This window comes from Argiope bruennichi, chromosome 10 (genome assembly GCF_947563725.1).
Source record: "Argiope bruennichi chromosome 10, qqArgBrue1.1, whole genome shotgun sequence".
NCBI lineage: Eukaryota > Metazoa > Arthropoda > Arachnida > Araneae > Araneidae > Argiope > Argiope bruennichi.
In genome coordinates, this window is record NC_079160.1 from 25,652,146 (window position 1) to 25,796,324 (window position 144,179).

Genomic DNA, 144,179 nt, shown 5'->3' on the forward strand with positions numbered 1-144,179 from the left:
GGTAAAGCTATTAATTATTCATATTTAAAGGTTTGTATCGAAATAATTACTTCTGAATTTATATACATAATCTGAAGATAACAAAAACGGTAAAATAATTTATTGTAGGAATCAAAATCATGAAAAAATCGCACAAACTGTTAAAGTATATAATTTTCTTTCTTATATTCAAATGGAGGGGTCTTTAAAAGTAAATAACTAGTCATTGAAGAATTCAAAAGCACTTTGAAATATAAATCTTTACATTTTTATCATAAAAATGAACCGTAATTTTGTATTCTTTCATCTTGCACTGGATGACTTATTCTTCTTTCAAGGCAATAACAGATTTCTTTTTCTTATAAAAGTATACTTTTCCTTAAAATATTGAAAGAGTTCTTCACCTTATTATACGCGTTTCTTTTCCAGCAATTAATGTATCGGACATTTTCTTGTACAAAAAATTCTATAAATGTATTTCTGAATAACTATTTTTTGCTAAGAATTTTCCAAAAGTGCTTTTAACATACAATGTGCCAATCAAATAATGATAATTAGCATTTTTTTTTCGAAAAGAATTTTATAATAAAAAATTAATCCGAACTTTCTTTTTTTTTTTTCTTTTTTCATGAAAGAACTATCTTTTGCGATGGGGAAGGAAGTACGAAAAGTACAGTTTTTAATACATTCCAATTACAATTTTTACAGTTACAATTTTTAATACATACATTTAATACAGTTTTTGAAAACTTCTAGTGTAAAAAAAACTTTCTAAATGAAATTTAGTCTTATTTTAAGTATAACTAACTGATCATCGAAATTATTTAAGGCCTACATGGATAGTGAATGTATATTTATATTGACTTTTGGATCAACGATTTTTATATGCATGAATATTTGGTCTATAAATGCATTTTTCTGCAGAAGAAAATAAGATTCAGTTTAGTATGGCTAACATTCCATGATAGGGTTACTTTGGGGTTGTTTCGTGATGGAACTCTTAATTTCAACCTTGATCACGTGATGTGAATGAACAAGCATTTTCTTTCCAAACTTCCACACCCCACCACCACCATACTTTCAATATCACATCACACCAGAGGGAAGGCATTCCATTTTGTACGATTTAAAATATATCAGATTCCAGTACTCTGTAAAATATTTGGGAAAATTAAATCAAATGATGTGTTTGGTCAAATATATTTTATCGTTTTTTAACGTTATTTCATAATTCAACGATTTCATTCATAAACAATGAATATTTTGGCGATCGAATGAAGAATTGTTTAATAAATATAGCGAACTGATTTTATATGCCTTAAATATTTTTAACAATTAACCTTAACATTATGAAACGTAATTCTTGAAACATTCATAAAATAAATGTTCGAATTTTCAAAAAATGATTTGAGCAGCTACTTAGCAGCCAGCCTTATAAACTTTTAAAAAATAAATAATTTATTTACTTTCAGTACCTTAAAACTAATAAAATAATTAATTTCGAATCAATGATAGGAGGAAGTCCCTAAGTTTAAATTCCACTAATAAAAATGGTACATTGCCTTTAAAAATTGTTTTTGTACGCTAAATTTCCGGATACTTTTTTCAAATATTATCTCATTACACGCAACTGACACATAAAACATGGACATTGATTCATTTTGGAACAAGAAGTCACATAAAAATTCCAAATCTCAAAACAATTCGAATTTTCACCATAACTTCAACAAACCACCCACACTTGCAGAAGAATGGCCGTGGTTTCCGTCCACAAATATAAATTGCACTTCCAAATTGACGAAAGGTTCCCAGAAGTCCCGTGAAACGCTTCCTCAGGAGTGGACGGCCCTTTATGTACATGTTGCCGGTGAGAATCGCGAAAGTCCGTTTGTGGGAGGTTACACCAACCTGTTCTCGGTTGCCATGGATGCCGTTGTGATGAGACTGTTGCTGTTGGGGGTGATGCTCTCCACTATTTGGGATAGGCAGTCCAGGCTTGAGACTGGGGAAGGACCGGTCGGTTCTGCAGCTGAAACGGGAAGGAAAAGAGAGACTTTGTTATTGACAGTAAAAATAATGTACTGTTCATTTCAGTATTCTGAGACGACCAGTTTTTGACAATTCTATCTCATTAAAGGGAGAGACGTGGAAGGATGGGCACATTTCCGGAATTCTTCGTCATTCTTTGACCTTGATTTTCACCCTATTAGATACTTTTTTGTTCAATTTTTTTTCCCGTGTTTCAGACCGTATTATTTTAATTCAGTCTGCGAGTAATTCGAGTTTATTTTATTGTGAAATGTAAACATCCCCTCCTTTCATCTTTCCTCTCAACCCTATTTTGAGGAATTAAACTCATCCTAACGCATGCGCAAAAGCGCAGAAGGTTTTAGAATCCATTGTCAAACAATATACAATAATTTTTTCTTTTAGAATGCAGTATTTTACTCTCATTATTTTCTCGTACACGAAGTTTACAAAGAAAAAGTACTGTAATCATGGGGAAAAAATTCAGAATAAAGATTTTCTGTATGTTCCAGGCTTTCATGAGTTTGAAAAATGTATCTTCGGAATGTTATTTGTCTGTGAACACAATAACTCAAAAACGAGTTGATCTATACGGATCTTTATCAGATCTATACGGATATCTTTGCGTAGTCTGTACACCGAATTTATAGATTCCTGTCACTAGATGATTAAAATTTGATACGCAGACTTAATATCTACATTGTAGATATATATATCAAATTTGGAACTAAACCTGTTAATAGGTTGGCTATCTGTTAGTCTGTATTTTTGTATTTTTACAAGCATGTAGGCGCGATGCTCAAAAAACGCAATTAATAAAATATCTGAAATTTGTTAGATGATTTTGAGACTACAATTGTAGTTTTGTGTCAAATTTGGTTTCAATTTGTCAGGCATCCAAAGTACAGTACACTCCCGATTATCCGTGGAATTGGGTGGCGCGGCCGCCGCGGATAACAAAAATCGCGGATAATTCGAAAAAAGCTAAAATCGGGTATAGAAAAAGAGAAAACAGTCATTCTGACTTTGAAAAATCGTTTTATGTACAATAAAACGTAAAATAAACAACAAGAAATGTTTAACGAACGCTTAATATTTTAGTATTTCACTCAAAACTAACCTAAAATGCATTTTGTTAATGAAAACAGAAAAGTGCTTTGTACTTACGAGAGGCGTCAAGGATACACAGAAAAATGAATACACATGTACTGTTTTAATACTGTGATGTATTATGTAATTACAAAAGCATAACTGTAAAACTGCACCTTTTTGAAGAAATGAGTCATTTGTGTTTGCTTCTTGCTTTAGAAACGTTTTCTCTTTGCTTAAAAGCAAAAAAAAAAAAAAAAAACTTATTGCGGCAGGCGCGGATAATCGCGAGTTTAATGTACGTAAGTTGTGTTGATTGTGTATCAGTTGTATCATCCTAGCAATTGATCACCAAGAATTGTCAAAGGTCGCACGCTAATAAACTATTTCGTAATTACTGTTCACCAAAGACATGCCTTTAATAATGTACAAATACATTTATTAAAGAGTGAGTGAAAAAGTTTCGAGGAGAGAATTCCCTCTGGTATTTTTAAACAAGTTCAAGCAGTTGAAAGAAATAGAAATTTTAAAGAACATAATTTTACTAAAAAGAAGATTTTTTTTATTATTGCCATTTCCTACTCTTATTTACTTAATTTATGTTTAATGATCATAAATATTATGGAGTCTTGAAACCAAATTTTCTCCAATTCGAAAAAAGATGGCGCCACGCTATGGAATTGGAATTTAAATTAATTAATGATTAATGGATAATTAAGTTATCTGCAAATTTTAAATATATTTAATTTCAGGACTCTAGTACATCAAATAATAACTGTAAAAACAATTATAAATTTCTAGTTTTATAGATATGAAATAAATCCAAACAAATATAAGTATCAAATAAAAATAAAACAAACAGGGATCTTTACTATAAAGACTTTTTCCTAACTATCTATTATAAGTAATGAAAGCACAGATAAAAGTAAATGCCACTGAAAAAAGAATACTTAAAAATATAGTATAAATATTTAGTTTTTCCTTTCAAAACTGCGCTTAAAATATAATTATCTGTAACTACTAAAATGAAATATGAATTCTTTGTTATTACTCATTAGACTATAAAGTATAATTTAAATTCAATTGAATTATTTCGTCATAATTTAAGATGAAGAAATATTAAAAAATTTTATTATTATATTAGTTGATCCAATGATAGGATTGAAAATTGATTCTATAGTTTTCGATGAAAAGTTATGTCTTATTATGAGTATTATTATATATGTGGTATGCAAAATTAATACCTCATTACTAAATTTTTTGTTGAATAATACAAAAAATTCAATTATCGACAGAATTTTGCAAACTGACACTTCGGCTGTTGATTTCCTTTTCATTCTATTCAAGATTTGTCTGGCAGGCGATCTGGCCTAGGGGTAGCGCGTCTTACCTGTGGTCTGAGTGTCCCGGGTTCGATTCCTGGCTAGTGCATGTGTGTTTTCTACTCTGTGTTCTATCTGTGAGGTGTGTGAAAGAGTCCCCCTGTAAAAAAGGGTCGTGCAACCGAATGTGTGTGTATCTTCATATGAGCTAGAAGTAAGACATTTGCCCTCAGGGGCCTTGAACCTGCAGAAGCCATTGCACACTCAGCTTAAATAGCTGACGGTTTGTCAGCGGGCTTGCAAAATGCCATAAGTAACAACAACGATATTTATTTGAAAAATTCTGAATTTTTCGTCAGAATAAGCATAAATGTGATGAAATAATTTATCCCTGTTTTAATAGTGTTTAAGGTATGGATTGCTGTCTTATTTATACTAACTGAAAATCAGCAATCATATTTTTTTTCATTCGCTTTTATTTAGCTTGACTTGTTTCATGTTTCCAAAAAAACGAGTTTTCAAATTTCGCACATTAGGGACTCGAACTCCCAACCATCGTCCAACTATCAAAACACTTGATTGAAACCTCGGCGATCCAACCACGAAGGAAGACTTGCAATTTAAGCATATTATACTGATAAACTCCGTACAGACGAGAAGACGTTAAAAACAAATACGCGTTATTAAGAATAGTACATAAGAACACTGAATAACAAAAAAGAAACAAGATAAAAGAAAAGAGGGGGGGGGAGAGAAAGAAAGGAAGAAAAAAGAGAAAGAAATTAAATTTTATGTTTAATTTTAAATATTAATTAATAATATAATATTTATTAAATTTTTCTAAATTATGTTTCTGTTGCTAAATAAAAACATGGCGAGAGTGTTCTAAAAGGCCCCCATCGGTCACAAAACACATTGGTATTCGATCAAGTAAATTGGCATATTAATTCCTAATCATCTGCGATACGTCAGTGAGGCAGCTATCGATGTCGCATCTCTACAGATCCAGCAAACTTGTCAACGGCGCTAGAAACATCTGATCTTTGATGTAACTCCACAAGAAAAATGGATTTAAATTTCTTGTCGCCGTTCTTTGGAAAAATTGCACGATGATACCTGAGAATACATTTTTAAATTTTAGAGCGAACCCTTTTTTTCATGTCACGGAAAATTCGTAATTTTAATAGCAACTGTTTCCACCATTTTTTTTTTTTTTACATAACTCCACGAAATATTGTTTTGTGTTTTTATTATGGTATAGCATATATTTTCTAACTGGACTTTCTGACCAATCTCTTATTATTATTATTATTTCATAAGTTTCTTATTTCGTCACTAAGGGGTGCTGTAACCTGTCTCAATAAATTCAGCATAGTCACTTAACGATAAGCCCTGTGCTTTCCCTACGCCGCTTTGAATTTAAAGAGTTTCAAAGGATTTTGCCCATCACCCTGTCGATGAACTTTTAAATAGAAGATGGTTTTGAGTTCTAAGGACCGTAATTGTTGAAGCTGAACAGACATTTTTCCTGAAGTCGTGTTTTTGAGAATCATTGCAACATGTAATTTATCTAAAATATTCTGCGTTTCATTTGCATTAATAAAAGCGAGCTTTAAAAAACTGCCTTAGATAAGTTTACTTTCTGCCTATTTTATTATCTAGTAAATGAAATAGATTATTTGAACTATATATACATTCATTCGCAGATTTCTGATTAGACTGTTGCTTAATGCTACTGAATTGAAAGAACACCATAGGTAGATGGATTAAAAATGTTGTTAATCTAGTTGTCAAATAAATAAATTTGTAAAAAATGTAAATTTTTTAAATTATAAAATATTTGGATTACAGGACTGGTTATACGGTTAGTAAATAAAATAATTAATTAGTGTATAAGCAATTGCATTTTTATAATGTATTGGAATATTAATCTTTTATTAACTGTTTATGCTATATTCTGCTTGACAGGTCTTGTAAAATAATTTATCATTTCAGATTGGCTTGAAATTTATTAATGCTTTATAATCTTTCATAAACTGACCGTATCTTTTCTTTAGATCTTATATGTAAGGAAATCATTGCCTTAATTTGGATTCATATTTCAAGAATTTTATTACATTAGCTACTCTTTCTGTGATAACCGTGGTCCTCCCGCTAGTGTGGTGTGGAAGTTTAGAGAAGGGTGTGCCATCTCAGGTGTCGTCCTCGTCATCTGAATTCACGGTTCAAAATTACTAGGTCCATCCTGAAATAGTCTTAGTGTTGCTTTAAAAACGGTATATAACGGATAAAAACGGGATAATATAACTAAGCTAAGCTAAACTGTGATAACCGTATTAAAAAAATAAATAAATAAAATAGCATAATCACAGTATTACTAAAATAAAGAACAATGGTCGCTTAAGATAAGGATAAGGATTACTTAGGAGACTCAGTTAAATATGTTGGTTAGGATAAAGATATTAAATAAGACTGACCAATTATTAAAAAAGGGGTTTCATAGTGTACATACAGTTAGACAAAATGCTTAAATTTATGTACCCTACATGTATTTTAACATGATATCATTTACAAGAATATAAGCATTTTTGTACAGCGTTATTGAACGCAACCTATCCCCCACCCTCCTTAAAAAAAAAAAAAATGTGTAAAAAAAAAACAGGAATCTTTTTATTCTGTTCCGTTTCTCACCTTATAAGAACTAGATTTACATTCCGAAATACAACCCAATGATAAATATTCCTTTTATTGCAATGCGATGAAGGAACAGTCGGTTCACATTAAAAGTTGAAGAAAACTGTAAAAACATTAACACTCAGACATCAGTAATTTCCGCAGAGATAACTGAATTCTGCGCGAAGAAAGTTAGCGAGAGGATTATGAGAAGAAATCTTTATAGACCCTGAGGCATGAAAGACGTAATGAGCGGCGTTCCTTGTTCCAGACCTTCGAAATCAAGTTCTCAAGGGATCTGTTTCAATAATAATTCTTTCAAAAGCGCCATTTCGGTGCTTTTGCTTCACTCCACAAGACTTCTTTGCAAAAGTGGTTTCGAAAAACCATATAAAAAATTAGAGAAAAGGATCTAAAAGGAACTAAAAAAAGGGATTGTTGCAATATGAAATAAAGATATATCTTGCAACATTATTTTGAACTTTAATTAACTTATAACTTTAAACTGAAAATACTTTTGTTTCATTGCAGATGTAAAAACTAATAATAACTAGTTTTTAAATTTCTGGTGAACGAAGTATTCACGAAGGATAATAATAATCATAAAAAAAAATTCGAGTTCGAGATTTTGACCAATCTTTATTTTCAGAATTCCTGAGTTCGAAAAACATGTTTTTACAGACAGTGAACTCAGAAAATCAAAACGTTTTAAGCTAGACAAATGAAATTTTGCATATAATCTTTGCACTAAATATGTAGATTTCTGTCTGAATAGAAAGGGAAAAAAATAATAACTTGTGGTGAAAGCTTATAAGCCAGTTAACAACTACGCTGCCCGAGCAATTGCTTTTGTATCATGGTCATGTTACTGGGCTGCGAACCACAAGGTCCCAGGTTCTATCCTCGTTCATCTCAAAACCGCCACGAACTACAAAATATATAATGAAGATAAATAGAATTTGGTACATGTATTTAGAATTTAAAGTGTAGCTTTATCTCAAATATTGAACCAAATTTATTAAAAGATGGATCGTCTCTCTCTCTCTTTCTCTCTCTCTGCCTGCATTTATGTAAACATGACAATTCAAAAATGCATTGACTTCATAAATGACATTTTATATGCAGTTTTAAAAAGCTAAGTCTAATTGCAATCAAGTCTGTACAAAAGTTGTCCGTCTGTCACTTTGTACATTCTCATAGACGTAAACGCAATGATTCGACAAGTTCTATGTGTACGTGTTACTACAGTCTGTTCTTGTTATTACAGCTCTGTGTCGAATTTTAATTTGAAATTGACTAAGGAAAATCCGTTCAAAATATACATTAAGCTTTCTTCCTTGGACAATGAACACACAAAACCCCTATATATGATATTCTAAAAATAAAAATTTGAGCACTCGTGATTTTTATGTCTTAAATTACACAGTTTTGTGCTAGAGGAGCTGAAATAATGCGTCCTTTAGGTAATGTACGAGAAACTTTGACGGAGACCATTCCCACTGTTTATTGAAAGGGATTTGAAAAAACATTTAATAATTAATCTTTTCAAACTGAGATATTTCAGAGATAACAACAGAGTTGTTGTTGTTGGGTTTATTGGCGCAAGAGCCAATCTTGGCCATATTGCGCAGATAACAACAGAGAGCAGACTATTAAGAATTTAAAAAGAAAGAAAGAAAGAAAGAAAAAACCTTTTCCCTAAAATGATCTAAAAAGAGGGAAAAAACTTTCAAATCTTTTTATTAAATCTTTTATTGTTGCTTCAGAAGATTTTTTTTTATATTAAAAACTATTATAGCTTTAAAAAATTTGCATTTCCAACACATAAATATCAATTTTTAAAAATAAATGATATGATCTCCTTTCATCTTGAGGAAAGGCATAATGAAAAAGGGTAAAAGGCGTATTAAATGACATCCTTTCATATCTCACTCACTGTAGGTACTCGAACGACATCTAGTGAAATTCCGTGTAATTATTTTATTTCAGAGTTGTAAGTCTATTTTTTAAAATCATCACTTATATAATGCATCAATAATTGGGAATGCATTGAATTCTGTACTAGGACTTCATAAACTTTTTCCTCCCTCAACCTGGGTTCAAACCGAAAACTTTTTTTTTTTTTTTTTTTTTTTTTTACATTTTTGTTTGGGAAATTTTGCTGCTACACAATTAGAAAATCAAGTTTAAATAATAGTAAATAAAATAAAATAAAATTGAAAATGATTAGTTATTAATTTTTTATGATTTTTTTTAACACCTTACGGGCTTGTGATCCCATTTGGCATCGCTACATTCAATACTTTACAATACATTTCGGGTTTTAAATTGGGCTAAAGTAGATTTGATAGTCCTAGATAACAACATAATCTGAATATAAATGAATAATTTTAATCAATTAATCAGAAAGTAATTAATTAATTCGGAACGAATGAATAAATTTTAACATACATTTCTAAAAGGGTTTTCCTTTAATTTCTAATTCTTTTACTAAGAAATAATAATTTTAGTTAGAAAAAGTTAAACCTGAAGTTAATTTGTTTACTAATGTTTAGAATTTAAAAATAGATGTTGAAAATATTTTAATAATTTTGCGTTTTTTCTCTAATTAATGTGTTTTAAAATAATCTTTATAATTTTTTTGTGGGTACTATCATATTTTTTCATATTTCTTTGGTACATGAAAATAATTTTATTACGTAATTCGTGTTATTTTGTCGGATTTTCCGTTGTTTATCTGAGACAATTCATGTTTCTGATTTCCATTTAGTCTGGTTTCAGTTATTAGTGTGCTATTAAATTGATTTAAATTTCTGGGGGCGGAAGCTTTTAGTAATGCAATTGAACGTTTTAGCAGATTATCGGTAAACATCAACTTTCCAGGACCAACGAAGTGCATAACCTAAAAGACATCACATTTACTAGTTAGGAATTTAATAGACTCTTTGCGAAGGGCAAGTTTAAATCTATAATAATCCTAGAATAAAACAGAACTTCGGTTTAAAATACCATTAATAGCATTTCCTCAAATACCATTAAATCTTTAAGATTTAAACAAACCGAAGAGTTGGAGTAAATATTTCCCTATCACCCTTAAAAGTACTGGATGATGTATAATTTGTTGATTGCAGGCTCTAAACTCATCAATCGCATGGCTGGATAATTTGATTGAGAGGTTTAATTTTAATTAATTAGATTTAAAATTTGTGATAAATCTTTTTCGTGTTTTCTCTCATTCCTAATTTAGTTTACTAATGGACATATTTAAATCATGTATACTAATATAATGAAATTGCATAAATGCTTTTCAAGGGCTTGTAAACTATTTTTACAGAAAAAAAATAGGAACAATATCTTTTAATAAAGATATATTCATAAATGCAGGACTTTCAAATAACATTTAATAAGTACAGTACTTGACAATAATTTTTTAATCTCTTGGTTCAATGTTTGCAAATACATATTTTATCAGTAAGTATAGCAATTGTAAATAACGTTTTACTTGTAATCAGAATACCTCAAATGATGTTTTGTCCGTGGTATAATATCAGTAAAAGAAGCTTTTCTTAAATAATCTTAACTTTTACATTGTTCATTTAGGAAAATTTTCAATCTTCAAATCTAATAAGGAGCTTTCCTTTTTCAACTTTCTCCTATACGAAATATACAAACACTATGCTAATCGTACAAAAAAAATTCGGTCTGAAAGTTTCGAGTAATTTTTGTAGTTGAAATCTTCTTGCGTACAGCCGACCACCCCGCCATCACTGAACGTAGCAGAATCGACAAACGTAGTTCAAATCTCTCAGAATTCGAATAACACATTATGGGAATTATATCTATGAATATGCTAACACCAAAACGCTTTGAGTTAAATTGATGAAATTTTGTATTTGAGTATGGCTTTTTGTATTAAACCAAATTCTATATTTCTATCAAATATTGAGTGAAGTCAATTAATATGAAATTTGTCTGTCTGTCCACTCGAGTGAAAGTTGTTATTGTTGTTTCTTATGGCACTTGCCACGGAGAAGCCCGCTGTTACGAAGACAGCGATTTTTAAACCGGTGGGGGAGCGTCTCTTGTTTTTTTAGTAGCGTCAACTAGGGCCAAGAGTACGACTTAGCTACTCACGCAACACTCATTCGCTTGCACAACCCCTTTTTACAGGAGGGCACATTCACACATCTCACAGATAGAACAACGGAAGAACAACCATGCCCAAACCCAGAACGCCCAGATCACGGGGAAGACGCGCTACCCCTATGCCAGGACGCCGGCTCAGTACAAGTAAACACTAAAACTACAAAATTAAGCTAGTAATAGCACAGTGATATCATGGGACTGCTTTCCTTTAAAAAGGTTCATGCAAATAATGTAGAGAATATACATAAGGCAATTTGATACTTAAAAATGGAACGCTAACGAAATCATGGACACGAAGCTATGCATAAGAAATTTGAAATTAAATACAAATAATATTCCCGACGAACCAGCTGATCAAAAATGGTGACTAGTACACAAATATTGAAAAAGAACTGCACACAGTTGTATGATTGGACATTGACTCCAAAGTGGGCATATTGAGATAAAACTGTCTATAAAAAGCATTTCAAAGAAAATATTAATGCTTCAAAGTTTTAAAATGAATTTATTTCAAAATAAATAATCAGTTATTGTGATGCAATTGAAATAATTCAATCTTGAATAGCCTTTTAACACAGTTTGTAATAAAGAATCCAAAATCTATGATATGATCACTGTCTTCTGATTGCATTATTGCGCCTGTCTGAAGCATCCAACTATTTTTTTATTATTATTATTATTTCCTGGCACGAAAGTAGTTAATTTTGTACCGCTTTTTATCAGATTGCCATTGGTATTTAATTTCTCTCAAATTTGTTCCGTATTTATGTATTTCCTTGTCTTACTTTACCGCAAATCTGTTGACAAGTCACAGCTACGCTTTCCCATAAATCCGAGAAGTATATCTGGGTTGGCATAAACAAGGTTTTTGTGCTGGTTCCACCAAACAATGTAAATAGTGACGGGGGCCCGATTTATGTTTGGCGACAAATTGGGCGACGAAAAGCGGGATCTCCGATAATGAATGGCAAACCTGGAGTGGAGCGCACGAAAGAATTAGGAGTTAATCGCTATTTCGGGCGGGAAGGGACCATTAGAGTAATTTACTGAGGTGACATTTTTCACGCGGCTCGAAATAAAATGCCCGTGAAGAGAGGGAATGAAGACGGTTGGGAAGAAAAATGCCAAGAAAAAATTCGGAAGATTCTCTCTCTTGTCTCTTTCTCCCGCCGTGGCATATCACCCTTGTTCATAACTTGGGTTGAGAGACAGTTTTGAAGTGAAATTATTCCGGCCTGACACCAAATAAAAATTAGGAAAAAATTCGGAAGCGTTCCCAAGTCAAATGAAGAAAGAAGTTTTTATACTTCTGTCGCCTAATTGGCGACGTTTAAATGACATCTGAGTCATAACATTAAGCTTTCACGTGATGGGAGGTGTTGAGTTTTAAGATAAGGGTTTGAACCGTTGGCTTGTATTTTTAAAACAAAGCACTTGTGATTAAGTTTCATGAGAATCGTTTATCAAAATTGATGTATAATGCACTGTTGATGCAATTTTGAACTCTCGCATTTTTATTAAATTAAATAAAAATCGTAGTTTAATATTTTATAAAGTGAAAAAGTTCGCAAGATTTGAAGAAATTATTGAATATTGGATTCTTCGACTATTATCGAAACTACTCTGAAATTTTTAAAATACTTTTTGGCATTAAATTTATCAACAGAGATTGTTATTTACCAGCCTTTTGACAGGAATCAAATTGTTAGAAGGATTTATTAAATGTTAGACATAAATGCATTTAAATTGATATTATATTTCTGATTGGAAGAGAATGGGTTGATTCCGAGATTATGAACTAACTTATGATCTTCTTTACTTCTTTCATAGGCAAATTTCATTAAAATACGCTATTACTTTAATTATGTTAAAACATTCAACGCCATGGAGATCTTGTATAAAGTGTCTTACTGTCACAAGTATTGCAGCAAAAAAGGATATTAAATTACAATTTTTACGTTATTAGTTAGAATGCTATTTTGAAGGTAAAAATAGCTCTTTGCTAACCAGGATGCAAATGTAGATGCTTTTTGTCTCGATAGAATATAGCTACATTACAAGACAGGTCTTCCGTTGCATGGAGTATCAAATTCACAATCCTAAAAACCCGAGATTCTATCATGAGATCACCAAACCTCATGATAGAATTTTGGTTATTTTTAAGTTTTAAAAATAACCAAAATATATATTACTTTGCTTATATTTAAAGCTTCGGAATTTTTGCTTTTAAATAGTGAAAGATATCCAAAAAAAATTTTATTACGGTTATGAAGAGGCAATTATTTACCTAATGTGAATTATCTTCATATGATCAATAGTTAAGATCTTGTTGAGTGAAATGAAAAACTGAATCATCATCTTTTTTTTTCCCTCGTTTTTATAATTTCGTAGGCCCACGAGTTCGTTTTTATCAATTCAAATCCAACCAGAACTATTCTAGTCAACGTATTCTCAAGATAATGTGGGCAAAACTTTGAACAAAAGATAGATTTTTTTTCTTCTTTGTTGTAAGAACTTTGAACAAAAGATAGATTTTTTTTCTTCTTTGTTGTAAGAACTATGATCAGAAAAAATGTGCAGAAATTTTTTTTTAAGTCATGAAAACCATTGCAATTAGCAATATACTATCTACAAAAACTCAATAATTAAAACAATGCAAAGTTTTAATTTTAAATATTTTTTAAAATTTCGTAAAATTAAAGAAAATAATATGTGGAAATAAATCTGAACGACTGAAAACTTTTTTTTATATTCAAAGTGTTGCAAAAGCAATGTGTTACTGCAATAATTGGCTCTCAAATTATCGAGGAAAATCAAAAACTAAAGAAAAATAGGAAGAATGTTAATGAATTATTGGAATTTTATTTAATTATAAGTCAAATAAAAATTTCGTGAAATTTTTTGAAGAGCTCCTATTTTCCAAGAGATGATTTTATTTTTTTCTGAATTTATTTTGATCTTTTTTCCGAATTATTCTTGCTCTAAATTTACTCTATAGAGTGTTTCGATTAACTTTTTTCTCCTGCATCTGGTATAATTCATATTACAATTTGCAGATAATTAACCAGCCAATAAACCCCACCAAGTAAATATCAATAAAGCGCAAGATGCCTTGAGTAGTTCTAACAAAAACTTAACTGCCTCTTCAAGATATATAAGCTAATGTTTTAGCGTTACACTTTGTAATTTGACACATGATTAAGTTAATTGTGAATTTCTAAATGTATTATAAAGCGCTATGTGCAATTGCGGATTTCCAGCAAGGCAAAGTAGGCAACTGCCTAGGATCGATAGTAATGAAAAATAGATTTAAAAAGCTATATAAAAAAACTATAAGCTATATTTTTATAATCGATGGATTAAAAAAACTATATTTTTCTAGTAGTCAACTAAAAAAGTCGAACAATGAATTATACAAAGTTGAAGAATATTAACACTTCATCAAGTATATTTGACTATGTTTCTATATGTTCCATTACTTCCAATTTATTATTAAAATATTTATAACACCGGACATCTGCTTCAATAATAATATGCACAAACTTGATTATGTAAAACGTGGCTAATAAAGATGAATACATTTTTACAAAGTTAATAAAATAAAAAAATGGCCTAAAATAAAGTATTAATATTTTTTTAAATGTGTGGAAATTTAAAACTAAATTGACCTGAATTGGTCAATTAATTTTATGAATTTAAAAAGAAGAGCTAGCATTATCTAGCATACCCATTACTGTGCATTGCCCAGAGCCACAAAATCCTAAATCCGTCATTGGTCCTGTATTTAAACACAAAAGTTCCAACACATATAAAATCCGTTATAGTGTGTTTCTAGTGAGTCCATTCCAAACATGCTTTTGCAAGACTGTAGGAGTTCTGGCAATGTACCTAAATTAAAGCAGTAAACGTTGCAATGTCGGAGCATTCAATCCGATGTTTTACTCATTTAAAAGTTTTACACGTTAAGATTTACAGTCAAAATAAATCCCACAAACAACGCTCCTTTCGATTTCAAGGTATCGGACAATCCCCCGTATTTTATAAGGCCCCAAATAGAAACAATTAAATTCGTCCCGTGAGTTAAATCTGTTTCTCTTTCACATTTTAATATGTTACAAGTTAATGGGATGAAAGCACGCGTTGGCATCGTCTCCCGCTCGTAAAACAGGGAGGATGACTTCAGAAATAAATCCGGAGCTGGTCCTTTTGACAAGTTGTGTCCTGCGCTGGTTTTTAATGTGCCATTTTGCTTCGGAATGGCTGAGAAGAGAGCGACTGAAATTTGTGACAGTTGCTTTTAGACCCCTGAAGAAAAAAGGTGAATGTAAATAAGAGAACGCGTTTTTTTTTTTATTATCAACTTTTTAAATTCCAGAAGCAGTTTTTCTGTATATTTTTTTTATGTCCATCTCTTCAGATATGTGTGTGAATATTACAGACGAGATGAAATTCAGTTTCCTACCCCGTAGCCTATTTATTTTTGTCTGATATACAAAATTGTGAGGTATAGGGTTGTCGTTTAATATTGATTTTATGTATGAATTCGTTCCAATGTTCTATTTTTATGTATGAAATTATAAAAAAATCTGTACATACACTTAGAGTAAATTTTTTTCTTTCAAGACCCACTAGCTGAAGACAAATTTTAAGTTTAAAAATATATATTTACTTTTCTTTTCTTTCTTTGTTTCAGGTCTCTACGGTGAGTGAAACTGAAGCTTACAGTTAAAGGAAAGCTCAAAGTAACCGCCTCACTGATGAAGCAAATAATATATACTGCTTAAGACCATAAAAAAGCTCAACGGAATTAAACAACTTGCAGATAAATATGGAAAGTTTTTTTTCCCCCTTCATAGCTATCGAAAGAACTCAATGAAATTAAACAACTTGCATTTTAAACGTGGACATTTTTTTTCCCTTCATAGCATCTTAACTACTGACAATTGACACTGAATTCGGTGCACATACGGAATTTATTTTAACCCTTAACTCTCGTGCTTAAGCGTCATAGGGCATTGAAAGATCGCTTCTCAAGTTTATAAGCTGAAAACGAATCATTCAAACTTTTTAATTCGATACAAAAACTACACCACATCCAAAAATATTTCAAAAATTCTGTAGATACTTAAATGAGCTTAGTTTAGTTATATTAACATCCCGTTTTAAAGAAATTCTAGGGGTACTTTGAAGCGGACCTTGTAACAGCTGTCATACGATGCACGTTTTCACTTTCTTTAACTGAATCTCTTTCTTTAAATAATATCAGTCCTAAAAATATTTTAACACACTATTATTAGGAAAAAAAATGACCTTTCAAAGGGTTATTTTTTATATTGTTAACATAGTGTTAATGTGTTAAGATAATTGGTCACATTTAACACTCTTCTTTCTCTCTTTTATTAATTTTATTCTATGTTAATTAACTGATTTCTTTTGCTGAATTAATATACTACACATTACTTTTTATTTTCTCATTTACGTTGCATAGAGAGAATATTGTAATCATTAAAAAATTTGATCTTGAATTTTTGATGAATGTCCACGTTTTAGACCTCCCAAGTTTGAAGAACACATTTTTGGAACATGTCTGTCTGTTTCTGCTCATCTATATATCTGTGATAAATTTAACAAAAAAAAGCTTTGAGTTAGACAAATAAAATTTGGTATATGGTCTGTTAGACAAATTTTTCCATTTCTATCAAATATACAGAAATCTATTCAGAAGAAGATTATCTGTCCGGCTTTTCGAATATAAGTTAACGCAATATCTTCTAAAAAAAGAGACTTTGATGAATATCATTCGAAACACAGATTTTATATCTATATTATAGACACCTGTTAAATTTTGAATCAAATCCATAAATATCTGTCAGTCTGTCCTTTCGCGAAATGTAAACACGATAACTCAAAAACTCAACGGCTTAAATATGTCAAATCTGGTATGTGAGTTTGTGTCTACAAGCGCAGTATTCTGTCAAGTTTGTGTTTGAATCGGTTCAGAAAAACGCGTTTAAAACACAAATACAATTTTCGGATATGTTTAAAAGGGTAGGGGTTAATCACCAAGGATCGCACGATAGATTCAATAAGAATGTTAAATTCACATCAAAGGTTAACATTTCGTAACTATTATACGTCAATATCATGCAATGCGTTCTCTTCCTGCCCCAAGGAGCTGAATTTTTTGCAGAAGGTAGATGGGAAATAACGCCTTTATTAGAATGTAGTGAAAGCTTATAAGCCAGTTAACAGCCACGGTACCCGAGCAATTACTTTTGTATTGTAGTCATGTTACTCGCCTGCGAACCACAAGGTCCCAGGTTCTTTCCTCTCGCATCCCAATTCGCCACATTGGTGACCCGGACTTGATCCTTCAACCTTCGAACAGTTGTTGTGGCGCCATCTACCCGCAGCAAAACCAAAGTCGTCAGACTCACTTGACGCAACATCAGTAACCACACACCACTTACCATAACGCTTGGCGCTACTCAAATGGGTACAGGCGCATTAGAATCAACAGCTAAATCATCACCACTGAACAGCCATATCGTTCGTCTCACCTACGACTCACTGGAGGGAGAGTCTGGTGAAAGTTATAAGTCAGTTAATAGCTATGCAACACGAGCATTTTTTTTATTGTGGTCATTTTACTGGGCTGCGAACCACAAGGTCCCAGTTCCTCACCCATACCAATTCGGTATAAGAGAGTATGCGAGAAAGATTCGGAGATGCCCCTCACGTTGGTTGCCATAGGTTTCCTATTTACCGTAATTACTTATTCCCGTGTGCTAGATACACAAAATGGTTTTTTTTTTCTTCAGATTTTGAGATTTTATTGCATTGTACAATATTATTTTTTGGTCTCGTATTACTTTTAATTTTTTATAATTATTTTAATGTTGTTTAACTATTAATCAAAAATAAGTGAGATGAATATTTATTGCTAATTTTAGAAATGAATTTATTAATTACGATTGCTTCATTTCAGCATATATTTTATAATGCAACAATGCATCGAACTGTTATATTTCGAATATCGAATATTCTGTTGCCCCTCGAAACTGCTGCTGGCCGAATTACCAATTGTATTGCTAACTTATTTCATATTGAATGTTCTCTACTTGACTATTCTCAAATTTAATATTTCAGAATTTAACTATCAGTTAATCATCAATAATATTAAATTTTGATTCCGTATATGTGTTGCCACCTGATAGTGAATTTTAGAAGCCAAAGATCTCAAAAATTAAAAAGAAAAATTAATTATCATAAAATATTCTACTTTTTTAGCAATAATAAAACCTTATTTTACTGAAGCTTACACATTGCTCTTTCCATTTTTTTTTTTTTTTTTATAAGTAACTTTGTATTCAGTTTTAGAATTCTACATTTTCCTTCCATATTTTTTTGGTACTTATTATGGAATTAAATTTTTATTTGCACAAGAAAAAACAGTCCTTAGCCAAGCCTTAATGCCTCCATGTAATTCTATCATTTAGGATTATGAATGGGCGTAATCTGTTTTTTTTTTTTCACACACGGTCTCTTAGAAGAAGGAAATGATCAGGATTTTAGGTAAAAAACAAGAAATGATTTTCGAGGCGGTTTTTTTTTAAGAAACTTTTAAAGAAGGTAAATATAAGCAACGTAAGACATTTTGGTAAATTATAATGCATTTATTTATGTTTTACAAACGTTATTACGGTAATAATTCTCCAACATGATTTCCTCTACCATCGATTAATCGCCGGTTATGAAAGTTTTTATATATTGTTCATTAAGAATGGAAAAAAATGAATTTTAAGAGGCAAAAAACAACAACAAAATCCCACTGATCTTTTTGAACACAATTTCGTAATTGTAATCCATATATAAATGAGGATTTTAATGTTAAGATAAAATTATTTTTACTTAATTATAACAAAGAATGGGATCAAATACGGCCTAAGAAAATTTTGATAAAGTATAAAAATTACTCGCTTAATCTGAGTCATTATTAAAAAAATAATTTATATTTCTAATATTAAAATTTGTCTTATACCTGCGAAAAAAATTAAATTGAAAAATTAATAGAAAAAAAAATTTATTGAAAAATTAAGTTTTATATTTTTTCTTACTTTCTGAAACTGATTACGACTTTAAGAAATTATGTTATTACATTCTTTCGTTCGAATTAATTAGCGAAATATTAGTATGGAATTAAAAAAATGTTTTTAAAAACAAAGTTATCTCTTTGAAAAACAATTATCAAAACTTATATCAAGACTTTATCAGAAATTTATTAGTAATTCGAATTCTTGTAAATTTAGTTTTATGTAAAAAGTTGAATTTTAGTAAATTGCAGAATTGTAATCCAAATTAACTTTTTATTTTCGCATTAAAATATTTCTCGTTTAATGTTTTTATTTTTACGTCATTTTCAAGCCGGAATAAAATTTAATATACATTAATAGAATGTATAAAGCGGCATTTTTCTTTTTTATTTCAATCAAATTAGGAACGACCACTTTAGAAATAAAATTTACTTTAAGAAGACATTTTAAGTTTTGAATAACATCTCAGGAAAGAAATGTAATTAAATTACAGAAATAAAATAATTCTCAGAGGTTTTAATTAAAAATTAAACGCGGAAAACGCAATTTGCAATTTTAAATTTCTCTTATGGGAATGCTTTTCAAAAGATTATTTTTAGATTCAAAAGGTATAAAAATAGATCAACAAACTAGAAATTTTGCAATTTTTAAAAGTCAAAGGCAGCCTTTCAACGAAAATATTATGCTGCATCATTTTGGTCGTTTTTAAGCGTAATAATTAATGAAATACTTATTATTAGAATAATTAAAAATTGTAGGACGTTCCTTCATTTTTTAGCTTTTAACAAATTTAATTAATAATTAGATTTTAAAGCATTAGCAATAAGATTATATACTATGCATAAAATGAAATTTTTATCTAAATAATAAGAGAGAACCTACAGAATTTTTATGTCCTAATAATTGTAAACAATTTATTATTAATATCCAATATTTCTTGATGTATCCATATTGTATTCAAACTTTATATTCATGTGATGAAATGTAATTTATTTATTTTTCTACAAAGATATATTAATTGAATGTTAATTAGAGTTGAAAATTATTAATAACAAATTGTGGATTTGGAACAAAATGGAATATGACGTTTTAACCCTTTAAAGGGCCATTTTTTTCTAGTCATATTATGTTAAAATATTTTTAGGCTTGAAATTAGAATAAGAAAAGGGATTCATTTAGCTTATTAGATAAATTTAATTTGATTCATTAATTAATTTGGTTAATTAGTAATTAAGTATCAAATCAAGACGCATCATTTTGTGTAAAATAAAGAACTAAAGCATCTAAGTTTCTGTCTTTCTAAAATAATGTGTCAGAACTTATGCCAACCTACATAATTTCATACAAAGATTGATAAATTTGGTGGGAAGCATACTTCCCACGGCCCTAGAAAGGGTTAAGCACATTCTGAAATATAAAGGATTTCAAAGAAAACTTATTCGATATTCATTTTGACAATAAACATATCTCATGGGTTTTTAATATATATATATATATATATATATATATAAAGGGAAAGTGTTTATTGAAATATTTCATTTTGTATATTTAATAATCAAAAAATAATTTATTTGATTTTTGTTTTCATTTCATTTGATAGTCAGGAAAATAATAAAATACTTTTTAAATCATCATGAGAATAAATTGTATTCTCATAAATAAAAATTCAATTTTAACAATCAGAAATTTTGTAAGAAATTTGATTGTAAGGAAAATATATTTTCTTTTTTAGTATTAAAATTTTCATCAAAAGCTTTTCTATTAAGCATTTTCTGCACACATATTTTTATATTAGAAATATATTTTTTTCTTTTGGTGTTCATTTGATAATATTTCAAATCAAAGCTTGTTGTGATTCTTTATATATTATTATGGCATTCGATAATATTACATTTTTGTGAATTATTCATATATTATACATTCTTTATTGCATTGCCTTATTATTTTTGATGGATTGTTATCATAGTGATCCTTTGTTCATTCTAATAATACGAGAACTTCACTAACACCTCCCTAAACATTTGATGATTTTTCTTCATTAGTTTAAGATAATAGAATAAACAAATTCCATGAGCGAGTAAATGATAAAATAGCTATAGTAAATTCGTAATTTGACAAATAACAACAATTTTGAGTTTTGATGCGAGATTGTTGTTTTTTCTGACACTGTGATAACGAGAAAGTAACGCTATACTTATGAAATAAATAAAATGAAGAATAATTCTTCATTTTCTTGTAATGAAATGATAAAATTTGCAAATTTGAATAGTATACATATTTGAATCTTGTGCAGTAGCTTCTGAGGGTAAAAACCCCTCAGCACCCGAGAGCAGAAGTCTGACTTCTAGCTCAAATGAAGAGAGCACACACACACTCGCTTGCACAACCCCTTTTTACAGGGGGGCTCATTCACGCACCTCATAGAAAGAACACGAGAAAATGAACAAACATGCCCGAACCTGGGCCGGCTAGATCACGGGGAAGACGCCATACTCCTAGGCCAGGTTGCAGGCGGATATCATGTTAAAAATTAAAAAAAAAAAGGCACACCATGATAGAAATAGTAGCACCGAATGCGTTCCTTAAAATTGAAATAAAGTGCCCCATTATTTCAGCTTTTCAATTTTGATAAGAAAAGTAAAAAACTTAACTAAGGCAAACTGATTAAGAAACTAACTTTAAAAAAAATAGTTTTATTTCATAGAAATACTATTGATCCAAATGATAAAATCAACCGCCGTGAAATTAATGTTATCTCTCTTACTATACCAATATATCTATGTTACACAGACAATTATATTAGTTATGTTAATATTATTAATATTATTATTAGTTAATATTAATATTAGTTATATTAATATTATATAATTATATTAATATTAGCTGTTTCACTAATGATACTCAATTGTTAAAAAAATGAAGGACAAAAAAAATTCGGAAGAACTTTAATGTATTCAACAAGCTCACCAAAAAATAAATAAATAAATAGGGGGGGGGAGAAGTGGCGTACTATGCAATTATCTAAATTGAAAAAAATCCAGTTTTAGAATAATAATTGATATTGACAATCATTTGACTTTTTCTAAAATATTCAGAACACATTTCAATGACATTTTTACCAATTGATTTTTTCAAACATTTGAATTCATTACCAAAATTATATTCTTTTGTAATATTTCTGCATTTCTTACGTTTAAATTTCATAATGATCAACGACTGCAATGAAAGAAAAGATCGTCTTCCAATTTTAAATTAAACTCGAATTATAATTTTTAAATTAGAAATAATTATTTCCGAATTATAAAGGATTTACTGAGGATTATTATTTTGAAAATTTCACTTGCCCATATGGTTTGATAACAAAATGATAATCTGACATTTAGTAGGTGTTTCTTAATTTCCAATACCATTTACAACTATAAAATATTAAAAAATATTAGTAATAAATGTATATCTTTTCATAAAAAAGGGAACCTTATTCTCTTTTTTCAACACTAAACATTTGCTGTCTGAAATTACCTAAAAACATTTCGCATCGCATCTTTCATTTTTTTTCCCACACTTCCTATCCGAGCGACTTGATTGACACTGCAATTGCTGGCAGAGAGATGCACAACCGATTTCCTTTCCTGAACTGATTTGAACATCTTCTAGCATAAATCTTCTTCTAACAGATCTTGTATTCTATTTTGGCAATGGGCACAAAGACTCGTTTTGTAAGCTTCAACCCAACACCAGGCTGAACGCTGTTGCCATCATCGATTATAAAAACTCGAGATTGTAATCTTTCACGAGATGAAATCAGAGTGCGTCCGCGCTCCTCATCACATGGTAAATGGGGCGGTTGTAGTTAACATCGTCGAATGTTGGTATCTTAAGGAAGACATTCATCGTATGTGTGTGAGATTTATTCTTTTGTTATCTGTGTCATTCACAAAAATAGGAAAACCTCTATCTCCTTCACCCCGCCCCCCAAAAAAAGAATTGGAGACACACTATATGCTATCAAACTTTGTTTACTTGGATACGTAAGAAATTGCAGATACAATCGGTGATTCAAGTAAAATAGAACACAATTTACTGTTCCAAAATCATTCACATTGAATTCATGAATTAAAAGATGTTTTAATTCTGTTCCGAAGACTTCAAGAATGATGGCTATAAGCATACATGATCGATCTTTAATTTTTTATTGCATATTTCATTCTGCAGTTTGCCGTGAAAATGGTTGTTATCTGCTCTAAAGATACAAAATGCATTTGCCACTGGAGAACAAGAGCGAAGGATATATCTATGCCTAAAAGATAGTATATCCGAACAAAGCAAGATTTCCTAAATCAAGGATTTCCAAATTTTAAACGTTGCTATTCGCATTTTAAAAACCGAATCTGTAAAAACCCACTTCATCCGCATTAGATTTTTCCAAAGAAAGATCTTTCGAAAAGCGATTTTAAGGACCAAAAAGGAATTTGAACAGAAATATATATATATATATATATATATATTATCAAATATGATTTTTACAAAGAATGATTCTAATATGCGACTTGATTAAAATTTTAAAAGCACATTATATTTATGCAAATTGCGGAAATTTGCACATACATTCTAGATCGGCCCACAGTTAGGAAATCCAAGACCTAAATCATTGCTTTCAAGAGCATGAGAAATTATACAATAATACATTAAAAAAAATTGAGTCATAAAAAATTCATTAGATTAACGACTTCTATAGAAACCACACTACAGGTATCGCATATTTTAACTCGCGGCTTTTAAGCATGGTCAGATGACGAAGAGGACATCTAAACGGGCAATCCCTCTCCTAACCAAAATGCCACATCAGTGTAAAGAAGCTTCTCATTCCCTTTATTTAACGAGAATTTTTCATGCCCGTTACCCTGCCTTTTAGGAAGAGTCCAGTCTTGAGTCTGTAACTTACTGATCACTCAGCCGAGACAACTAAATCTTGCGTGAACTATCTCCATATTATTCATATTTTTCCTGTTTTCGTGTACGCGGTATCCTCTTTTAATTGAATAACAAAATTAGAAATCAAAATAATTTTGTAACATGCAAGTATTTTTTTTTACTGAGAGTGCTCCTGTTGCTTGTAAATTCCGATGCATCCACGTCTAAAAGAATACGTGAAAAGCATACAAAAATTTCTTATTAAACTGACTTTTCAATACTTTCATCCATTTGTAAGAATTTATTTTTTTAATTTTTACCTCAATACATCCCCGAATCGTTAAGATTCCCTGTAACTTGAATGCGTGTATGCGAAATAAAAATAAAATTATATGGTAAAGGATGCTTTATAATACAGACCATACAACGCATAAACAACATAAAATACAATGTGTTACAATTACATTAGAGAATACATAAATCGAATAACGAAAAGTGGATAGATCGGGAGCCACAATTAGTAAATGTAAACTTGTGAATAAACGGAGGAAAAGGTAAAATATAATAAAATGAAAAAAATAGGGTTATTTAAAAAGCGATAGAGGAACTGTAAATTTTTACAGTTGTTGAATAAAGAAATTTTACCACACAAAGACGACAAAAGTAAGATGTATATACTCAGAAAAATACATACCTATTTCTCTATGTATTGTATCCCCCCCCCGTCTTTCTCTCTCAGACACGTGATCCCATATAATTAGAAACATTATTCGGCTTGCACTTGCAAGAAACCGCAAGCATTCCTTTCCAGATCTCTACACATGCACCAAGGCTAATCCTTATTTATTGCTGTGTAAAATTCAATTCAGAAAAGACTTGCCGAACTATTTGCCATCCTGAACCCACAACTACACCCCCCTCTCCAACACTACCACTATAGCAAACTAATAAATATCGCGCCCTGGGTTTTAGCAATGACGCAATAACTCATCAGGAGAGAGGGAAAAGGGGGGGGAGAGAAGAGACGCAATGAACCGAAAGGGGTCCGCCCCCAACCCCTATAAATCAGCCTTCCTTTGAGACAAATGCGATGATGCCTCGGTAGGGGTGTCAGGTTGCAAAGGTTTTCCGGGGACGATTTTTTTAACTTTCACCCGGTGAGGGTTCAAGAAAAAAAGGTCACAGAGAATTAGTCGAATGCTCCTCGACCCTCTTAAAGGGGGAGGGAAGAGATATTAAAGGAGGGAAATTTAGGTTGGACTTCCTGTCCTAGATATGGAATAGGCTCAATGATTCGAAGACAATGAGTTTGTTGATTAATATTTGGATAAATAATGATAAGTCAGACCTTGAGAAGATACCAGGAAGAAAATCTTGCAATTTGATTCATTTCTAAAGGACAGAATGCCTTGCCAAACCTCCTCCATATATCACGAGATTAACTGATAATATTATTGAAATTTCTAATATTCTTGGATTTTTTTAAATACAATTTTCTAATAACATACAGTATATGCTTTCAATTTTTTAATATAGAGTGTGTATCCAGAGCTCTTATTCGTATATCTCGAACTCAACGACAGCATCATAAACGCATGCGCTTAGAGGAGGTTAATTGGCTGCAAAATGGAGATAACTGCAACATTTCCAGTATCCATTTCACAATATGATACTAACCAAGTAAGAGAGACTGCTTGCAGTGAACTTCAAAACCTAACGAATGACAAGTTTGAAAATCGATAATAGTTTTAAAGTTTCATCGAAAATATAAAACAAATTAAGCCTTCTGCGAATCAATGTCTAGATTTAAATGAAAGGAATCCATGCCAGATGATAGAAAAGATAAATGACCAAGAATTTATGTTCCCTAGATTTATTATAACTAACTTTTTAAATTTCATTTAATCATATATACAAATAATTAAAAGAAATTCTTAAAAATATTTTATTTAATCATGTACACACATTTTTTTTTAATTCATTTAATCATATATGCTAATAGAACTTCTGTAGCTTATTTGAATTATGTTTTCAGATGTTTTATGGGAAATATTTCATTGCTTTGAGATATATAAAGAAATAAATATTCACCTATCAAAGCTTATCATTAACCCATTCGTTTTCAAAAGTACATATGTCATTAACTTTCAGTTACAGATCGTTTGAAAATTTAGGTTGTTATTAAATTATTAGTAATTATTATTTTAAAAGTCAAAAATCGAATCAACCACTGAAACACTTCGAGTAAAATTTGTTTTATATATATATACAGGGTGTTGCCGAATTCGACCGACAAATTCAGAAGGGTGATTGGAGGCATCAAGAGGATAAAGAATCGCCATACAACATGGGGTCCCAAACGACGTTTAGGGGGTGAAAATCGCAAAAATATAAGGAATCGGCGAACTTTTGGAAACTGTAAAAACACCCCCTAAACGTCGTTTGGGACCCCATGTTGTATGGGGATTCTTTATCATCTTGATGCCTACTATCACCCTTCTGAATTTGTCGGTCGAATTCGGCAACACCCTGTATATATATATATACAAGTAGATATTAAATGAAATTTTTAAATCAGAACGTTTCATCGAATTTGAAAGGAATAGACGTTCGTATATTAGAATGATAAAAATCAAATCTATGTGGTATAAAAATATAGAGAAATCATTTAAATCTCTTAAAACATCTAAAGCAGAATGCATATAAGAGCCAATATCAAACATTTGATGAGGTTTTCAATTCTAACCATACTCAATGTCTCGAAATTATCATTTAACAGCCGAGTGACATTTTGGCATTTTTTTCCTTCCATTATTAATGTAGTATGAATTTCTATACTAAAAGAGAAATAATATCGTTTTACACCAGCAAAAGAAACCCATGAGAAATGCATTAAAAACTATTCTAAACGACAGAGGAAAAAAAAAACCCTACTGAATCGTACCAGTATACGGAATTCTTCAAAACCATTAACTACTCGGGAGCATCTTAATACGATTGACTGCGGGTATCAAGGGGGCTATGACAGACATAAAAGGGTCTTTCAGTTTTTCGTCTTGAGCGCCACGACCCCCATTAATCCGGGGAATAGGGGATAAGAGGACCGTAAAAAGAAGGACATCCATCCCTGTTTGACGTCTGTGGTGAATCGAAACCATCACCATCGTATTTTAATTGCATGGAGTCTTTAGTCCCGCAGTTCATTTTCTTAAGAAAGCAGTTAACTTTTATATTTCGAAGGATGGCACTATCGGGTTTTAGGAGGGGTTGCGCAGACAGGAAGCTCTTTTAACTGCATTTGGTGACATGATTTAAGGTGCCAGAAATGGCAGACGATGCGACGGGATGGCCATTGAAGTATGGTAAGGACATTGAAGTATGGTAAGAATATTAGTGCTGAATGTTCTGATTCTTACAATTTAAGATCTTTTTCTAATTGAGAAAAAAAAATGCATAAACCTATTTATTAATTTTTTTTAAATTAATGTTGGCTGATTTCAGCTAATTGTAAAATTGAATGCAAAATAATTGAAACTTTTAGCAACTATTAATCCCTACGAATCAACTGGTCACCTAAAGCGGCTAATAAAAAATAAAATTAACAATTCGAACAATAAATACCATGCTAGTATCTAAGGGAGGTATGCATGCTGGGTTTAGTTTAATTATATTTACGTTTCACTTCCAAGCAATATGAGATATATTTAGGAAAAAGCCTTGAGAATTCGAAACGCGGTCAATTGATTGGGTTTGTCACCACCCATTTCCAAAACTCTAAAGCAACGAACCGAATGACGTTCCATCCACGATCACATTTAGTTCATATCAGTTCCACGTATACGATTCCACATATCCGAATCTTTCATAAAATTGGATCTCACACTTACAACCATTAAGTTCCAAAACCGAGACCTTACTACTAGACCATTGCTGCCCGGCTAATAGACTTGCTAGGCTAATAAGTTATCACAAAAAATTTAGGTAAATTTTAATGTATAAACTTCAAATCTGAATGATAATGACAGTAAAAATATGAAATGTAATATATTTATCCGTGAAAATCTTTATTTTATTTTATTTATTTATTTTGCTTTTCCTCTACGCATGACAGCAGAGTTATGCATTACATCTTAAATACTCGCCGACTCCATGATATCATTATTGTTAATGTTGATTTCAAATGACATGGTTTTGACCGTTTTCGATCTATAAGAACTATTTAGCAAAAAGCAGAGGAATTCAGGGAAATTTAGGCTAATAATCCATTAATTATTTATATCTAGTTTCTAATTCAGGAATAATAATAATAACAGATTAAAATAATAATAATAAGTATTAAATGTGTATGAAGAAATATAGAGTTTAAAAGGATTAAAAAGGTAAAGACCATAAGAATTTGTGTCATAAAAACGAAATTTGTTTTATTATAAAGAAAGATTACGGCAATTCAGTGTTTCTTTCTTAACTTAACCTTTCTTGCTTACCTAAAATCTTGTAACTAAACTACTCTTTTGTAAACTACTCTACTTGTACTTGTAACTAAAATACTCTTTTTAATAAATATTAAACAAAATATGTTTTTAAAATTGTATTAAATTTCCATTCGAAAGGAATTTGAATGATATGATTAAATCATTTTTATGTCCGATAATTTAAATTTTTTTTTTAAATGAGCCACTTTTTAACAACATAATTATCTTTGAATTCATTGGGAGACATAGTTTTGTCTTCATAATTATGTATAATATATATAAAAAAAACTCATGGTTTAATCGAATTGCAGTTTGTTTGAATAATCTCTCAAGTTATCAAACATTAATATCATTAATCTTGATTAATCAATTTGAAGCTATTTGAAAGGAATTTTTATTAATTATCCTAAACCCCCTGGCGGGCACCTCGGAATGAGGATGAGATGCTTCCGGCATGGTGGTTGGATCTCGCCACCCTGGAGGGTACACTAATAGGTGGGGGATCTGACTCCTCCCATCGATGACGGAACGTACTTTCTTCGGGGAGGGTTGTACCGTGGCCGGTGACGGTCCTTAGGACTCAACCACAGTTCCCGCCAATGTTGCTATTGCGGCGGTCCGGTCATTCAGTTTTTATGGTTTAAATCCGTGTGCCTTCGTGGCGGGTCGGAGAGTTAGATGGCTGACTTATTAAGCATCCTCTTTTAATTTTATCTTAACAAACGTAATAACTTTCACAATTCTGCTGGCAAAGTGTCTTTGAATTTCAACGTACTTATCCTGTGGTAAACAAAGAAATGAGAAAAAAAAATATCGCACACTCACAAGTTAGGTATTAAGCAACACGTCAATCTTGAAAGGGTTTTATTTATAACAATCCGTATGTACACTGGGAGAATTAAAGCTCCATAGACATTTGGTGGTAGAGCAACTCCGACTTTTCCCCTACTAATCCAGCCCAACAGGCCGCGCTATTCTATACTGGCTTGCCAGTTTCTGTTTCAAACGAGGGGTGCAGGATGTAAAGAGAGGATATCCCTGATGATAAATGGTTTTATATCCTGCATACCTGCTGAAACAAAAACCAATCCGACTGGATAGAATTTGAAAAGCCGGTTGAACCGGATCAGTAATGAAAGGGCGAGTGCTACATGGCATATGCTAAATATATGTAAAATTCGGTTTAAATTTAAAAAATCAACGTTTTATTTTGTGAAAAATGCATTAATATTGTAAAATTCTCATAAGTTTATAAGTCTTCTACTGTTATTTATCTGTTAATGCGCTCACCTCAAACTCCCCTAGTAACGCCACTGCTCAAAATCAATAACAAAACACCTTTCTTTTGTCCGCACACTTACCATCTCGCTGTTGACCCACCCCCGCTTACCTTAGCAATTTCGCCACCCCTGGGCATTGGGCGTATATCTTTTAATCCCTTCTTCCGTTAACACAAATTGATTTTGTCGCCCACGGGACGCTTTCCATTTTTAGACTGTTCAACTGATAACGCCGAAGGGATTGGGCGACAAATAGAAAGAAGACGGTGGAAAGTGTTCAGTGCCGTTGTCCGGTTCTTCTATTTTTAGGCAACCCCCAGGTCTTCTTCTTCATTCCTATCTGAAGATGCAATTTGCAGGTGGGGAGAAATAAATGAGGAGTTTCGCAAGAGATAAAAGAGTGTCCGTCTCCGATCATTATTTCACAAAAACGTATTGGGCGGAGATTGTGAGAATCAAGAGTTTTGCTCAATGTTCTTTGAGGGAATGGATTCCCTAGAATTTATGTATACTTTTTTATGAAACGTCAATGATCTTGATTCACACTGTTTTCAGTGGAGTGTTATAGTTTTACTTTTGAAGTAAAAATTAATTTAAAAAGAAAATAAACTAATTATATAAAATATCAACCTGTAATGAGTAGTTTAACCCTTTAAAGGCCCATTTTTTTCTGGTCATATTATGTTAAAATATTTTTAGGCTTAAAATTAGAATAAGAAAAGGGATTCATTTAGCTTATTAGATAAATTTAATTTGATTCATTAATTAATTTGGTTCATTAATAATTAAATAACAAATCAAGACACATTATTTTGTCTGAGATAAAGAACTGAAGCATCTAAGTTTCTGACTTACTAAAAAAATGTGTCAGAACTTACGCCAACCTACATAATTTCATACAAATATTGATAAATTTGGTGGGAAGCATACTTCCCACGGCCCCAGAAAGGGTTAATTATATTTATATATCGCTTCAAAGCAGCATAAAGGCTATTTGGGAATATAATTTTCAGCTATGAGCAGAATTATCATAGAAGCTGCTAGGACACGGTATACTCTGAGACGGTATACTCTTTGCAAACTTCCACGCCACCCCTAGGAGAGGACTCTTAACTCTGAAAATGAGTTCTAAAGTGAACAAGTCTATATATATGTTGGATCCTCGATGGAATCGATCCTTTTGGCTCTGAGATCTTATCGACAGGATCTAGTGACCCCCTGTCGGTGGTACATATCCCCGAAATTGCGTAATGGGCTCGAAAATTCGTCATATACAGTGAAAAAATAATTACAGTAAGAAAATTGCAAATTGTTCATTAAGAAGTAGTAGAATATCATGTGATTCTTATTCCCAGTATTTCATTTGGAGCAATTCTAAGGTAAAATTTTGTGTGTTTACAGAGCCATCATTGTTGAAAAAAATATACAAAATATAACCAAATGGAAAAAAATATAATCTGAAATATAAAAACTAAATATAAAAGTTATATTTAGTTATTATTACTATAATTATCTCTGAAACTAAATATAAAAGTCAGTCATTTTAACTTTTTCATATGCGAAGTATACAAGGGAATACAATAAATACGAAGTATAGAAGGGATTGTAACCAACAAAAAATTCGAACTAGAGATTTTGACAGATTTCCCCATTTCGATACTCCCTTAAACCTAACTCTGAACATTTTGGAATAGTGTCTATCTGTCTATGAATACGGTAATTAGATACTGCTTTGAGTAAGATGACAGACATTTGATAGTTGGAATTATGATTGATTATTCTTTCTATCAAATTTTGAAAAAAATTCATTCATAGGAAGTTTGACTTTCGCAAGTGAACTTGAAAACTACAAAACATAAAGAGCTAGATAGATGAAATTAATATATAAGTTTAGTATCTAAAATAAATATATATTCGTATTAAATTTTGATCCAAATCTGTTAAAGAATTGTTTATTGATTTAAACTTTGACATGCCTATAAACTTAATAACTTAAAACGTTTAGTCTTAAACAAATGAAATATTATATATGATCAGCTGTAGTCAATTTTCGGGTATTATCAGCACAATATCCGCCATACAATAGATTCAATGAAAATGCCATATTCAAGCCAAAGATTTATGCTTTGCCATTGCAGTTCGTAAATGCCATCAAAGGAGTTCGCGGTCTTGACCAAAGTCTGCAATTTTATGAGAGAATGACGAAAGAAATAACACTTAAAATTATAATTTAAAAATATATTGGAAAGATTAAAGAAGACCACTACCCCTGATTCCTCCCCCCCTCCCACCAAGTTTTGAAGAATTAAGTGCGGTTCCTCACAAAAAGTATTTGAATTCTCCCGAACTCATTAAAGCTTTTTTTACTAAATTTATATATAAAAGCGTTTTTTACTCGAAATTTATACATGCAATCGCACAGTCTTTGTTACATATATTTTTTACCTGTAGGATCTTATGATCCATTTTTTTATAAATAATTTCGTGTTTTCACACATTGATGTGCCAGTTTAGTAGCCACTAGTTTTTAATATAAACGTGGAATATCTTACCGTTCAAAGGGCTGAAACTTTGGGATTCGTTGCTGAAATGGCGGTAACGATCATCAACAAATTGAGGACTGTGCACTCCCTGGAAAAAAAAATAATAAATAAAAAAATAATAAATAGACGTAGTTTTTTTTGTTTTTTTTTAGTTTGGTTACTTTGTTCATGTTTGCTTGTTTTTTCAAAAAAAGAAATATTGGTAAATATTTCATTTGAAATCAGCTGAATAAATGTTTTTCTGTGTGTATATATACACATATACATACGTACATACATACACACACACACACACACACACACACACACACACACACACACACACACACACACATATATATATATATATATATATATATTAAATAACTGTTTTTTACCAACCAATTTTAATTGTTTTCTTCATAAGACTTTCAGCTTCTAAGTAACGTTATACAAAAGTATAAATAATATTCAGAATGAAAGCAAAATCCATGCATCAGGGATTTTGAAAGATATTATATTCTATTTACAAATTCCTTGGATTAACAACTTTTACACTTTATGTGAACCCTTCTGAAACTGAAATCAAAACTGAATAAAATTAAAAGAATGCAAAAAAAAAGATTCTTCATGAATGTTTATTTTTATACAATATCTTGTGTTATTTACTGATAAGACATCGATGGCCATGCATGACTTTTTTTCAATCCTACTTGTAATTAGTTCTTAACTGTAAAGTCGGATGATTTAATAGATTAATCTCCTCAGATTTGGGGATGAGAAACTACCGGTATGATGGTTTGTTCTCGACCCTCTGGTGGGTACAGGCATGGTGCTATCCCTCTTCCCATGACTGGACATGCCTCCTATGGAAGGGATTGTGCAGTGGCCGGTGATGGCCGTTAGGACTCAATCTTAGTTCCCATCAATACTGTCAATGTGGCTTTGACCGTTTCGGATCAGTTGTCAAGGGCTAGGTAGGCAAATGCCTAGGGGCTCCATAATATTTGCTTGTCCGAAATTTTGATATATTTTTTGCAATATATCTGAGTATATAAATTTTATGCTTTCATTTAATTTACAAAAACCATACACTTGATGATGATGTCGAGTCCGCGTTACCACGGAAAGGGGGAGCAGTAGTTTCTGAGGGTAAAAACCCCTGATCATCCGAGGGCAGAAATCTGACTTCTAGCTCATATGAAGATGATTATCGCACAATCCCTTTTTACAGGGGGGCACATTCACACATCTCACAAATAGAACACAAATGAAGAACAACCATGCCCGAACCGGGATTCAACCAGATCACGGGGAAGATGCACTACCCCTATGACAGGACGCCGGAAAACCATACACTTAAACTGATATAATTAAAATCATGTTTCGTTAAATAGAACATTATTCTAATATTCCTTAATTATTTTTTTCAGGTTTTACATCTGCTGTTTAAAAATTCTTTAAAAAACATATATTGCGTTAAAATTTTGGAAATGTACAATTTTATATTTAAACAGTATTTAATTTTTTTTCAATTTAATATTGCTTTTAAATTTGAATATTTAATTTTTTTATATGTGTCATATTAAACCATATGTGGCTGAGTTATCGGCTGTACACAACAAGAATAAAATACACAAACACACACATTTCCCCCCTTTTATGTTAATCAACAAATTATATAGATTTTGATATTAATTAACAAATAATAATAACTTCAGAGACTATTTTCTATTACTTAGATAAAATCGAATTATGGATTTCAATGTAGCTTTAAAGTTATCATAATAATGTGGTAATGAAGTTGTGTTATAATATAACTTCAAATTCAAATATAGAAAATTCAAATACAAAATTTGTACTGGGACATGATGACATTGTCAATTTCAATGTGTTGAATTAAGTTTCAATGAATTTTTGTTGTCATTTTAACTTAGAAATCAAAGTCTCACAAAGTCTCTAAAAAATGATGGCCCACTTTTCGAATTCGTTTGTTACACTTTCAGAATTAAAAAAAAAAAATTCCTATAATCCAAAACATCTTTCGGTATTTTTCTTCTGAAGATTCTAATTTCAATTTTTAAAACATGGGAACTAATCCCTTAATCTTTTAAGGGAACGTTTTTGTAGAAATAATTAAGTATCGAAGAAAACTTTATTATAAAAAAATGTTTTAATCTAAATTCTTTTCGCAGCATTTTCTTTCAAAATAATAATAAAAAAAAGATGAGGAAAAATAAATGTCAATTACTGAAGGGGTATTCGAAGACAGCTTCACGTTACCAGTTATAACGGAACTTCGGTGCTATATAAATCATCCTCCCTCTGACGCGCTTTTTTTTTCGCGCATAATCGCATCTGTTGATGAATTAGCTCTAAATATGACGAATCAAAGCGTTACATGTGAAATTGTATCATTAAGAAGGAAGGGGGACGGGGAACTAAATTTATCTCGATTCTTTTTCGTTGTACTCTGCGCGTTTATCATGTCAGGCTGCGTGTTCTTCACATTTTATTCAATCCGTCACCGCCTCTGGGAAGGTTAAATTAAAATGCATTACCCTTTTAAATGTTTTACCTTTTTTTTTTCATGATCTAATTAGACGAAATCCTCCATTTCGAAAATGTATTGTCTTATTGTTTTAATTAAGAATCCATTGAATACTTCAATTGTTTGCGGATTGTGTTTAGTTTTTATATAGAATTATAATGTCTTTGAATGATTTAATTTCAGCTCATAATTTTGAGAAACAATAATTCGCTGCTCGTGAGACATACCGGCACAATGATTTAGGAGTTAAATTCTTATAATTTAACTTTAAAATATTCATTTTAAATGCCATTGAATTAGATGTTAATTTCATCAATAGTTAATTTTTAATTCATACAGCATAAGTTATATAGCGTAAACTAATCGTCTGATCTTTCTAATTATTATTGCTATTATGTTATTATCCAATTTACAAATAAAAGATTTGATATTATATACATTTAAATTTATTAATCAGTTAGATTGGTGTAACATTTGTAAATTATGTTGTGCAAGATGTAAGAATAATTTAAAATGCTCTATAAGGCTGTCTCTTGGCACGTATTAACTTCTTAGGGTACTGGTTCTCACGTGCTGTCATAAGAAAGTTTTTTTAAAGAATTTAACTAATAAAAATGAAACGAAATTTTAGCGTTTTCTCTCTGTTGAGGGAAAACATTTAAATTTGCGATAACATACTTCCGAATTCAAAAAAATAAAAAATAAATAAATAAAACACTGCGATAACATACTTCCGAATACAAAAAAATAAAAAATAAATAAATAAAACACTGCGATAACATACTTTCGAGTATAAAAAAAACATTGCGTATAAACATAAAACATAAACAACATAAAAACATTTTTATGTCAATTTTTAAAAAATTTTAATAGGTTTCCAGTAATACAAACTTTATTTTCATGCAACGTTTCCATGCATTTCAATAAGCTTTCAACATTTTTTATACAGAAGATGACTCAATACATGTGTATCCTCTATTCTCTTTTGAAATTTTTAGCAGTGTATTAAATGTAGAATCGGGTTTTCATTTTATAAATTTTAATTCAAAGAATTAATGAATTTACATTTCCAAATCATTTTAACTTTCGACACTTGTTTGTGTCTTTTGGTTTAATTTTTAATAAAATATCTCGCATTTTGATATAATTTTATGAATTTTTAATTGAAAGAGTATTATAAAAAACGCAGACGATAAAATAAATAAGGCTTTTTAAGTGATAGCATCATCCTGTTGCAATTTTTTTATTTTCCGATGCGAATTTCCTTTTTTCCGCGCCAACTGTTTGAGTAATATGTAATTAAAATTTTTAAAACAAGATTTCAAAAACTCTGAATCTTGACCTCAAATGAACTCGTATGAGCGAATTTGAAAGGGGGGAGGATTAGAAAACTTGGAAAAAGCTACTTCTCTTTCATTCTGTAATTTAAATAAATCAAAATAATTAAAAAAAGACATTTAATTAAAAATGTTTTAAATAGTTGCGTTTTCGTTAAATTATTTTTTGCCGCAATTAAACTTACTTTCTTTACTTTACTTTCATTCATGTATACTTACGTTTGCGAAAGGTTTTCTCATATAAATGGAACACTAATTTCGAATCAACTAAAAATAAGTTTCCAGGAGGTTAATTTCAAAATATATGCATCAGACATTTTGAAGCGTTTAAAAAATACAGGTACAGGTTTAATAAATTCGTCTTCCTAGAGATTATTTGCTAGATTAATCAATCAATCAGAATAAATTGTAAATATTTTAAATTGATTAATTGATTTGCTATCAGTTACTTCAAATAAATCTTATATATTAATTAATAAAAGATTGTTTCGTTGATTTTTTTAAAATTATTCAGTTAGCTGAATTCATTACATAAATTAATGAATTAATTCTTGTATTAATTTGTGACATATAATTCTTCAAATAGGATTCGATATTTTAAAAGATAAAAAAAATCAAAATTAAAAAGTTCGTGACGTTCGTTATCTTTTATTTAATTGTAAACAACTTTTTAAATGTTGACATCTAGTAAATTTGATATTTCAGATCATCAGAATAGGAAGACTCTTATAGACGTATCGTTTGATCGTATGTTAGCCGTCGTCTGGTTATATTAAATGACGATATTTGTAAATAAAATTATTTAAAATGTTCTGCCTTTAAAAATATTAAAATATTTTGTATGTTATATTAATATATGTTATATTAAAATTTATGCCTTTCCCTTTGACTTTTTCGTATATTCCCATATAGTGATGACAATTAAAACATGTGACAACGAAATGATTTGTTACGTGTAGTTACGAAAATAATAATAATGTCTACCTGTATAAAACCAAACATTTTCTAGTATGAAAATAACTAATATATCCAAAATTTCTTTTAGATTTTTTCAAATTAATGTAATGTTGAAACTACTAGAAGATTATATTTGAAAAGAATGATTTTTCAAATGATGGTTTATCATTGCTATGTTTTTATTTCCTAATTTTAATATTTTTTTTAAAAAATCATAATCGGAAGCTATTGTATTAATTAAATAAGTTGTACTACATAATAAAATTCTAAATATTACATAGTCAAGATTTCTATGTAATCTAATTTTTTTCTCTTATTCCCACAATTAGAAAAACCAAGAATACTAGTAATGATACCGAAAAAAAAAACTAATAAAAGTTTGAAAAAATTTTAGTGATTAAACTGAACAAGTTGAAAAATGACGACAAAAACATACATAATGTTTTCCTTTGTCTTGAGTAGGAATATACTGGTAAATAAATACAATATTTTCATTTAAATTGACCAGCGATGCGAGTCTTAAAAAGCACCAAAAATATCTTTTGCTATTTTGTTTATTTTAAGAGCATAAGCAATAAAATTGAATATACAAAATGTAGCATGCTCTTCACAGCTAAAGTGTTGAGATCATATAGACAGACATTTATCTTATTTAAATTGAATTGTTTATATTTGTAGTGTATGCATGTAATTTTGCGATCAACTTTTCAGTCACTTTCTGATGCTCAAAAGTTTCGAAATCTTTCTTAGTTGAATGTTGTAAATGACAAAAATGTATCGAATTTTTTTTTCTTTGTAGCTTAACTATCAATTCGTGTCATTTAATTACATTTATATTTCATATGAATAGTGCCATATGGAGATGATTTTTGGAGAAATTAACTTTTAAACTCCATAATATTTATAATAATAAATCATGAATTAAAAACTAAAGCTTAGAAATTAATTAAATGGAAAAAAATCAATTATTTAGTGCACTAGCAAATTGTTAGTTTACTAAACATGTTTGTCGTTTTTTAAAAATTACTTTTATTCAGATTATTAAATAATAAAGCTCGCATAATACTGAAACAGATAAGTGCAAGTCATAGTTCCTTTTTTTTTCGGATATATTGAGCTTTCAAATTTGGAATTTTCCGAAATCTCGCAATTGAATATATTGGCAATTGCAACAATTTCTTAAATATACTCTGTGCATGAGAAAATAAACAAATTATTATTTTTTTTTTTGATCCAAGACTCCAACCCAAAGCAAGATTTATCTACTTATCTTAGAGATGCTTCCGTTTCTGATAGCGCGTTAGTTAGGTGAGTTGATTTGTTAAGACATTTAAAGATGACTTTTTGATTTGACGGATTCCAGTGCCTTAAATCTCTCAAGGAAGCCGCCGAACGGAAACTCCACAGATAGGGCTGAATTTAGTTATCTTGAAGTCCCTGTTTATAACTTCCGTCGGTTTGCTACGTGAAACGTCGGTCTTTCCGTTTGTAGCTTTTAGATACAAAAGTCACCAGAATTGAATTCTCCTGATTTTGGGAGAAGAAAAAAATCTACTCGTAGGTCTATTATCAGAAATAAATGGAATCGAGATTACTTAAAAATAATTTAGAAATAATTACAAAAATGTGTTTATTAAGGACAAAGAAATAATTAAAATTGGAGGTTGAATTTTGATAAACAATGAGTATTTCATATTAAATAAATAATTTAGTTTTTTTGGATAGTAAACTGTTAAAATTCTAATATTTATGTTTTCAATTATTTATTTTTTAATAATAAAATAATTTAAAATACGAAAGTGAAAGTGAAGTCCCATTTGTTTTCCAACTAAGTTTATAAATAATTTGAGTGAGTAAGGAAACATATTTTTAAGTTTATTCATTCCTTGCCGTCGTCCTGGCATAGAGGTAGCGCGTCTTTCACGTGATCTGGGCGTCCCGGGTTCGAGTCTCGGTTTGAGAATGGTTGTTCTAACTGTGAGATGTGTGAATGTGTCCTCCTGTAAAAAGGGGTTGTGCAAGCGAATGAGTGATGCATAAGTAGCAAAATCGTACTCTTATCCCAAGTTGGCGCTACTATAAAGACAAGAGACGCTCCCCCTCATGCTTAAATCGCTGTCTTCGTAACAGCAGGCTTGTCCGTGGCAAGTGCAATAAGAAACAACATGCATTCCTTACTACGATTTATGAATAATTCGGCTAATACTACTTAATACATATTGAATATATCACGTATCTGTATGTTTTTTGGTCCTATCCAAAGGGGTTTATTTGTTTTCGCTATTTTTCTGGTGCTTATATATATATATATATGATGATATGGCAAATGAAATTTAGAATTTCGATACAAAAATGGCGGAAATTTTTTTTTCACGATCGTTCTCTCATAATAATTAAATTATTCCATGCTAATGAAGTTTATTAAAAAAAAAGAGCAATTTCAAATATTTAAAATTTAAATGGTTGTCCAACTTTAAAAAAAAGCAGCAACAATATACTATTTAAAGTAACGTAAACAACACTAGTTTTTAATCATCATTAAATTTTAAACGCACAAACTTGTTGCCAAATATTTATAAAACAAGGCATCGAAAATAAACAGAAAATCAAATCAAATAAATAAAACTAATAAATTAGTCTATGGAAATGCCTTGTACGATTCGTGCAATAATAATCATAGTGAAACAAAATTTAAAATACACAACCTCAGCTGATACACCCAGTTGCAGATTTAATATCTACAGTAAATATAACATGGCCTGAAAATTAAATCAATGTATCTACTAGGAACATTTGATTTTATGACGGTGTTAGAATCTCTAACGAATCCGATGTCTTTGAGTAATGAAAAATCATTCCTCAAAAGTGAAGCAATGGGGTCGTAGACTGGTGGGGGAAATCGATTGTAATGTTGTTGTTCTTTTCATATATGGTGAATCAGTTTTAAAATGAATCTGAACTACAGAGTAAGAATGACTATGCAAAAAAAAATATTTATTTATTATAAAAACATAAACATCACGTTATTTAATTAACATTTATCTTTTATTGATTATTTTTTCATTTGCCTTTTCGAGGGTTTTTTTATTACTTAGATTTGAGGAATATTTTTCGAAACAAAAAATCGTTAAAAATTATGAAGCATTGGGCTTTATGATCATAGCTTTTAGATTAAAAGTAAATATTCGTATATGAAGAGTTCGTGTTTAACATCGTATTTTCGCACCATAAACATGTACATAAATTTCATTCTAACCCTACAATCGTGGACACAGGTTCATGTGAATATTACAGACACCCCAATAATTGAAATTCCAAGAAAAATACATAGCGACTTCTCTTACTTTGCAGTTATTAAGGTTAGAGACAAAAGCAAAGTTTGCAGACAAAGTTTAAACCCACCATTCTTTCTTGAAAGTGAATTAAACATTTTCGTCTTCACTCGATTACTAATTCAAAATTTTTAAGTGATTAGATCTTATAGCCATACCTAAAACTCAGAAAGCGATGATTGAACAGTAGAATTTCATCTTTGGATGTTGATTGCAAATATTGCCAATTATTTATTATCTTACGTTTCCTTGTACCACATTGAATTTGTTGTCATGGTTAATATATTCTGATGCTTGTAAAGTATGAAAGTTCAGAACTGCTATGTTGATTTTGGTATCATTCCTGTCATTAGAATATTAGATAAAAGTGACGAAACTTGTTACCAAACTATGCCCCTCCCCCCCCCAAAAAAAAAATCAGTCTGGGTTTTTTTCCCTCCAAAAAAAAAAAAAATGAGAAATTAATCTCTCGTTTCATATCATTAACGACACTCAACTCTTTATCTGCATGCTGAGAAAATTCTAACCATCTCATTTTAAAAATAAAATACAAATTACTAAAAGAATGCTAGCTATCTCTTCAAACACAAAAACCGTGAACGCAAAACGATGCAAGAACGCGGGATGGAATAAACGCACCGTAAACTTTCCAAGCGAGCTCCACCATTTTCTGGCTGGCATAAAAATCGTCCGACATACTTGCGAGACATAACGACAGTTTCACCTGTTGCCCTCGATGACAGACATTCGTGTTTCTCGGAGTCGACAGCCAAAGCCTCGCGCTGTCGCCCCCTTTGTAAACGCCACTCTCTTCATCTACGTCCTCGTCCCTTTTTTTTTTTCAATGCAGGTGAGCGACACGAGGTGAGAGTTTCGCCGCCTATGAATCTGGTGTGTGCGTTTCTGGTGTGAGTTGTCAGCTTGGATGTTTATGCTGCCGGAGTTCTGTGTTCATCACATTTGCGCTCTTCTTTTGACTGATTTGACGCGGAGCGAACAATCCAGTGAACAAGAAGAGGGAAGAAAGAAACTGAATTATTCTTAACAGTAATTTAAAAAAAAAAAATAATGAGAAGGTTGACTAAGCGTATCACTGGTATGATATATGAAAGAGCTTTTTAAATTTTTATCCTTTACGGCCTCATTATGTTACGTTGGGAAAGAAAATACAAAAATGTTACAATTTTTCCTTTACAATAGCAAAGAATAAATGGAAGAAGAAAAAAAATCAATGATATGGAAAGTTAAGTAAATGTAATGAGTCGGGCAACTATTTTCGATACATTAAATAGAAGAATAGAACAAAAGAATAAATTGCCAAATCACACTCCCACTTTCCCCCTTCAGGTGATATGAGACCTTGTGTTTGATTACAATCCATATTTTGAAGAAAATTACTTTATAACGTACATGACTCCCACTGGGGGGGGGGTCTCGTAATTGAGGACGAGAAGTTTCCGTTATTGTGATTGTTTCTCCCCACCCTGGTGGGTATGGAAAAAGGTTCGGTTCAGCTGCCTCCCATCGATGAAGGGACGTACTCCATGGGACGGGAAGGGTTGTGCCATGACCGGTGGTGGCTCTTAGGACTCAACCACAGTTCTCGCCAGTGTTGCTGTTGCGGCGCTCCGGTTATTCAGAGTGTCTTCTGGTGGGTCGGAGTAGCCGGTTATAGGTTATAGATTATAACATACATGTTTTTTTTTTTTTATCTTTAATACTATTACATATTTAGAAGCTAAATAGTAGCTTTTGAATCGGAGCATTTTAAACAAGGTTATAAGGAAATTTTTGAAACATTTCTCATGATTTTTAAAAATTTTTGGACCATCGGTTCTAACTTATTTAATTTGGCAAGTTGCGGATTCAATGACGGGGCTGACTTTTTAAAAATATTTTTATATTTAATTTCATAATCAAATCAAGGAAGCAAGTCAAAATTTGTTGGAAAAACAAGCAAAACTTTAACATTTCGAATATTCTTTACCTTCTTAAGCGATTTGCAAGAACAATAAATGTTGCAAATAGAACGTGTCCTCTTATAACTTTAAATAAATCCGTGATTGAAGGTGACAGTTAATGGCAAATATCACTATTCGAGTTTAAATGATAAAATGGTAGGAAGTTCTATAAAAAAATGTATCATTTCGAGTTGTGTCTTGCAATTTATTAGCATTTTTAGATCAGACAGTTACATTTCTAAGTCCTGGACAATTTCCTTCGCGATTTTCCTTAATTAACCCCCAAGAAATATATTATATATCTTTCTTAAAAGAAAACTTTTAAAAATCAAATGGGGGCTTTCTCCTGACGTACAAACGTAGGCGTTCCCCGGACAAGGTACCTATTCATTATTATTAAAAGCTCTCTCTAGATTTTGATGCACTTCTAGAGAGAGTGGGCCGCTGACGTTACGTCAAATATTTATTTTTGCCAAGAACACCAAATGCCAAATAGACACATAACCCCTTAATTACCGCGCATTCTTTATTGTCTAATAAGATGGCATCCTTCATTTCATGAATGTATTGTTCTTTTGATTTAGTTAATAATCCATTAAATAAAAACATATTCATAATTTTTCTGTATCGAATTATAGCGTCTTAGAAGTTTATCAGTTTCAGAAGATCAATTTATTAGCTTATTGGTTAGATCAGTTTATTAGTTTTTGATAGCGATCATTCGATGCCTGTATGACGCACGGACACGACGAATAAATATTTAAAGATTTTTATAATTTAATTGAAAAATGTAAATTATAAATTATAATGAATTATAAATTAATTTAAATAGAAATTCCTTTTTAATTCATAAAAGATACATTATATCGCGCAATACCTCATCGACACATTGCAATAATTAGTTTTATAATGCTACTCTTACCACACTTTCAAGTAAAAAGATTTGATTTCAGGTATATTTAAACATAATAATGGGTTAGACTGGCAGATCGCTCGTAAGTTATATGTTGCATGATGCAAAAATAATTAAAATGCTCTACAGTCCAGACCATTGTCAGTCAATAAATATTTGGGTAAATAGAAATGGTTTTCATAGTCACATAGAAATGGTTTCCAAAGAAAAATTAATTTCTTAAACAGCATTCTAACATTTCCCCTTAATAACTTCAAAGTATATTATCACATTAAAACTACTTTTATATAATTTTAAAACTGAAAAAAAAAGCAATTTCCTAGGAAGTGATGCCAATTTTATTTTCTTATTACTTGTGAGTTTGAAGGATTACTGGCAAATTTTATATGCATATAGAACAGGTAAATATTAAGTTCTTTATACATGGAGATTCTATCGATAATAAATCTGTATAGATATAACCAACACTACAATCATTCACTAGACATAAGTCCACGAAACAAAAGATACTTATTTATTTTATTTTATTAATTTATTTGTGAGTGTGAGATACAAATCGTCATAAAATTCAACCAAAAATTTTGACTTATCTTTCTATTTTAAACCTTTATAAATCCGAAAGTCATATTTTTGATATTATGTCACTGCTTGTGAATTTAATTATTTTAAAAGAAAGAGCTAAAGGAATAAAAATTGATTGTGGCCTTTCAATCATATTCGAAGATTTCTAACAGATGTTTTACAAAAATCCTGTCTTATCTTCAGCCCATGTCCTTCGTGAAAATAATAATTCAAAACCGCTTGAAACTAGATGTATGAAATTTAACTTGTAGATTTTTCATTGGAATATATATTTGCGTGAAATTTCTCACCTGAAGGATTGATCATCTGTCTCTATTTGAGTGTAAATGTATGCGTTAACTCGAACACCCAATGATTTAAACAAATGAAATTTGGTAGGTCGCGTTATCCTAACGTTATAGATATTCATCATTTTTTGGTTAGATCCTGAAGTTGGTAAAAAGGAATATGTAAAAAATATATCCTCATTTTTTTTTTTCGCTATACTAAGAAACGCTCCATACTTTGGGAAAAATTGTTAGTTAACCCTTTAAAGGGCCATTTTTTCTAGTCATATTATGTTAAAATATTTTTAGGCTTTCATTTCAAGGAAAGGAATTCATTTAGCTTATTAGATAAATTTAATTTGATTCATTAATTAATTTGATTAATTAATAATTAAGTATCAAATCAAAACACATCATTTTGTGTAAAATAAAGAATTAAAGCATCTAAGTTTCTGTCTTTCTAAAAAAATTTGTCAGAACTTATGCCAACCTACATAAATTCATACGAAGATTGAGAAATTTGGTGGGAAGCATACTTCCCACGGCCCTAGAAAGGATTAAAATAATTTGAAAACGGTCTTATATGAAAGTTATTATAAAAAGCTTATAAAAGAAAAAAAATTGCTAATATAGATGTTTATTATAAATGCCAGCAAACATCGACGTCACATAATTCGCATGAAAGAACATAAAAGGAGTGAGCGTTTATAATTAATATTTCCTTCAGTGTAACTTTCTGATGAAATCCTTCTTTTCACGAGTTTCATTAATTAGTTAATAAGTAATTAAATATTTGATTAAAATACTTGATACAGATAAACAAAAAACATAAAATCATCATTCAAAATTAGAATAATTTTCCTTTTCATTACTTAGTAATTAACTTTAAAAACTATTTATGAATGACATGCATTATTTCTAAATAATAAAAAGCAAAGAGTAATTTATTTAGAATGCAACAATTTCATTAAAAATTTCTCTCTCTCAATTATTTTCAGTGTTTTAGGTTATAAACAGTTCTTCTCGCCGTTAAAACTTAATGATGTAAAATAAAAATTTCATAAGATGAGAAAAAAAATAAATATAATTTGCTTTCACCATGCAATAGTGAATATCTATTTACAACTAGGAACTATTTTATTAAAGTAATTAATAATTTAATTCTCAAATCATTTCCAACTTCAACTTTTATCTTGCAATATTGTCCCAAAGGTATACAAAAGGTATATTGTATAAAGGATTTATAAACAGGACTAATTAATATTTCTAACACTAAACTGAATTTTCGATTTTTATTTAAATCTTTGTTTTTATACTAGATGTACAGTTACTCAACTCTTCGTAAATTTTAAATAGGATTCTTGTAAATTCAGTTTCTAAAAATTCTTTTTCATTGTCAAAAAAAACAAAAAAAACATAGTAAAATTTTGGTTATTTTTTCAATTTTTTTTTGTTTTGTTTTGTTTTGTTAAATAGAGTAGCTACTCGTCTCACTGCATTTCTTTATAGTTTTCAATATGAAAATTGAATTAACTTTTTTCTCTCTTCAGTACATACTGAATATCCTAGAATGCACAAAGTTTTTTTGAAGTTTTTTAAATTTCAAAGTTTTTTTTTCTGTGAATTAAGATGAATAAGAGGACTATGGCCAGAATTACCTAGTTAACTACATATAGAGAGAGTAGCGTCTTTTTTTTTTTTTTTTTTTTTAGTATTTGTTTTGCAGATAAGCTTTATTATATGGACTCACTTTCATTTAATATAGAGTTTATGAAACCATTTCGTATATGAATGTGAAAAAAAGCATTCAATGAATTTTTATATTGTATCAAAAATGTCATCCATCAAGCCACTCATATTAAATACTAGCCGCCTTTGGCGATCATCTGTTTTGCTAAGGATTGGTTTAATTTAATTTAAATTAAATCTGTCGGATATAACAACACACTCATGATTCTGTCTACAAACAATTTTTGAGCATTAAATTATTAGAGACATTAAAGTCTTGGTATATTTCAATATTTTTACTCATACTCTTTTCATTCCAATGCAAACCAGTCTCATAACATCAAAAGCACTGTTAAAGGCCAAATTGTCTAGTTAATTTATCTTCTAACTTTAAATTATCTGAAATTTCTTTTCTTAATAGTCACTGGACACCTTTGGAGTCTAACTGACACGCTGGAGTTGTTGGTTATATTCAAATTCAAGTTCAATAATTTAGATATAACTTCATGTCCTTTAGTAATCCAAATAGTATTATTTTCAATAGTATTATGTTCTGTTCATTATGCACACGAACTTTTCTAGTGGAAACAAATCCTATAACATCATAGTGCTAATTAAAAAGTAAATAACCGATTCGTCTGTCTTCTAACTTTCGCCGTATTGTAACTTCACTTTTTGATTCGTCTTGTAAACAAAAACACTCCTTCTTTAGCTCTCAAAAATGGAAGAAGACTAAGCGATTCAACATTTGATGAAACAATGAAATTGTTTTAAATTGCAGGGCAACAAAGTAAATTAAGTAAGTACTGCAAATTAGGTAATATATATATATATATATATATATATATGTGTGTGTGTGTGTGTGTGTGTGTGTGTGTGTGTAACAAATTCGAATCCTGTCGGCTTTTTAATATGTAATATTATTTGTTGTGAAGCATGATGCAGTTTGAAGACAGTGAAGAGATTCCTTTTACATTTTAAAATTCTTTTAATATCCATCGGGAAAGCATAATTATTTACAAGCAGAGACGCGGACAAGACGTCCGCCGCAGCGCAGACAAAAGCCGAAGTGGGGAAAAAGGGGCGAAATAAATTATCCCTCGCCTTATATAACCTTAGATTTTGATAGGGAAAATATTTCTTCACAGTGCCAATATATTAATAAGATTCTGATAGGGATTTCTGACGCATGTCGATCACATGTAAGGGAAACACAGGGATCTTTTAAGAAAGAATGTGCTTACTGGAAATTTTTACCCCTTCACGCCGAGCGTGTGAAAGTATCTCGGTGTTTAGCTGACTAAGCAATTTTATGAAGCTTCTCTTGAATTAATTAAGTAGAGAAAGTAGAATTGGATCGCGAAACAAGAGAACATTTTAGAATGAAGTTAATATGGGCTAAATTAAGATTAATTTACTGTGAAAATTAATTAAATTGAAATTAGAGTTAAAATATCATTACATATATATATATATATATATATATATATATATATATATATATATATATATATATATATATATTTAAAAAAATGTTAACATTCAAGAAAAATTTGCTCGATATTTAAGTTTGTATCATCGAAAAAACAATTTTTTAAGCTTTATAACGGAGTAAAATTCAATTTTGTCGGAAAAAAAGCTAAAATTTAGTTTAATTTTTAATTAATTAAAATTGAAATTTCAAAAAATGGCTCCGTGGTGCATATTCTGACCTTCCAAGATTTGCATATGCCAACAATAAAAAACTACAAACAATAAACAACAATACAACTACCAATTTCGTAGTTGTATGTCTAATGGTCTGGTCTGTAGAATGCCAAATACACACATTCATCTTCATTATTAGTAGAGATAATGGCAGTAATTCGTACAATTTTAGGTGTTAAGAATCAACATTTAAACATTCCGTCTTAAAAAAATCTATGCAAAAAATACTTTAAAAAATGGATACAAGGAAGTTATTAAAGATAGAATTAAAAACGGCATTTTGTTCAGTTCTATTTCTTTGAGACACCGTTTTACCTACTTTATATTAAATAACACTTTATTTGTAATTATAACAAATTTTATTATCAGCATGCAAATAAAAAAAAGTGTTTTAAATAATAAATTTGATATCATTACAGGAAAACACATTCTTAATTTGCATAAAAAATGAGGTAACTGATTTTCGGTTAAAAATTATATGATTGCATTGAAAAATTTTAAACAAATCAAAAATCTTACGCAAATGCAGTGTTGACATCATAAGTAATAACGTTTCAGTTTCCTTAGAAATGAAATGCGTCGTCCATATTTTTTATTTTTTAACGGACAACTATATATTTATTTCCTTTAAGTGAAAGTTAATTAAATTAATTAACTACGAATGCCTTCTTTTTTAAAATGACCAAAACACTAATGTCACAATACTGATATTCTTTTTAAAAACAGCAATTTGAATGTCAAGTCAAATAACGCAAAGACATTGTAGGCATTATCTTTAAAAAGCAAATTTTTAATTTATATTTTATCTGATATCCGCAGCGTAACTAAAAGAATAAAACACTTGAAAAAATGTCACTCGTAATAAGACAACAATCAGATATTTTGTGATTGTTTTTTTTTAATTATTATTTTCAAGCTGATGAGTGAAACATTGAGAGATTTTAATTTCTTTATAACATGTATGTATTTGAAATATTATTCGGTTGATAGAATTTTATTCCCTGAAGACCCAAAAATGAAATCAGGTTATCCAGTTGAAATATAACCATTCAGTTAAACTTGAATCTTTTGTGCACGAGACGTTTTATTCAATAAAGACATGGCATCGTTTTAAAAATCTTCGGGCTATGCTTTTTCTTCCATATTTGCAAAGCACATAAAAATTTAATTAATAAGTCATTTGAGTAAAGAGAAAAATAATTCATTTCATCAAAATGAATCATTATTTTGAAATCACTTTTCATGTTTATTTCGAATTATATCTTTTTATAAATACTGCCTTATACTATTAAATAGGGAGATTTTGTTTTGTTTCGTTTTATGCAGATGATAAATTTCATCTATTAATGAAATAATAGATGAAATGGAAACAAATAAGGAACTGTAACATCTTTAAACTAAAGATACATTGTGGGACTGGTGAGGGCAAATTTTGAGGGAAGTGGAGATTTCCTTTTATATATAAATACTTTAAGATTACATAAAATAGGAGAAGTGACAGTAAAAATAAGTAAAAAAAATTGGACACAAAAACAATAGAATAATATAATCTCTACTTAATACACATTCTCTTTATATGTTTAAAAATTTCTTATTTCTCTGACACATAAATAATTTAAAATGAATAGAACGTATTCACATCCAATAATTTGTAGAACAAACGGTAAAAGTCATCAAGGAATGAAGAATAAAATATTCTGCAGTACTATCACGCTATGTATTCTATGCAATATTGCATTAAAATTATGATATTGTGCCAAATCTTTGAGCTCTTTGGAGAATAAAATACCGTTTTATTAGCAGGTGACTATCTAATGTTATTTTTAATAGATGTTCTGTGACCTCCCACAAGCGAATTATTAATTATGGATATTTGCTCGACATAAAACTGAAGTCTCTAACTGATAACACTAACTTTCTCTACATGAATTCCTTTAAATTCTCTTGCACAATTATTAGTTCCTTCCTATAAAAATAGTTCCCTCGCACAATTATTAACTATGCATATTTTCTCGACATAAAAGTTCTATTCTATTTTTCTTTAAAGACTTTAATTTAAATTGCTTATTCCCTTGTATAACTTAATTATTTATTAAGCATACTCGACATAAAAACACCGGCCTGTTTTCCACAGTTAAATATGAATTATGCATATTTATTCGCCATAAAAATTCCAGTTCATTCTTTCTGATAGAACTTTTTTAAACTGCTATTTGTCTTACATAGCTAAAAATTATTATTTATGCATATTTTTCAAGCAAAAGATTTCCCTGAATTTTGAAACTTCTTTATGTCAACGTTATCATTAATTCGTGTTAATATTTCCATAGTTAAATAGTTTGACTCCCGTATTATGGATTTTTTTTCCCAAACGTAGCTACTTTTCTAAAGTAAAAAGACTTGCCGCTTTTTTCCCTTCCTTTTTTTGATAAGATAAGATATTTTTTTGACGATAAGAAAAGAAGATTTTATAAGATGAGATAGCATTTATATAAGCTTTGAGAATATACCTTTCTATATAATTCTTCAACTTTAGGAGGACAGATAATTGAGAAAATATTTCTAGATTAAGACATATCTTAAGGATTTCTCAAGATAATATAGGAATATAATTAGTTTTTAGTTTATCATTATTTAGTGCTTCATTCGTTAATTCTCAATTCATCGTTTTATTTTAAGGTAGCCGACTAGGTTAAAAACACAAATTTAGATAAAAATTCGATTTTCTATTTTTTGCAGTTTCAAAAAATAGATACGTTTATGTTTCCATTGACATCTTATTTATGGATTTACGATTGCTTAATGTAATTTTTGTTGAAAAAATTCCAAAATTTCATAAATGAATTTATATATCGTTTTTGAACATAATTCTTAGATAATAGAGTTAGTTACACTCTTAGATTTGTTAAACATGTAATGCTATAAAGAAAAATAAAAAACTGTAACAATTTTTTTTCTCTAAAAAAATTTTAGATTTTCTTAATGAATGCTAAAATTTAAATCAAAATACGCTTTTTCTACAAGAGCTATATATATATATATATATATATATATATATATATATATATATATATATATATATATAGATAGATAGATAGATATATAGATAGATAGATAGATAGATATATAGATATATATATATCAAAAACTATATATATATATATATATCTTCAAAAGCTATATAATTTCATTTTTTTTAATCCTTATATTAATAAAAAAAAATAAACATTCAAATATTTGTTGTTGTTTTTTTAACTTCCTTCCAAACCTAATCGGATACCTTAATAACTAAAAACAGGGGGTGGGGGAGGTGTCACGAAAATCTTTTTAACCCTATCAGATATCTTTAGTGGACAAAGTACAAGAGGCACTGCGTTTCTTTCTCTGACGTTCCGATTCGGTTTTACATCCGTCGGAGCCACCAAGCAAGAACGATTTCAATCCAAATCAAAATGTTTCTCTTTCTCTCAGCATCATTGTAACGGATTTCACTTTTTCACCGACTAGACATCTTCTCCGCTGATTTTTTTTCTTCTTCTTTCTTTCCTTTTCTCTCTGTGCAGGAGAAATAATCTTAAGTGTGCAGTGGGAAGAGGGGAAGGGGCAGAGGGTGCACAGCCGGCATGTGTGAAAACAGACCTATTTGTAGTGAAGGGCACAGTAGCTCTTCATTTTCCGCTACCTCTTTTGCTGACTCCTGTAGACGTTGACTAATCAGCTTCCCAGGGAAACACAATCTCAGAAAAATGGGAATTGACTGCGCTTTCAGTCGCGATGGATGGACGCAGTAATGGGAGAGTACCGCTGACGGAGGGAGTCTGGAACTCTGACTCAAAAGATAGAAATACACGCCGAGAGAATGCAGATATGCTATTTAAGCTTTATTCAAAAGTGGAAAATGTTAATTTCTTAGAGTTACCGTAAATCCTGTGCATACTGGACCATCACCGTATTTCACGACTTAATCCCGTATTATCATTTTTTCCGATATTTGTCCGTTTTCTTACTCAACTTTGAAAATATTTCAAAGACCAAGTTTCGCTCTGATTTCTTGTTTTATTAGAAAATATTTTTATACAAATCACATACTGATTACGTATGGATATTTTTCAATCTAACCTATATATGAACTGGTGCTTTAAATAAAAAAAAATCCCGAATGCACTTAGTTTAGTGTGGCATTCGAGACAATCTGCTATATTACAGTAAACATTTTACAGTTTATCTATCATTATGAACTTACCATGGCGAAATCTGGTCCGAGATTGCGCTATATAACATTATCAGCATGAGAACAGGCTCTAATAATTAATTATATAAAAAAAATTTGAGTAAAATCGCGTTGTTTTTCTTCAGGAAAGACACCTATATAGATAAACTTAAAAAGCAAATATCATTAATATAAATACATAATTTAAAAAAAGCGCAGTTCGAACTGGGACCCGTAACACAGGTGACATTCATGCTATTCTGACTACTATACTGCATTGCCCACACGATGAAGCGGAAGTTGAATATACTTATTCAAATAGTTAGTTATAAAAAAAAATTATGTGTAAAATCGCGTTTTTCAGGAAAGACACGTATATAAATAAATTTAAAAAGCAAAATCTTATCTAAATGTAAAATTTGATCTAACTGGACCCGCAACACACGTGACATTCGAACTGGGACCCGCAACACAGGTGACATTCATGCTATTCTGACTACTATACTGCATTGCCCACACGATGAAGCGGAAGTTGAATATACTTATTCAAATAGTTAGTTATAAAAAAAAATTATGTGTAAAATCGCGTTTTTTCAGGAAAGACACGTATATAAATTAATTTAAAAAGCAAAATCTTATCTAAATGTAAAATTTGATCTAAATCTTTAGAGGCGTTCTTGAAATACACAAAATAAATAAGTTTGTATATATACAACAATTACTTGTTTAAAGTTATAAGATTAATTTCCATAATTAATTTTATTCAACCAGTTTGTATATCTAACAGTTTATTTAGAGCAAACTAATAGGAGTCAAAACTGCAAAGTATGGAAGAAAAGTAACTGCACTTTTTACAGATACGAAGGACATTAAACAAATCATGTTTAATTTGAGCCTTCGTATTTTCCATTCTAATCTACAATATAAAATGGCGAGTGAATATTTCCACTAATATCAACTCAACGGTAAGATGACAAAAAAAAGTTACATTGGAGTCATTTGAAGGAATTTTGAATCGTCATTATAATTCCAAATGACTTGCGTCCTTTTCTATAATTATGTGAAAAAAGGAAATAATATAATTAAGAAAAAAATCCACTTAAATATGACTTCGGTAAAAATAATTAGGCTTGCACTTTTTTTTTTTTTATTTCGCGTCATTTTTATTTAATTAGAAAACGGTTGTTTGTGCCAGTACTTAATTAGACAAAATTATTGATTTTGCCAAACTTAATTAGTAAACTTTAAGTCCTAAAATCAATAAAATTTTAACCTCAAAATGTATTGATTCTTTTTGTCGGGAAAAAAATTAACCAGTACCTACCTATTTTTTCTGTAGTTCATTTATTTTTAGCACTTAAGTCCCACATCAATTTTTGACAGTTATAACAACCCTATTATAAATATTCGTAGCTATATTTTTACCATAGATTTACGTTAAAGAAAAAAATAGCTCTCATATGTACAATGTCGTAAGGATGATTTCATCGTAGATAGTTGCAAAAACAGTATACAGGTTATCGATACAGTAGAAATGATAGCATTTTTGAGAAAGCTAGGACATAAAATGTCGATTGCTTCCGAATTCTTCTTGTGGATTATTTTCAAAAGATCATATATTGAAATTAATAAAAAAGAAAATATTCAACTTAAAAACAATATATTCAAATCTGAGATGAGAGCATGAACAAATACAATGCATATAAAATTCAAAAAAATAAATATTGTAAATACAAAACAGGGCTAAATTATTAAATAGGATAGTTAGATTAATAGAATCTAGGCGCGTCACAAATTTGGGTCCGAGGCATTTGCATTATTATTAAGATAATTTAATTATCTTAATTGCTTTCCTTCATTGACAATGAATGGAATTGCTTTCACTTCATTAACAAAAGCAGCAAATTTCAAATTTTCAAATTAAAATCAACTACCATTTAAATTTCAGATTTTTCTACGTTTCAAAACTACTTGAAAATTAAGGGATTTTTTTTTCATATATTTAAAATCACTTGCAAACCAATATCGCTCAATTCTCAGAAGTTAACAAACCTTGGAAAACTTTATATCAGTTTTTACATTGTATTATTATTTTTGCAATTTTTTTAATCATTTTAAAAATTTATTTTGAATTACTTTATTACTTTCAAATATTGTGATTTTTATTAGCGTAAAATTACTTATTTTTTTAAAAAAATTTCGTACAAAATATTGAAATCAACTATTTTGAAGGTGATCTGCATTTCAGTTTTTATTTCATTTAGTCATAATATTTAATTACTAATTTAATAATATTTATTGCTTGAAAACTACTTATAGAGATTAAATTAAGATCAATAAATAATTTCGGTTTCGAAATCTGGAAACGTGGAAAAAGGGGAGGGGGTTAACAGAAAACTTGCACTATCCCCCATACACATACAAGAATTAATCCGATTCTGGCGCGAAATATTTTATAGAGAATGATTGCTTCTGAAATAAATAAAAAAAAGTTATTTCTGAAGAAAAGAAGTTTTGAAGAAAAAGTTATTTCTGCGTAAAGAAATATTTCACTCGGGAAATTTCAGATTTTATTAGCATGGTATAGATATCAAGAGGTTAGGGATTAACAACCAGTTGATCCAAAATGTGAAATCTCTTTATCGTTATGATTATTCTATTGCCATTCTTGATAGTATCCGAATGATAGTACGAGCCTGTTTTTAACGCAGAGATTTTATGACATTCAACTATTATTATAAATTCCTTGTAAGAAATAAATAGAAAAATAGATTTGTCACATTCTACACATGCTAAAAGTTGAAAAAAAAATTTATAAATATTTTAATTGAATAGAGTTATTATTATTTTTTTCTTTTTTTAATTTGGACTATTTGCAGCAAAAAGGAAGACTGATAAAAATCCATAGCATTTTTTAAGTAGGAACAAAGAGTGGAAAAACAACACGTGTGGTAAAAATATGCTTCAAATATTTTAAAAGTGCAATAATTATTTCTTGTTTAATTATAACTTCGAATTATTTACCTTGTATTTTGTTTTAAAGAGGTTTACTTTAATGAATTTATACTGGCAACCATACATGTTACTTGATTTCCTACCCTGATAATTCGGTTGAATGCATCGGTCAGCTGAAAATTTTGTTTTAACATCTTATTACAGTTTCCCACTATGACAAAAAATGATAAAGTTATTCTTTTACCTTCTGTTAACTGAACAAAACTGAAACAGGACGATTACAATTCTTTAAACATTTAGCAAATTGTAAAAATCCTTTTGAGTTCAAAATCATATCATTAAATTAATAGGCACTTATTAAAATTTTTATAAAAAAGTTTATTACTCATAGATATATAAAGAGGAAACATTTGAAAATAATTACAGTTATAAATAGCAACAAATTATTAAATGAGAAATTTAAAAAATAGCACTTAATTCGATTTTGAAAACTTAAAAAAATTAATTATAACGATCCCTTTAAAGAAACTTATTTTTACTAGTTTATTCTCTATTTTTAGAAAAAGTTTTATTGGAAATTAAAAGGACGATTAAATTTGTCTCTGTAAGTAGAACAGAAATGCTTGGACAAAAACGTGACGCACTTTTTCAAGAAGACAACACTTATTGAAAATCCATTAAAAAGCCATTTCGTAGTTTGTGCTTTGAGTTAATCAATTTTTGAAGCTAACAGTTTCCTATTGTGGAACATAAAAAGATAAATATTCAAAAAAAATCAATCGAGTTTATTTATTTATTATTTAAAATTTCTGCTTTTGTATGGTATGTGGAACACTTGCTACGTCTCATTTATTGTAAATTTTGCATATACTTTCCTGGAACTAGATAACATTTATTGCAGTAAATTTAGTTCAATATTAGAAATTTCTCATAAACATTTTAAAGTTATAAACGAAAGCATTCTTTCTTAAGTAAAAAATAAATTTAAAAAGTGATTTCAGTCTTTTAAATAAGATTTAAATTTAAAAATTTATTTATAAGCATTATTTAAGTATTCTTTCTGTTGATTAGACATTTAAAATGAATAATTTAGTGCATACAAAAGTACTTATCAAATTACTCGTCAGAAATTTCTTTAATGGCAGCTAATATTTTATTATTAAAGTTAAAAAATTGAGAGTTTTTAGTATGTTTTATTTGAAATTAATTACGAGTTAAAATAAGTTGTTTAACAAATAAATGAACAAATATTTTTACTGAGCTTTTGCTCTCTTTCCAATTCAAATTCAATCTTTAAATACTCAAAAGATGAACAAATTAGAGTTCATTATTCATAAGTGATGATTTTTAGTTCCTGGACCTCTTCTTTTTTAGATGGAAATAGGGATGGAAAAAAAGCAAAACACACACACACACACACAAACAAACACACACACAAAAAAAAAAGAATATCAAAGACATTTTTAAATGCTAATTATTGGTTGATAATCAAAATGAGAGAAAAAATGCTCTATTGAAATAAAAATAAAATTAATGTACTTTAAGTTCCAGAAAATCTGCATTTATAATACAAATATTCAAATGTTAATAACTGAAATAAATTTTATGGGAACAGGATGAATACATAAATCAATTTTTAGAGACTGCGATTTAAAAAGACAGGGAAACTTAGCTTTTATCTAGCATACGGATGGGAATGATTGTTTTAAATAGCAGTTCCGATGTGCTTAAAATTATATATTACTGATATAAAATTTATCTAAAAAAGAATAATTGTTTATATTTGTCGAAAATAAAACAAAGACGGCTTTTAGTGATCTCATGAAAGAAAACACCATGCTTTCGTAACGACAAATTTTCATTTAAAAAATATCACGAATTTTACTCTACTTATGATCTAAAATTAAAAGCTCGTTTCCTGAAAAATGAAATGGAAACTATTTTCTTTCAATACAAATACAAGGAAAAAAATCCCCGTTACATCCTTCAAAGTTAAAAGACAGAAAGAGAGAGAAACTACTTTTTTAAAAATCTGTATTGACATCCGTTAGATGATTATCGCGTTTGTTTGATTTTTTATGAAATGTTTTTTCAGCTGCAGTGGCAACAGGCGAACGCATCTGTTTATCGATCGAAATCTTGTTTTTTATTCCGTCCCGTTATTTTATTTAGAATCTTTCCGAATCCTGCAATGTTTTTATGGGATGGGTCTCAAAAATAATCGGGTGCATCGATAGTATTTTTTTAACCCTTAGCTACGCTCATTTGCAGAAACGTTAACGCTTTCAAGCATCGACGGTTGTGGAACAATGATACTCTTTGACAGAGATAAGTTTTTTCCCCTCCATTTCTTTTTTCTTTTCCGCTTATTCGATAGTAGGAAAGAGTTTTCTGAAACCTGAAAGGGTTAGACCTTAAAATAAACGGGCAACATTCGATGAACTTTAGGGAATACTAAAATAAAAGTTATATTGTGAATTTCAGAAAAAAAATCCCTTGCCTTTCAAATATGATTCTTTTTCGACAAACAGGAAATAAACATATGTATCTTTAATGTCATTAACAGAGCAACGGTGTACTTGATTCTCTGCTTAAAATTTGATATTTGAACATTATATTTTTTTGTACAAATTTGCATTTTGCAAACTTTTGTACATAAATTATTTGTTAGAGTTTTGAAATCGCGTTTTTCTTTCTTACATTTTTTTTTAAATCACTGGCAATTTTTTAAGATATTATAACTGGAAAGTTCACGTTTTTTGATGTTTGGAATGATATCAATTAGAATTATCCAGGTTATATTTCGCATAACAAAAACTTCTGAAATCTGCGTTACAATTGTTTTTACCAACGCCTCATATTTGGTAATCGTATCGTTGCTACAACAGTTATTCATAACAAATTTAGTTGTCCATTAGAAAAGATCCGAAGACCTAATAGTAAAATAAAATTTAATTTAATTCTTAAAAACAAAAAAAGATACCTTTGTTTTGATATTATGAAGATAGGTTATCGTCTTCGAAAAGATAAAGATTGAAATTCGAAACTTATTTTGGTGTCGGTTTTTTGATATGAAAATTTGCTGGAAGTTTGACACAATTCAAATAATTGGAATCTTGATATAGAAAATTTGAATGAATGATATGAATTTGATATGATTGAGAATTGCTTGTGAAAAGCTACCATTATTAATAACCAATGAATATTAATCAATTTTTCATTATGCAAACAAATAGTTTTTTATATTATCCGAAAAAAAATTAAGATTTGCTGGAATAATCCGCCAGATAAACCAGTATTATGCTTCTTAAAAAGCTACGTTAAGCATTCAAAATTCTTTCAGAAGAAGGAGAAACGATGCGATACTTCTATTATAAGATTTATTTCTTAGAAAATGACTTGAAAACTGGAATACATCTTTTCTACTTTTTAAGTGAATTTTACTTGCATTGTTACATCGATTTGATTTCGTGCAACGAATGCGCTCTAAATATCTCAATGCAAATAACGAATTCAATCGCTCTTTAGAATATCGTTATAATTCTGTACAAGAAATAGAATTTGGAAAAACTTCTGTTTGATCTTAATACTTAAAATTTAGAGATAATATTTACTGAGGATGATTTAATTATCCAAAAACCAGAAAAATAAAATATTGTGCAAATTAGATGGCGTGTTATTTTGCTGATTCTAACTTTCTGCGGAATTAATAGCCAGTCTATAATGTGATACGCATAGTGACGTATTGACCTGCTGTTGGAAATTTATCATGTTACTATGTAACTGATTCTCCTATTGACATCAGGAATTAAAAAGAATAAGATAATTAACAAATTCCATGAATTAATTTCATGGCATTAATGATTGCAAAATTTTATATAAATCACGAAAAAATGTTAAATGAAAATCAATAATCATAATAAGCATATAACTTTATAGCTTAGTCAATAACCCTGGATATTTTAATGTAACCCTAAGTACAATTATGATGAGGAGATTTTAAAAAATGCCATTTATAGAGACCTGCTCAAAAAACTATATAAAGCAATAAGACAAATGCAAAGTAATGAAAAAAGTAAGCATATATAGGATGATTTTAATTTCAAAACCATATAATTTCTTAACGGCTTTAGGAAAACTTTTCAATTTGAAGGGGTCTTAATAAACATAAGAATGCTTTATAGAAAAAAAAAGAAATCCTTGCTGGCTTACTCTGTAATCGAATCCCGCGATGTCTCGAATGGCATTTCTTCGTTCGATGAGTTGTCGTGTCTTGACCACGTGAGCACCTTGCAGGAGCTCCTCCAGATTCTCGATGTAGTCGATGGCATTCCGGAGGATCTCCACTTTGGGTAGTCTCTGGTTTGGATTGGGACACGTCCTACGCTTCAGAATTTCGAACGCCTCGTTCACCTGTTGTAGCAGAACAATACTTGTTGTATATTTCATCTCTAAGCAGTTTACATTATAACGTCTCTCTTTTAATAGGATGATCACTTTAGTTTAATATTTCAGAACAGGTTAATGATTAATTTTAAATCAATCTTCTTTTTATATTAACTTTATGGATATGTATTTATTTTTATTTATCTGATATAACACGATGATGATATCTTGACATTTATCGGTTATGATTTACATTGTTATCGGTTATGATGACCTTTATTGGCTGTGACATCAAGATCTCGATGATATTTTCGATTCTGTTCCCGATAATTTGGTTATTTGATTGAAATTTTGAAACATTTCTTTTTAGAGCATGATTTCTTATGATTTTTTTCAGTTCGCGACATTTTCTTGGGTGTAAAAAGTGGTCACGAACCCGTACACGACGGAAAACTTTTATCAAAATCAATGGAAATGCTGGAAAATAAATGAGAAAACTAAGCCTTTTTCTTAATAATGACTTAACGAGAATTTAGTTAAAAATGATCATTTCTTTAACTGTTAAATTCCTTTTGGTGATTTTTCGCCCATTATTTTCTTACAACAGTGTTGAAGAATTGAAACAATAGGCTTCAGTGGAAATTCTTAGACTCCCTACTTTTTTTATGCGGCCCTAGTTGTCCTTAAAATCCGTTGTTCAAGAAACCTTATTTTTGAGTATAATGCTATTAAAAAAATGAATTATTGCTTAACAAAAAATATTGTGACATCCATGCCGAAATCATAAGAAAATAGAATGGTATTTATCTGTAAAAGTAAAAAATTTCTAAAGTTTTGTTGCTAATGATATTAGAGCATTTTATTAAAATCAGAGTATGATTTCCTCCATAAAATAAAATATCAAGTGAAAAATCAAAGAATTACATCCTTAAGAGATATTCATTATTGCATCGAAATTTTTTAAAGATATTCTATCGTTCAGATCCCAGAAATGGTGAAGATTTCAAAGAATTTGCTATAATTTGTTCCGATATGGTTAATTTCGTGCAGATAGAATTAATAATAATTTGAATCTCTGTGAGCTGTTTCAAAACCTCGCTGTACGCCGTTCATTGATGTGGTAGCTATCAATGATAATTAAGAAGTAATCTATATTGACAGCAAGAGAATTTTTTTAGATTTTAAAATATCAGATAAGAATGAATTTGCTTTCACCAATGTATGATATAAATAAAATATTTCTCTTGCTTTATTTTTATTCAATTCTATGAATTTTACAGCTTTTATAACCTGATGTCAAGATGTTCAGTCAAGTTTGAAAAGATGTAAAATTGTCCTTTGGAAATAGCACAAAACGTATCAACACCATTATCACGACATTGACCAATATCAGAATGTCGGACAACATCATGGAGATACCGTGCAATATCTTGTTCTAATAGGGTCGATGGCCTCTCTCGTGCAAAGAATGTACTTACTTCATATATATAGTTGGAACATTATGCTTTCGTTGACATTATGCTTTCAAGACGAAAGTAATAGCACTGAAAGCACGAAAATGTTTTTGCCTCTAAAAACTGTTACGATGAAGTTATTTGATTAGGTTTTACCATATTGAATTTCAATTCTTTTTTTCTGTGTTTCGTAATGGTACTCACCTTCCTGAGACGTCTTCTCTCTCTCATGGTGGCCGCTTTCCTCCTATCCACCGTCACCGTCTTCCTCTTGCACGCCTTGCAAGCCCACAGGAGGCACCGGCGGCGTTCCATCGGTCCTTCGTCTTCCGTCCCATGAACGTTCCCCGGACCTCCTTCGGGCCTCCTGTGGATGGACGCTGGAGCCAGGACGTGCTGTTCCTCTTCCTCGTCCTCCACATCATCTCGACCATCGTCCTCACTGCTCGAAACGGTTTTACCTTGGGGATGCTGTTGGGAGGGATATGAGCAGTGGTATTCACTGTGCCGCAAACTAGAAAGGAACGAATCAAATATAGCATGACAAATGAAATGATACATTGCAATAAAGCTTTCAGAAAAATCTATTCGTTTTTTTTATGGTTCTTTATTGTATGAAAATGAATAATATTCACAAACCGATTAGACAACAGTTTTTGGATTTTGTTCCCTTGGGTTGAATGTTATTTCTTCTTATACGCTGGTGAACTATAATTCACAGTACAGATTTTATACGATGATGCAAAATTTGTTTTTTATGTATAGATTACTAAATCAAATGATCTTAAGAAAAGAGCAAAAATATCGCTATGTAGTGGTGTAAGACAATTTATAGCTTTATTCTGAAACTTTTTTCCATTCAATGCCACTTTAAAAATTATTAATAATACGAAAATGTATTTATCATTATAAGGTATGTCTCTATTTTCTAAAATTCAATATACTAAATTTTTCATAGATTCTACAATCAAAAAGAAAGAATTGGACGCTATTAAACATGCATCACAACGTGTAATTGTTAAATGTTCTTCTATAATTATTGATTGACATCGAATAGCATTATTTCGAATGAATATATTATCTGTCTGTTCATTTGAATTTTCGTCAATGTAAACTAATTTAATAATCTAACTTTTGTTGTTAATTTCTTTAAATCACATTCTTTTAAAGCAACATTTCTCATCCTTTCTTTAGCTGTATACCTCTTAACCAATCATCACTGCTCGATTCATTCCAATCCCCCCCTTTTTCTATATTATTTAAGCTTACGTAATTTTACAATAATAACACCATAATACAGGGCTAGTTTCATTTTCACCAGTTTGTCAAAAATGGTGTATATAAGAAACAATTAAACGCATTTAATTAAATTAAAAATTTCTAAGCGCATTTAATTGAAGCTCGGAGATTGTTTGGCAGCTGTAATTTAAAATCCAGATCGGAAAATGACAATGAATGTCAATTTTTTCTAATGAAATATAAATTTAGATTAGAAATACCAATTATTTCAGCAGCTTTTCACGTTCAATTTATCAATGCCGAACATTACATCTTTTTTTCCCACTCATCCTTTAAATCCATTTCAAACGCCCCTACAACAGGTTGAGAAGAATTGTTTTAGAATCTTTATTTTTTAAACTAACTGGCACAGTTTTTTACAGGCTTACCATTCTCTGTCGGCATAGTGGAAATGCTGGGAAGCAGTCGTCGGCGATGTGGATGCTGAGGATCTCGAGTTGAATGGTGGATAGAAGCTCGTGTCTTCAGCTGTCAGACGGTGCCTCGCTTCTAAGGAGCAGTTTCTGGAGGGGGAAAGATATACAATCTTTATCACCGAAGAATTTCGAGGTCATAAATGCAAAGAAAATTTCTTAGTTCCTTTCTAATCCAAACAAAAAATTTTGGAGAAAAAATGTGTAGCGTTTGCAAAAAATATGCATCATTTATTTATTATCGCTCTTTAACTTTTTTTCCTATTTATAATATGAAAAACAGGTTTTATACCCAACTTAATAACGTCTCATTTTCAACGTGTATTGAAAAATCGTTTGGAATTCTGTATTTTTCGTTGAGAATATTCTTGCTTCAGTTTCAGGATTTTAAAATGTACATTTCGATACGAAAACAATAAATTTACATACTATGTTTCTGATGTTTTTCACTTTTCCAAGAAAAGATATAAGAAATAATCTTTTTCAAATTTTTATTTTTAAAAATTTTATTGCTGCAAAGAATTTATTAAACTTATGTAATTTTTTTTAATGAGAAGTTTTTTTATTTTTTCTTATGCATTATAATTTATTCATAATCAAGTGGCAACACTAATTATGTTAATAATTAATCAACATCTAAAAAAGGTAATCAAGAAAAAGGGAACAGAAATGTAACAAATCTAAGTTGGCAAATGTTTATAAAAATAGGCAATCCATAATTATAAACTCTTCAATACTACAGAAAAATTTAACAGTACACCGAAACGGCATTAGATATCAAATATTGTTACATTACTTGTATTCCTTGAGTATGATATGACATCGCGAATATTTAATAAGTCTTAAAAATACTACACAATATTTAAGTGTTGAGTCATACATATTCTCTATTCTACCCTACGATAATTGTGGACTTAATATTATGCGCGCGTGTGTGCGTTTGCGTGTGCGCTCCTATTCTCACTACTTAAGAATGATACCTGGAATATCGAAGCCTCTCTTTGAATCTCCCAAAAGGATACTTTAGCTTGCGTTTTAAATTATTCACGAAATGCAAATTAGCAGGAAATTTTCGTATACAAACTGCATAACTGAATCCATTCATGTATGTACTCAAAAAAAACCCCTTTAAAGTTAACGTTGTAATATAATTTTCAAGTTGTAGCAGGATCTCTGAAATTGAAATTTCTCTTTTTGCACCTTTAAAGTAGCAAATTTTTCAACTACTTTTCCTAAAATTATGTTATTCTTCATTCATTGGTATTTGTAAAAAACAATATCTAACTCATTTCGATTTTTTTTTTTTTTTTTTTTTTTTTTTTTTTGCCTAAGAAGTAATGGGGGCTTTCAAAATAACTTGCATCTTTTCTTTGGCAAGGAAATGTACATTGTTAAGCCCAGTTTTATTTGCAGCTTTCAGTAAGACAATGCTCCTTTTCAAACATTTATTTCATATTAGCTTAAAATGTTTCAACAATGTCAAATTGATTTTAAAAAATTGCTACTTATATTGTTAAACTGCTACTTATATTGTTACTTACTACATATTACGAATAAGAATATAAAAATGTGGAATCATCATAAAGTAAAAGCTATTTAAAAATTACTCTTTGTCAGGAAAAAATTAAGCATCTAGAGTAGTCTCCTCAAAACTTTCTCGCATATTCACTGGTAACAATGTTATCCCTTTCTCAACAGTATAAAATTGTGGATTTTAGGCGAGGCCATGAATGCCACGAGTACTCAGATTTTTATTTTCAGAGCACCACATATGAGAGTTATGAATTTCGTTGTGCAGTGAAGGAAACCGGTATGTGTACATTAATTTCATGGCATTAGTGAAGCATATTTACGAAATATCGATCTTTCGCGTGAATCTAAAACATGTACTAAATCTAGCGTGCAATCTTTAGCCATTAATCGCTGACATGCAGTTAATACGCAAGTACCAAAAAAAATCCAATATAACTTTTACCAATTGAAAAATGTAATATTTGATTCAGAATTACATAGTCACATATAAAATTTCATATGTTTAAGTCATTTCATTTTGAGTTTTGTGCTTTTATGTTTTTGAAACTGCATATCGACAAACAGTCAACTCCTTTAAAATTTGATTCTAAATTTGATATATATCTACATTTTATATGTTAAATTTGTGCACGAAATTTTATTTATCCAGCTTTCTTCACTTTGTAGTTACTGTGAATAACTTACATTTAGACAGCCGGACCGACCGGCTTTTAACTCAAAATGTGCTAAAAATATCTACAAATTTCATCTGAAATTTATATGCCAAATTTCAATGGTCTAGCTCAATGCGTTTTTGAGTTATCGTTTTCATAGACAGACAAATTGACTAACATAATTCCAAGTATGGAAAACATGGAAATTCTTCAAAATATCGAATTCTAATTGACGATTACAGTACTTCCAATTTGCCTACTTAGTATACGATTAAGTAGAAAGTAACAAAATAATTAAAGTAGAAAACATTCCAAATAAGATAAATGTTTTCATGTTTTTTTACCTGTTGTCTTCTGAAGATGTCGATACTTCAGAAGACTGGCACCGAAGGCTTCCTTCGACGTTCCTGTCAAATCCATAGTTGCCGTTGATGTCATTAGTACTGATCACTGTATTCATTGAGTAGTGCTCGTCCGCGGAGCGCTGTGATTGGTAAGTACCATCCTCAACACTGGTGAAGTACCGCCCTGAATTGTACTGGCAGTGGTACTCGGTCCTGGAGAACTCTTGGTTGCTGCTGTAACTTGACTCATAATTACTCCTGTGCGTGGTACTTGTCACATAAGGCGGTGTAGTTGTCGGTGGTGGCGTTTTCTGGTAACGACAACTTCTCATTTCGGGTACCATCATAATATCTAGAGTTAGAAGAAATTGCATATAAATCCCGACTCGTTTTAAAAAAAGTTTAATTTTGGATTTTTTTTTATTTATAACTTTCTAAGAGAGAATATATAACATTATTTGCTGTGAAGCATGATGCAGTTTGAAGACAGTGAAGATACTTTTAATTTTGTGACGTCGTTTTATTTAATTTTGAAGAAGCAAGCATATGTACAAGCGACGAGCACACAGAGCGACACAGAAAGGAATGAGGAAAAAGCTCTTGGACATTTTATCTCTGGTCTTATATAACCTATGATTCTGATAGGGAAAATATTTCTTTACAGTGCTAATGTATTGAGATTTCAATAGGGATTTTCGTTATACGCGTGGACAAGGTAGGGGAAACACAGGGAGATTTTAAAAAAGAATTTGCCTGATCAGCGGTATTTTATCTCTTCACGCGCAGTGTGGGAAAGTTAGATTTTAGCTGATTCAACAATTTAACAAAGCTTCTCTTGAATTAATTAAGTGGAGACAGTGGAATTGGATCACGAAATAAGAGAATATTTTAGAATGAAGTTACTAGGGGCTAAATTAGGATAAAATCTTGAAAATTAATTAAATTGAAATTAGAGTTAAAATATCATTACATATGTAGTGATTGGATTTTGAAGCGTAAGAAAATAAACGTTCATAGATGGCGCTAGGCAACTAGCGCGAGTGTAATTAAAAGAGTGATGTCATTCGAGTGTTGGCTCTTGGAGGAGAAGGAGTTACTGAGCAGAGTAACTCGAACGAATCTGCAATAAATTTGTTAAGTTTTCTATTTGCCTATTTTTTCAAAGCACTCACGAACCAGCCACGACAACATATATATATCCAGGAAAGAACCAGAAGAGTACTTTGACAACCCCAAATATTGACGTAAAAGGTTAACGAGTGAGTCTATGGTTCCAGAAGTTCTTCACAAACCACGTGTCAACATGCTTCATTCAAGTTATCGGATTTAAGAGTAAGCTCGTGGTTCCGGAAGGTTTTCAGAAACACTTGTTAATAGGCTTCATTCCAGTTATTTGATCTAAAAATCAAGCGTGGTTTTAATAATTAATTGGTTACGAGATCGGGATATTTAATGCTTGATATTACGATTTAGATACATAATAACAAACGGAAATTAAATAAGTAAATTCAAAGAGGTCCTATGTTAAATTATAATGAGGTTCATTTATTAGAGGATATAGTAGCTGATGATCAGCTTTTTATGGATCCTAAGTGAAAATTTCCGTTTTGGATTGAGATCATATAAGCTGAAATGTGTTCGAAAATGATGCATCTTCACATTCTTATAGTTTTTATTAATAGAAATCATTGATCAGATATTCTTGATTTAATTATTTGAGAGAAATATTCAAGTTTGATGCCTTTAAAACTACATAGTTTTTTTCTTTCATTTCGTAAAAGCCTTTAACATTAAAAATAATTAAGCTTAATTTGATTTATTTGAAAATTTCTTTTTTTATCAAACCTTTACTAATAACGTAATTTAAAGAACTTTGACTTCATGTATAATATTTCCACTATTTTATGAATATGACCTTATAAATTTAAATTGGAAAAATAATGTTGATGGACAGAAAGTAATTTTTGTGACATGATTTAATCATTGTCTTTGATAGTGCGTCGTTTCTTAAGTAATTGCAATACCGTTTTGTATAAAATATGACAGAATCTCAAGTGTTACATCTTCCTCCGCCATTAAAAACACAGAAATTCCTCTTCACAATTTAATAATTTGCTTCCTTCTATAGTTTTAACATGTTTTTATTAACTTGATTTCTTCTCTATTTATCTGTTCAAATAGGGATGATTTGCATTCGATTTTAAAATTGCTTCCGATGAGCTAGACTTGAAACTTTAAACATAGGTCAGAATTAGATGACAAGGCAATAATAATTTTAATCAAAAATCTATATCTAAATCTGTTAGGTAGAGATTTTTTTTCATAGGGAAGTTAGCTTAAAATCGATTGCAGAATTTCACACATAAAATATTTAAAAGCAGAAAATATTTATTTAAATTTAAAAAAAATGTAAGATAATACCCCGTATTTAAAACGGAATAAAAATGTAAAACAATCACTAAAAAATAATTTCGAATTTTTAATCTCAATTTTTCAGGATAATCTGTATGGGCTTATAAATCTTTATGAGAGTAGGAGAAATTATTTTGTACTCTTACCACAGAATAAATTTCTCCTAAAAATCAAGATTTCTAGAAATTTATAAATTGAAAATGATGGCCATTTTCTAGCTCTGTCTTTTGTCATCATTATACAGATTTTGTTATCTAGTTTTATGGCGTTGATTGTTAAAAAAGATCCTGAACAACAAGTTCATTGTAGCTTTCCCTCGGGTCTAGTTCACCGTTCTGGTTCACTTGCGAAAAAGTTTGTGGGGGACGCCTGATCTCATAATCAGATACTTTAAAGATCTAATCAACTCGAAAACTGGGACGGTTTCGTGTGTACCTAGAAACTCCGGCTCATGACATATATTAAGGGAATATGAAAACAAAATCCTTATTTTCTTTGAAATCTTATGTAAAAAAATATCGTTCTTGACGATGAATGTAACGTTATTTTTAAACATTTACATTCGGCTTTTTGAAGTTTTGAAAAATTTAATTAAACTTCTGTGTTCTAAGCTCTCAACCAAATATTTAAGATTACAACTGAATTATAAATGTTAAAATAAGAATAAAAATTCCAAAAAAAGAAGCTGTATGAATAGTTAGCAAAGTTTTTATATTTGCACATTTAATGGCAACTTAATATGACAGTTCGTAAAACTTACGAATAACAACGTCACCGATGAATAATATAGAACATATTTTTACGTTATTAAGAAGGCAGAAAGATTTCTATAAAATTAAACAACTGTCATTATAAAAGTGGAGGAGTGTTTTTTTTTAAACATGGAATAGCGTTTGTTTAAATAGTTATAAATGCATTTGAGTCATGCTCATGATTATTTAACTTGGCTTTGCAACACATCTCTTAGCCTCCTCCATACTTTCAGCATTGTGTCCCGCCATAATTTGAAATATAATAATTTCTTTAATGCTTTCAACTTTTCAAAGATTACAAAAAAATTATTTTTAATTCTAATAGAGGCATGTAATGAGTTTTAATTTTTATTTTCTTCATTATAAAAAAATTCATTTATACTTTGAAATACTTATTTTTTTAAAATTATAAATAAAAAAGTGAAAAGTATAATAATTGTTTTCCCCATAATGAAGATAAATACTTTCCTATGTATATAAAATCCGAAGTGCTTTTTTTTAAATTTTATTTCATAGCAATTGTTCAAAATATGCTTATAAAATGCATTTATTTCTGAAAGTAAATATAAAAATTCACTGCCTTATTCAATTAAGATTACAAAAATATACATTGGTTATAATTTTGTTTACTTTTATATAATTAAAAGAGCTACATTAACAAAACATATTTAAATAACTAAACATATATATTTTCAATCTTTTAAAAGATACTCCCAATTCATTAAAGGATTGCAGGATTTTAATTCAGAACGTAAAATTAAGAATTAATGAAATTGTTATTGTACTTCTGACATTAAAACAGAAAATAGTATCGTTATTTGGAGGCTTAGCTGTCTAAAATATTATCGTTCTTTACATCCACAACAGCTTTCATTTCCATAAAGTCCAAAACTTATTTTCTCGATTTTTTTTTTTTTTTTTTTGTTTCATTTACCTCAGTTTTGCTAATGAGGTTTACAAACTACAGTTAATATGCGCCTCAATTGCTAATTTATTATCATCAATTTTTACATCAGCGTATGAAATTTTATTAATTATATCTAGTAGTTGTGGCGATAACAAATGGAAGTTAAAAATCTCGTTGTGTATATCACATTAATCACATTTCAGTTCACTGATATACAGCTTTTTCAACGACCGTGACACAAGTAAGCAATAATAATAATAATTTTTTTAAATTCTGGGATGAATAACCTCCTTTATGCTTGTAAAAAATAGAGATAAACACGTAAACAATAGAGTTTTGTAGATATAGAGCCAATTAAAATTGGACTAAATTGGTAACTTATAATTATATTCTTTCTTATGAGCTTTTTGAAAATCTTAAATCATCGAATATCCACTGCATAACGCTCCGAAGCTTAAATTTTTTTTCTTTGTTCTAGCAATTTTACAGCAAAAACCTCTAAATGAACAAGAGAGAAATTTTAATTCCAATTAAATGTGAAAATGCAATTTTTGCTATAGCACATTTCTTTCAGATTGCAAGTGGTTGCATAAATTTTGGTTGGTATTTCATTGGGATAAAAAAAAAATGATGCATGCATATTCATTATCCTACACACATTATGTCATCATACATATTTAATGTATGAAATCCACACTGTATTGCGACAAGGTAAATCAACAGGATCATTTTAATCTTTATTTGTGCTTGCATGTGCAATTTGCTATGTGTTTTAGCGCTTTACAGACTAGATCGTTTCATTTAGAGTTGCCAAACATGTTACATATATACTCTGAAAGGTGGGAATGTACACTTCAGAGCGAGTTTTTAAATTTTTATTAGAATTTTAATCAAGAATTAAACAATCCGCGTTTTCCCCCGAAAACTTCCAAAAATAATACAGTACAAAAATTATTTTTACGACATCTTAAATTTTTTTAAAAAGTAATTTTTTAATGGTATCTATTAGTTTGCCATAATATATTTTTAAATTTTTAATTATTTTTTAAAAAATATTTTAAGCATAATTCTTAAATATATATATCGCACAAAATAAAAACAAAATTTAATCTGCACGACCATGCTATGCTTGTAAAAAAAATTAGATTTTATTAAAGTATTGCCATCATGTTGACAAAAGCTCTAATTGAATGATTAAGAAGTTAATTCTCTCTGTAACTTAAATCTAGATAAGTTTAATTTTTAGCATGTGTCTGTGTGAAATAAAATTAAAATTAATGATATTTTCTAGAAAAATAAATGCAAAAAAAAGGTTTCTCTAACTTTTAAAATATCTGCATTATAATTCAATAATTCAATATTATTTAAGGCATTTTTTAAATATATATCGGATATCCATGTTACTCAACAAATTGCATACATGTAAGAAATACCATAAATTAAAAAAATATTTTGTAGTACACATAATATTTCAGTGCTGAAAGATTTTATTTTTTGCAATCATAATTTTTAAATACATGCTCGATTTCAGCAAAAAAAAAAAAGTATTAATTGAGGTTTGCTCACTTCTGTTTCAAATTTAAATTGGAAATTCTAGGGAAGATTTCTAAAAAAGCAGGGAAATGCGGAATACATTGAACAGAATCTTCTAAAATAGAATGACTTATGCGACTATCGAAATTTGAAATATATTTTGCTGAAGAAGTCATAAATGCCAAAATACATAAATTATTTAATTGAAAATTTTAGCGACCATAAATCGCGGCGAACCAGCTGGTCGCCAGTGACGGTTAGTAAATGCATAAATTTAAACCTAATATATGAAGATGGTAGAAAATCAGAAAAGAAAGGGAAAGAGGATAAATTTTTAACACATTTACGTACATCACTCTCTATATCTACAACTGTCTTCTATTAAAAGAACGAATTTCTCTTAAATCATCGACATGAACTAACTCCCATTCTGTCAAACACATTCTTCTTAGATGTCCAGTATTTTTTATTTGTCTTCTATATATGTAAAAAGACTAATAATTCATTTCCAATCCAGGTAAACAACTCTGAAAGTTGTTTAGTTGGCTTCGACCTCTAGTTTTCTTGTTTAGCTTTAGTTTTCTGCAATGGCATTTTTGTTATATACTCTACATTAAAATGCCAAATTAAACTAGTAATAAATAAAATCTAATCTTCATTTCGTCCCGAACGTTCCACTGGAAACCATTCCAATGCAGCGCCCACTACCTAGAAGATTATTGTTGCCATTTTATAGCAAATAAAAAAATTGTTGTGCCATTTTAATAGACGTCATCGATTATCTGTACAAAATGGCATCCTATTGGCGCATTATAATAAATAAAAAGTAAATGTTTTTGTTAAGAAACATTTTTCATGATTGCATTGTAGGAAAATAATCGAAAGATTTATTTCCCTCTATTATTAAATAGCAATTTGATTGTAAATTTTCAATAAAATACGAGTTCCTCCATTTTCTTTTTGAATGTAAATATTCCAAATATATTTAAATAAAGATAAAAATAAAAGAACTCGCATTTTATTAAAAACTTGCAATGAAATTGCTATTGAATAATTTTGGGGCATAATTTGTCATTGAATTTTAAGCTATGATAAATAGTTTATTTTTTAATTGTTTTATTAACACTTCTGTGAAAGTTATTAAAAAAAGCATCTATTATTATGGCTTTTATTTGTACTGCCGTAATTAATTAAATAAAGATTGTTAAAAAAAATCCAAATTTTGAAAGAAATAGAAGAAAAGTTAACGCTTCATCTTAAAAACATCGTGTTCTCCTCATCATAATTATAATGGATTTAGGTTTAGCTTATAACTTTTTATAACTAAAGAAAAAGAAAAAAAAATCTAATTATTGCGAAAAGAAATATTTCCTCTTTGATATATTTCTTTTTATTTCAGTAATTTCATTGATTTTTCTATCAATTTAATAGCATATAAAAATTTTCATTGGAAAATCTCTTTCAATATTATTGTTAATCCAAAAACGTTTTTTAAGTATTCCTTTTAAAAGAGATCATTAAAGAAATTGAAATGAAATGCTTTTATCAAACGAAATTGAAAAAATTATTTTCTCCGCCTTTTAAACACTAATTAAATATTAATAAAATTTAAATATTAATAAAAAGTACATCAGGACAAATTCTAATGAATTTTAAAATTTTTTCATACTCCTGAATAATTACAGTTTACTGTGAAATTAGAAAGCATATTTTTCTTCAGCACAAAGTATGATACATATGTAAGTATCATACATTTAGAGAAAATATTTTTTGAGTGATATTGTTTTATATAATGCACTTCATGATATATTAATATTATTAAAACCCGTGAATTATGAAAGATTTTTTTAAAATCTTTAAGCATCTACGCTTACCATTCGAAAGCCCTCTATTTTGGACGTATGCAGGAACTTTGATTCCACATTTATCGTGATAAAATCAAATTATATTGTTAAGTAAATGTATCAATGATAAAAAAAATATATTCATTTTTTTCATATTGTTATATATTCATAAAAAATATAACAATTTTAGCCCAATTCATGAAAATACAAATTCTATTGTGGAAATCAACTCGTCTTTGAGAAAAATTTTGAATATGAACAATTACAGTTTTCCGTAAACCGCTAAATATTATTTGCTTTTATAAACAAAAATGCTGGTTATACTTTTTAATTTTACAATAAAATATGAACAAAGATTTATCATAATTTATTAGTAATCATTTATAAAGAACGTTAAATAAGAATTATTAAATTTTTTAATAGAACGCACATATCTCATTTTACTTCTAATATTAACTTTTATTTTTCTGTATTATATTTTATATTGTTTAGAAGTTAATGATCTTCTATTATGTTATTTTCTGTAAAAAAATTTAAAATTTTTCTCAACACTTTTAAGAGAGCTTTGAACTAATAATAAAATATCGGCTTTAGATCTCGAATGCACCAAGCTTAAAATCCGATTCAACTATAAAGCTATCATTTGAATGGGTGGGATGAACAACAAATACTCCAGGGTCAAATGCTCTCCCACTGATGCAGGATGAAAACGTAGAGATGAACTAAAAGACTATCAAAAACTACGATGCTTCGCCAAACATAACCCTCGTCTTGTCTCGAAACGGAATATAGAAATAACCATTAATATTTTAGTTCCTTGGAAAAGCACAGAATTGGTTAATATAGGCTTAGCAGCTCATTTTCAGTGATTTTAAAGAATTCCCAGTGAAATCTGATTTTTTAAAAAGTCACTTATTTTATAGATATTGTCCTCAAAAATTGATATGCTTATTAATGTGTAAAAGTTTATTTTGTTGTATATCATCAGAAAAAAATAGAATAAATGAGGAAGAAATCATTTCCCATTAATTAAATAAATCATTATAGTTTTATAAGATGTTCCAAATTTAAAATCCAAGATCATTATGACTTTCGTTAGATAAGAATCAAATGCAAATCGATTCATTTCATATGATGCGAGAATCGTTTGATAAACATAACACCACATTACCTCTAAACTCTAACTACGTACAGATTTACGATTTCTTTCGTGACACTGGCATCAAATATTATTTTTTCTTGTAAGGACATTTGATTTCAAAACTTACTCAGTAAGTCTTATTTTCCAATTGCAGATACCACAACCGGATTAAAATACAATTAAAATAGGCAACTGCCCATGAATCCCGCAACTTTGGTGGTTCCCGACGGCTCAAGGTTTTTATGGTGTAATTTAATTTTTTTTTTTCATTTAATTTACAAGGATCGAGCGTTCAAACTTGTTCAAATAATACCATAATTTAAATTTTGTAGCACTATTAAATTGTATTTAAAAAGTTTTGTAATTTTTGTTTTCAGTATTTTATTTAAAATTGTTTTTAAATTTGAAATTTGAATTTTTTAAATAGCAAAATATTAAAACCTTTTGATATGATCCGAAATGAAATGCATTATTATTTCAATTTTTCAAATTTTGCTATTTGAAACTGCTTCAGTAAAGATTAAAATTAATTAAAAAGTATCTTCTTTTAGAAGTTCGGAACAGGAAAAATCTCGCCCAAGGGCTTGAATTAATCTGGTTTAGTGAGTCGATTCGCCCACGTTTTAAATTATTTACGCTAGATCCAGAATTTATAAATGATATTAACAACATTTGAAGCTTATTACAGGATCATAATAAATGCGTAATGTATATTCAGAGTTTTTGAATTGTTTACTTTCAATTTATTTTTGAAATTGATCTGGAGGCGATGTTTTTAATCAAAATGCTCTCAAAAATATTTCGTACAATTCATGGATATTTTAATATAATCCCAATTGTTTATATTCTCTGTTTAACTCTTTATAAAAGCGAAAATGTGTAATTTTCTGATTTTCCTTTTTTAATCCAGTTAAAACAGTCTATTATCAATATTTAAATTTTAATACCTCATCCCAAAAAATAGTTTAAGAATATTTGATTCTGGGTGGTTTTAGTAGCACAGAAGTAATTTATTATACGAGATTGAAATACTACCTTTTGGGCATATATTATTATATTATAAAACTTTTTCCAACATTTATATGTATTTACATATATCTTTTTAGGTATATAAAGTGATAAAAACATTTTTAGAATGATCTCGGGGGTGTTTAATTAATATCTAAAGTTCAAGGGTTCATCAAGAGTTAAAACATATTTTTATTTATTTTCAATTAAATAGTTTTTATACAGATTTCTATAAACTGTTTTGCATTCATCACATACGTCGGTTTTATATTTTTTTAACTGTAACTCTTGGTTTATTATTTTATTTATTGTTGCTGCTGATGTCTTTATAGGCTTGAAATTGATTTTTGCGCAAGCGAATTTTCTTTTGTTACCAGCGATTTCATTTTAGACATATTTGAAACAGTTCGTATCTTTTCCAGAATTTGTTTGAAATCTTATTTCCATGCGAAAGCAATAAATGGTGGTTTTTCGTTTTCAGATGAATAATATTGCCTATTTTCCACTAAGGAATTTTAATACCAGGAATTTCACTAGATTTTTGAATTATGAAACCAAGAATATTTCTTTTCAGAAAGCGCAGAAACGTATCCTTTAATCTACAGTTTGTTTACAAGTGACTTTTTGAAAGAAGATTGAATTGAAAAATAGAAGGCGATATTTCTTATTTCAAATAATAAACTGTAGCCAGATTCGTAATAAACTGCTGTTTTATTTGAAAACATTTGCTTTTTTTTTAAATTCTTTTTCGAAAACGTTCTAAAAATGTATCAATATCTTCTATATTTTTGGATGAAGGAACCAGTTTCTGTTACAAATACAACTTTCGTTCCTATTATATTTAGAAAATATTTTAATATTTCACTATACAATTCTCCCCTAGATGAAACCTTAGATTTTTTTTTTAATTTGAGAAAAAAATACTTGATAATGAAAGGCGATTTTTTGGAATTTTTCCCCCCTCAAGATTCCATTTTCCTCAGCATTTTTGGGCTCTTGATAAAAACGATCACTATACCAAAACTAATAAAATGTTCACCATTCTCCGAAGATTATTTTCTTATTTTATTTTATCACTTTCCTGTCATTTAAAATCTAAACTATTTTTCTTATTTGATGTCCATATTATAGGCTAATTTTCTTTAGACTACTAATAGTTACATTTTTAAGAGTAAAAGTCTGAGCCTGGTAATATTAAGAAACATAAATACTTCGAACGTTTTCAATTTCATTCGAATTCGTCAAAAAATATATTTACTTTTTCTCTCTCATTGAATCTTCAATTAGTAAGAAAATATTTTATATAATTAGAGTTTATTTTGATAAATCAAAAGTTAAAATAAAAATTTTAAAATTTTTTTTTCTTTTATTCATATACATATGCTTGTTGTTACATCGTTTTTTTTTTTTTTTTGCTTTATTTTGTCTTCTACAAAAAATGCTTCAGTTTTTGACACGTTCAATGGATTATATTGGTTATCTGTACTGTATTATATAATAAGTTTTATTGTGCAAATACATTCGTTGTTTATCAGACTAACAACATAACTTTATATATGTGCCACTAAAAATGCATCGTAATCAGTTTTGTGTGGGAAGTTACACATACTTTAATGCAACGATTTCACTGGCATCCTCAAATTCCATAAAATGATTGTTACTATAATACGTGCATTTGTAAATTATGTATAATATTAAAAAGAGTCACAGCTTTAATCATTATGTTTATATAAAAATTGTAGTTTCAAATCAAAATCCCATAACAAAAAATCCTCACAAACTATTTCCACAACTCTCACTTAAGATCCGCCTATCGTCGTTTGAAATCCTTTATTCAAAAGGGTTACCAAATTAAATGATTTCAATGAAATACCAATGGATACCTTATTTGTTAAATTGGAAAAAAAATAGTCACACAATTCTGAAAGAATTAAATATTTTTTACTTTCTCAAATCTGAAGAGAAAGTATCATAATAAAGAAAAAAATCGAGCTCAAGATATTAATGAATCAGATCTCCCTTGAGCCCACAATACACATTTTTGGAAGTATGTCTCTCGATCTGCATAAAACGATAACCCAAAAATATTTTGAGCTAAACAGGCGAAATTTGGTATATAGACTTTACATCAAACTTATAGATATTAATCAAATGTTGACTGAAATCCATTAAGATAACGTATATCTATCCGGTTGTCCAAGTGAACAGGATAATTAAGAAACATAAAGAGCTAGAGAGAAATTGATAAAATTTGATACACAGATTTAAGGTCTAAATGTAGATTTTTATTAAATTTTGAATCAAATTTGTGAGAAAATTGACTATCTATCTTTTTACATGTCAATGGAATTAATCAAAAAAGGCATTGACTTAAATAAAGGAAATTTGGAATGTGATCTTGTGATCCTATTTGTCGTTCTGCCTCGAAATTAAGTTTTAATGTGTTGAGAAAAAGTCATTCAAAATATACATTTAATTTATTCTGGTTTATTATTAGACGCATGATTAGGATTAATTGCTTAGATCGTACGATAGTTTTAATAAAAATGCTAGATTCAAACCAAAAAATATATATGCAATATTTCGTAACTATTGTTTGCTAATGCCAAGAAGAAAGGCAGGATAGCATTTCTATTAGAGAGTATGCGAGAAAGTTTCGGGAAAACCCCTCCTGCAGATTTTGCACAATCGGTTATAAAAATAATATTTCTCCCAATTTTAAGAAAATATATATTATTTAATAAAGATGTAACTTTTACATCCATATCCTTCCATAAATTTTAAATTACGCTATTATTGAATACATGTTTTTAAATAATAAATAATTTCCTTATTAATGAAGGAATTCACGATATATTTTCATTTAAAATTAACTATTATTTATTATTAATTTATAATAAAGTCATTTATAAAACATTTAAATGATCATCTATTTACTTTGGGGAGGGGGGGGGGGCTAATTCATTTACAAAAATAGTATGCCTACTTAAGAATGATAAGTAAAATAAATCTCATTATCTCTGTTATTTTGATATATATTTGTCATTTTTTAAAAGATATTTCAAGTATATTTTTACAAATATTTTAAGTATATTTGTAAATATATTTCAAGATATTTAAAAGATATTAATATCAACAAGTTAATGTTTTAATCTTAAAGGTAATATTAATAACCATTCAAATATATTAACATCTTTAAAACTGTTAGCTTTCACTTCCATACTAAATTGCAGCAGTAGATAATGAATTCTGTACTTGTTTATTTTTAATTCTCCCGGGTTTATTTGGCAACTTTCAAATTATGCCAAGATGGTCAAGATAATAGGTTTACTATAGACTAGATAAAAATCAAAAATTAAGGTTTTAATATATCTTAAAGACCCGCAGTCTTCGGAAATAATAAAAAAACAATTCAAAAGATTTACCCTGCCAAGATAAGTGTTAAAATTAATGGATTCAACGAAACACAAAATGACGAAATTTTAATTGATTCTGCAACTACAGAGGACATTGGCAAAATGATTCCGATATTTAGAAAACAGATGAATGAGAAACAAAATGTGATTTTGATAAATTAAATCTAAAAACTATAGTATAATCATACAAATTAGAGCCCAAATGAAAATCTCACTCGAGAAAAAATATTGGAAAGTTAAAAATCACAAAATGAAGAGTTGAAGGAGAGTTTTCTCGTAATTAGAGCATGTTTCAGAAATCAGCCAAGGAAAATTTACATTTAATGCATCCAATAACTTTTCAAAAAATCTTTAAAAAGCGTACCATATTTTGGAATTGTTTCAATTCTACGGAATATATTAAAGCAATGGACATTTAAGATCATATGGTAAGGTTTATGACTTTTGACTCTATCAGTAATTGCTGAATTACTCCAGTCAGATGAACATTGGAACGATAAATAATTATTTTACAGAATTTTTTCACATGGGTATTATATTACGAAAATTCAACAGTTTACTAAAAGACAAACATCTGTAGATCTAGGTAATGACACATCTAATTTCGTTAATATTGTACACTTCAAGGAAATTTGATGAGCTGCACCAGGAAAAATATACATAAAACTGAAGAGCTTTATTTTGTCTCGACAGGGTTCAATGGTTAGGCATTCTACCAGTTATTTATTGGTAGAAAGGGAAGGGGTGCATGTACAATCGGCACTGGACACGAAAGTTGGAGCCGGTGAGTTCGATCATGGGGTTTCAGATGGGACATAATCGCTCCGCGTGGCTGTGCTGTAGCTATGTCATAATTGGAGCTTTTATTACTATTTATAGAAACTATCTTCTATAGACGCAAATGTTCCATGACATTCGCAGGTTCTTGATTTGCACAAAGAAATAATAAAGACTTGTACTTGTCAGCCGCCTCTTGGGAAAGTGTGAAATACCATCAAGAAATCTACCGCCACCCGATGACTACAAGAGAGATGTCATTGAAAGAGCTGAAAGGATCGCCAAATAGCCCTTCCTCGGCGAATTTGAAAGTCATGGGACTTGAGAATGTACATAGAACCCAGAAATATTACCAGTATGAGTAGCAAAGATTTCATCTGGAATATCCAGACTGATACCAAAAAGGACATCCTCTAAATTTTGATTTTTAAAAATGTTGTCTTCAACCGATTCCCATTAACCATTATTTCCTGACCATTAATTTTGAAGTCGAAAAATTTGTATATGTTTTTTCAGAACTGGGTAAAAATCAAAATATGGTTTCTGTAATGATTTTCTCACCCTATCCACTCGTACAAACACATTCGATGATTTTAACAACTCCCAGTGAACAAACGTTTTATTAGTGGAAAGTTTTCGTAGTTGGTACTGGGCGAAGCTGCGTTTGAGGCCGAGACACCGATAGAAAACCTGTGGAATATGAAATTGCCTTAAAAAACTTTTCCAGCAATCTAAACGATACCCCATATAGTTCTATAGGAAGATGCATCCAAGTCGGTTTTAATATGGTTCGTGTACCAAGAAACAATAATAGTAACGCTCCTACTCCATCTGTAGTATAATTGGGCATAATATAACGTAACATCATTTTGCTCTCCCTCCTCCTGTCCTCTCCACAAAGTTATCAGTTGAATGAGCTCAAAATGGAAGGTAAAGAAGAGAGGAGAAAGCTTTAAAAACATAAAAATTCAAATCAGGAATAAACTGCCGGTATGTTCTTCCGATACCGTTAACCTTAGGATGATAGTTGTGATACGATTTTTGTATGATCCGAGCATCTAGCAGTGTCGTGAAACAAATGACTTTCGAAATTGGTGTCTCGATATGTTATAAGACCTCGGGCATGCCGTATATAAAATTCCATTCCTGTAGAAACACCAATGCCATCGTGGTTGCCGTCTGATCAGCTATGGAGGCAGATTCAATGCATTTAATAAATCTATCCATATATAAGGCAGTATACGTATCAATATGTAAAGTGGTATTTATTATTCTTAGCCGAAAGCAATGACCCTACCACGTCAATATGAGTATGAGTAAAACGTATGTTTACATGTTCAAATGATCCCAAATATTTTTTGATGCGCCTATTTACTTTGGATTTTTGATAAACCAAACAGGTTTCCTTTAAAAAATTTATCCTTTTCCTTTAAAAAAATTTTAAATAGGAAAAAAACAAAAAACTAACTAAATTGCTTTCCCGGTGTTGCTGAGTTATGTAAAGGAGGAAGAATATTGTCCTGAGATATTTCTTAGGCTCAAATTATTAAGTAAAATCTTAATATAATTAATTTAAAATTTTATTGTAGAGGTTAAAAAGTATTTTTGTATGAATACTATTCAAACGGAATCCCGAATCTACGTACGATGTTGTAAATAATTCTTCAAAGTTAAAATTAATGTAAACAAAAATTACATTATAAAAAATTATTAAAAAACTGATGACTTTTTTCAGATTTCAGATTTTTTTTCAGTCTTTAGTTTTTTTTTTTTCCTCGTCTTCCAAATGCTTTTAAATTAGGTTGAATTTCTCAAAATGCTCTTCTTGAAAACGGTTTTTGTCTAATTTTGTTGTAAGAAAAAAATATTCAATATTCTTTGTAAAATAACTTTTTTAAATTTAATTATTACTTTTGAGATTTTAATGCACTCTGAACCACCCAGAATTCACTGAAAATTGTCTCTTGATGATCAGGTGAACAAAAATACAAAATTCTGATATTATTGTTTGCATTATGTAAGAAATAAATTTTTAAAAAATATCAATGTCTGTCATTATCTATATTAGAAGTTACGATTTAACTTCCCATTCTTGCTTCAATAGGATTGAACTGAAAAGCATTTAAAGGGCTATAGGACCTTTAACAATTAAAATAGACTTCAAAAGTTGATCAAATGCGCCTCTCCTTAACTTAAGAAAAAGTTCTAAAATTTAATTGATTTTTTTGCCATAATTTTATAAGACATTTAATATTATAATTATGAATTTTCAAGTCAGTGAAACAATTTTCATTAATTAAAATGTTATGTGAAAAAAAATTTGTTCCGTATAAATTGTCGAAGACAAAAACGCAATTTTTTGGACGCAAATTTTTTTAGAAAATAAGTAATTTATATTAACAAATGTTACATCAATTTACTCCCAAAAAACGTAACTTGATTATCATACAAGTTGATAAATATTTTAATAGATTTACTGGAGTTATTTTACTTTTTATGTTGCATAAACATGATAATGTTTTTTTTTTAAAAAAAAAAACAATTTTAGCATATTAGCAAGCACAGAAAAAAAATTTACACAACAATGCTTTGATTTTGCATATTTTCTTTATTATGTGTGGATAAGCATACCTGAAAAATGTAATACTGATGCGATGAACCATTTTTGTTTAATTCTACACGCAAGCTCTGAAAATGTGATATTGAGGAAAATGACTTTAAAGTAAACGTTTCTGAGTGAAAAGTCAGCAGTGACTTTCATGTTTTTGATTACATCTTTTAAACTAATTAACGTAACGCATGTGCAATACCAAAAATATTCAGAAGCGTTTTGGTTATCAAACGAAATCATAAAAAAAAAAAAAAAAAAAAAAAAAAATGAAAAATTAAAGATTTAGAAGTCTTATAACCCTTTAACTAACATGTAGCTTCATTTACAAAAGTATTGCGAATTAAAAAAATTCATTTTTTATATGGAAGAAATTAATATTGGAATATATATTTACCTGTTATGACTCAATCTGCTGACAGAACTGATATATCCAAAAACTGACCCAGAGCTCACTCGCACAATCTTAATTCCAGCGCAACGTATCCCTTCACTCGTCAATACCAAAACTACACACTACTCAAAAATCAAATTACCATCATTTCTTCCCATCCCAAGCCATGCTCACATGAAAACTGTCCTCAACCATGTCACCAGGAGAGGTACATACACACCGCAAAAATAAAATAAACAAATCAAAACGAAACAAAACTTGCACCACGAAATAAAACTTTTTTTTTGTTCGAAAAAGTTTTGGGTGGCTCCTCCCCCCCACCAATGAGGGAAGTTCTCCCATCCTTTTGGTGTGGGTGAGGGCCGTTACGCATGCGTCCCGAGGGGGGGGGGATGGAGAAAATCCCACGAGCAGGGATGGGAGCCAAGAAGATGCTACGGCGGGAAGTTAGATTTATAGATGAGGGTGCACGGATTTTTATTTAGTGCCTTCCTCGGAGAAGTATGGGCCGAGGCAAAGCCCAGGAAGTCTGAATAGGCCCAGAGTGTTAATGGCGTTGTTGACGATTTAGTAATGATTTGGAGGCGAGTAGAGATAGTGAAACGGTTTAGATGTCATTAGGCAGAAACGTGAAAAAAAAAAAAAAGAGTTAGTTGGAAAAGGAAAGGTATTCAGCTGGAGAAAACCTCACTGATTTTTATTTATTCTTTTATTCCAGCTCGTTAAACAAAAAAAAATATTCGCTCAAAGTTAAACAACTAAAACTATAACATCTATATTATTTTAATTGTAAAAAATTCAAGAAATTCTGATAAGAATTCATATAGAAGAAAATAACTGTAAGCTTAGAATAGAAAAAAATTATCCCTATTATTATAAATGAAGCTTTTATCCTTATTTTGATCCCTATTGTTTATAAAAGAAGTTTTGCGTTTAAGAAGTGTATTTATCTTGAGAATATCATTCATTTCAATTCTTTAATATTGATATTAAATCAAATTTATACCTCGTTTTAGTTTGGCTAGCAATGTCTGATTGAGGACAAATTAGTATTTCAGCTATTTTCTCGTGTTGATAAAGAAATTGCGAGATTATTTTCCTTTAAAAATCAAACACTTGAATTTGCTTTTAAAAATTTGTTTAGATTTTTTCCAAAACATTTTTATATTGGTTAAAATATATTGTTGTAATTATACTAATAGAAAGTTTGCATTCGCTGTGAAATAATTTGGTATAGTAAAGTCCCGTTCAGCAGCAATGCTAAGGCTATTTTGCGACGATCCTAGTTTTTTGAATCACATTCAGGTTACGAAGAAAATACCTGGACTTCACCCTACTTTCCGAATTTCTTCACCATACCAGTGGAAGGACAGAGCTGCGAAATATTATATAATGTCTTTAAATGTTTCTCTGCTTTAAGTACAAAATACTTTTAAAAATTTAAATAATTAAGTTCTAGTGTTTGAAACAACCACCCATTTCATCTCATAAAAAAAAAAAAGAAAAAAAACGCATCTAGTTAAAAAAAATTAAAACAAGAAAATCAGTATTACTTCTTTTAAAAAAATTCAAGAGATTCTGATAAGAATTCATCCTGACTAATACAAACTGTAAGCTATCCGCTCGAAAAAAAAAAGATTCGAAATTCTGATCAATATAAATGATTGCTTGCTAATGAATCATTAAAAAAAATCTGCGTTTTTCAAAAGAAGATTTTCTTAAAAATATTATCTTGATCTCATATTTTTTAAATCAATGCAAATATAAAATATGTGGTATCAGGATTCAAAATGAGCAAAAGAATCTTATCGCCGATAGCGCAGCTATAATATTGACTATCTGTTTTCCAGAATTTTACTTCCTCATGTAGAAAATATGCATAGAGAAAGTATTAAAAACGGAGAAAAACTGAAAAAAAAATCAATGAATTGCCATGATTCACATATTTTTGAGTTTTGAGAACTATCTCCGAAATTATGGCTATCTGTTTGTCTGGCCATTTGTATGTGAATATGACTATTACAATAAATAGCAAAGCTACATGAATGAAATTTATCATTTAACCATAGAATATTCATAATCAATTACATTATTCCTCATGTCTTGATAGGATTTTAAAAAAAAATTAAAAAGTTATATAAAAATATAAACTAGATATTTTTTCAAAATCTTACAAAATCAGTATTTTGCTGCTCGCAGGATTCTAAATTTAAAAATTGGCCAAAATTGACATAATTAATATTAACTAGCAGAAAAAGTATGCTTATACATACTTTTTATATAATTTTCTGAAAAAAGTATTTTTAAAATCCATTTGTTTAAAAAAAAAATTCGAAATTTTTTTAAAAAAATCTAATTAAAATTCATGTAAAATTTTCTGTCAATAATTCGTCTAAAAATTGATGTTTAAGCCATAGAAGAACTTATTTTGAACATGTGCCTGAAATTTAAAATTAATAGAATAAGTAGGTTTGAGACAGTAATACAATACACAATAAATTAACAGTAATTTTTATCACTGTAACAACAATAGAATATGCCTTATGTTTAAAAACTACACACGTTGCCATTCTATGATTATTAATTATTGCATTTCTTTTATTGGGCGCTTTCATTCGTGCGTAGGGAACACACACACAAACTTCATTTTTTTAGAGAAATGACATTAAAGTTGAAAAATAGTAAAAAAGGAATTTGAATAAAGTTATATAAATTAAAAAGGTTCAGAAGCATATGAACTGCATTTAGTTATCTTAAAGTATTCTATTTCTTTTGAAATTGTAACTTTTTTGTTCCTGTGTGCATCAAAGAATGCTGTGGTTGTATGTCTTTAACATTCTGGCTAAAGAAGTTTTTTGTTTATTTTTAATCGATGTTTGTTATAGTTTTTTCCACAATAACTCTCTCTATCGTTAAAATTTTGGTATCAAATTGTTCAGAAAACAGAAGGTATAATCACACACTCGAAAAAAATATTTTTATCACTGTAACAACAATAGAATATGCCTTATGTTTAAAAACTACACACGTTGCCATTCTATTATTATTAATTATTGAATTTCTTTTATTGGGAGCTTTCATACGTGCTCAGGGAAAATATTACACATTTTTAGATTACGCATTTACTCCCGACATTTGTTCAGAAAAAAAATATCAAATGCAAATATTTTTGTGTGGGCTGTCTTGGTTATGATTAAAAATAGTTTGTAATAAATATTGAATTTACACAAAAAGTATACGGCGATAATGAAAATTTGATAATTTAATGTATATTTTCAAAAAAAATTATACAATTTCATATGTTACAATTTGTAAGGATGCGATTTTATAATCGATTTTTCACATTCTAATGCACTACAGTTCTGAAATTTTATGCACTTATTTAATGGATGAGAGAACATTTTAATAATTTTAGTATTCTTAGTCATCGATCAATATAATAATTCATTCAAAAAAAATATTTCATAGAGGATATTTAAAAATTCTTTTCAGAAATGTCATTGTTGGATTTCATAACATTAACATTTGCAACTTGATTTATAAAATAATACTCAAAAAAGAGAAATGTGAGAATAAAAAAGTTTCAAAAATCATTTTATAAGTGTAATAAAAAGTAGGAAATAATATTTTTCAATTGAAAATCAAGCAATATTATAGCCAGAATATAGTAAGAAAGGAATTCTTTAATTTCCATTGAAGGTTTAAATATAATATTTCAGTCAAAAAAATATTTCATAGAGGCCATTTAAAAATTCTTTTGAGAAATGTCATTTTTGAATTTCATAATATTAACATTTGCAACTTGAGTTATAAAATAATGCTCAAAAAAAAAGAAATAAAAGAATAAAAAAGTTTAAAAATCATTTTAAAAGTGTAATAAAAAGTAGAAAATAATACTTTTCCATTTGAAAATCAAGTAATATTATAGCCATAATGTAATTTAATAGAATTCTATAATTTTCATTGAACGGTTAAATATATTATAAAAGCGATTAAAATTAACTGTATTTTTTTAATAATTCACTTTTTGGTCAGAATCTCAAGATTTTGACATCTTTACTTTTAATAAAAATTAATTAAAATGAAAAATTAAAAATATTACAAAAAGATAAGAATTGAAAATACATTCTTGAATTAATACATTAATGAATTAGAATATCTATTATTCTTAAAGAGTATTAAATATATTGTTTATCTACAAAATAGAGTAATTATTCTCAGAAATCTAAAATATTAATACACGATGATTTTTCTTACAATGAAATGTTATATAATTTAATTATAAACTTGGAAAAATCCGACCAATGAGCCTGTAGTTAGAAACCGAACATTGTATTACTAGTGTGGTCATAATATAAATAATAACATGTAAGCTAAAAACTAAAAAAAAAATAATTATACATTTTTAGCATAAAAAAGAACACTTTTATCAATGCATTAAAAAAAGGAAAAAATTGATCAAAATCTGGATTGAAGAGACAAATTATGCGAGCATGTAGAACAGAAAAGAGATCAAGCAGTCTGTAAAACCGCAAGGAATACTTTAAGAACCAAAAAACATTCATTATGTTGAAAATAGAATACAATATAAATGCAATTATGATTTCAGTTTACTAAAGCTCTTCTATATGTGCCTCACATTTTTACAATTCTTGCTACGATCTTTAGATATTTGATTTAAAAAAAAAATCCTATTTAATGCGCTTAATGATACAAATAAGTTTTTATATATATTTAGTTTTCTAAATTTAAAACAGTATAACAATAATTTTATTCGATTGCTATTTTTACCGCCAAAAAGCTATTAGATTGCTAAATACAAATATGTCAGTTTCAAAAATAATTATTAGAATTTTAAAATTGGTTAACCATTTTTTACTAATATTTATATCATAATAAAACTATACTATTTTTTATAATTGGTCCAAGTTTTGTTTTGACATCCTTTAGTCAGTGCATAAGGCCGGGATAGCATGGTTGGTAGGGCGTTGGATTCGCGTCGCTTGGGTTGCAAATTTGAACCCCGTCGGCCGAAGACTCTCCGTGTGTGTGTGGTGGCTGGCTCACATACAGATCTGTCTCGGTCACAAAGTCCTTTAGGTAGAGAGTAATACCACTCGGGGTGCTGGCTTTGTGAATGAAATGCTTGAATGAAGTCCGCCCCGTATAAAAAGGTACGTGTGCGTAGCTAACTCGTACTATTGTCCCTAGATGGCGCTACTGAAAAACAAGAGACGTACCCTTGGTTTAAAATCACTGACTTCTAAAGTCGGTGGGCTTGTCTATGACAAGTGACATTAGGAACAACAACAACAAGTGAGTTCCTTTAATTTCAATCAAATCAATTATGTTATTGATGATTCCCACAAAGAAGAGTTTTTAGCATCAAATTTCAACGGACGCTAGAGCCGGTCTATATTTCGCAAATGAGAAAGTAAAAAAATATATAAAATTTTGTTTAGCTAATCGTTGATACATTTCTCAATTATCTGGTTTTCGTGCATTCAAAAATACAGACAAACAGTCGATTCCTTAATGGAATTGGATCAAAATTATACACTTAAAATATGCTAAATTTGTATATCAAACTTTATTCACAATAGTTCTTTATATTTCTTAGGTGACATATATCATTGAACCAGTAGACTGATGAATGGATTTCGATCAATGCTCTATAGAAATCGACAAATTTGATGTAAAGTCTATATACTTAATTTCATCCATCTAGTTCTTAACGATTTTGAATTCTTCCACTCACAGACAAACAAACACAATTTTTGAAAAGTGTTTTTCTGACTCAAAGAAGTCTCAATCTTGGAGATTCGTCAAAATCGAATCTTTTTCACTATTACAGTACTTTTTCTTTAAAAAATTCGTAAACGAGAAAGCAAAAATTATTCAAAAATAATTTGGGGTCAGATGGAACAAGAGATACTAATAAAAATCTTTTTTCGACCACATATTCGGATCTTATATTTTCGATCACATCTAGGAAGAGATAATTGTGTTCCCCACCTCATATAAATATTTGTCCTTATCATAAATATACTATTATTTATTAAATTTTGAGCGTTTCATACTTAAAAAATGAACATATATTCCATTTTAATAATTCCATACCCCTATTATAAATAATAAACAAACTGAAATAATATATTACATATTTTTTTTTAACTTCCCTTCTCCTAATTGATGAATAAACAAAATTACAAATGCAGGACAATGCCAATAATTATTTTACATTGTATATTTACTTGATATAAGCAGTTTAGAATAAGAAAAAAATACTCGATAATATTAATAATATGCATTCGTGAAAGGCTTACCTCATTTTTTCCTGAGCATTTTGCTCTATGTAAATGATGTTCCTTGATTTACACCACATTATTCCTCTTGTCCTTTGAAAAATGTAAAAGAAGGATAGCATTATATTTTGAATTAAAAACGAATATCAATTATTAAATTATGCATTTTATTATAAACAATTAATCGAAATTAATATTCAACAATTAAATTTGTATATTTCTTTAAGATGGACTACATTTCTAAAAAGTAGTTTTGCATATAATTTATAAATTAATAACTAAATAAAAATAAAATAATCTTAGCAAATAATTCATTATTAATTCTTTTCTATTCATCCTGAAATAAGTCATATAGAAAAAATAGAATAAAAGAACAATAGTAAAGAGTCGAAATATAAATAATACATATCTGAAAATCAAGCTGTAAGTGATATATTCATATACGTAACTTTTATTCCTGACATAAAATTTCTTCATATCTATGATTAATCGAATAAAAAAATAAATAAAATTTTAGAATATCAAAGCATATGTTGCCAATTTGGGAACTTAAAATTTTAAATCTAATCATTTAAATTAATGCTTACTCGATGCTAAAATCAAAAAGTTTTAAGGGAATTTGCAATTTTTTTAGTCGTTTGCTATTTTTTATTTCTAGCAAACGATTACTTTTAGCTCATGGTGAATGAAATAAATTCTTTTGAATCCAATGATGAAATGACAATATTATATTTTACAACATGATTATTTTAATATTTATTGAAAAGTAAAAACGTATTCAGAAAAATTGTTTTAACGTATATTATAATTCAAATTTCTTGCATATAGAGAACTATGATTCCATATAGGTGAGATAATTTCCATCTTATTGTAACTAGAATATGCAGAAAATTCTAACGATGCAATTAAGTCGTACATTTTATGTATGTAGGAATTTAAAATTCTTTACATTGGAACATAAATATTTCGGTTTATGTCAATTTTTAAGAAACAAATAATGTGTAACTGGGAAATATTTTAGTTGTATAAACAACTGTCTCTTAATTCATTCATATTACAATATTTAACTTCTAAAGCATATGTTGAAAAAATGCTGTAGCTATAAGTTTGACAACAGATTTGGAGATTAGTAAAATTAGTAAATTTGTATCAAATTAAAATAATTCCTGGTCAAATAAAAAAATTTAGCAAATAATTCTATTTGAGATTCAGAACATATAATTAATTCTATTTAATATTTACTTTTACGAAAGGTAATTTATATGAAATCGAAATATGAAAAGGAAAACAGTAAGTAAATATATTAATTATAGAAAATGTCTGCTTAAATAAATAATTCAAATTGCATCTATTTATAATCTTTTTGAGTCATGGAAAGCTTTTAGTATAAAATCTTTTTTAATCTGCGACAAAAGCAAGATCCCAGATCTCAAAAATTGGTTGTCAGCAAATGAAATGCAAAATTTTCTGAAAAGATTTCAATTAATTCTTAGATACTATATATACGTATATGTGCGTGTGATTTTTAAATAACATTCATTTGCATTCAATTTTTTTTCATTTATATTTCCATTAAACCATCAAATAAATTAGAAAATAATACCAAAAAAATAAGAAACAAATTACAAATAATCCATTCAAATATTTGAAACCAATTCTTTTGGCAGACGATTTTTTTTTTCAGTTTTATTGCGAACGAAATGAATTCTTAAGAACTACAATAAAAGTTATTATATAAATACGTGAAGTCAATTTTATTCTTCAACAATAAAAAAACTGTTTTTAAGAATTAAAACATTACTAAAGATAAAATTAAAAAAAAATAGAAGCTATTCAGAAAATGAGCATATGCAGAGTTCTCTTAAGCATTGATTCAGTCACGTGGCACAAGTTCTTTTTGGCGCCATTGCTATCAAAACTAAGAATGAACGTCGAACAAAAAAAAAAAACCTTGACATTAATCGTCCTATTAATTTGATTTATTTTTAAAAGTTCTAATGTCTCAAAATGAATAATATAACAATAGTCGAAGCAACTGGATGAAATAAAAATAATACGACTCTTGCTTTTGGCGCCAACTAGTGAAGGTGCCAAGTTGTCCTCAGATCTCGAGTGACTGGCTCCTTCTAAAGTGATCGAGGGTAAGTATCCAACCCTAACTTACAATGTTTCTAAATACAATTCGAAAGAACACAAGTCCCCGCTACTTAATCAATCTCGAGTGCCAATCAATTAAGCCTTAAGTATTCTCTTCATTTTGTCTTTGAATCTTTTATTGAGGGCGTGTTCCAAGAAACAATTGAGGAGACAGTTTTAGGAATCAGACGTCAAATAACAATATGAAAAGTGATATGTCGGTTGTTTAAAGAAAATATGACATATTTTGGTTTAACAGCGTGTGAAATATATTCAAGTCATAGGTATATCGTTAATATACTTTTGTACTTGTTTCCAGTTTATTTCTAGGATTATTATTCAGATAAAAATCATGATTTAAAATAATCATGTAACGATAATAATTTAATTACAGAAATCCCTTTTATTATTTATTTCAGGAAGATTAAACGACTTTAAAATATCGTAGCTGTTTAGCAATCAGTTAATTTAAGGGGGTCCGGGACACATTTTGAAAAAAAATTTATTAATTAATTTAAAATTTTGAAATTTTTTGCACTGATTAACCATCTTATTAATAAGCAAAATCACAACACAAAAGTTTTCAAATTTTTTTTAAAACTTAAAATTTAAATTTTTTTTAAAAAAAAAGTGACGTTGTTTCAAATCGATATAACTCAAAATATTTTTGATCAATTTTCAAATTTTTTTCATTAAATCAAACACAAATATATATTCTTTCATTTTGATTCGGCAATTTAAAAAATATTAATTTAAAAAAAATTGAATGAAAATTTTAAAAAAGTCTTGGGTACTTTTTTAAAAAAAATTCATATCTTGAAAAGTAAAATTTTTTTTTTAAATTTGCTGAATCAAAATTAAAGTAAATAGTTTGAAAAGTATGTGTTTCAAATTTCAGACCTCTATCTTTATATGATCTGGACTTATATCAATTTGATCACAACAAATAATGAAAAATCGCAACATGGTTAAAAATGCGTATAAAGTTTAAAAATAAAATTTATAAGAATTAAAACTATTTAAATACCTTTAAAAGCTTCCAAATGCATAAGAGACACCTCCCTTCCTCACAAGTGTTTGGTTTAATTAAAAATTTATTTCCAAAAAAATCAAAAATTACGCTAAAACAATGCCAGGAAATGTCTTTTTACATTTAAAGAGATGAAGTTGCCATGGCAACGCCTTTTTGACAGTTGGAATTTCAAAGCAGTGGTCAACAAAAATTATGATATCTCTCGTTCTAATTAAGATAGAAACATGATTTGAATGTTATTTTAAGCAGAAAAGCATGCAAAATTTTTTCAGCTAAAAAAATTTTTTTCGAAAATTTGACGATTTATGTGTCCCGGACCCCCTTAAATAAATGTTATTTGGCATTATTTTTTCCACCTAAGAGCGAACAAGGTATACCTTAAATTCATCACATTCATATGTTTTCCCGCAGGTGTAGCTCAGAAGGTGCGAAAGTTAGTGTGCTGGCTCAGGTGTCATCCTCTGTCATCTGAGAAAGATTCCAAATAACGAGGTGTGTCTCAAAATAACTACCGTGTTCTTTCAAAATGAAACGAAAGTGTAACCAAACTGAACTTGACATTATTTTTAATAATTTTAATAATGGCAAGTTTTATGTTGCGCTATCTCTCTCCAACTCATCCACTCATGTACCTAAAATTGTACGTCATACATAATTTTAAAACATCCGCATACTTCATACACATTGTTATCATGAAATGTGTTTTGATATTCTAAAATATCAGCATATATTCATAGATAATCCTAACTGAAAATCGCAATTCCCTTTCTTCATGACCTGCTATATCATTATTTATACTTCATTATAATGCATAAAAATTTTTAAATTTCCTTTCAAAATTTACATAGAGTTTTAACTCTGTTTCGCTCAAAATAATTTAGCATTACATTCAACCTGTTTTATAATTTTTGATTCTAATATATTGTTCTTTTATATCAATATTTTTTTAAGATTTTTTTATGATTTACATTTTAAATTAACATGTGTTTGATGCAGTTATTAGTCCTAGTGCATTAAAAGACCGTCAGTTTTGTTAATTAAATTTATAAATTGAAATTTTAAGTTATCATTTGAGATTTTTTTTAATTTTATAATATAAATTTTGATTGTTGATTAGTTGAATTTTTCAATCAAAATCGGTCACACGAAATGCAATGATAAATTGAACTAGTCGAAATATTTTAGTACAAGTAGATTGAGCTTTTTACTATAATTTTTCTGCAGAAGTCTTTTTAATAATATGATTAAGAATAAAAGTGTATGGTGGTAATTCAAAATTTAAAATCATAATTTTTGAAATCTGAATGTTTTCTATGTTTTCTAGGGTCCAGATTTAAAATCAATTCTCATAGCAATAATGTTCGATTGATCAATAATCTTTGTATATGACCAATTCTTTCGACATTGAAAACTCCATACCCAAGTAAATATTGAAATTTTATCTCACATGATAAAAATAAATATAGGGAGAAAAACATGGTTTAGAAATACTTCACATTTAAAATTATTAGTTCATTCAAGATAAATAATTGTATCTATATTAGTTAACTTGAATATAAACACTGAGGAATATAAAGACAAAGGCTGTTATCCCATTAGAGCGAAAAAGTTACAGTTAATGGATACCAAAATACTTTAATGCTTGAATAAAGATGCTTAGCTGATGTTTGCTTGAGAGATCTTGAGACAAAAGAAAGATAAATAAATGTTCGGCTGTTCGATGTTGAATTTTTTCCAGAGCGCATCTCTGTAGACTGTATATTTTGAACATTTTAAAAGATGTGGGAAATGTCGTTGTTTTCGTTACATTTGATGCACAAGGGGTTGTCTGAGAGATTGAACCTGTGAAGAAGACTTGGAGTAATGATCATTTTAAAAATCATCCGTGCAGTAAGTTTAACTTGAACCCTACTTCTAATCCAATTAGTGATTGTGCTGATATCTGGAAAATCCCCGACCAAAGCTATACATTTACTCCTGTGATAATTATTTGCGGTAATTTCAGTATTCTCAGATTGGAGATCTTATCCACCGGGGACGATCAACTCTATGAATAGCGTAGATTCTTTGATTGCTTTTCTAAGAGCGTCTGTTTTTTTCGTTCCATACGATACCAAAGTGGCCAGGTATGCATAAAAGAGAGATTTTTTGGTTCAGTTTTTTCCTTGTGTAAATTTTTGAGGCTAGACGTTGAATAATTTTAGACTAATGGAAATTGGTGTTTTTAAGTGCTATAAAAGCAGAATAACTGTCCGAAAGAATCAGGATATCTTTATTTGGGATTATAAGTTCATCCAGAGTTTACAGCTAAAACTTCAGCTGTAAAAATGGAGTTTATGACATGAATGCGATAAATAAATTTCTGAAAAAAAAATACCAACAATTGCCGAACATATTTCATTCATTATTTATTTGTATCTAGTGCATGTTGCCATCGAACCAGTCAAAATAAAAATCAGAAATGCATAAAAAATCGGATTATTCCAATGATGCTAGATTTCTTCATAGGTACAGAAAAGATTGAAGCAGAAGAAACACATTTTGGTTTAAAATTCCATACCGATATATTAATTATATGAGCAAATACTGCGCGTCCCGGGTTCGAGTTCCAGTTAGGCCATGGTTGTTCTTCTTCTGTGTTCTGTCTGTGAGGTGCGTGAATGTGCCTCCCTGTAAAAAGGGGTTGTGCTAGCGAATGTGACGCATGAAGTAGCTAAGTCGTACTCTTGGCCCTAGTTGGCGCAGCTGAAAAAACAAGCGACGCTCACTCGGCTTAAATCACTGACAGATAATTGTCAGTGGGCTTGTAAAGTGCCATAAGTCATAGCACAACAACCAATACAGCATTTTCAAAAATTGCTATCGTTAAAAAGCTATTCTCAAGTAACCATATGTAATTAATTATCGATTGCAAACGTAAATTGGTGATACTTTTATTTTCAAACTTCTAATAATCGTTTTCGGGAATTCTGTTTGTATGAAACGGAACAAAATGGCATCATGCGATAAATAAATTTCTGAAAAAAAGAAATACCAACAGTTGCTGAACATCTGTTCAAGAAGAACAAAATGGCATCAAATTTCAGACAATGCAACACCCACTTATCTACAACTAACAACCACGATATTTTTTTTCTAAATGCTTACGAAAATGATCAAAAAGACAGAAATATTAAATTGGAATCAATTCTCTAAACACCAAAAATATATATATATATATATGTATAAGCTGGCAATATATATATTTTTTAAAAAATAAGGGAAAGTTTCAAGAGAATCGATTCACCTGAAAAAAAGTCATCTGAATCTTTTCCTGCTCTTGCAATAAATGAACATCCCGATTGGATGTATGGTTGCCACCCACGATCATCTACACTATTCTTTGATAAACACAAAAAGAAATTCTAAAAATTCAATTGTTGAGAAACAGAAACCTTAGAAGATTTTTTTTATTATTATTTTTGTGGTTTGTTTCCCAAAAATGTTTAAGAAACATGAGCTTTGGAGATGTGAAGACTTCATACCTGGCTTTGGGAATACGAACGCTTTTAAAGGTAAAGCGTTACAGCCAAAAATATGTTTATGCTTTGTAAATTGTGAATATTTCATATTTTCGGCTGCCAAATTCTTACCAAAACTTTTGAAGTGTATGTGCCATTTTTTGCTAGGAATAAATATACTCATTGAAAAACAAAGCTCTAAAATATTTTCCTCGAATATGAAGTTGTTTTAATATTTTACTTTTATATTCATACACACAATGCATAACAGAAAATGAAATTAAATCTTCATATGTATATTTTAATAGCATATCTTGAATATTAGACTTCTCAATTTATTATTAGTTTATTTTATATTCTTTTGATTCAACGATTCTTGCAATTCTTTTTTTTTAATTTTGTGAAATATTTTTGAATTGGATACGTCATCAACATGACTTCTTTTTTTGTAAATTTCATTTTTGTAATGAGGAAATATTTTAAATAGATTTGTCATTCAAATCCTGGACTTTCTAAAATTTTGAAATTTTGTACAGTATTATTTTTCCTAAGAAATTTAATATTTTAAAATTTTCGAAACATAATTATTAGCTAATTACGTAATTTTACTTTAATGTTTATTCTATATGAAATTCGCAGCCTTGTAGTAAGTAAGAGAAAAATCGAATCCAAGAATTAATAAATTTCCTAATAACAAATTGAATAATGTAATAAAACAAAAAGGCAAAAAATAACTAAAATAAAAAAATAGTAAAAGCTCGCTTTTATTAATATTCTACAAGATGAAAAATAAAAAATTTTGTGAAACATCAAGACATAAAAGTAAATATGAGAGGTTAAAAAAATAGAATTAAGAAATTTAGCCTTAATAACTATAACAAGAAAGAAAGATAATAAATACTCATTAAAAATTAAAATATATGTAGAATATGATTAAAATTCCAGTTTGCTTAAAATGTTTATATCAATTTCCACACTTTTACAATTTTACTTTTAGCCTCCAGATCTTGGATTATATTTTACTCATTAACAAAATCTTGTTCTTAAAAAGGTTTTTTATTTTAACTATTTTACTTTTAAACTCACATATTAGAGCACAGGCAGGGGAAAAAGTCCTCTGAGAAACAAACTGTTTTTTTATTATAAGCTCCTAAATGAAATATATGAAAAATAAAGGAAATCGAATTGCTTGTTTGGAATATTGACTCCAAAGGGAAAAAAATTACACTAATTCTTTAAAAAGGCAAAACCAGATGCTTTTCAAAACTGTGATATCTAGTGCAGCCTATACCTCATTGGCAAATCCTTCAGATTTCTCGTTACACAATAAAATGTTATCTTGATATTAAATCCAAAAATAGGATTATGGAAGTTTCGCGGAATTCAGTGAATGCCACTTAGAATGTAAAATTTCATTTTGACTGCTTGAATGATTGAATTTTAAACAATTCCAATATTAGCAATTAGTGATTGTGATACTGGTGAGGCTCTATGATTGAAATACCAATAGTTTAATAATGTAATATTCCAAATGATCAGAGGTATATTTATTCGGTCCAGATTACACAGAGGACGATTATGTTAAAGATGTTAACTAAGAGGATTGTAATGCTTCTTGAGAGATCAGAGAAAAGAATTTTCTCTCACTCTCTATGTATGACTTTTATCAAGCGATGTAAAAGGTTGGGCAGCTAACATAGGCGATCAGGGTTAATGACCACTGGAAGATGACCCCTGGAAGGGATCATTCAGGGTTAGATCCCTGGAAGTGGATAAGAAAGAAAAGAGCTGTTAAGGGGAAAAAAAATTTTTTTTTTTCATTTCCTTATTATAAATAAGCAAATTTACTTTTCGTTTCAGGATCCTTAGATTAGCACTTTCGGATGATTCAATTCCAGAAAGGAATGATACGCATTAAAATGTGCGCATTTCCGGAAATATTCGTTATCCTTCAATTTGACTTCTGTCCAATTAGAAGGCTTTTTCTTTCATCTCATCCCTATTTTCTAGTGAAATAAACGCTACCAGGTTCATGAGCAAAATCGTAGTGGGTTTATATATCTGAGAATAGGCAAAATATATAAAATATTATTCTAATCAAAAGAATACAAAATAAAAGAAGATAATTAGTAATTCTGATTAGTCATTAACTGAGATAAGCAACATAATTTAAATGATCTTCAAGAAGTCACAGTATTTACAATAGTTTCCAAGATTTAAAGATATCAGAAAATAAAAACTAATGTTAACCAATATTTGTGAACAAAAGACTATAGATACCATTTAGAAACTGACAAAGAAAATTTTACAATTTCTTGCACCTATAAAATTTTATATAATAAATGAATTGAACATTTCATATCTTTATTATCACTTTTTTGCGTTATTATTGTTAAAATTCCATCGATTTATGTTTGTGTATCAGATTAGACTGACATTTCAACCTTTGGATTCTTATGAAGTACTCTAAAATAGAATCTTTATGCTCATTTTTTTTGCATTAAGATTATAATTTTTAATCCATTTCAGTTGGAATGTTTTGAAGAATTGTTCACTCCAGGTTTTCAATATAAGTGTTGATATAAAATAAAAGCAGATAAAAAAAGACATTTAATACCGATTCGTTTAATAAAATTCCTTCAGATTGTTTTCGATTTTATAACATAATTTTAATCTATACTTCCCGATTTAGTTATAACTTTTATTGGAAAACTTTTACTTTAAAGCTATTATTGGAAAAAAGCAATCATTCAATAAAAAATAATACAGTTATCATTTGTCTTTTCCAATATAAAATAATTTATGTGAAACAGTTTCAATATCGAGATATAATAGAATGATTTTCGTAGGTGGAAATAAAATAAAACCATTTTTTGATTATTTATTATCTTCTGTTGCAGTTTTCATCAGATCACTTTGACATGAAGCATCATTTCTTTAAGAAAGTAACAAGAGTCCATCGCGTATTATTTTCGTATTCAGTCTCAAATTTATTTCATTTGCTCAATAAAAGTTTGAAAAAACTTTTTTCATAAGAGTGAATTAGGCTGATATCAAAATTCTGTAAAATATTTATTCCTAAATTGAAAAATTATGATTTTGAGTTATAAATATGTTCAAATATAAAATCAATTCAAAGGAAAATCATTTTATTGAAAAGTCGAAATCTCCTCGACTTTCCAATATACCCTTATTAACTTATAGTAACAAGTGCGCCATTTGGCGAGATATTCTGGAGTGTGGGTTCAATGATGGCTGATACGACGCCATGATGCTTTCTCCGTAACATATTTCGCTTCTAACAATTATTATTTCATTGGTCATATGCTTTTGAATTTGTAATTGACCGTGGGTGTCTATAGAGAAAGTCCAGAATAAAGTCAAGTCCAGAAAGTAGTTAAAAAATGACCATAATCATAGCTAAAGGTAGTTAAAACATTGATGGTCATTTTAAGTAGATAATTATGACTAAATTGACCGGAGTAAATGAAAATGAATTTTTAAAAGTTATAAAACTATGCTTGTATTGAGAAACTGCTTTGTGATATTCACACATGAGAGTAATTGTAAAGCTTTTACACATTTAAAAATAAATCGGAAAAAATTTTCATCACATTCTAACAGAAAGAAAAACTTTTGAACTTATTCGCATTTACATGATTTTTAAAATTTTTGTAAATTTTGAAAAAATTGTGAGTATTACTAGAAAAAATATTTAAATTGCTTTCAACATGAACAGATGCAAGTTCGAAGTAGATTTATTCAAAATGTGTACAAATATTCTATATGCTTCAAATATTTTTTCTAATATTCCATAAATATTTATTCTTTCTAATATTCTATAAATATTCATTCTTTCTAATATTCTATGAATATTCAAATATTCTTTATACTATTTTATAAATATTTAAATATTCTATTCTACAAATATTCAAATATTTTAAAGTTCTTGTCAATTTTGAATAAATCGTGAGCATTATTAGAAAAAATATTTAAATTGCATTCAACATGAACAGATGCAAGTTCGAAGTAGATTTATTCAAAATGTGTACAAATATTCTATATGCTTCAAATATTTTTTTCTAATATTCTATAAATATTCATTCTTTCTAATATTCTATAAATATTCAAATATTTTAAAGTTCCTGTCAATTTTGAAAAAATTGTGAGCATTATTAGAAAAAATATTTAAATTGCATTCAACATGAACAGATGCAAGTTCGAAGTAGATTTATTCAAAATGTGTACAAATATTCTATATGCTTCAAATATTTTTTCTAATATTGCATAAATATTTATTCTTTCTAATATTTTATAAATATTCATTCTTTCTAATATACTATAAATATTCAAATATTCTTTATACTATTTTATAAATATTTAAATATTCTATTCTACAAATATTCAAATATTTTAAAGTTCTTGTCAATTTTGAAAAAATCCTGAGTATTATTAGAAAAAATATTTAAATTGCATTCAACATGAACAGATGCAAGTTCGAAGTAGATTTATTCAAAACGTGTACAAATATTCTATATGCTTCAAATATTTTTTTCTAATATTCTATAAATATACATTTTTTCTAACATTCTATAAATATTCATTCTTTCTAATATTTTATAAATATTCAAATATTCTTTCTAATATTCTATAAATATTAAAATATTTTTCTAATAGTCTATAAATATTAAAATATTTTTCTAATATTCTATAAATATTAAAATATTCTTTCTAATATTCTATAAATATTAAAATATTCTTTCTAATATTCTATAAATATTCAAATATTCCATGCTTATATTTGAGAGTGATGTCCTTACATTTAATTTCGCAACCTGCTCTTGTTAAACGAAAGCCAACGGTTTCTCAATTTTATTTTTAAAAAATAAATTTAAAATGAAAATAATAATAAATATTATTTTAAAAAGTGTATACGTTATAAGATTTGTTCACAATTTGAAATTATAAAAGTTTTTAAGATTTTTGTGTTATGATAGAACTTATTCATAAATAATTCAAAAATTTTAATGTAAGGGACTGATTGTGAATTTGTAATAAATCGTTCAAATTGTTTTTAAGAGCGAAATGCATTGTCCTACTGTCCTATTCTTTAGAAATAGTTCCATGCAAATACTACCTGAAACATATGAATGACAGAGTCCTAAAAATTTAAGCATATAATTCTGTGAAAATGACACGAAAAAAAAACTGATTTTCAGATATATAATTTTAATTTTTTTAATTAAAGAAATGCTTTCAATTTTAATAATAAATTCAAAAAGGTGGTAAAAAAAATTCTGATTTATATCACTATATATACCCAAATTTTAGGCACCTTTCATAGTTACCCAGGTCAATTACATGGTCTGAAATGATTTTGTTTATATGTTATATTACCAAATGTTCACGAAATGGCATCTGTAAAAATCCAGTAAGATCTCCAGTAAAATCCAGTAAGAAAAAAATCCAGTAATCTTTTTGCAACAGACGCCTCATATCTGCCAGTTTGATTTTGTGTTTTTGTTGTTGTTTTTCCACTATTATTTAAAACATTTAATACCATATTAGATATTTACACAATCTTGTGCTATATTAAAATTCAAAAAATCCTTTCAATGACTTATTTTTTTTCCACATTATGGACTTTTAAAAGAATTTATTGATGGAGCCAGCATTTGGAGGGCCGGTATAGCCTGGTTGGTAGAGCGTTGGATTCGCGTTCCTTAGGTTGCGCGTTCGAACCTCGCCGGCTGAAGAATCCCCGCGTGCTTGGTGGCTGGCTCGCGTATGAATCTGTCGTGGTCACAAAGTCCTTTATGTCGAGAGTAATACCTCTGGGGGTACTGATCGTTATCTGATTCAGTTCTAAATTATGATGAGTGAATGAAGTCCGCCCCGTAAAAAGTGTTGTGACGTGTGTGAAGCTATGTCGTTCTCTTGGACCTAAATGGTGCTACTATCAAAGCAAGAGCCACTCCCCCTCCGGCATAAAGTCGTTGTCTTTGTAACAGCAGGCTTTACCATGGCAAGTGCCATGAGAAACAAGAACATTAACTCTGAGAAATATACATATTTTTGCTGATGTTGTGACAGCGCACATGCAATATAATGCATTAGAGCATTATAAAACTAGTAGCAGTGGTCTTCCCAAAACTTTCTCGCATACTCTCTTAAAAATTTTCTATCCCCCGTCTCCCCGCATAAAATTATCCATCTTTTGGTTAAGCCGTAAGAGTCACGAGAACTCAAACTTTATTTTCTGATTCCCGCGGGTAAGGGTTTTGTGCTTCGTATTATAATGAAAAAATTATTTAGAATTTTAGTTACAATATCGTATACCAAATTAGAACTATCTAAATCTCTGCGTTTCTGAATTATCGTGTTTGCATGCATACCAGCTTATAGACCGACAAACTATAAACCTTTTGACGAGTTAATGTAAAAACATGATACGGATTTCTGCTTTATATATTCGGTTTATACCTGTGAATGGATTTCTTTCAAAATTTGCAAAAAAATATGTAAATTTGATCTTAAGTCTACATCCTAAATTACATTAATCTAGCTCAAAAAATATTCGACTTATCGTATTCATAGACAGATATAATTCCCAAAATGTGCTTTTCTGACTGAAACTGGGAGATTCGTCAAAATTCTGAGTTCGAAATTTTTGACGATTGTGATACTGAAAAGCATTCCAAAAGAAAGTAAAATTATAAACATTATTTTCCTGTTAGGACTTCCAATACACTCACTGAAAATATTTATTATATAAAACACCATTACATAAATGTAATACAGAAATCGTTCTTATTACATATTGACAACAGTCAAATGTAAACAATTCACTATGCGAATATTCCAGACTATTTCATTCAACGTTTTTATATCTACACTTAATTTAGCTTTTCTCTAACTGTGAAATTAATTAGACAAACCTTGGTTAACCAGCACCTCGCATTATAAATGATTTGTATAACGAGCAAAACAAAATGTAAAAAAGAAACTCGCTTAACATGTGATGCTTCTCAGAACGAGTGACAAACAGATACCCTGATGTCACGTGCTGGATTCGCTTGTATCAATCTGTGGGGGAAAAAAGCGTATTGTATTTTAGATGTTTTAAAATTTTATCGCTGCAATAATCTAACATGTGTTCATGTGTAATTACACATTGTCAATATTGCCATTATGAAATGCATACTGGAGATACTTCAATGCGTGTAATTTTTTATGCTATAGAGATGGAATTTTTAAACAACAAATGTACTTTTTTTTTGTTCTTTTAAACTTGACCACTTTTAGCTTTTAGTTATTTATGGCGCAATTCATCTTATTTAGCTCTTCTTCAATTAATTTTTTAGCAATTCATTTACGCAATTCATTCAAATTGGACTTTTGAAAATAAAATGCAATTGTATTTTTATTATTCATTTGTCCCTATTCACTGAAAAAAATACTATTATTATTATTTTTTATTTAACTCTATTTTAATGAAAATAATATTCATTGCAATAAGCTATTTATGAATGAAAATTCGAGCAAATTTACTGAAATATGGTTTTAAAATCTTTGTTAATTGTTTGAGCTATACAAAAGAAACAGCATTCAATAATTTATTAATTATAATTTGCTGAAAAGAAAAAAAGTTGTATTAAAGCAATACTGATAAACTATCGTGTAGGTTTATATTTTAATCTTTATTTAAAGATTCTTTAGAATTTCATTTCCAAATGAAATTCAAATTTAAATGAGAGATTATAAATGCATGGGAGTTTAAAAAAGAAAGGCATTGTCTTTGGAGAAAAGTTCGCTTCAATTTGTGTTTCAGGATAGAAATCTTTTATAATTCTTAGGCCTTTGTCAAATATGCTATTGTAAAATATTAATTCGTCATGTAATTAGTTTAGTATTACAAAGGACACCTAAAATTACTTTAAGATAACTGATAAAGACTGTATGCAGTATTGATGAAAGGCATTATTAAATTTGAGTTTCTCTTTAATTAATAATTTCTATTTAAAAATCAAAAATGCTCATAATTAATTTCAGAATTCTAAAAAATTATTTTTATGCAAAGTTTATTTTTATTTTTTTTATTTTAATTTCAAAAGCAAATTTTTTTTAAGTTTGAAACAACAAGATATAGAAACTCACCGGAAACAATATCTTTGATTGTATCTATGCCAAATATGAATTTATGCTGAATGGAATTTCCAAATTAATTTTTGAATGAAGAGATGCTGAGCAACCAGAAAGTTCTTTTTTTTATCTCAAGTTATATTCCAAAATAAAATCTGTCGTCTCTTCCAACCACCCATTCTACCATGGGAGAAGTCACCCATTCTTTCTTCTGTCTTCACTGATATTTCTAACTGCCACTTATGAACTTCATTTATTAGCATATTACGTCTTTATATCAATTAAGGCTTATAATTGTTAGACAATACTAACATTACTCTCTTTATGAAACAACATATAATATAAAAAAGAGATACTATAAACATGAATGTTTTCAATCATTTTCTCATAATATGAAGTATGCAAAACGAAGTATTGTAATCGAATTCTAGATTTTGACGAATCTCTATGATCCAGACCTCATTTATTATTTAAAACAAGAGAAAATAATTTGTCAGCTTTTCTAAAACGAAATAAGAAGTTAGAATAATGTAAAGAAGTTAGCGTTTTTTCATTAATAACTTCTGAACGAATTATTTTTTACGAAAATATTTTTCTACCTATTTAGAATTCAAAACCTTACCAGTTCAATGATGCCAATTTCATTTCCGAAAAAATTTTCCTTCATTTTTTTCCCCTTTTTCAAAATTTAATAATAATTACATTGATGTCGACGATTTTAAATAAGAAAATTTATAGATACTCACTTCATTTCTAGACAACGGTGAGACATAGAACTGCTTTATTTTTTACTGTTTTGAAATTTGTATTATTTTTAAGTATCCTTCGCAAAAATATTTTATTTTAAAGTTTTATTTTTTTATTACAATATTTTCTATTGTTGAAGAACAAGCATGCATACGATATTGAAAACAAAACAATATTAAAAGTTTAAAAGCAGACGATTGATAATTTAAATCAAGAAGCAATATTGATTTGGTTTATTCATTTGAAGAAAATCAACAATCGACGATTTTTAAAAATCGTTTGGTTCAACTGATATTTTCATCAACAATGGACGATTTTTAAAAAGTCGTTTGGTTTAACTGATATTCTCATTTAAATTAAATACCATTTCTGAGGATAAAAGATTTTGTTATTACAATATCTTATACAAAAGTGGTTTTTACTTTCAAAATATTGGACATGAAAGTATTTTAATCCTGTTCAATATCTAGTATGTCAAAAAGTAAATAAGCAAAACTGAAAAAAAATCATGGTACGCTTATCACTTGCTGAATAATTAAAGATTACAAAAGCAAAAACCACAAGCGGTGAAGAATCGCTCGTATCTTCATTCGCGAGCGCCAACAATCGTCAATAGATGTCCGAGTGCATGACTTGTGCTAGCATCCCGCGTGGGTGGGTAGCAGCCAACAGCGCCCGATGCTTTTGGCGCAATTCATAAAAGCTTCAGTTTGCGAAACCCTCTCAACATAAACCAAACGATACATCGCTCAAACGGACACTTCTTTTAAACGTAACAGGTGAGGTGAATTTTTTTCTGCTTTTTAATATATTTTGTCTGTTTTGAAATAAGAAATTTAAAGTCTTGAAGTAATTTAATTTACTAGAATTATTACTGCGTTTATTTTATAAAAATAAAATTGAGATATTTTATTGAATTCTATTGAATTGTTATTGAAAAAATTTATTAAATTTCACCGACGTTGATAAGTTTAAATTTAAATTTTTGCAATACATTTGATCTTCTAGAATGTATTTATTATTTTCATTGCTTAAACAATTTATTTTATAAACTAATTATTGCTATTAAAATTTTTTTAAATAAATCTTATTTTGTTAAATTTTTAATACGATATGTAATTTTTTTTATTCCTATCCTTTATTGACAAATTGCATTATCTAAATGAGCTGTTTAATACTTTATTTAAAAAATCATTTAGAATTACGATTTTAATTATAAACAATGCAGAAAATTATTTTTAGCTACCAATTATTTTGATGAAACTATGAAAAATAAGTTTCACATTTTTTTATTCTTTTTGTTAGACAGGATCTTTTTTTTCTGTATTTTTGTCAATTGCTAAATAGTTTTATAAATATTATAGTTTTACACCATTTTCTGTAATTAAAAATGAGCTGATAGATTAATTATAGAAAATCAAGCAAACTCTAAAATATTCAATTGATAGTGAACAGTTACAATTTTCAGAATTATTTCAAATACGTGAATTTTTTCAGCAAAAAGTGAAAATAAAATAGGCTATTTTTTTGTCATTCAATTAAAAATAAAAAAATGTTAACCATTTTTAATTTTTCACCATTTTATCTTTTTTCTTTTCAAATTTAAAATGTCTTTTTTTTACAGTTATGAATGCTATATATTTCATATTATTTTATTTAAAAATCTGAAAGTATTTTATTTGATTTCAATTTAACTCTTTTTCATTTTTATCGTAAAGAATTCCAACAATTAATTTCAATGTTTCATTTGTCATTATTTCTACTATATAATTTTAAAACAATCAAATGGAATTTTGGTATAATTTTATCAGTTATAATTTAGTAGAACAAAAGCTATCCAAACTTCAGTTGTTGAGATCGATTTGATAATATAAAAAAGGAAAAGAAATCTGCAAGCAAATTTTTCACGGATAAAAGCAAATCATTTAAACAACTGATTTTGGTTTATATGTTTAAATAGTGATATTTTAATATGTGTGTATACAAAAAGCTAACAGCGTTATTCTTGCTGCCATTAAATGAAATATATGAATATTATAAAAAAAATTCGTTTTTCTAAGAAATAAGGTTTTTTACTATCAGTTACCAAATTATCAGTTTGGCATCAGATTCCAATGAATCCATATGATTGAAACTCTAATTAACTTATGATTAGGACAATATTTATCGTTTGCGTTTTACGATGAAGCCATTAAAAATAATTTCAGTTGAAAAAGAAATAAATTATTACTGGGGATTATCGTCTGTTAAAGTTTTGTGAAAGCAATTCTCTTTTTTTCTTTCTTTTTTCCATATTTAAGAACTGTTTTTTACCCTCCCGTGTTCTCAAAATCCCACTGAAGCACACGACTGTAAGATTTAATAAAATATAAAATTGGTTTGATTTTCATTATAACATCAAAAAGCATTGTAAAATTTTGTTAAAATTAATTTTGGGAAAAACTTACCAAAATTAAAGAAATTCTGGATTAGAAAAATAATGGTACCACAGGAAATTTAGTTTTTTGGAACTTAATATGGTGTAAAAATGATTTTTCTGTTATAACATACTTCAAAGATATTAAAGAAAGTCATAAATATTTCGATTAATTTTTAAGTAATTAGAAATATAATTGAAGTTTTGAATTGAATTGAAGTATTGAATATAATTGAAACCTTTCTTTAATAAGCATTTACTATCTAAGAAATAACCACGTTCTAAGAAGATAAAACAGAATGTTGCATTCTGTGCGTGATGACTTTCTCATCACTCAATTTAGACAAATACATACAGTATGCTGACCTAGAAACATGAACATTCTGAAACATGCCCGAAGCATTTCAAAATGCAAGACTGTGTCCACATTCTTTCATGTCTTTAACAGACATATAAAGGCATCAGGAAATAACTTGTTGATTAGGTCTTGATTTTAGAACCGGAGGATGATAAATTTGCGCCAAATTCCATTGAAGATTTGATGCGTATGTGGACTTTTGCACATTAAATTTGCTCTTGTAGACAATTTAATAGTACGTTTGAAAGGAGTGGAAATTTTGAGTGATGGGGTGCACTCTAAAGTGTGTCTTTCTTTTTCTTCTTACAAAATTAAAATGACGGCCATCGTCACCAAATAGGCATTTTATATTTTTAAATATTTATCTTATTGTATATCCTTAGAGCATTTCTGAAAAGAAAACAATTGAAAATAATACATAATATTTGAAAATTAATGAAGTATATTTAAAAAGAATTTAAAATTATATATTAATGTATCACACATTTCAAAATTCTAAAGTGAAAAGTCTGTTCAGATCATTTCTTGAAACGTTTTTAAAGTTAGGATACAAAAGGTGAGTCTTTATGGTGCTTTCCAATCTAATTTCAGGGCTTTTCTTTCATGCTTCCAAATTCTGCACTTTAAATGTTTAGCATGTCCAGTAAAGATCTGATTAAGATAAAAATAACTCTTTAGTCTCTTCAGGCTTGTTTTATCAAAAAAAAAAATTCCCTTGTAACTTTTATCTTTTATCGATGTTAAACTGTCTGTTCTGCCAAAGGTCCATAGCATTTTTCTTTAAATTTGTTTCAATTTGAGCTTTTAAAAGAGTGAAAATATTGACATTGTTCAAACAGCTCATCATCAACATTTTCAGTAAATATGCCATTTATCGATTTTCCTTTGGTGCGAAAATATTTGGATGGATATCAGTTTGTTTCTTCATTGTATCGAAAAATGAATATTTCGCATGTGATCATACACAGAAACCAAAAATATGCATCAAACTTTTGATCAAGACTAACAATAGAGATATATTATTATATGCATGAACATGAGAAACGAGTGAAAAGGATATTTGGATAAATTTATTAAGCGATTTATACGTCACAGCTATAAATCTACAAGGGTTGGAAATTTAACAATCGAAACCATCTGATTAATCCGATACGACACTGGAGCTAACTTGAAACGTTTACATTTTTTAGTGGAATCATTAGCGTTGTGTGCAACTAGTCTCTAACAATTTGGAAGTCATAGAATCCCTGAAGCAGTACCAGTTCTTTTGAAGGATGAGATAGAACAGCCTATATCGATTTAAAACTTCTTGGGTCATTTCAGTAACAAATGCTACGAAAAGGTTTTTCTTTCTAAACTAATCGTTATCACTGGGGCTTAAATTCGGAGTGAATAACTCCCAGAGAAAATCAGTCGCAGATTGTTACCGGTGACAAGTGAGAGAGTCCATAGAGTATCAAATAATGGATAGTTCAGTAAGAATGGAATCGTGTAACAAATGACGAATCTGTAGTAGTTATTACTTTCTCATATATGAAGTCTAAATGAAGTATTATATGTCAAAAAAAACAACGAACTCCATGATTTTAACATATCTCCACGTTTTAAATCTCCTTGAATCTGAAAAAAGCATTTTTAGCATTATGTCTGTGTTAATATTAATGTCAGTTGGCCTCCGAAAAGGCATCCATATTCTCGCCATAGTTTAAGTAAAAATACTAGATTCATTCTAAAATTCTATATTTCGTAACTACCTTTCACCAAAGCCACGTAAGTTATTTGCGACTTTACCCAAGGTCCACAATTTTATTCGTAGAGAGTTAAGACATTTTTTTAGAGATTTGAGAGAAAATATCGAGGAGAGCATTGCCACTGGTTAGATTATTGCCATTATCAAAGTCTCGACCAGATCTTTCGAGTCGATTCTATCTAAATATCCGTATTTATGTGAACTCGATTAAAAAGTGCAGCAAATACACAAATATTTTCTTTGTATTATACTCTAGAACTAAAGCTAATTTTGAGTCAGCTTCATGAAAAGGATGAAATTGTTTGTTACCATTCCGGGTCTTTATAAATACGATCATTCAAAAGTACAATGTCCAGAAAGTCTGTTAATCTATTATTAAGTTAGTCTCCAGAAAGGTCTATTAAAAAGCTGTTGTTAGCATATTTACCTAACAAATAAGCTTGTAAAAAATATAAATTCAATGAATTATAAAATATTAGCATGGTGTCAATATTTGTTAAGTACAATTGGTCAGTATTTCCATATTTTTCATTAAGTTCATTTAGTTACCACAATATCCATAAGTATCGAATATCTAAATAAAATTATATTCAAACATCGAAATCGCACGATGTCGCATTAATATCGATCTAGCACATGAATCATAAATAAATAAAAACAGACACACTTTCACAAAGCTATGAAAATTAAAATAATTTAGCATAAAATCAATCATTCAAATGTTGATTGAGTTAGAAATTCGTAGAAATAGGAAATTAAATTAATCACTTTATTAAAAGATGAGTTTTATAATGGACTCAGCCAAGAAATAAAATGTGTCTAAATCCACGAATAATTTTTCTAATTATCCTAGCATCTCAATTTTAGAAATACGCCACATATTTGGCTAAGTCCATAATTTGAACGAAGCACAATAAATTTAAAACGACGATAAAATGTGAAACGTTAAAAATGAATTTTAATTGTGAAAATATACGAGTAAATAAAAAAAAAGCGTTAACGAAATTATTCATATTTTTTTCCCACAAAATTCGTACTTGCAATACTCATAATAAAAAATTTTCTTTTAAATAATTTGCTATTCAATAAAATTAAATGGATTATCCATAAGATTTATAAAAAAATTTTACTTATTTATTTAGGAGAAAAAAAAAGGGATTTTGCATTTGCTTTTTTGAGAATTAGTTTAACGGAAATGAGAAAGAATGTATGCTTTGAAAAAGGATAATTTAAAATGATTCGAATATAAATGCAACTGATCAAAATAAAAACATGAATAATAGGTTATGAATTTTGATCTCATCATATGCATAATTCATATTTCGTATTTTTCATAAAACACATCGTACATATTTAATAAAGATAAATAAAAAAAAGACGTAAAATACGATCATTATTCATAAATGATATAAACTATAAAAATGATACCGCAGTTATTTCAATTTAAAAAATGGAAAAACGGCTATTATTCTTTGCGATTCCTAATGAAATCTAGGAAAATGAAAGTTGAAGTGGGAAAAAAAAGTAGTCTGTTTTGTGAAAATTCATTTCAAACGATAATATTTAAATGCTGGTTCTTTTAATTAGAATTGTATAAATTCCTTTCTCTGATTATTCCTGATTTTAAGAATATATTTGATGTAATAAAATAAGATCTGTTTTGTTTTTGATGAATTTATGTTTTCAGTCTCTCAGATATTCAAGTTGTTATTTTATTTAATGATATAACGACTCGTGAAGATATTCCTGTAATTTCAATCAACTTTTATTTCTAACAACGAAAGCCATTTCTTTATTTTATAAAAAAAATATGTGCAATTCTAAAATATTTAATTAATTAAAAATAAAACTGGTGAGCTACCTTAGTTTTAATTATCATCATCCATTCAAACTTTTTGTAAATTAAAAATTTACATTTAAAATGAAAAAGAAATTATTTTTAATTTTATATATTATTTGCTTTAAATGTATTTTATTAATCAGGCTATATTATTTAAGTATTTGGTCAAAATAATAAAACAGTAACAATACCTCAAATTATAAAATTGTATTCAAGGTTTATCTTTTATTTGCATGAAGAAATAAAAGCGAAATCATTTTTAAAGCAAAAACTGATTGAGAAAAATCTAAAAATTAATTCAAATGTATTATTCATTGCAAGACGTTAAAAAAGACATTGGTTTCTGAATTGAAAATTAGTTTTAAATCAAAATTTAAATAAATATTAGTTTTAAATTTGTAAATAAATTCACCATATGCACCTGCTTAATTCATTCAAAACATACAAATCCAAGATTGTCAAACATGAGTGTTTAAATTCCGCAATTTGAAAAAGACAAAAGAACGTGACATTAAAATGAATGTTCGATTTTGTTTCATTGACAAAAATAAAAATAAATTTTAAAAATTTAATTTTACCTGCGAATAACTGATGGAATAGAATTCGAAAATGTTAATAACAAAATCACATAATATATTAATAAAAGTATAATTTCAGAAAAAAATTATTCGTTTAAAAATATTTTCATGCCAAACGATTATATTTAGAAAGTAACTCATTATAGATTAAACAATATACTATATTATAATATATATATATATAAGTCTTTGATTATATTTACTTTACTATCATAATAATTTTTATAAAATTAAAGGTATAAATGGTTTTTTGCGTACTTTGCATCTTGAAAGCTAAATTATTGCGATAGCATTATTAAGAAATTTGTAAATGTCTGCCTTTGATTTTAAATACGAAGCATTGATAGTTAAAGGAGATAAAACATAACTTTTACTAAATTGAAATGCGCACTATATTTTACAAGCACTAAAAGATTATATTATTAGACAATTTATGTTAAAAAAAAGAAATTATTAATGTACAATTTATATTGTAATTGTTCAAATGTGGCTTGTGAAAAAAATTATATTGCCACTGTACATTATGCTCTATGTGAAACCAATTACAGAAACAAGTGTCTATTTTTAGACACTTCAATTAAATATTTGAATGACAGACACTGTTTTAAAATAAGTAACAAAATATGTTACATTCTTCAGATAGGAAACCCACTTGACTCCAATTTGCTAAAATATTTTTATTAAAACACTGTATTCACAAGATAAGGTTAGATGAATTTTTTTAATAATTATAAAAGCTACTCATAGTGGACCTTATAGATTGTCTAAATTAGAATATCGTAGAACGCAATTTAATAACCAGAAGTTTTCATAAACTAGACTTCGAACAAATCAAAAAAAAAGGGCGTGGTTTCCCCGAAACATTCTCTCATTCTAATAAATATGTATCCATAATTCTGGGCCTTGTGCTGTGGTTTCCGAGAGTGCTCAGATTTTTATTTTCAGTGTCCCGCACATGAAATTTCTGCATTAGTCATGAGACTTGCAATCATTTTATTATCATAACATACATATTGCATGAATTACTTTTTTTTCGAAAGATTGATACCAAAATTTTGAATAGAGCTACAATTTTATTAACAAGATGGCATGCAACATTTCATTTATTTAGGTCTTAGGTTTTTTTTAAATATCCCATGTACTTGCACGTGAAAGTACAGACAGACAGACTGACAATCCTTCTTCGGATTAGACTCAAAATTCGATGAAAATCTGTGCTTTAAATGTTAAAACTGTGTACCAAATTTCATTTATCCAAATCATAGCATTTTTGTGTTATTGAGTTTACATGCATGCGAAAATACACACAGATAGGTGGTCCATCCCTTGATGTATTTGGTTTAAAATTCGGATTTCATTTGGATCAACACTTTAGATATTAAATGTAAGTGCTAAATTTTATCTATCTAGTTTTTAAAGATATGAAATTATCATGTTCATTTGGGAAGAAAGACAAATAGACTTTCTGTCAAAAGATTTCCCTCAAAATTTGACTACAAATTTGACGTGAATTCCAAAATCAAAGCAACAGGAGTGGTCTCACAAAACTTTCTGGCATACTTACTAATAAACTTGCCATACCAGAAAACGCTTTTCATGGCATTGGCGTACAATAGTAATGAAATATTTTTTTTTTTGGCTTGAATTTAGCATTTTTACTAAATTTGGCGAGTTATTTGGTGATTATTCCTTGGCATGCTTTTCTTTAATCTACCAATTACACAATGTTAAAATTTTATTTATTATTTTTAACTACTTTGAAATGCATTTTTTAAGAAATTAATTACATTGCCCTTATAATAAATAAACTTCAAAAAATATTATTTCTTTATTTGAAACGTGATTTTTAAGAAAATTACTTCTTAGTCATTGTGCATTGGAGATGTTTAGGTCCTTCCAACAAACGATTTTTTATGCTTTATAAATGCTGCTTAATTGTTTTTCTTTTATAAATACTACTTAATTGTTTTGAAATTTTAATTATTTTTTTCTTCTAGATCAGTTTTTAATTAATTAAATTATTATTTTCTCAATTGTAAATTTTAACAAAAATAATTTTTTGAAATTAATTTTGACTAAATTATTCTTGTCCGAAGACTATTGGAATAGTGGCTTAGTGAAAATAAAATTACAACTCTAGCAAAATTTTATTCCTATTACTTTTGTTAAATTCTTTTCTTTTTGTAATTTCCCTTTAGAAAGTGAAATTTAATCACAAATAGGTTCAAAAATAAAACATCACATTTAGCGATCGCCAAGACTAATACCATTTATTCCCCTAACACTACGCCAAGGCGTGAAAATCGGATTGACTTGAGGGCAAATTGTAACAAACGGTCTTGAATTACTAAAAGATGTTTGCGGTTATTTTAGAAGATGTAACAGTTTTCTCAAGGAATCTAACGAATGGTGAAAAAAGGTTTTTGAAACATTTTAAATCTATTTTAGAAACGCTTTAGCTTTTACTTTCATTAAAAATTAAATGTTAGCCTCATATAATTAGAGATCTTGTTCCAATTACTGACTTGAATAATTTATTGGCTTTTATTATGACTCTATTTGTGACTCTGTACAAATTTAAGTCGATTATCTTATTAAAAGAATGGTTTTTATTTGCTTTTAATTACTCGCGAATTGCTTTTTACAGTAAGTCATATGTATTCACTGTTTGCTTTTGTTCTATCGAATAATACATTAATTGTAGACGAATTAAAGCAAATATTGATGCGAATTAAGAGTAAATTCTCTCTCATTTTAGCCACGGAAGGGGGGGGGGGATAGCCTAGATGAGTAGGCGAAAATAGAATATGAAGGTCACATTCTAATAATTCGCTGACGTTTCTTTTTACTTTCTCGTACACGAAGTATAAAAAAAATAGTGTAATCCTTAAAGAATTTGAACTCGAGATTTTATGAATTTCTACTTTTTATACCTCGAAAAATAAATTTTTTGGCATTATGTCTATCTATGACAAAGATGATTCAAAAACACTTTGAGCTACACGAATGAAATTTGGTATACACCCACAATTGTGGATTTTCATCAAATTTAATGCAAATTCCTTTCAGATGAGATCTGTCTGTCAGGCATTCCGAATAACACCATAACTACAAAATTAAGAGAACTAGATACATAAAATTCGGTGCACTGATTTAATATCTAAAATATAGACAATAAATCAATGTACCTATTCAAATTTGGAGCCAAATCCAACAAGGAGTTTACCGTCTATGGGTCTTTTTTAACTAACTGTGATAATTCGAAAATGCAATGAATTAAATATATCAAATTTGGTATGTGATTTTTTGGACACAATTGTAGTTCAGTGTCAAATTTTTGTTTGAAGCGATTTGAAAAAATGCAAATTTAATTTTTCAGATATTATTTACTGCATGCCAGAAATTTATCGCCAAAGGAACCGCCAAAAACTACACAATAGATTCAATAAAAAGGCCATATTCATGCCAAAAGTTAATATTTCGTTACTATTGTACGCCAATGTCATGCCAGGGTACTCTAGAATTACACCTTTATTAAATAATATGCGAGAAAATTTTGGGGTGACCACCCAAGAAAGAGACCACTAGTCTCTTTCTCTCTCTTTGTGGATGTCTGAAAGGTTTTATTCTTGCTGATGACTGTTAAATCTGAGATCAACATTCTCGAGATTTTGAACTACCTGGAAGTGAAATTAAATCTGAGCAGAAACAACAGCAAACTGTATAGCATCAGGAATTGCGTTTACATTCTGTATCAATATGGTTAATAAATCTTTTGTAAAATGGTCTCATAACAGCTCAACTTTAAAAAAATGGAGATTTCTATTTCTTTTTTATTTCATTTTTATTCTGTTCTTTAAATAAATTTTCTACATTATATTTTACGAATGGCAGTGAATTCCTAAACACCATTCAAAACATAAACCTGACATAAATAACATAAAAGCTAAAAATGCGAAATTTCTTCCTTTATTATCAATAAATGAAGAAATTTATCCTACAGATTAATTTTTTAATAAATCTCTACACTATAATTCAATTTTTCCATTATAGTTCGCTAATTCGTTTGGCTTTGGGTTTTGTGAAAAAGAAGAATTATTTATATACATAATGGAAAATCATAATGTCTCAAGATCTCAAGGCAATGAATATTTGAAAATTATTGTGTAAGAGGCTATTTATTAGACGTCAGATCTATCAGACAAGATATTGTGAAAAGCCCCCTCCTAGAAGTTTTCTTGTATTATTATAGTATTTGAATAATCTGACTTGCTGGGTACCTTGACTTGTCAGAAAGTTCCAGAACTTGTCCTTTATGCAGGACAATGTATTTCGCTAAAGTTTAACAAACGCGAGACGAATTGATATCCAAATGTACTGTCAGGAATGTAATGGCCGTTTCTATGTTTGCAAATGGTTTATTAAGGTCTTGGATTATAGTACTCATTGAATAACAGATTTTACTCGAAATTACCCTCTGTTAGTCATTTGTATTTTATTTTATTTTTAAACATTTTATGCCTTCTGTACTTAGTTACTGCTTTAATTTCTTCATGCCTTTTGTATTTAAAATAATTATTGCTTAAATTTCACCATTCAATAATAACTTATTTGTATATGCATTTTGATAAAATATTACTAAATCAACTGTAGCAATTGAATCTTATCTCTCATCCCCTCAAATCTGGCGTTTTTTTTTTTTTGATTCCTTCATTGAAGATATAAAATAATCCTATACTACACGAAAGGTTTTCCGCTCGTCTTTCTCTTATATTTCATAAATATAATGCATATAATGTCATACAGCAAAGAGGATGGAGTTTTGCTTTTGGACTTTGTCAAAATTACCGATTTTATCCAAAATGTGAAGCATCATTTGCATGTATTTCAAAACATTGATATAAAATGGCATTTATCAAAATTTTAGCAATTACAAATGTTACAATGTAAATTCATTTAAAAATAGAGATTTATAACTTTTTATTGGAAATTATTAATATTTTACTATATGAAATTGAAAACAAAAATCAAATTCTAGAATCAAACGTTTATTATAACAAATACAGAAATAATAGAAATAATTAAAATCGTATAATAAGTAATAAATATGTAGAAAAATAGTCATATTTTTATTTTTACAATCCCCATGATAAATTGTCAAAAATATCAAACCATCGTCAATTGAAGTGGTTACTCAGCCTAGCGAAATCTTGGCATTTAACCTGTAAGGCGATTGGCTGGCGACTTGGCGATTTTGGCTTAATCTGAAAAATCGTCAAGAAAACCCGGGAATGTAACCATTTTATGTATAATGGGATTTGGCGATCTTGGCATAATCTGGAAATATCCAGATAAACTCAGGAATGCAATCACCTTGGCAAACTCTTGACATTTTATATATTATGGAGCTTGATGATTTTTGATGTTATTTGAAAATCGCCAAATAAATCTGAGGACCATAAAAAGTAAACGGCCGATAATAATATCTTTATTGTATAACTTGAGTACTCATTACATATTTCTTTCTTTTTTACCATTGCCAACAAAAGAATCTTACCAAATATTTTATTTTTCATGCATCTTTTATTTGAAAATGGGTTGTAGGAAAAAATGTATTATCCCTTCTATTTCCTTGAAAAAGTTTATATTTTAATAAGAAAGGAGAAATAATAGCAGGAAATTTGATAATTAGAAGAGAGATTAACAACGTATAAGTTAAGAATTCCATCGTAAAAATAAAATGTTTTATGATTACAATTATTTCAAACGAATTGGAAATAAAACGACGAAGTAGTATTGAATTTTCTAGCTCTAGTATAAAAGTGTTTAGGACCAAAAAATATATATTTCCCTAAATTTAACACACAACATTTTGACATATAACAGTAATGATATCATTCTCAATATTTTCTGGTAGTTTTCAATTTTCCCGAGATCTCACGATATATTTTAACTTTCAAAATCTGATTTGGCTTGTTTAGGATTCATAACCAGTTCCGAATAATGATTATATTTAGAAAAAAAAATTAATACAAATTTGTGCCGAGGTTGAAATAATGTCACGAATGACGTGTTTTCACAGCATTAACAACCCTATGTTCCTGCGTGTTGAATACAATTAGATGCTATTACGGAAAACAGGAGCTTTTTATGGAATTGGCATGGCCACACTGGTAATTAAAAAGGTAATTTTCGATAGTATTTTGTATTCTACTCTTCGAATTAATAAATTTAATTGTGGCCTTTGAACTCAAGAAGCATGAAATGTATTTGGTAATTTTATAATACCTTATTAACTGTTATTTTGTCTAAAATTAGATTGGCTATTAGTTACTTTCTTTGCTATCGAAAAGGTCTGTAATAGGCATCAAAATGTATGATGAAAAGAATGTGTATATTATCGTTGTTTGTTATTTAATAATTTTTTATGAATTTGAGGCTTTATTCTCAATTTTAAAATCAAAATTATTTTTAATGAATTTTATATGCATTTTTCTATTTTTAATATTCAAAATTGAATATTATCTTTTGATATTAAATGCATTCCAAATAAATCATTTTCTGAAATGATATATTTATTAATCTATAATGAGTTGCTTTCTGAAAATAATTGTTTGGCATGAAAAAGATTTTAAACTGAATAGTTTTTTTTCTGAAATTACACTTTTATTAATATGTAATGAGATTTTGTTATTAAGCTTTTCGAATTCTATTCCAGCAGTTATTTCCACGCAAAATCATATTTTTTGTTTTATTTATTTTTGTTTCTGTCAATGAAAAAAAAATCAAATATTCATTTTAATGTCATGTTCTTTTGTCCTTTTCAAATTGCGGAATTTAAATGCTCATGGTTAACAGTTTTATATTTGAATGTTTTAAATAAATGTATATGGTGAATTTACTTCCAGATCTAAAAGTAATATTAATTTAAAATTTCAGTTCAGAAACCAATGTCTTTTTTAATGTCTTACAATGAATAATTCATTTGAATAAGTTTTTAGATTTTTCTCAATCAGTTTTTTATTTAAAAATGATTTTGATTTTGATTCCTTCAGACAAATCAAAGGTAAACGTTGAATACAATTTTATAATTTGAGGTTGAATACAATTTTATACTGTTTATTATTTTGACCAAATACTTAAATAATTACTGAAATATATTTTAAGTATGTAATACATGAAATTAAAAAATGATTTCTTTTCCATTTTAAATGTAAATCTGTAATTTTCAAAAACTTTGAATGAATGATTATAACCAAAACTAAAGTAGTTCACAAATTTTATTTTTAATTATTTAAATTTTTTTTGCAATTGCATACATTTTTTTATATAATTTAGAAAAGGTCCTCATTATTAAAAATAAAATTCATTTGTTCCAGCTTAAAAAAAAGATGTCAGAATGTTTATTGTGAATCTTTTTAAAAAATTATAAACAGTATAACGTAATTCTATTTTTATTTTAAATACTAGCTTTTTTTTTTATGTGTGCGCGATATTCAAGTAAGATAATTTGTGGTTTGAAGGGAAAATATTTTAATGTCACATGTTTTGAAAATATATATTTATAATGCAATAGTTTAATTTCTATTAAATTCTGTTTAACTTCTATTAAATATAAAAAAGTTCTTTTTACTTCCAAAATTGCACATCATTTTTCAGATTTCAGATTTGCAATCATTAATTATAAATTGCTACAAAAATAACAGATTGCTAAAATTAAATGAATCTGTTGCTTTAAAAGTTGTCAACAGTTTAAAACATTTCACATCATTGGTTTTTTTTTTTTTTTAATATCCTTCCTTGATTTTGATGTATGTTCTTTCACATTGAAATCCATATTTTGTTATATTCTAAGAAATTTAATTTTTAATATGTGTCATTTTGAGATAAAGGCGGTTGTATTGATTCTTGTGTTGAATTATTTTATGGTAGGATCAATGTTAAATGTTAGGAATTATATTAATATGTCACGGTATTACTATATCACAATGAAAGTGATCATTCGGTTATTATTTATAATAACCGGTCAATTTCGTAAATCGATTAATCACTTATACTAGTTATTATTAATAAACAATTAATCATTCTGGTAATAACAAATATATTCTTAGAAATTAATATATAATTATGTTTAAATTTGAAGATACATATCAGAACTTAGAAAATTTTAAAAAATATTTCCGTAACTTTCATATTTATGAATTTATAAAACTATTATTTTCCATATAGCATATAAAAAAATCAGAGCCTCGGGAATCTCTTTTTATAAATTTTCTTGCTTTATAAGATTTATAAAATCATTCTTCCTAATAATCTCAAACTAATTTAAAAATTATTAATCTTTTGTTTAGCTAGGACCTCCTCGTTTGGGCTTTCTCACTCATCTTGGAACTCAAATTCATCCCAGCTTCATCCCTTCGACACACAGAATGGCCAGCAGATCGAAATTCCTCTGCCAAAGCACAGCGGTTGGATTATCTTTGGTGTTTGTATTAGTCTCCTCAGTTAACTGTAAGTTCATACTTTTTCATTAACTGCAACTTTTTTACTGATAATCTTAATATTTACTAATTAAGAAAGTAAACAATTCTACCTGCTGTTGGCAACCAGTTGGTTCACCGGAACTAAATGGTTGCTAAAAATTCCAAATACATATTTTAGGTAGTTTTGCTGCTAATAGCTTCGTCAGCAAAATATTTTTAAATTTCAAATATTAAAAGACCTAAAACTCATATTATTTTAGAATCGCATGCCATTTTATTCGTAACATTGTGCATTTTTCTCATTTTCCTGCCTATACAGTAGACTCCCAATTATCCGCGCCTGCCGCACAAAGTTTTTTTTTTTTTTTTTTTTGACTGATTTTTTCAAAAAGGTGCAGTTTTACAGTTATGCTTTTGTAATTACATAATACATTACAGTATTAAAACAATACATATGTATTAATTTTTCTTTGTATCCTTGACGCCTCTCGTAAGTACAAAGCACTTTCTGTTTTCATTAAAAAATGCCTTTTAGGTTAGTTTTGAGTGATATACTAAAATATTAATCGATAGTTAAACATTTTCTGCTGTTTATTTTACGTTTTATGGTACATAAAACGATTTTTCAAAGTTGGAATGACTGTTTTCTCTTTTGCTATACCCGTTTTTAGCTTTTTTCGGATTATCCGCGATTTTTGTTATCCGCGGCGGCCGCGCCACCCAATTCCGCGGATAATCGGAAGTGTACTGTATCTTTATACACTTAATTATATCAGAGGAAAGAGCAGCAGTGTTCAAAAATGGCGTATTTTTAAAAAAAATATCGTTTACTAAACTTTGAACTCTTAATTGCAATTGTAACAAAATTTCTAAAAATTTTCTTTAAAACATACTTTATACTGAAACCTACTTTACATGGGAAAATACGCCGCATCTTTATATTTTCATTAACAACAATGGAAAAAAATCCAAAATTAAACATTAGCAGCAAAAATTAAAATGGTTTTAATTTCACATCTACCATAAAATATATTGTTATAAAAAATCTTAAAATATTTTTTAATTAATTTTAAAAATCTTAATTATATGTTAAAAAAACTAGTATCATTAAAAAATTGTCTGAATTTTAAACTGAAGTAAAAATTATTTTTGTAATGTAATGTTTTCGAAAAAGAAAACACCAAAGTTATAGTTATATTTAATTTTAAATTAATTAGAATTTCAAAAATATTGCTCCTAGGTACACATTCTCGCAAATCCAATTATATATGTGTGCCAAGTTATAGCATAACTTACATAATAACTGTCTGCTCTTTTTTTTTTTTTTTTTTTTTTTTTTTACTTCTAGCTGATTTCCTAGACACAGAACAAAGTTCAAGTGCACAGAAACATACAAGGGTAAGTTAATATTTTCTTTACATTAAATACAAAAATTTATTTTTAAATTTAACTTTTCTATGCTTGAGCCTTATAATGAGATGGATAAAATGTTTTATCGCAAGAATCCTTTCAATTAACACCCATATATAACTCGTAATTATTTCTGCAGGATTATTATTTTATTTATTTTGACTTTTGTCATGTTTTTTAAAGGTAGAATCTTTGCAAACGATTCTTTCCTCATTCCTTTACGTCTTATAATTTTGATATCTTTTACATTTATGTGTTCTCTATGGCCATGCACCATTTTAATATTTTTAGAGCCGGCGTCCTGGCATAGGGGTAGCGCGTCTTCCCCATGATCTGTGCGCCCCGGGTTCGAGTCCCGGTTAGGGCATGATTGTTCTATCTGTGAATGTGCCCCCCCCTGTAAAAAGGGGCTGTGCAAGAAAATGTGATGCGTGAATAGCAAAATCGTACTCTTGACCCTAGTTGGCACTACTAAAAACAAGAGATGCTCTTTCCCAGCTTAATATCGCTGAATTCGAAATCAGCGGACAAATTGTCCGTGGCAAGTGTCATAAGAAACAATAACAACAATATCCTTAGAAATTAATAATCAATTAAGTTAAACTTTAATTCCACACAAGAAGCTGTTATTGAATTTGAAATTAAAAAACAGAAAATAATCAGAATTTTAAAAAAAATTACATATATTCAACACTGATAGAAGTGATTTTTGTTTCCTATTTTTAGTATTTTATTTATAAACTCCCAGAATCCATTCAAATAGAAACTGATTTATTAATTTTAAAATATATAATGAATTTTAAATCAGATATTTGGCTTTTCATAAAATGACAGCACACTTCCACATATTTTTTTATGTGATGTAACTAATTAAATGACATCAGAAATAACTTTTCATTTTATTATTTTTTATCAATAATGTGTCACTAGCGTGGTTCAGGTTGAAAATTTTGCTATTAAAAAGTTAATTATTTGTCGTGAAACATTCACTAAAATTTTCCTAATGTTTCAAGGAATATAAATAAAATTTAAAATGCTTATAACATAACAAAGGTTAATAGCTATCATATATATAATCTGATTTTGGTAATTATGTGGTGATACAAAGTAAAAATATATTTAATATCAGTATTCAAAAAAATATTATTGTAACACAAAAAATGTATCTTTTAATAACAAATATTTTAATGCAAAAGATATTTTAATATACGATTATCATCTGCAACAAAAATTTTAATTAACATGAGTAAGTCAATATCACCAAACGATTTTTAAATTTCATTGTATTTGGGAAATTAAAAAAAATGTACAAAAAGATTTTTAAAATATCGCCAAATGCTAATATTTTTTCCATGAGTTATTAAAAAGTTTTAAAGAATGATGCATAGTTTAACAAAATATTGCGAGTGGCATTCTCGAAGCGCATAAATAAAACGATTTAAAATATCTATAATATTTTCATTCATTAAGAATGATAGCATTCAAGATAAAATAATATTTTCAATATACAATATATTGAATGTTTTGTATTTTAAGTATAGATTTTAATCAGTATATACTATCATTGTCCAAAACCGTCTGTAATGTTGGGCGGAATTTTAAAATATTCCTATACGAAATCTCAGTTTCTGTTTTGGCTTCTAGCAATTCAAAGGTGTTTTTTTTAATCAGTGCAAATAAAGCTAAGTATGAATAAAAATTACTTATGGGATCGTAAACTTCACATTTTTATTTATATGTTTTTATTCTGGATTGTAGCAAAGAGCATTAAGCTGAGGTCTGGATTTTCTATTATGCTTATTCATGGCATTTTTCGATCTCGGGACAGTAGGAAGTTACTTCTGTGATTTTTCTTTCAGCAACTTTTTTATTTTGTGTTTTGCAGTGCACTTTTTTTTTTCTGTTAGCAAAACTGTATTTCTTATGATCCGTTTTAAAATATTATTCTTGATTTCAGTATTCAAGTTTTTTAGTTCATAGAATTACTGGCTTTATAGTTTATTTTTTATGTTACTATATATTTACATCAAAAGTGGGCTACAAATTATAATTTATTTTTTTATTTTTTAAGTTTTCTGCGTATGTTTATGAAATTTTGAAATGACAACTTTCATTAGTTAATGTGTGACAATCAGATCTAAGATATTGTTAACATAATAATAACCCATTTAGATAGACAAGTATTTTTGTTAATAAAGAATTAATTCATTAAAACTTGTTTATTCCTCATAATATTTGTAAGAAAAATTTGAAGAAAATCTGTTCGGTAATTTGAATTTTTTGTATCATACAAATTATTTATGAGTTTCACTTTTCTTAACACTGATAAAGAAATTAATTAATTAAAGAAAAAGAAGAAAATTATTGTTATCATACCAAATAGCATGAAGCTAATTTTGCAAATCATATCTGGGATTCGTATTTCAGGTATAAAATTATTCCAATTTAAAATTTTAATATATTTTGAGAACAATATTTACGAAAAATTATGAAAATGAAAAGAATGATTTATTTATTTTTGACTGAATCATATTATAATATGCAAAAACTTATTCCAATTTGTTTTACTTTCTCCATACGGTTGATAGCTGATCGGTTTAGGTCGAATATAGTTTGCTTGCTATTTTTGCTCATTATCTGATCATGGTTTAAAATTATGAAGATCTAATTAATTCTAAAACATCCCTAGTATTCCTCCCAAATAGGATGCCAATAATATTACTCTAAATTAATCTAAAAACTAATTGTATTTAACATTGTTTTCATATTTCTGCACCTTCTTTTCAAAAATTATGAATCACATATTTATAGTGCTGCGAAAATCGTTTGTTCTAAAGAAACGAATGTTAAATACTCAGTGAAAAATATTATTTGTAAGAATGGAGATATAAAAAATAAAAACTGTACAAAAATATTTCATTTTTTTTTTTCTTTTTCCCTTTTCTTATTACCATGTGGTAATTTCTATTTGAATTGTAATTTTTAAAAAAATAAAAGGGGAAACAAATAAAATGGAAATAAAAAGAGACGAATGACAGTATACATCATTATAATTTTTTAAAAGATTCCAAAAGCTGTTTAAAAAACAAAAAGAATATATTTTTTTAAATGTTGTCTTTCTTCTGCAGTATTTCATGGAGTAATTTCTTTTTCCTAGGTTATTGAATAAACATATTTTGATAAAGTTTTCTATTTCTGTCAAATAAAAAAAGCAATATTTCAATCCACACAAAAATATTTTTCGAGATAATTTTTTGTCATTGCAATTATTTATTCTATTTTTATATTGTGTTTCATTTAAATCTCTTATAATTAAATAAATAAAAAAATTGTATATCAGATTTTATTTTTAAGATTTAAAAATTTTAATTGTGAAACAAATATCGAATTAGTATTTTTTTTAATCCCATGCTATTTATTACTTTTACCGATTTTTTTTTATTTCTATAAATAGCCACTAAAGATTTTTTTAATATATGAACTAAAAATTTTTTACCCCTCCTGAAATATTTCATTTCTCTAATTAATAAGATCAAAATATTTTCCTCGAGTAACAAAAAAAAAAAAATCATACTTTTATTGATGCAAAATTATTTTAACTCCTGAATGTCATCCTATTTTTAATTGCTATTTATATCTTGTACTATAATATTAAAAAATAATTCAAAACTTATAAAGTGTAATATAATTTTTCTAATTAATCTAAAATAATGTAGCTCTTGAAGTTGCATGGAATAATTGAAATACGAACTCAACTTTGCTCGACGCAAACAAGTTTTGAAAATCGCTATGCATCAGGTTCCAACTGTTAATTAAAGCATTTCACTAGCTCTCAATGAGAATTTCATTTGAAATTTATATATACATATTTCATTTGAGATTATATATATATATATATATATATATATATATATATATATATATATATATATATATATATATATATATTGAATTTATTATTTTTATTCATGTTTGAAATTATTAATGCCAAAAGTACAGAAAGGGAGAAAAGTAATAAACAAAAAAAAATTATGAAGGAATTTAATTATTGGAATGCAACTACATAATTGAGAACCAGATACTATGTTTAGAATTTGGAAGTCATTATCGCTAATTGCACTTAATGTGAGTTATTTATTTTTCGAAATCGGATCATCTCCAATCCCGCAGAATATTTCTGTAAAGTTTTGAAATAATAATTACATTTTAAAATGCATATTTTTGATTCCGTTCCTTAGCATATTAGTGAGTCCAATTATAATCAAAATCAAAAAGAATTTTTGAAATATCGTTTGCAATATTATGGAGTTTTTTTTTAATTAGTTCAACTACAAAATGAAAAAATTCGTTAGAGAAAAAATATTGTGGAATTCTTTATAGAAAATAATAAAAATGTCGTCTGCTGAAAAAATTGAATATTTAGAATATTTTTTCGCATTTTATGTAAAATCATAATTAAATGGGAAATAAAATTAATAAAAAAAATCTTTTAACCTCGGAATATGAAGATGTGATAAATCTAATTTAAATAAATAATTACTTGTATTATGAAACTTTTTAATTATAAAAGAAAACTTTCTAGTATGAATTCAAAATTGAGTGTTTGCTTCTTATTCGTAGCAAAAGCGCTCTTTGACGGTGGAAGAGGTGGACCTCGTGGAAGTGTGCTCTTCTGTGCAGAGCTTCGAACAGATGCAGACAGCGGTCAACGTTGACTTGCTCACTGTCGAGATACACCCAGAGGCTTGGGTCTTTGCCACCAGATGCAGGGTACCGGGAAAGCCCTGCAGAGGATTCGACAGTAAGTATTTGTCATATATATGTAAACATATTTTAGCAGTTGCGTGGCCGAATAGAAGACACTTTTGAAATTTTTAAAACTTCTGATTTATTGCATCCGGAAGGCATATTATGTACAAGAGGCGATGATGAAACTGACGCCCGTTCACATCGCGATACAAAAGCAAAAAAGAGCAAAAGAGGCCGAAATTTTTCCCTCGGTGATTTTATAATGAGATTTTTATAGGGATTTCTTTGACACGTGTCGATTTAGGATAGAGAAATTTAGGTATCTTTAAAAGAATAGGCTAAGCATTAAGGAATTTTGTCCCTTCGTTCGGAGCGTGAGAAATAAGCATTTTCATAAAGCGCGTGCAGCATTAATTAAATAAAAAAAAGGTGGAATTGGATCAGAAAATAAGAGAACACTTTAGAATGAAGTTAATATGGGTTAAAGTAAGATAAAAATTGGGAAATTAACTAGGATTTAAATTAGATTTTAAAATATTATTACATATATAAGATTATCTTAATTCTTGCAACAAATCAGCAAGAATTTTCTCACTTTGGTTTTGTCTTGTTTTTATTTTCTCGTATATGAAGTATACTAATGAAAATAATGTAATCATAAAAAAAAAATGTCGAATTCGAGATTTTCACGAACCTCCACATTTCAGATAGTGCTGAGGGCCGAAAAACAAATTTTTGTATTATGTCTGTCTATAAACACAATAGCTCAAAAACACCTGTGAACTAGACAGATGAAATTTAGTATGTGGTTTAGACCTTTGTGAATTTGTATCCAATTTTAACAAAATCAATTCAGAGAAAGTCTGGCTCTTCGAGTACAAGTTAACACCATAATTTCAGAAATAGAGCTAGATAGATAAAATTTGGTACATATATTTAGCATTAGATTCACATATTAAATATTAGATTCGCATCAAATTTGAAACCAAATACGCCTGTCTATCTGTACATTCGCATACATGTTAACTCGATAACTCAAATACGTATCATCTTAGGTAAATGAACTTTGGAATGCACTTTTAGCCCCTAAACTATACATTTTTTTATCAAATTTTGAACAGGATTTGTTAGGGAGTTACCGTCTGTATATATAAATAAAATAACTCAAAAACACATTTGGATGGAAAAAAAGGTGGAACACTATTTTAACATCTAATGAATAAATTTTTATCAAATTTTGAATTTAAATTCTTCAATGATTTCGTTGTCTGGACACAATAACTCAAAAGCGGCGCAACAATGTATATAAGAGAAATTTGGTATGTGAACTTGTTACTACAATTATAGTTCTGTCTTAATCGGCCAGAAAATCAACTATTTTTTTCCCCCATCGGAAGATGGTAGATAACATCTTTATTAAATAGTGAGAGAAAATTTCGAGGCGACCACCTCCATAAGTAGTATTTTTTAGCATTGACATAAGCACTAATTTACAAATCGAGGGATTAATATTTTACCGAAAACTGTTAAATTGAATTTATTATTTTTTTATCCTTAATTAACGATTTAAATATTTATTTATTTTATTTTTAACTTCGAAAGTTGCATGTAGAAATCTAGAGGTCTTATATATAATCGTATAAATTCAATTAAGAATCTGAGGGAAAAAATGAGATATTTATAGATTCCATGAAATGTTTATAGCATTTCATAACTTACATGAACGATATAATTTCAATTTATTAGCTTAAAAATCTAAAGGTATTCAAATTTCAATTTCAAAATATTAGAGAAAAGAGAACGCCCCAAAAAAATCCACAAATCTTTCTGAGTGACCAAAGAATACATTAGGTTGCAGACACGAAGATGGGCCAAAAATCTAAGTATGTCTCTGGCGCGTTTATTCTTGTGCCATGCCACAGTACACATGATTTACAGTGGTGACCTTGGAAGTGGCAAACCTTCTTGAAAATACCACTTATTTTACAACAGCAGTGGAGATGCAACGATATCAGTAATTGGAATTTTAAGTGATTATCTCTTATATCCAACTACAAAGCTGGCGAGCAGCAACAACACTGCCCTCTAGCTCATCTGGTAGGCGTTTCCAACCTTAATTTCCTGTGTGACTTTAACTTTGTTTTGTGTTTCCTATTTCACTCGATAATTTATCCGCTGAATTTTTAATTGCTCTGTATCCATGTCTAACCCCATAGGCACGATAATTAAGAATCGAATCAAAATCAGTTTAGGATACAATTTAAACATCTATTTCTAATAAACTACATATTTAAACTAAAAATTAAATGCCAATTATAGTTACTCAAAGATTGCAAATTCACCAACAAATATCTTTGCATCATCCATTTCATCCAATTTAGCTTACACATCTAAAAACCCAGCATCCAATTAAGTACTTTAAGTTAATTGGCGTCATTTTCTTATAGTTTCAACATATAGTTTGTTAAACAACTAAATATTTTTCAAAAAACTTTTAAAAAAACGATTTCTCTTTAAATAATTATATACAATAATTGGATTTTTATCTGCACTTCACTAATTAATGAAAATCTTCACTATAGAAAGAAAATAAAACTCATTCATCTTGTTATTTCTCCACAGAATATTTCACTAAACCAACTCATTTAGTCAATTATTGTTGCACTTAATTATTGGAGCTAACAAATTAATGGAACCAGATAGTGACCACCTTCTCAAAAGCTGCTGGAAAAAATGCTCAACTGCTGATAACTTTTAAAACTGCTGAATTGATCAACACGTGCGTTTGCAAATTTGCAACACCTACGCATTCACTTAAGATATGAGAAAAGTTTTCCAATAACATATCTAATGTCGACCAATTAAGTTAAAGTAATTGGTTCTCATTATTTATAGTTCTTAATCAGTTTGACATGAATTGATGAGGTAAACAGGAGGATAAATAATATTTGTCGGTGAATTACTCGAATCCCCTTAAGATTTCCAACAAACATGTTTACAGAAAGAAAGTTTGAATCGAATTACCACTCATTTATTTCGGGATAATATTTGATTCATAAGGTATTATTCCAAATAATATTTTAATTGTTTTAATAACAACAGAAGAAGATTAATATTTTAATCGATGCTTAATAAATTATTTATATTCTTTAACTACATAGTTATTAATTAATTTTCTGTGTATATATATTTATATTAAGAATCAAAAAAAGAATAAATAATAAAAATATAAAAAACTTATAAGCATTTTTTTTATTAACTATGAAATGAATATAAGTTTTAACTAAAAAAAACATTGATATTTCAATTAATGTTTATAATTTTAATGAAGAGTTAAAATTAACGTTAATGAAGAAAATTAATATTTTAATTGATGTTTAATAAATTAAATAATTCATTAACTACATAGTTATTCATTAATTTTCTGCGCACATATTTATAATAATAAGAACAAAAAAATATTAAGTAATAAAAATATGAAAAAATTATAAGCATTTTTTATTATTAAACTATGAAATGAATATAATGTTTTAACTTTAAGAATATTTATATTTTAAGTAATGTTTATGAAGAATTAGAATTAATGTTAATGAAGAAAATTATTAATTATTAATATTTTAATTATTATTAATATTTATAATTAAAATTATTAATATTTTAATCGATGCTTAATAAATTATTTATATTCTTTAACTACATAGTTATTAATTAATTTTCTGTGCATATATTTATAATAATGACAACGAAAGAATATTAAATTAAAATATAAAAAATTTATAAACATTTTTTTATCAGTAAACTTTGAAATGGATAGAATTTTTTAACTAAAATGGTTTAGAGAAAAAAGTGCGAGTTACCGATAGAAATACTTTGAGAAAATTGAAATTTTAATCATATTTACATTAGAAGATACACCGTACATTACTTAAAATCATATTTCATTACTAGCATTTTTATTGTAAAAACTACGTTTGTAAAAAATATTATTATATCCAGAATCATTTTATCGACTGAATATTTTTTAAATTCAAATGAGAATATTATTTGGACCAAACGATTTTTAAAACTGCCGATAATTAATTTTCGTCTTAAACTTTTAATATTCCATAGATATAAGTAGTTCAAATTTTATTCATAAATATAAAAATATAAGAAAGATTTTAAGAAAAGTTTTGAGACAATTAATTCAATAATTAATAAAAAACATGAAAATAAACCAAATCAAACTTTATACCTAATATAAATTTTTAATAACTTTTAAGCATTTCTTTTCAATGTTCTGCTAATGTATTCGGACAAAGTTCTTCATGTAAATTCTTCTGAAACCAATCAGAAAGTGAAACCAAAATTATTTGCAAAAACAGAATAGTTCTAAGTTCTACCGTTGCATAGCAACCGGACAAAGTTCTTCATGTAAATTCTTCTGAAACCAATCAGAAAGTGAAACCAAAATTATTTGCAAAAACAGAATAGTTCTAAGTTCTACCATTGCATAGCAACCGGACATTTATAAATTTCTTTATTTCAATATCATCTGCATTTATTCAGTTATTTATTAAATTTTGAAAAATTAATTGAAAGAAAAATTGCACGGTGATGAAACTGGATTATAACTGGATTATTGAAAAGCTGAATTTTTGAATTTTAAGGTGTTAAAATTATTCTTTTGAAATAATTTGCTCTGATGTTACTATGGTAAGCGGAAATGTTTTGGTTGATTTCTTATTAATTGAATATTTCATTAACTCTAGCGCTTTGAAAAGCTAACAGTACTTTTTCTTTTGTTTTAAGTGTTCCTTTTGTCTCAAAATGCTTTTGAGTTATTGTTCTTTTTATATCTATGTATCTGTCACAGATAGATAAATACCGAAAATGTGTTTTTCCTGGCGAGGAATTTCTGAAGCGAAAAAATGCATCAATATCTCAAAATCGGTGGGGTTTTTTTAAATCCGCAATCTACAAAATAGTAACCAATTCTTGATCGTATGACAGTGGTCTGTTTACAGGCATTATTGAAATGATTTCTAATGAGAACTGTTATTTAATTCAAAACGTTTCACGTCTGTAAAGATGGAATTTTGTAATTGATTTTGCACTCATTTCCTGATATGCGGGAGGGTGGAAATTTTTTTACAATTGCTCTTTCCAGACGACAATGCATTTTAATACATACAATTTTAATTATTAAATGATCAATTTAATACAGGCAATTTTAATTATTAAATGATCAATTTAATACATGCAATTTTAATTATTAAATGATCAATTTAATGAAATTTGATTTCGTAAACGTGGCTCCATCTAGTAGTCAATTTGAAAAATATTTACTTCAAGATATTCGATAGAATCTATTATAATGAATTATAAATTAAAGGTTAAAAAATATGAAATAATTAAAATAAAAATAAATCATCTTTTAGCATAAAAAATAAATGTTTTCAAAAGCAGGCTTTATTAACCCTTAACTGGGGAGGTGAAATTTTAGGACTTAACTAGGGAGGTGCGGTCTACGAGACCGCATTTCATTTACACTCAAATTAAATTTTCTAATGAATGTATTAATATGAAAAACTGCCAATATATTTTGAAGACATTTTTCTTGATATATAGATAGGTTTTAGAAATTTTTCAAAATATATTATCATTGAAAAAAGTAAATGCGTTGGAACATACATTTTCTTCTCAAATTACATGTTACAATAAATAATATTCTTGAAAAAGCATATTACTTTTTACTTTTTAAATCATATATATTTTTACAGTATATGAAGGTACACGGAAGACAATATAAAGTAAAATTCAACAATTATATGAAAAATAAAAAAATGACAATAGGTAAAATTGGCCCTTTTTTTTATTGGCTTGTGTGACTTTCATAGCACTGTTTTCTGGGGTATTTTAAACATATAGGTTAAGAGCTAGTATAAAAACCAACCTATAAATTCTGTATATATATCTCTTCGTATATTAATATATTTTGTAAATTTTTCAAAATACATTATCACTAAAAAATTTAATTATGTTTGAACATACATATCAAAATCAGTTGAATGCGAACTTTCATCGAAAAACTCTTGTGTACAATTATCCTTATCACAAGATCACTTTCTGCTTCATTTAAAAGTGTCTGGAGCACTGCTTCATAATAGGATCAGTAAAGTGGATGATATTCCAGGGCCCAAGTTTTAGCGCCATCTGCTAAGCATTGTTTATCACTGAGACACTAACAGGGAGATGCGGTCTTAGAGGCCGTGCTCGAAGAAATAACTAAATTATTTTAAAAATCATCTACTCAAATCGGTTGAAAAAGTGCATGTATATTGAAGGTCACAAAACAGGAAGCTGCCGGGTCAGTCCATTCAATTCAGCTAAAAATAGAATAGGGGGTGACAGAAAATCCATCGCTAGCGGTCTCACAGACCGCGCGTCCCCAGTTAAGGGTAAATTCCTCGAATAAGATTCATAAAAAAAAACCCTATTAATTATTTTTATTTTATTTTTCAGATGACATTCAATCCATCTGCAGACCGAAGAAATCTTGGGTACAGGTATACGGACGGACCTCTGGGGACACCTGGCGACCTCACTGGGTGGCCGTGGACACTGCTTGCGTGTGTTCCATCCGGAAAAAGAGACTCATGTCTCTAGCGACCGGAAGAACACCTCTCACGGGTAAAAATTTCCTTCCATAATCTAACAAAAAAAGGGATGGTTGTGTACCCCCTCCTCTTCGATGCTCAGTTCCCTTTTATCAATCCCTGCGACCTTGTGGACTGTGTGGAATTTTATTGGTTTCTGTTGTCATTCTATTTATAAACATTTGACACTAGACAATCACGATGACCTTGTAGAGAAGAATTTCCAGCGTCTTGAGTGTATCCCTCCAATCATATTGTCACTCCCGGTGTATAGACTATTTGAATAATGTATTTATGTTGTTAAATAAAATACTTTGTCTCTGAACAATATTGTTCAATGTTGTATTATTATTCAGTTTGATTCAAACATGATGCATTTACATTATCATACCGACCCATAAGTTATAATCAAACGTCACTTAACAAGCACTTCTCATAACGTGATTAGCATTACAATCACAACAAAATGTAAAAAAGTGACTCGTTTAGCGATGCTTCGCAGAACAAGTGATGAAGAAACCCTATGACATCACCGGCAGGATTAGCCTATGTTGAGCGCTTGTTTGAAGAGAACCCTTATATCAAAAGAAGTTTTGGCCAGACAGCGTTGCCGAACGCAACTCGAGGAATTTCAGCAATTGCCTACGGAATTTTAACAGTACGTAAATTGTGTTTCTATTCAAAATTATGGGGATAGAAATGAATTGACATAGATGAGCTGGTAGAAAAACGTAAGCATTATAAATAATACAATTATAAATGGCTTGAGGTGCCCACCCCCCGAATATCACGCATAGTCCTGTTTTACATCAATTCCTGGAAGAAAAAAAACTGTAAACTTACTTGTTCTCTTAACGTATTACAAATGAGATTCGAGAGTGAATTATGCCCGTTAGAATTCAAGGTTTTAAAAGGTGTAACATTGATTGTTCGCATTTAAATAAAGGTCTAATAGAAAGGTATAGATATTAAAAAGTCCTATATAATAGACCGCAGTTTAAATAGGTCATGAGTAATTTTTTTTAAAAAAAGCGTAAATTTAAAAACATTTTAATTTATTCTTTCTAACTTCAAGGAAGTTTTTAAGTATGCATTATACAGAAAGAGATGTCTGGTAAAAATTTCAAATCGATGTCTAAATTAGAGCGGGAGAAAAAAACATCAAATCTTTCGAAGCACTTGTATATCAATCCAAACTAGTGGACGCTTTTTTTTTTTTTTTCCCACCAAATCTGATAAATTTTGTTTCAAGATCTCATGATATAATATAATGATCGATTTTCAGAAAAAAGTAATGAAAATGAAATTTGAAGTTAAAATATTTGGTCTCAATAAATCAAAGCATTTTTCGATTTTCTAACCAGCACTATATAATTATGTTTTAAGAGAAATAATCGCCCAAGTCTTTTTTCAATCATTATAATGTTACCTGCAATTGTTGAATAACAATAATAAAATAGGATTTGTATATTGTATTTTTATATATGTATGGATATGGTATATATAGGATTTATATATATAGCTCTTATAAGCAGATAGAATAGCACTTATAAGCAATTTTCAAAAAATAATAATAATAATAATAATAATCCGAAAAATTTGAATTTTTCGAAAAATAATGAAGTTACCTGTCTGAAATTTTTATCAGACATTTCTTTGTGGTATGTAATTAGGCGAAATTTCAAAATTAGTTAAGTTTAGAAAAATATTTTTCAGTATCATAAAAATTTATGAGTATTATTTTTTAGTGGGTTTAGAAAAATATTTTTCCCATTCTTGCATTAAACTAAAAGACAAAGAGTAAAATACTTTTCTAAACCCAATCAAAAATAATAAATATTAATGGCTTAACATTTTTAAAAATTTTTTATTCATGTCATAAATTAGTTATTTTTACATTCAACAGCTCATTGTATAGATCTTTTAAGCAACTTTGCACCTCTTCTCTCTTATCCATGAGCAAAGCCTGTTTCAGATGCCAAACCAACCAAATTACACCAATAAAATTGATGTTATGTATTTTTAAACATTTGGAAATTTTTCATGACTATCTGATGCAATAACATTCGTCAAAGATATGCATATATAACTTAATAATGGATGCTTACAAATGAAAAAAAAATTAATATTAATCTGATTTGAAAGTCATAACATAACACCATGGATGTTAAGGTAGTGTGAAGCAAATACACATATGTATATACTTCTTTTTCCATTAAGGATAATTATTGTATCGTTTATAACAATTTAGATTTAAAAAAAGTGTTATGATTTGATTGATTTACTATAGAAAATAAATTTTTACACTAACCAAACACTTGCTGTATTGAATTATATATTTAATATATCATTTATGATATTATTAAAATGCAATAAATCTAAGAAATTAAGCACTTTACCAAATGTAACAGCTATTCACAAATTAAATACCAAGAGATTTTAAGTATTGTCTACAAATATTAATTTGCAACTTAATTATTTAATACAAATTAAATAAAATGTGTTTGGAATTGCATTATACATAGATGTTTTGCACAATATTTTAAAAATCTATTTTCTCAGATGTTGCAAAAAAAAAAAAAAAAAAAAAAAAAAAAAAAAAAAGATTTGAAAAGACATGAAGTAGATGAATAAAATGCCTTAGTGAATGCCTCGCAATGGGGAAGGGGGGGGGGAGTATAAAGTTTTTAGAAGTGAGAAGAAAGTTTCAGATAAAAATTGCTTGAATTATTTCAAGGAAGTTAATATTATAATATTTTATGAGAATTCACCAATAATAAACAAAAGATACATTAGATTAAATAATAAACATTTATTACATCTAGTAGGTGAAGCACAATAGTCAAGCACAATAAGATACAAGAATATTCACTTCAAAGTAAGAAATGTTAAACGAGACTACAATCACACAAATATTTCATATCTGAAGAAAATACCAAACTATGCCATCAAAAAGTTATGAAAGTACTTCACAGTTACATTTTACAAACTACAGGGTGTGGAGAATTTAAATTTCACAGTCTAGATAAATTAAATTAGGCTAATTTCACAGAGCCCTGTCAAATTTATAGAACAAACATTATATATAACACCTAAATATAACATTTTAAAATACCCTTGTTTTTAAAACACAATATTAATGATTTAATTAAAAAAAATTACATTTTTTTCAATTGCATAAAATAAAAAAAGTTGTGACAAAACTTTATCATTACAGATTTTAATTTCAAATTTTCAAATATTTCACAGATAAAAAAAATATACAAACATATACAAACTACAAAATATCACAAAATCAAAAGAAAAAGCACTTAATAAGATTATATCTAAAGAAAAATAATACAAATTTATTTTGTTCATAAATACGTACTCTTCTACCAGCATTTATTTTTTTAATATCATACATCTTTCATCAACCAGTTGTTTCATACAAAAATAAGTTTAATTCCCTATAAAAACAAACTACAAAAATAAGTCCACACCCTGAATTCACATTGTTCCCAAAAACTTAGCAATACATGAACCGACTACTGCCGTAATAGTACCAAAATGTATCACAGACCTGCATGCGTTTTATATCAGACTCCCATTAATTAATTCATAAGTAACAGACTCAAAAATACTGAAATAGGTATTAGTGAGATAGATGAAAGTACAAACATATGACAGTAAATTGCCCTCCACAAACAATGTAAAGAAGAAATAGAATTCATTTTTAAAAATAAGTACCACTACTCTTTGCATTTTAATTTCATGAAACAAATATATACATTGCCAACATAAAATTTTGTATTATATCTGATAACTAGGCATATTAGCAGAATGATTTAAATAATTTTTAGTTTAATCTAATTAAGTAACAAAAAAATCATCTTGAATTCACTGATAATTTTAAGTACAATTCACTGCTTTAATTTGATTCGTAGTGATTTTTAATGATATAAATTAAGATAGCAAATGACAATCATTAACTTAAGATATGCCATAATTTAAATGATTTAATAGTTTTCCCTAAATACTAATTTTCAATACTTGTTAATTTCATAAGCAGCAGGATTAAAAATCCAATTTGGAAATTTAAACTTTTAAATGAGCAATTTAATATTGAAAATATTTGAGTAATATGAGTTGTAATTTTTATTTCAAAATTTTTGTTACCTTTATTTAATATGTACTTATATTTGGACCTTCTAAAAAGACAAGACCTAAAAGCAAATTTCTAGTTTTATAGCATAATGATTAAAAAATGTAAAGAAACTTGTAAATAAAGCACAAATTTGAAATATTAGGATTATGTAATAGTAGCACTATTAAACTAAACTAAATGCATGGCATGACTTTTCTACAAAACATAATTCAAATACAAAAAAAAAAAAAACATTAACATAGTAACAAAATTGGAAATGTTTACCTGGAAAAAAACATATAAAGGGACAATTCACAGACCTCTATATACAGAAAGAGTGGGCAAAATGTAGACTACACGCTAATTCTAAAGAAAAATTAACCAAGTAATCATAACTGGAGAAAATACCAGTGTTAGGTATTGGTACCTTGCTACAAGGCTACAATTAGGAAATCAATTTAAACTGACAGTCACAAATGTCTAATTCTACTTTATACCTAATCTAACAGAGGGTCAAAAACCCATTAAAATGTTTAAAATAAAATAAGATCCATAAAAATTTCATTTTAGATGTCATGATTTTCTAAATAAAAACATGTTTCAAAAAGTCATTTTGTAAATGACATTTTTTTACTGCATTCTAGTGATTTAAGAAGTGGCGGATATAATAGCTTTGTATAAAAGCAAAGGATCATTAAGAAAATTGTAAAATTTATTCAAAACTGTAGGGCAGGATTGAAGCAAAATAGTCATTGATGCTCAATGCTGGCAACAAATTAAAAGAAATTCATTAAAATTACATAAAATGTAAAAGAAAATTTAAAATATCTAGAAAAGAGTGAATCATTTAGCATTTCTTTTCACAATTTTTCACAATCAAAGTACAGTCAGCCAATGCTTTCAGAAATGAATGCTGTCGTTTTATAGTAAGTTCTCATTTTTCAAATAATTATAAATTGTAGTTTTAGAAAATAATTATATGAATAGCCTATATTTGGCACGGAAATTCTTGTATATATTTTTAAAATTAATGCTGGCTTTCTGATCTATATCAAAAAATGGTACCAAAAAGGAAGTTCCCATATATTTATTTCCAAGAAATTTTATGTGTATATCATTTCAAACTATTTTCCTAATTAAAATGTATTCATTTTGTTCATGCTTTGTTTATACAAAGATAAGTACTCATTTTAAGTACTTTTCATTTTAGTATTAAAATCTTAAAAAATTATTTAAGATCAAAAATATTTTATTAGTCTAGACCTGTTATCATTATCTTTAAAATGATATCTTGATAAAAAGATAACAGGAATTGTACCTCATTTTGCAAGCATGGCGCTTAATATTCTTAAAGCATGCATTGACTGTACTTACATGGCAAAGTATTGCAATAGTGCAAGCCATTATTTAAAAAAAATTGTCAAAAAAAATCACAGCAAAATTAAATATTACTATTGCAAACACTACTAGAAAGTTTGGATATGTAATTGTTGTGGCTCAAGAATATTTTAATAGCAAGTTGAGAAGTTGAGTGTAAAATGAAAATAACTTGAAACACATACATCAAATGCAAGAATCTGAACAATAAAAGTTAGGAGTGTAAATGCCACTCAAAAGTCATATGAAAATTTTTGAAAAACATCAGATCTAATACATATGTAAGAAATATCTCAAACGTTAGAAAGCAAAATCAGATACATTAATATGACAGTGGTATGGAATATATAAAATAAAAATGCTATCTCAGATTCCAGAAGTCAAAAACAAAATATGAAAAAAAATCAATATTCAAATGCATAAATCACAGGCATAGATTGGCCGTTGAAGAAAATACTTAATACTCGTGCAGCATAGTGCGATGAGGATAAAAAGGTAAAGTATAATTTTTTAAATATAAAATCAATATCTTCTTGAATAATTTGTAAGCATAATTAAAACAATTCCATATTAAAATGAGATCATTAAGTCCTAGGATAGGCCAAAAAATGTAGAAAGATTTTAAATTAAAAAAATAAGGTCAATATTATTTTATTTATATTCATGAAGATATAAAATGAATAAAAAAAATACTGAATTCATAGTTTTTTTTTCATTTTAACAGACATATTGGATTAAAAATATAATATGCTTCAGTTCACTTAATTTCAATCAACTACTATATTTTAAACTCAATTAACCATTTGAGGCCATGCTCATTTTCATCAGACTATGCTGCCATCAAAATAAAAACAATAACAGAAAAATAATACATAGAATAAAAAAGAACTTTTCAAGATATTATATATCACCAGCATGTCGCTTCTGAGCACCGAAAAAAATCTAAATTTACTTTGGATGTTTTAGAAGCTCAGCATAGCTGCTAACTGTGCTTTGGTTGCTGTCCATGAAAGGACCCAAACTCTCCTGGGAAGAGTTTGGCTCAAACGGAGACTGCTCGACTTCTCCCGTTGGTGACGTGGGGCTGATTGGGTCATTCGGTACATCGACAACAGCGTGGGCCACTTGATTTAAAACATTGGCAGCATGATTGCCAATATCATGGCGACGGTTGTATTCAATAATAGTCGCAGGAGTGGCCTGTCCAGAATCCAAGGGAGTAGAAGAATCTGGGATATCTAGGACAACATGTCGAAAATCTTCGCGCTGCTCCATATGAATGGGTGTGCCTGCGCGGGTCGGAATTAGAGGTTCCCCCGCATCACGTCTTCCATCCAGACACTGGTCATGCAGACTGTCAGCAATGGAACTGGTAATTGATCTTCGATTTGGTGTTTTGAGAGTAAAACCAGAAAAGATGCTACCTTCCTTTTTGGGTGTACCAGGAACATTCTCAGTGCTAGATCCAATAATCATGTTGAGAAGCTTGGATCCAGGGAAATTGCTTAAGAAGTTTAAACCTGACTGAGAAGTATTATCACCATCCCCATTTACGTTTATTTTACTGCCGGCGATTGATCTGAATGCAGGAGACAATTCATTTGTTGGACTTTGAGGTGGACTGTTATAGTTGTTGTCGTCATTGTCTTCCTCCAATATAGTCTCCATCGGCAAAAATTCACATTCTTCAGGATCAATGCTGAAAAATGAGGAATAGTGAAATTTTTCATAATGCATTTAAAATAGCTCTATTAAACTCTATAGCTCTATTAAAACAAAATACTGTAAAATATCTTTACAATGTTGTTCAACGTTCAGATTGTCGTAAAATTCCCTGGAGATAACAATATTGTGAAATATCTTACGCTTTACTTAAGATGCCGAAGATAAAATGCATCTGCATTCTACTTCAGATGAAAGCTAAATTATTTTAGCTAATATGCTGCTTCTTATTGACAAATTTACTAAAACTGTGTCTGTGAAAACGTTATGAGAAATCTACTAAATTTTATAGCTAAAGAGAAGTATGCATCATTCAAATATTATTTCTCAAAGTTTTCAATTAAAAAGGTTTAAAACTAGTAGAAAAAGCATTATTAATAAATATTACTTTTTATAAGACATCACTGTTTTATGTATTAAAAAATTTCCAGATTTAATATCTAGCATAATACTTTCAGTTAAATGAATTTTCATGGATGTTGAGAGATAAAAATGGGCCTAAAATAGAGGATTCTATGCACATTGTTTTCTGAAGAAAAAGGAAGCATTTATTTCTGAAGAAAAAAGAAACATAGCACTTGCTAAAGCAACATTTTTCACTAAATTTGAAATCCTACGATTAAAAAAAATTAAAAGAATATTTATTTGTATAAATTTTATCAACTTAATTTATATACAGATTAAGTCGTACTTTATAAGTATAAAAATTTAGAAGATAGAAATTTCCTACTAAAAACAGTTGAAAAATTACAATGTACAAGGTGCAATTGAAAGGAAGCAACTATAGAGCACTTACTCTAAATTGACAGCTGATCCGAGATGAGGCTGTGTTCTCAACATAAATGAGGACTTAGTATATGGCAGCTGTGGCTCAAGTTCATCCCAGTACATATCCTTCACCAAACGTGGATGTTTATGATGCATTTCATCCACAATCATAAATGAAACCTATAATATTAAAATTCACAGAATTTACTTAATATAAAATCAAAATTAATACAAAGCAATTGTACCAATAAAATACAAAGGTATGGTTTGAAATTAATTGGATCAATGTTTTCAAATTTTGAATTCTTTGATATTACAAACTTCAATGTATGTCTGTTCTTGTTTTCATTCATTTAGAATAACCAGGGGTACTTGTGTAATACATTAGTTGATTGATTAACCTTCAGGAACCCAATAAATTAATTTTTAAAAAAATAATAATTGCTAAATTTGTTTTCCCACATGTAATCATCCATCTCTCTTCAAATTCTCTCCACATCTATACATCATCAATATAGATTTGTTTGCACAATAAATAAATCTGCTACAAGTTTTCTAAGCTTAAAGAAGTATTTTACATTAACATGTTGCTGTTTCTGAATACTCGGTTCTTCTGATGCAATATAAATGAATAAATCACTTTCGACCTAACTCCTATCCAAGCAGAGTAATTAGAGAAAAGGATATCAGAAAGAACCAAGTATTGCTTATTCTTGACTTGCTTGTCATCTGCTTAACACAAACAGTCCCATTATCTTAGATCAACATCATGTAAATAGCCTAAATGAAGTTTTATTACTAAAATTATTAATGAAGTAGAAAATTGCTTATAGAATATTTATCGGAAAAATAGATTTAACCTCCAGAAAACAGCATACTTCATACTTTAATATTTATTGGAATGTGAGGCACTTTATCAAAAGTTGGTTGATTTTAACTGTTCTACAAATAAGGCTAAAATGCAAATAAATAATATTGCTTAAGAACTTACAAAGATTGCATAAACCTATTTTTCATACAAAAAAACACAGTTTTTATAAAAAGTTTAAAAATATTTAAATATTTTTAATTTAAATTAAAATATTCTACATTTTGATTTGGTGTATAATAATTTCAGAACATTTTATTGAAAAATTTTTCATAAAGAAATATTGTGGCTTTTATTAACTCTTAATGTCAATATCTTAATTTAGATTTTAACATAGAATAAAATGCACATATATGAATGCTAAAAAGTAAAATTTAGCAAGAAATTTATAGAAATAAAATTTCAAAGCATCCAACTATAAATCATACCTGCAAATTCCTGTCAAGACACCAATTTAATTCAAAATCATCATCATCTTCCCCAAATGGATTAATGAGTTGTTCTGCAACCTACAGAAAGTATATAAATATAATGTGAGAATATTATTCGTCTGTTTATTTTACATTACAAAAAATATATATTTCAATCACCAATAAAAATCATTATACCAATGTAGCAATACTTTAGGAATTTTTATTACATATTAAAAATTCTAAATCTCAGAAAATTTTTAAAAACTCGGTACTTCTGAACGCATACTTTTTTTATAATATATTTGAAAAATAATTCAGTATTTAAAGATAGATATTAGCCTAATTTCATTACATACTGCAAGAAAAGGTCTCAGCAATTTTTTCAAAAGAAATTATTTACATATTTCAAAAAAGGTTATAATGTATCGTTAAAACAAAACAAAAATCTTAGTTGATCCAACTAACAAAACTTATCATTGCTAAAAAGCATCTATATTGATACAAGTCAAAAAATATTAAACCAACTGCATTAACAATATCTAAAAAAAAGCCACTGTAAATTACTAAAATTTTAATAATAGATCAGTACTTGTAAAGTTGCTCAATTGATTTATTTATTAAATAATTTTTGCAATTTCATAAGTACTTTCTTATTCACAAGTCAATTTAATTCATATGCTGTTAATGTTATTTCAGATATAGCAATATAGTGACTTTTTTTATTATACATTTTAAAAAGTTGTTTGTCCCATTTATATGAAGTAATGATTTTAATTTCACATTTATCTGAGTGTTTTTCCCCCTCTCTCCTTAAACGAAAAGTTTTAGAGTTACAAATAATAAATTTTGATAGAAATAATAAATAATAAATTTTGATAGAAAATTGCTGAATTAGATTCTTCAGTATATTTATTTCATATTTATTGCAAGATATTGAACAATTATTATTGTCAAAATTTATATTTTCAATAAAACATAATAATAAATTCCTTCAAAGAATTTTTGGAATTTCTTCTAAATGGAATAATAAATGATATTCCTTGTTTAGATCACTTTTTAAAATTTATTTAATTAAATTAATCTTCATTTTTTAGCTTAAAATTCTACACTATGTGTTACTTCATACCAAAATTAAAGCTATGTTTAAATAAAATAAATTTGAATAATTTTTTGGGGAGGGATAGAAATGAACATTACAGTGCTTTTTAAATAATTGGCTTAAGTCTTGAGCAATATGAAAAAAAATTTTATTTTAAAATTGATGCTCTACAAGGCAATTCTCAGTTCCTATTTCTGTTTTCTGATCATTTCATTTAACAATTATTCAAAATATAACAAAGTTGTCAAGATAATATAATGATATGAAGTTTTTTTTTTTTTTTTTTTCTAATTCTGAAATGCATTTGAGCAATTAAAAAGACACTGAAACCGAAATGCTAGTTATGTGCTTTTTATCACTAATTATTGGTTCATACCTTTAACCACCCCATGTAAAAGAAAAACTGCAATATTGTAAATATTGGAATATATAAATCCACTTCATGGCCAGGATAGCCTTTTTCAGGATCCAAATATTGTCTCCCCATAACTGTTGCCAAAAAGTATGTGTAAATAGCCAATGTAACCACCTGGAATAAATGCAAACAAAAACAAAATTAGTTGAAATAAGTATTAAATATTTTATTAGAAACTTATCAACCAAAATACTAGACTACAAATTAAACTTTTTAAGTAATGAAAAACATCCAGACTGATTTTAAAACATTCATAGTATGAAAAGAAGGAAAAAAAAAAAAAAAAGACAACACAATAGGGAAAATATATATATATACAAAAAAAATACCAGATTTTCAGTTTTCTTCCCTTGTCAGCTTTAATAAGTATCTGTGATTAGTATATAAATAAATATTTGTGATAAGTATCTAAAAAAGTGATTAGTTTTTACTTCTAACCACTTTTTTTAATTTCATTTATTTATTAGTATCAAATTAGTCACAAAACAAGAGAGGACTTTGTCTCATTTACGTTTTGAATAAAATAAAGTAATTACATATGGCATTCTGATATATAATTTAAAAATCATGAAGTTTTTTTTTTATATATGAACTAGTACACAGTCATAAAATGAACAAGAAGAAAGATCATTAAGATAGATGCAATAAAACTAGAACAGACAAGTCTAGTCATAAATCAACAGGAAAAAGATATTAATCTTCTCAAACATATAATTTAAATTAATATTTATTAATCAAATTATCATTTAAATTAATATTTATTACTCAATTACAAATTGCCAATAATGATTTTTCATAAGAAAACAATAATTCAATGCAGCTTTTATTATTTTTGTATTAATTTTTATGTGGTTATATAAATGTGATATATTTATATATGTAATAAATTTGAAGTGCACTTTTAACTTCCGAGTTATAACACTTCAAAAGATCCAATTTAGAAGTTGGTTTTATTATTAAACTGTTGTGCACACTAATTTTTAGTTTTGTCAGTTAATCTCCCTTCTGAGCTATTAAAAGATACCAAAATGCTCTTTCAATCTCTTTTTTACTCATAATTTCTCACTGGAAAAACTTTGAATCACATTTTTGTCCAATGGTCCCAAATTATACCCACTAAAAACCTGAAGAGTAAACTCATTTTTAACCATGCAAGTTTCATGTTAAAAAAATTGATTTATGGTTTTTCAATACAGTATTTTCTTTAAGATCACGCAACAGAACAGCATTATTTATCTTTTTTATTACAAAGGTAGTTTTTAAGCAGCTACTTTAGTACTTTTTGGTGTTCAGACTATAATAATTTTTATTCAGTGTTCCAAAAGTTATACAAAAGAATTACCTGTGTATATACCAAAGGGATGCTGACCCAATCATAGCTAAAAAGCATCCCACAGTTTCCACGGAAGACATGCATC

At 28.5% G+C, this 144,179-nt stretch overlaps 3 protein-coding genes across 3 annotated transcripts in view; 1 reads left to right on the forward strand and 2 right to left on the reverse strand.

Moving 5' to 3' along the window:
• Positions 1–595: 595 nt before the first annotated feature.
• LOC129988438 (transcription factor SUM-1-like) lies at positions 596–82,100 on the reverse strand. Its single transcript, XM_056096665.1, has 7 exons — positions 81,892–82,100; positions 65,097–65,448; positions 62,522–62,656; positions 61,059–61,368; positions 59,227–59,427; positions 32,546–32,624; positions 596–2,008 (listed from the first exon to the last, which is right to left on the reverse strand). Exons 2-7 carry the CDS (start codon positions 65,441–65,443, stop codon positions 1,878–1,880), a joined length of 1,203 nt encoding a protein of 400 aa, XP_055952640.1. The 5' UTR covers positions 65,444–65,448; positions 81,892–82,100; the 3' UTR covers positions 596–1,877.
• Positions 82,101–104,462: 22,362 nt separating this feature from the next.
• Positions 104,463–132,301, forward strand: LOC129989077 (uncharacterized). Its single transcript, XM_056097399.1, has 5 exons — positions 104,463–104,530; positions 119,049–119,204; positions 120,525–120,574; positions 125,207–125,387; positions 131,840–132,301. Exons 2-5 carry the CDS (start codon positions 119,123–119,125, stop codon positions 132,025–132,027), a joined length of 501 nt encoding a protein of 166 aa, XP_055953374.1. The 5' UTR covers positions 104,463–104,530; positions 119,049–119,122; the 3' UTR covers positions 132,028–132,301.
• Positions 132,302–134,765: 2,464 nt separating this feature from the next.
• LOC129988101 (bestrophin-2-like) overlaps positions 134,766–144,179 on the reverse strand; it is an 18,952-nt gene continuing 9,538 nt past the window's right edge. Inside the window, exons 6-10 of the mRNA XM_056096227.1 lie at positions 144,104–144,179; positions 142,723–142,875; positions 141,263–141,343; positions 139,995–140,146; positions 134,766–139,175 (exon numbers count right to left, since the gene is read on the reverse strand). The exon at positions 144,104–144,179 is cut by the window's right edge and continues 2 nt beyond it. Of these exons, the coding sequence (XP_055952202.1) occupies positions 138,425–139,175; positions 139,995–140,146; positions 141,263–141,343; positions 142,723–142,875; positions 144,104–144,179 (1,213 nt within the window). The 3' untranslated portion in view covers positions 134,766–138,424. The remainder of the gene's footprint in view (positions 139,176–139,994; positions 140,147–141,262; positions 141,344–142,722; positions 142,876–144,103) is intronic.

Coding starts and splice junctions, on each gene's coding strand:
- LOC129989077 (XM_056097399.1), top strand. CDS start 119,123: ATGGCCAGCAGATCGAAATTCCTCTGCCAAAGCACAGCGGTTGGATTA. Junction 120,575..125,206: donor GTGCACAGAAACATACAAGG/GTAAGTTAATAT, acceptor TCTTATTCGTAG/CAAAAGCGCTCTTTGACGGT. Junction 125,388..131,839: donor GCCCTGCAGAGGATTCGACA/GTAAGTATTTGT, acceptor TTTATTTTTCAG/ATGACATTCAATCCATCTGC.
- LOC129988438 (XM_056096665.1), bottom strand. CDS start 65,443: ATGATGGTACCCGAAATGAGAAGTTGTCGTTACCAGAAAACGCCACCA. Junction 32,625..59,226: donor TCGCGGGATTCGATTACAGA/GTAAGCCAGCAA, acceptor TTTTTTTTCCAG/GGAGTGCACAGTCCTCAATT. Junction 2,009..32,545: donor AAGTTTCAGCCCTTTGAACG/GTAAGATATTCC, acceptor TTCCCGTTTCAG/CTGCAGAACCGACCGGTCCT.